Source organism: Schistocerca gregaria, chromosome 1, assembly GCF_023897955.1.
Source record: "Schistocerca gregaria isolate iqSchGreg1 chromosome 1, iqSchGreg1.2, whole genome shotgun sequence".
Taxonomy (NCBI): domain Eukaryota; kingdom Metazoa; phylum Arthropoda; class Insecta; order Orthoptera; family Acrididae; genus Schistocerca; species Schistocerca gregaria.
The window spans coordinates 376,425,105-376,569,283 of NC_064920.1; the positions used below are offsets into that span (position 1 = coordinate 376,425,105).

Here is a 144,179-nt window from a genome sequence, read left to right on the forward strand (position 1 = left end):
TCCTTACCTAAATTGTAAGTTTATAGAATCCAGTTGTATGCTCCTGACTCAAGTAAATACATAAATTCCAAGTCCGCCACTCTCCACTAGATGGCAGTGGTATATTTGGCTGGTTTTTATTCTTACATTGTTATATATATATATATATATATATATATATATATATATATAGAGAGAGAGAGAGAGAGAGAGAGAGAGAGAGAGAGAGAGAGAGAGAGAGAGATCTCTCGTTTCTAGGTGTTCTTGCCTCAAACATTAGGCCCTTTGCCCAATTTGTCTGTTTTGCCATATTTAAGAAGCAACTATAATGATCATAAATTTTCATTCAGAATGTCCTTTCCAAGACCATTTTTGGACTTTATATATCTGTACATCTAGAAAGGAATATTTGTACCTTAAGAAGAACATCTTGGAATCATCCATAAGTATTATAAATTAAGGCCCCTGCCCAGTTTTTCTGTCTATGTGAAGGCTAATCTCAGTAATTACTGCAGGGATTTTGATGCAGTTTCACTAATAGATTGCTTCAATAGTAACTTTTCTGGGCCAGAAGATAAGAGTAAGGTCAGATGACCGCACTGAGGCCAGTGCAGACTTCTGCTACTGGGAGGCCTGCATGAGCTATCACTGGCTTCCTAAGTGACCTGCAATGCAGGTTATATCAGATATTAAGCTGATAAGAATAGACTTTTTAGTACAGAATTAATGTTTAAGAGGTTTGAAGGGAAATGTAGGAAAAAGTCACAGAAAATGTAATTTGCCAGGTGGCAAAGGGCTGTAGCTCTCGCCAAACTAACACAGACCAGGTGGTACAGTAGCTTGTAGCTCCCATTATTCCCATGAGATGTCATACAAACTTTAATTAAATATGGGATGGTTAACTTACATGCCTCTTGAGAACTTTGTTGGCAATCACTGCTTAGATTGTTTAAGTTACATGAAAGTGGTGATTTTCAGTTACCTATGTAGTTCTCTGAATTTCAGTCTCTATTCAGAAGCCTGTAAAAAAACAACCTGCTATGCCAAACAAGTTTTCCAGCAATTTAACTGTTTAAAGGATGCTCATCATGACAAGGTGGTGTACATGTTGCGCGTGTAGAGGTGCAGTTGTGCTTACTTTTAAAAAACTGACTAAAGATGGTGGACTATTGAGATTGGTGAAGATATTATAAGTTGGTTGTGAACAGGAAGGCATCTGAGTGAAAAAGTAGCAGTATCTAGTCAAGATCATGGGAAAAATGTCTGAAAGTCTTGACTTCACGTATTGTGCTGAAAGCAGATTCTGAGTTCATACATCGTATGGAATGTCCACAGGACGAATAGTGTTTACGCATTTGCTACAAAATACTGTGAACTAATGCTTGTCAATAGTATATGGCCTATCATACATGAAAGAACTCCGTACAAACCACACGCAGTTGGCTTCACCACCCTCTTCAGTCTATTTTTTGTGTATCCATGGTAAACTGACCAAATAAGATAATACAACCATTGATTGGACACTGAATGCATTTTGGACTGTTACAAACAGAATAACTGATCCACCTGTGACCATCCCAACGAGTTATCTGCCTCCACACTCATTATTTCAAGCACGCAAAATAAATTGACATCAAAATGTAAGGAGTCTGTGAAATGAAGAGTGAAGTAGTCATCATCGTTAAGGGGGCACTATCATTGAGAGCACCAAGGAGTGAATAATAACCTCCAGATTGGGAAGAAACAGGCTTGTGCCCAGTGAATCAATGCTTATTCAGCTAATACACAACAGTTTACTTTAAATATGAGGAATTCCACTTGTATAAAAAAGTTCCATCTAAATGAAACTCACTGTATTGCTTTGGAGGGCTCAATAACTCAAAGAAAGATTTCAACTACTACCGATTTCATAAGTGGCCACTGTATATTGGTCAGAGAGAGAGATGTGCAGTAATTATCAGTAAGCCACACTAAAAATTATCTGCCCAGAAATGTGCGCAGGCATAGTTGCATTCTAAAACATTAGATAAAAGTTAATCTCGTAGTTTTGGTATGTGGCTTGATAAGTTACCTTTTCTTCCTAATGATGTACAACAATGCCAGTGTGGCTGCAGCGGCTATTCTCTCTTCGTAAATAACTGTCTCCAAATGTGTCCATTTAAAAATGCAAGTTTTCGTCACATTGGCAGAAGGAAATTAGGACGTAACTTGGTAGTAGAATGAAAACTTGTAACTTACATTAGAACTTTTACTTAACAAAATACTGAGACCCAATTAGATACATCATTCTTACACCAACTCAGAAGAACAAGTGACACCAACATCGGCGAAGAGAGACAAATAAGTTACATAAAATAATTGCTATTTTTGTTTTTCAATTTTCTGTCAATGTAGATATAATCATGCATACCTACTAAATCTTTGCCATATGGAGATGGTGCAAATATATATATTTATAAGTATAGGCCACTTAAAGACCTACGCAACTGGTGTACTTCCTACATCATCTTTAGTTTAGTAGTTAAGATTCTTATCTGTTCTTATACATGTGTGTGGTCCCAGACTTTTCTAAATGTGTGGGTCGTCTTTCAGCATCGCTGCTTCTCCAGTTCTAAACAGTAATTAGTTTTGATGGTCAAACAATTATTTGGTTAGCCATTCTCACCGAAAGTGCAAGGGGTCACATTTACACAGGAAACTTGGCTTGAATGCATAGCCTGTCACCCCTTTAGAATGCTAGTATGCTGGACGTGAAGCCAAGGAGGAGTCATAGAACACTGACCGGCTCAGCAGCAGGTAGTCGTCAGGCACAATGGGAGCAATCAAACATTGGCGGACTTATGGTGGCTAATATTGCACGTACATACCAGAATCAGTAGTGTTCATACTATTTGCCATTCAGATCTCCCCGTAGCCTATAACTACAGATGCAGTCTATGTGGAAAGTGCGATGGGATCTTAGCTGATGAACAGTAAAATTAATGATCACTGAAGTCCAGTTTTCTGGGGAAAAAAGAAGAAAAGCAACTGGGAACAACTGTAAAACCACCTTTAATTGGCTAGGCAATTCATCTCAATGGTCACAAGGAAGGCCACACTACTACTAGTAGGATAATGCCAAGTAAACACTAGGGATAATGTAGTTTATTATAGACAGAAAAGATAAAGTTGGTGACTCCATTGTGGCTGAATTAGAAGAAATAGTGCAGGGCAGTGGATCACAATTAAGATTAAGTCAGACGTAGATTACTTTGTGAAATGACTTAGTACTACGGTGTGAAAAAAGTCATAGGAAACCTCCTAGTATTATGTTGAACTTCATTTCGCACAGTATAGTGCAGTAACTTGAAGTGGCAGAGACTCAACAAGTCACTGGAAGACCCCTGCAGAAGTACTGAGTCATGCTGCCTCTACAGCTGTCCATGATTGGGAAAGTGTTGCTGGTGCAATATTTTGTGCGTGAACTTACATCTTGATTACATCCCATAAATGTTTTATGAGATTCATCTCAGGCAAACTGTGTGACCAAATCATTTGCTCAAACTGTTCAGAATGTTCTATAAACCAATCACGAATAACTGTGGCCAGATGACTTGGCACACTGTCATCCATAAAATTTCTGTCATTGTTTGGAAAATGAAGTCCATGAATGGCTGCACATGGACTCCAAGTAGCCCAACATAAACATTTCTGAACAATGATCAGTTCAGTTGAACCAGAGGACCCAGCCCATTTCATGTAAACAGAGCCCACAACATTATTGAGCCACCACTAGCTTGTACAGTGTCTCATTAACAACTTGTGTCCATGCCTTCATGGGGTCTGTGCCACAGAGTCTTCCCATCAGTTCTTATGAACTGAAATTGGTACGTGTCTGACCATGTCATGGTTTTCCAGTCATCTAGGGTCCAACTGATATGGTAATGAGCACAGGAGACGTGCTGCCATAGCCAGTTAACCCCAAATTTTGCCACACTGTCCTAATAGTTATGTTTGTCATACATCCCGCATTGATTTATTTGGTTATGTCATGCAGTGTTGTTTGTCTGTTAACACTGACAGCTCTACACAAACAATGCTGCTCTTGATCATCGAGTGGTGAGTGCAGTGCCTGAAATTTGGTATTCTTGACAACACTCGTAACATTCTGGAGCTCTGGATATTGAATTCATAATGATTTCCAAAATGGAATGTCCCATGCATCTAGCTATAACTACCATTCCATCTTCAAAGTCTGTTAATTCCTGTCGTGCAGCCATAATCATGTCGGAAATCTTTTCATAGGAATCACCCGCGTGCAAATGACAGCTCCACCAAAGCACTGCCCTTTTACACCTTGTGTATGTGTTACTGCCGCCATGTGTAGATCACTATCCCACAATGTCAAGAGGTGGAAAGGCAAAGAATGGGATTAAAAAAATTAAAATAAAAAATCTACAAACAAGATTAATTCAAATTTCTGGGAATAGCTCCTGTTTGTAACTGCTTATATTATGACTAATAGATCCTACATTTAAATTGGGTGGGGTGGGGGGTTCTTTATTATGCAATTTAAAGATCTGCTTCCTGAATCTGGTAGTAATTAGGAAAAAGGTAAATTCTTTAGTCATTCAACTTGAAAGTGATGCTGCCCAGAGTAGAAGCTGCACATAGAGGATTTAAAGAATTATGGTGGTCTTGATCACAATTTACATCAAAATGTTGATCTGAAGTGGAGTAGTAGAAATTATGATTGGAGTTACTGAACTCTTCTTGTTTTAGAAGAAAGTGGGGTTGTTAGTCAGTTTTGCTTAATTAAAGTAGGTAACCTCTCAATAGTTATCAGATTCAAGGCAAGTTACAGACAATCCAGTAACTCTTAATTCTAATAGAACTAAAGGAAGAAATCTGATATATGGTGTTTGGAATAATAAAAATGTCTGATGCCGAGAGCAACTTACAGAAAAATGAGAAATGGTTTATGACAATGCCCATGTTACAAGCGGAGTAACAATTGGTCTAATGGGTTCAGGAACTTATTAATTTGGATATTTAAGCTTTAAGTACATACCTGATCATTTGTTACATAAAAAACACTAGCAAAATGAAAAAAAAAGTTCCTACTGGTTACATGTGGAGTCTTCTGAGGAGAAAAATCAAGTTTTGGATTTGGGGAATGAGATGAATGTGAGAATGAAAAGCCTATTTGATAAAAATCAAAATCAAAGCTGTATTAAACTTTTTTTTCTGCATCAAATCTGGGTGAAACTTCTAGCTTTTGATGATCACCATCATCCTCTATTTCAGAGCACATATCGGTTGTGGCTGTTACTGTGGTGACCTTTTGTAGTTCACAGACGGCTTGTGATTTGCTGACGTCACTATTACATCATGCTCCCACAGGTTGTCGCAATGTTACATTGGTGGCACCACTGCTCCCATAGGGGCAAAAACAATCCAACAAATTTCTCTGTATCTTCTTATTATCGAGAACTTGCTTGCTCACACCACTAATATAATATCCACTGTTCCTTGTTCTCAGATATTTTAGGGTCCTGGGAAGATGAGAATCTTCCCAGTACCCTAGCTGTTTTCCTATATGCATCACTGCAAAAGGAAGAGCATCATGAGATTCTTCAGTATTTTTGGTTGTCATTTCTTGGCATGCTACATTTGTTTCTGACAAGAACCATTTGCATTCCAAGATTAAACATGGAATGGTTGTGGAGCACGAGATATAAAGCTGTAAGGAAAATTGATGAATCAGCTAGCCTAGTGCTTAGAACTCATATACTAAACAAAATAATTGATATGGAAGGAGACTAACTCTTAAAGATGAAAAAACTATTAGTAAAAGTCTTAGGGGCACCACACTTCAGCTTCATAGTTCTAATGGCAGAATTATGCCACCTTCCTTTAGCTAAAGAATCTAGGTCTTATACATAGCTTTTATTCAAAGGGTAAAGTTAATAGCACTAAGCTTTACACTTTCAGTTAGTTACATCTATTGTTTTTAATAGCACTTCATCAAATCCTCTGGGAAGAATCATTGGATAAGCTCACAAGAAAGGAATGGAGTGGGAAAGTTATTCACATGGCTCAACAAAAATGAATAGAATTAGGAAATTAGATTATCTGGATTGTACATGAATCTTCATGCAAAGTAAGCTAGTATATAGTCTGTTCACAAGGTAGACTTGTTTGTCAAGAGTTTGATTTTGAGATAAAATGAATCTGCAAAAATCAAAATTCATATCCTCTCTACAGAGACTGCAGCTTGGGTGAGAAGAATGCAGAAGTTCAAATATGTTTTTTGAAAGAGGATGTGTTTGAAAAGAGAGTTATTAAGCAAAAATTACATACAAAACTCAGCTAATTTATATTATTAAATGATGTGGCCTCTCCAAGTATTGAGCTGCTTCCACGAGTAACGGACACGGGCAACATTCTGCTAGCTGACTCCAGTGATGTTTTGCAGGTCGTCAACCCATTAGTCTAGTGATCTTATGGTCTGTCTCTTTCTCTTAGACTCCATTCCAGCACTGCCCTTGCCCATTAGCCATAATTTCTTCTGGCAACATGGCCATCTCATTGCCATTCCATAGAGGCTGTTTTTCCATATGTCCTTGGCATACATAATTGACCTGGTGTCTTGTTCTTTTACTGTTGTTGTAAATTCCAACACAGACCTTTCCACAACTCTATGCAGTTTTTAAGTTTCTATCTTTTATATTCATGAAGTGTCTAAGTCTCACAGCCATGAGTCAAAAACAGGGAACAGACATTGGGCTAGAACTATTTTTTTAAGTTTCCCCTGAAGATGGTTGAATATCTTCCAAATGATTGCCAGCCAAGCTTAATGAGTTGAAAGATTTGCTATCTTATGTTACATAACCTATTTACAAGCTGGCCAGAGTGACAGTGTCCAGTAGTGTGTATTTGAGTTGTTTGTTTCCTACCATATTACATTTGTTTGGAAAGGTTTATGTCCAGCCCCACTGTCTGACATTCAGAGGTAAGACCCAATACGAACAACTATAGTTCTTGAAAATCATTTGCCATTAGTACAATGTTATTTCAACTCTCAGGTTGTTAAATCTCTTTCCGTTGATCCTAAATCCTTTTAATTTCCAGTTTACAGTTTTGACACTGCCATTTCCACGATGGCAGAAAAATGGTTTGGGAGAAGTGGGACCACCTCATTTCACTGCACTGACACTAATAAAACCTGTAGATGTTTCCTATATTTGTTACAGGATTTTAATATAGGCCTTCTCCACCCCTTGTTCAGCTAAGGCATCCACAACAGCAGGATAGTTAATTGAATAAAAGATCTTTTCAAACTATAAAAAGGCTATACACAGAGGCATCCAGTATTCATTTGCTCTGCCTATTACTTCTCAGAGAACACACATGTGCTCTAGCATATTGAAGCTGCTGCAGAATCGAGCCTGCTCAGTGAATTGAGCTGCATAAAGGATGGGACTGATATAATTTAACAATATTCTTGTTAACATGTTGTACCCAATGCAACTCAAGCTTATGGGATGATAGTTTCTCATGTTGTGAATGCTTCATTTCTTGTGGAGCAGAATTATCATTGCTTTGTTCTAAGAGGGAGGGTTCAATGCACAATAAACAGATGAAGGTGCTCATAAGTTTCCTCACAAGAAAACTTCATAATATCAACAGACAACTCCACATAACGAGGAGCGTACCCTCTTTCAAGGTATCAATAGCATTATTTGATTTTCAAAGTAAGTCAGGAACTTGGATACATTGAAGTCTTTGATACATTGGAGATATGAGGTAATGTCATAATTAGCTTTTGTTTTGCATGTAGGTGAATGTAAAAATTACTGATGAAATTTAAACTTTCCTCTTTGTCAGTAAGTTCACGATTGTCTCCACCTACTGCAATAATCTGTTTCTGGCCAATCATGAGCATAAATTAAGCTTGTTTTGTTTTCTAAACTGGATCTGAGAATGAGGTCATTATTTTCCTTTCTCAAGGTTTTACATGGTTCAGAACACTATCATGTCATCATAACACTATTTTAACTTCCCTCATCATTTTAAGTAAATTTATAGTTTTATCACTAAATTTTTAAAGTTATTTTTATTCTTACTTGAACTACCAATTTCCTGTGTGGTTAAAACAACTGCTTTTGCAATATCTTCTGCCACTAAATCTTTAAATTTAGGCCTGAGAATGTGCTGGAAGCTTCCTTTGTTTCCTTTAACTTCTATGAGATTAATAATACTTCTCTTCAGTCTCAAAAATTTGTACATTCATTTCCTTGCATTTATCTCAACACACTACTAGTCAATGGTCACAGCCAGTGTCAAAGTTGTTTAAAACAGAGGCATATTTAAGAACGTAAGGATTTGACGATATACAGTCTATCACACTTTTAACATTGAAGTTGGGCTTCTCTTTGTCCATCACACACACACACACACACACACACACACACACACACACACACACACACACGTTTCTCTCATCAGCTGCATAATTACCACTACCGTTTCAAATATAAATATGTAATGCACCATGGCTAATTGATAAGATATTGCATTCTAATGAAGTGTTTTTTGTAGACCAAGTTACTGGGAAGTATATATAATATGCAAAACTCAACAGAAATATTCTCTCTTCCGCTGAAGAAACAGCTTATGATGAGAGCCACAAGCATAAGTGAGATCATTCTTTTTATTACACAGATTAAAACACACTTTGTTCTGTCTAATAATAAAATTTACTTTTTCTTGGGATTATTATCTACTGAGGAAAACTATGCACATCACAAGAGGGGGATTCATAACCAATTGAACTGCACACTGTAGGACTGTCTGTCGTCTCTCTCATAGTAAATCTGTTTCACAAATATCATGTAAACACTGCTGTTCTTATAAAGAAATGTACTGTAACACTGGCAGTCTTGTCGGGATGAATACCAGTTGTAGATTGTTAGATGGAAGAATGAGAGCTGTTTTAGTTAGCAGTTTGTAATTTGTGTTTGTACTTTGTAAACAGATACCCAATAAATACAGTGAAAATTTGATGCACAGCCTGTTATCAGATATAATTAGCAAAACAAATTGGAAAAGAAAATGTGGGCAACTGTCAGTTTCTCAAAGACAAAAAATGGGAATAAAGGCCTAAGACCACACAATATTTTTGTGTTGGGGCAGTAGCAGTTTGTTTCATACACAGTAATTGAATTTCATTTAATTTGTTTCCATATACTTCCTCAAAGAAGTGAATTGCTCTTGTGTATTTTACTTTGTAGGCTAATGTTTAATAACTTGTGTAAATTTTAGTGCATTTTATCTTCCTAGGGTAGTATAAAGTAGAGGCAGCTTAGCAGCAGAACTTAAGGCAACATCCAGCAACTTCTTGGGTTAGTGTCACATTACTTACAATATAGACAGAAACTGAGTAAATACGTCTAGGGACTGTGCATGTTGTGTACAGATGCAGGGGGAATCGGCCACTGCCCATATCTGCTGAAAGCTATGTTGGCCACTGTCGGCTGCTGCCTTGGGCTGTGGTGGAGTTGAGGCCCCTGAAATAAATGGTTTGGCTCCTCTGAACCCCACAGCTCTGCTCGAGTTGCTGATGCTGCTGCACTTTCAGATTCACACGTTCTGGCCGGTCAACATTTAGCTGACAGTGATTGGTCAACAGTGATTGGTCAACAGTGGCGAGGGTCACGAATATCTGGGTGAAAGACAAAAGTGCTACTGGCTAACGATGATGATATTTACTGTGTACTATTTTATTTAATATCTGTTGTATTAGGAAAGAGGATTTTATTTTAATTTGTATTGTATAATGTGTCAGATGAACTAAGGTAGGATGCCTGAACACTGCTTTCATCCACAATCTCTGAAATATTTGTGAATCATGTATGGTTTAAAGCTGCAATCAAGATATCGATAAAAAATATTAAATATTATTCCAGTTGAGCAAAAGCAAATTTTCACTAAAGGCATCGTGACATGAAACAGAACACAATTTTATTTCACAATCAAAGCTTGAAAAACAAATCATTTCCCTTTCAGAAAAAGGATTATGAGGCCATGATGGATAATTTCCGACTATTCTAAAATAAATGATCCTCTTCTATATGAGACATTTTTAATTATGTTAAGAAAAAGTAATGAAAATTGTTAAGAAGAATATTTGTCTAAAAAAATTCTGAGACTGATGTAATCCCCAGCTTATAAGCAACGTCTGCAGTGGCAGCTTGAACTAACAACTATAAATAACACATATGCATTCGAGCAGTTGTGCAATTGTGAGCAGGCAATGTTAAGTAGCTAACATGCAGCAGCTGTGAATCAAAGTTGTTGAGTTACAAATTACAGCAGAACACCATATCTAAATCAAGTCATTCTCCACATTATTTTGAAGAAACGAAAAGCGTGTGCAAAGTTTATCCCACACACTGTGACTCCTGAACAAAAACAATGACGGACATTCATCTGCAGGGACTTGATTAAAATGCAAAATGGGCGACAAATCTTTTCTGGAAAAAATCATGGGTGACAAGACTTGATGTTATCAATATGAACCAATTACAAAACAACAAAGTGCAGAAATTCACACAAAGTGTCAATGCTTTCACGGCATAACCGACATACAGACTTCTAGAGCACCTGAAGCATTAGAATCATCATCTCCAACTTTCCTCTATTTCTTTTTTTCTTTTCTTTTTTCCTTTTTTTTAAAATCCAGTCCCAAAATTTTTTGGACTGATGGCTTAAGTGGTTCTACGTCACGTAAATGACTTTTAATCATGGTAGGAAACTTTTAATTCTTTCATACAAAAGGACAGATTGCTAATCACCAAATAGCGGAGACATCGAGTCACATAGGGGGGGGGGGGGGGGGGGGGGGGGTGAAGACTGCTTGACAAAGCTTGACAAGTGAGCTTTTCGGCCAAAAGGCATTTGTCTAAAACACACACACACACACACACACACACACACACACACACACACAAAAAGAGGAACGGGAGGGATAGCAGGGGAGAAGTCGTGAATGGTAAAGAGCTTTAAGCTCCTTCCCCCCTAGATTGCTTTTTCCATCACGCACAGTGCAGTTGCTCACAGTCTGGCCTCAGCGACCAGCGACAGTGGTCGCGCGTGCGTGTTTGTTTGTGGGGATGGTGTCTACTTTAGGCAAAGGCCTTTTGGGCAAAAGTTAACTCATTTAGCAGTCTTTTTTATTGTGCCTGTCTGCAACTCAACATCTCTCTTACATGGTTACTAGCAATCTATCCTTTTCATTATACTGTCATTATTCCAGCCTGGATTTTCTGTTGAAACTAATATAAAATATGTGATGTACTGTGTGTAAAAATTTGTCACCATGAAGAGCCATGTCCACCATGTCTCCAGAGGAAGGAGGTGTCACAACATACAGGCAATGCAGTGTATGGAAACAACGGTGGTAGACAGAATTTCTAAATGCGTGGATGGCAAGTCAGGTGGGGAGCCATAATAGGCTGGGCGGAACAGCTAGTAAATCACTGACACAGTGCACCAGAGCAAGCCATGGTCAGGACAAGCAGCCACACACAGTGGATACATTCGGACAGAAATCTAGTTTCTGCAAATGTCTTGGAAGAAATTGCCTATAAGAAAGAATGGAAGAATAGTGTTTTACACCCCATCGATGATGGAGTACTTAAAGACAGAGCACAGGCTCAGATAGAACAGGGATGATGAAGGAAACTGAGTCCTGGGAAAAGGAATCATCCTCACAGCTACCATAACCATAAAAAACTCAAATTGGCCTGGCCCTGTAATGATCTGAGCCCCATTCCTACCAAATTCAAGTTCATTGTTATAAGGATACAAACCTTTGCTATCTACTTTATAAAACAGACAGGTTAGCTGTTGTCTTGGATCCTACACGTCATCAGCTTTAAAAGTTGGTACTGGTCAATTTGTAACTTCCAGTCTCCTCAGCGGTGGCAGGGTATTGTGTGTGACCTAACGTCTGATTATAACAGACAGCAAGTGGTAGAGGGTGTCTGTGAACCAGGAAGGAGCCTCTGAAAATGACCATGGAATGTGTAACACCTTAAGCATCCTTGAGTGATGTCATAAACTATTATTAATTTTCAATCTTACATTTTCTTTTAATAAATGTTCCAGTCATTAATGAAAGTTCCAGGAGAGCTCTTCAACAATATGTCATTTGTGATCAAATGACTCAGTTGAAGTCTCCAGTGGTGATGAATATTATCTGAAGAGTAAATATATAGGAATGCTGATGTCACTTATTAGTGTGTAATAAAGGCAGGTGGAGGACTGAAAAGAAGTATAGCATTCAAAGAGAATAATCTTCACATAAGAAAAAAGTAGTAAGTGAATAGTATTACGTTAAGGGGAAAAAATATTGGGAAGCATTGATCCCTTGCACTGTCTTAATCACTGTACTCAGTACTCACGCAATGAGAGCATGTCACCTGTGAAGCTTTCGATGGTTATTAGTCAGTCAAGATACAATCTGCAGCAAGGCGTGCACTTCATTTTTGCACTAAATTTGCTGTTCAGTGCTTACCTATGTGCAGTTCCTCCTCATAAATTTGACCCATTATCGCCTTGCAGCATTCACACAGTCAAACATTGAATCTCTACAGCTGTCCCTAGTTTACCTGAATTAAATTTGTTGTAGTGAGTTAACTAATTCTAAAAATATCTGGCTTGCCATTGATATCATTTATGACTACACAGATGCAACACCCTTTCCTACTTTCTTGCTTTCACCCCTTTCTCTCCTCTTATTTACTATCCAGCCCATTGCTTTCTGCCAACACAGAATATATTTCCTCTCTCTCTCTCTCTCTCTCTCTCTCTCTCTCTCTCTCTCTCTCTCTCTCTCTCCCTCCCCCCCCTCCCCCCCTCTCCTGAGCTATTACACATGTCTATCCATACACAGTAATAAGTTGCAAGTGAGCAATTGCATTCTCTAGCTTTTAAAATAATGATTTTGTTTTTTTACGTGGGAGATCTATATGAAAATTATCATGTCTACCCAATTACAAGATGACCCTGATATGAGACAACCCCCCCCCCCCCCTTTCCCCTTTTTAAGACACCTCGAGAAAACCTCATTTTCAACATATTCTGACTAATCAAAATTACAATCTGTTTATTGACAAATTAAAAGAGTTAACAATATACCTATTTGAAACGTATGTCTTATATCAACTGTCAATAGTCTGATACCACAAGGAAGAATAAAATAAACATCCTTTTTTGCTTACTATTAAGCCAGTCATCACTACTTTTAATCACAATCATCTGTAAATTGCATGTTGCCAATAGGATGAGTTTCAACAAGCCAATGGGAAGTGGGAAAAAGGCAGTGTATTTCTATATAAGAGCAGCATTGAAATTTGCAGTCTTGGCTGACGCATATATTTGGGTGTTTCTTCAAAATATGTCATGATCTCTGAAGTTGCGGTTAGGACAGGAACTAATAGTACAGGTTAAACTGCTGCCAAGTGAAATGGGCATTAATAAAATTTACAATCGTGGTTGTCACAAATATCTGACTGTTTCTTCTGAATATGTTGCAATGTCTGCCGTTGTGTTGATGATGGGACCTGAGAACACAGCTGTTTTCTCCAAATGCATGGGGATTTCACTTCTATATTGACGTGAAAATGTGGCAATATTCCTTCACCTCCTACATCCAAACAAGTCATCTGCCCACTGCTCTCTCACTGGCTGTGTAGAATCAGCATTGACGCATCCTCTTTCATTCCCATCATACATCACAGCGAGCATTGACAACATTGCTGCACAAAACATATAAGTATGCCACTGGCCATGATCTAGAGTTACAGTATTCTGCTGAAATGTGTACTATTGTTGAGTATTTTTTCCATTTTGAAGTAAATTCAGGTCTGACTATGAATGGATTCAAGCAAATAGCCATTTAACTGTGGCAGACATTTGTAAAAAGCCAAAGTACAGAGTACACTTTACCATGGTTGGCAAAACGATGACACGTGTTGTCCACTCACCGCTCAACTCCTCAGATTAGTTCTAGTCCTTAGCAAAGCTGGAGTCACTATTCCCTCTCCCACACCTCCAAATTCTTCAAAGTAAATCTGCACATGACCTCAACTGCCAAAGCTTCATCTGCAAATGTATGCCGCCCCCCCCCCCCCCCCATATTGCATTGTTAGACAGACACTGACCTCAGCAACAATAGTTTAAGCTGCTAACGTAACAAAGTGCTGTATTTTTGGTTAATGAATTTGGGGGAAAAAAATCGTCTTTTAACCTGGTAAATAGTAATCATTGTAAAGAACTCACTGATTTCTACATTATTGTGTGTGTGTGTGTGAGAGAGAGAGAGAGGAGACAGAGAGAGACAGAGAGAGAGAGAGAGAGAGAGAGAGAGAGAGAGAGAGAGAGAGCAAATTCTCTTGGTAATGTTAAAAGAGACAAGAGTAATTGAATGTTTCTGTTTGTAAGCATCAAATCAGTCTGCAAAAGTCTCTTGAGTCTGACACTACGTGTGAGGAACATTCAACATGTTTAAACTCACAGTAATATTCTATATCAGCATATACAATTATTTTCAAAATTATCATTTATTTTCTGATAAATTAGGTAGGATTTTTGCCATTCCCCTGTTTAAGACAGTGGCTAATCTTTCAAGTGTTGTACTATCCAACTGCAGTTTTTCTTTCAATTTAGCACCCATATTTTCAGCTTCTGAATAACCGGCATCAGCACAGTAGCGGATGCAGACCTGAAAAACCATAACATATAAGTTGACTTTTATGAACTTACAAAGCATCAGAAATGGAATAATGTTTAAAGAAATTACTCACAACTGCTTTTTCACTATTGTTGACTGCAATGCAAGCATCCAGAAGTTGGTTTAAAACTGTAACTTCTGGCAGGCCAACAATTTTGTGATGTTCCTTGTCAAGCTTGTCCAATACTGCAAATGCCTTTTCAATCTCTTGACCATTCAGCAACAGAATAATGATGTTTCCAAGATTTTGCCCAGTCCAACTGTTTAGAAGTACACAACATACATGCCTTTTGACAAGAACATTAAAATACTTTCAACCTAAGTATTTCATTATAATCTGTATGTTACCTGAGTGCAGATTTAACATCAACTTTTTCTTGAAATTTGTTAAAAATTTCCCAAGCTACATCAGCAAACTGTAGAGCAGTTGGTGAATCCACTGGTGGTAAATTTCTGGCCATTGACTCTAAAAGATTGGATATCAATTTTTCCCTATCAGTGTGATCAAAAGTGACCATATCTGACCACACTCTTGGAAGATGATCAACCTGGCCACTTAAGTCAATGGCTTTAATCACCTCCTGTACATGCATAAAAAACGAAAAGACATTTAGATAATATTTAAAAAAGTACAAAATACAAGGAAGATAACTTCTTTTAAATTAACTTATTTAAAGAACAATAACTTGGTGTCCCTTCTCCCAGTTTACCAAAGTGCATAATCCAACTACCTAGCAACCAGTTACTTGCAATTTTGGAAAGAACCTTCATCTTATTCATTCAGATCTTCATTACCTAAAATACAGCTTAGGTTGCCAGCTGATATGGGTAGAATAATTACTACATGTTATCTTAACGGCCCAAAAGAGTTGTGATCAACCAGTTAATGTCACTAATTGCAGCTTCATGCCCTCATCTTTGCACAAAAACAGAAACTGTGTCACAATAGTGAAATTGTACAATGCAATAGAATGACACTTTATTTCATATCTGACAATCTCTTGAATCTCCAAGCTCAGTCATGAATGTCAATGTGCCTTCCTAACCACTAGATTAACTATCCCATTCATTTGCTTTTTTGGCTGAGAAGAGGCTCCTAGTTATTGCTTGAAGATTGAAATTTTATACAGTGCAAGTATTATTTCACATCTGAAAATATTATTTTTGTACCAGAAAATAATTCCTTAGAACTAAAGACAAGCAACAACTATCCACTATTGCAGTATGAATAAGCTTATTGTTAGCCACAATGTGAAATAAGTCAGTCAGATCCAAATATGGCACAACTATGAGACAGAAAATGTATAGTAAAACAACCTTTAAAAAACTTGCAAGACACAGAAACAATATAAAATACATGTAGTGACTGTGATACCACACTAATTTTTTTTTTGCCAAGATTTTAACAACTGAGATTCAAGATATGTGGAGATAATTAAAAGCACATGTCTACTCAATCAAACCCAGATTTTTTTTCTTCTGGACATTATGATATCAGTGTTTTTTGCAACCATAAAACACCAAATGGGTTATTATTATTATTATTATTATTATTACTATCATCATATTTCGTAGTTGACACTTTTCAATAACTGTTATTCAGAAGAAATCACTGTTCAATAGCAGTAGTTGTGGATAGCTATAGATATAAATATTTGCCTAAATATGCTGTATTAATCATTTTCAAAACAGTAGATTAAACAACCAGATCTAACACTGTCATTTAGCAAAATACACTGGCTTGAATCTTGACACAAAACAACAAAGATTAATTTACCTCCATAACACTTGGTTCTGGAATGTATATATGTGGAATTAGTTTATTGTAATATTCCATAAGGACATCTAGAGGCTCACTTACGCACAGGAGAGCAAAAAAATGCCGACTGGAAGAAAATAAGAACACTGTAAGACAATACAGCATAAAATCTGAAGACTTACAAAAGACTTATTTCTTAACAGATTATACATTGTACACCTGACCATTGGTAATATTTTAATAATGGTACTTACTAGTAGATTGACTCTTTATACGAGTCTCCAATCAAATCATAATTATTTCCTCTGTGCAGAAATTTATCCAACCTGTATGCCAGTTCTTTATCCTGAAGATGATTTCTGCAAACATCCATTGCAGTAACAAAGAAAAATGTGTCTTTGGGATGTGTAACTTTATATTCTTTATTTTCTATGTAGTTCATTATGTCTAAAAGAATGGAGCTCACAGGACCTCCTGAAAAGTTTGAAAAGAGAGAACTCAATGAGTTACACAACACTTCAGAGTGATATCAATGTACATATATATAAATATATGTGCACTTACTTTCCTTGCAGAATATCATAAGTAAATAATAATAAGATGCTAAACTTGGTTCAATGTTTATCCTTCTGAACTCTGATAGTATTTGCAGAGCATATGTCTTACTGAGTTTCTGGGAACTCATACTACTAATAACCTCCAGAACGGCATTTAATGTACCAACATTTGGCACAAGTTCCTGCTTTGACATTGCCGTCAGCAACTCCTGAAAATTAATGGTGAATTAATGTCTGAATGAAATAAACGTTTTTGCCTTTACTATGAAATGTATGTATTTTAGACAAAATTTAGAGACCTACACAAACCTAGCAGAAAATTCCTAGTTATTAAACAATAAGAAACAGGTACTAAATTTTTCCTGCTTAATTTTCAATATTGTGAAGCTAAATTGGTTTACTTTTTGAAACGCATTTCTTACAAAACACGAAGAAAATGATTACAACTATGCACATACATTTACTTGCTTCTGTCTGCAATAGTTATAATAACTACAAAGCTACAGCGGCCAATGCTACATCTGATTAAATCTTAGGGGGGAAAAAAGAAACATTAGAAAGGCGCAATAATGTCATAACACATAACTTAAAAATACTATTAAAGATTTTACACATTATTTTGATGTAAAGTCACTGAAAGCCATTTTTATTCCATTTGCTGCAATCATTCTAACAGAAGCACAGTTCAGGTGTATTATTTCGTACGATAAGTGCAGATTATCAAAAATATTTGGTGCACTACAAACTCATTGCCATTGGTTTCTTTATTTAACTTGACAAAATACACTATTGTTTTTCATGTACATAATTAATTAAACAGTGCAGATTAATTCAACTACCTGTCACTGCCACTAGTGACAATTATGATTCTTGAGCACTAGCATACATGCACCATAAACATGCACTTAAGCCTATGGAGCAAAATCTATCAAAAGATGAACCTATTAAAAAGCTGGTACAGGGCCCAGCAGTTTCTGGCAGCCCACATACACTATCACTAAACAAATATGAGATGTTAACATGGATTTCAGAAACTTACTTCAATCAGCTTCCATCGCAATTCATTACTTTCTCGGAGAAAATTAGATACGCGGATGAGAGAATTGTATGCTTCAACTGTAAGTGGCATGCCTTTCTGAAGCATTTCTTGATACAATTGCCAAGCCCTCTCTACCTGATAAAATCGAGTCATTCCCTGGATAAGAGCACAGTATGCAGAGGCATCTGGCGATTTCAAAGAGGTGAAGATTTTTTCAGCAAGGCCATTATCTCTGAAATGAAAAAGATATTGTGATACAATGATTATGTTTATTTATACAATGCATGAGCAATTTAGTTATCTTTTAACTTGAATTGTGCTTCAGTATTCTTACTTCCAAGTTTTTCTTAATCTTGCGTAACCTCGGGGACCTTGTCGAAACCAGTGTTCCTCAATCAGATCTTCTGCGTGAGCTTCTTCACAGTTAAAATAGCAGATTAACTCCAGAAAAGCTTGTTTTATACTGGCAGGAACATCTAGAACAAAAAAAAATAAAAATAAAACAGTCAAATGAAACATTACCTTGAAGGTGGCTGTGAAGTCAGAGCCAGATAAAATCTGCACGAGATATACTCAGCTGTTTTCGCTTTCTCATTATTTTCTGAACAGGTTTGTAGCTATCTTTCTGTGTTACACTTGGTGCAGTACATAATTGATTGTTTACCTGGAGCTGCAGTATATTTAACTGTGACATTTTGAACGAGCTTCAAATGGCTGATATAGAACTTGTGTTTGCATTACGAGGAATTTCTTTATAGACTATTCATAATATTAACAAGAAGAAGAAACTAGTCTCCATTCAGTACTTGAAGAGTGTAACGAGACATCCTCCTCTAGCATTAATATCCTCAACAGTAGTTGTCGATACAAGTATTATTTTTCAAATTTTGGAAACATAAATATTATCTCAGTTGCTTTTCTGAAAACTTTCATATAATTTTATACACAGTGTGTTATATTTCTGGCTAAACTTTATTAAAAGAAATTATTTTATACAATATTTTAGTTTCAATGTTGTAATCGTTAAGTACTAGTCCTGAAAGTACAGTTATAATTATTTTTTAAAGGCAGGCTTAAAACTTCTATTATTAATTACGCAATCCTGTACTGTTTACTGTGTTTATTTCTGGATTCATTTATGAAGTAATAATTGAAATTAATAATGTAACAGAAACAAGTAGGAATTCATTTGTTACGAAAAATTGTAAACCCTTTGGAATATTGTTATTTCCACAGAGTGTGGGAGTTGTAAGCATGCCTCTGATGTGACTAGATGTATTTTTGTGCGACCAATGTAATTTCAGCTTTGTTAATGTGAGAAATCAAAAGGCTGTATGATACACTAAAATATGAGAAAATATATTTGTGTAAAAACAAAAATTCTGCAACAACAATCTTCAGATTTATTAGTTCAATCCAACTACGAGACCCTAAAATGTGAGATTTTTGTATAATAGCTTCAAAACTCAGACCCCTACCCAAGAAGAACTGGAGCCATCTCAACATGACAAGCTCAGTAAACTAGAAAGTTTATTTTAAACTTTGCTCCTCTCAAATCTTCATAAAAGACATTGTGTAATGTGGACTATAGATGGAAGTAGGAAGGAGGGGGTAGATTACAAAAGTAAACACTACAAATGGCAGCAGGGTTCTCTTGAATGGTAACAGTGAGATGGTGTGGATGGAATATCTCACAGCTTGCATGGGAAGACTAAATATGAATTTAATAACTACTTGCATGCCTATGCACAAGGCAGGAATAAAGTTAACAAAACAGCGATGTGAGAAATGTCTAACATTTCTGATTCAGCGGAATGAAATACAAATGTTTTTCGATAAGGCATAGCTGAAAGATGTGAGATCATGATCTAGGGATGAAAAGTCACCTTCCATATGCCTGACCTGAAGATGAGCTCGAAAAGGTTAAAAAACTAGTACATAAAAATATAGTAGTATTTCACTAGCAATTGGTCACAGCTCTCTGTACTTGTATTTAATGATAATCAATGTACAAAATTTGATTGGAATTATAGTGAGACAAGCAACAGATCAGGTAACAAGGAGGAGGTAAGACAAAGTTTTAATGGGGCCAAGCTTAGTCCCTTTCCCTCGTACACTGAAGTAATTATTATGTTTTGCATGGAATAACATGATGTTCATGGACTCCTCAAAATCAGTGATACATGGTCCCCATAGGACATTGTCTCTGAAAATGGAAATAGGTCAGACAGGAAATGTGACGTTCAGCAGGTGTATCCACCAGATGTTTTTGACACTGCAGAGTTACATGCAGTTTTTTTTATATGAAACAAACCATTTAATATACGCAAGAATATACTGAATGTTACAAAGTTAATATGTAAATAGCTAAATAAACACACCCATTAATTCCTTTTGTTAAATTTTATTCAAATACAGACATGAGATTTGCACTGATGATCGACCAATGAGAGAAGCATTTTAGAGAAGTGGCCTGCAAAGCTCGACTCATTATGACATGTAATGGCTAATGAAGTAATTGTACATGTGGATGAAACTTTAATAGCTAGCTAAAAGTGTTACACACAGTGAGTTGGTACACATGGTTCTAAATGCTCTGGAAAAGGATGGTATGAATGATCTAAGCTTGAGTTTTTAGAAAGAGCTCTACAATTTTTGATTCATATAATCAGTGAAAGGTGGATACAGCCTAACATGAGGAAATTAAAAACAAGAAAGATTTTGCTCTTCCTACTAATGGGAAACAGACAAAAGCAATGCTGGTGTAGTTTGTACATGTTAAAAAAATTATTTTACAGTTATTTAGTGCTACATGTTTTGGAAAATTATTGAAAATAAATGAGTTGTGGGCATGGTCTAAGGAGTGTGAAGATGCTTTCAAAAGATTAAAGAAGGAAGTGTTCAACAGTAAGGTTTCACATTGCCCAAATTTTGACTTACCATTTTGTTTGTCAGCTAGTGCCTGTAAGTATGGCTCAGCAACTGAAATTGTAATTAATGTGGAAGTTGATCACATGTCTATTGCTTTGGCAAGTAGGTCCTTAGCCACACATTAAAACAACACATTAAAACAATTACAGTCTTTCAGAATTAGAAGCTTTAACCATGGTATGATATTTTCAGAAGTTTGAGTATTACTTGTTGGGCTACAAAACCATAGTTTAAGCAAGTAATGAAGCATGTTTAAAGGATGGCACGACAAGTATAAATGAGGAAGTAAAAACTATTAATATGTGCCCGTGTAACATCTGTATCTAATTGCAACAGAAATATGGGTACAGGATGATTTAAGTTTTTTAGTAATGAGTTTTGACTTGAAGTAAGGAATGATCTACATATTCATCAAATTTTACTCCATCATAAAATACGTAGGTTGGAACTTGGTGGCAACACTGCTATGGAGACATTTTGCAATGGAATCTACTATTGTCACTGATAGAACACGTTGTTGACATACCTACCTTACCACCGAGCAAATGGGCTCACCCGTCCCATGTCACCAGCATGTGCACAATCAAGGGAAACACAGTCACTTGTGAGTGAGAGGTCTACCGTAACGGTGTCACTATGTTCTCGAAACAGGAACAATGGAGTTGGATGAAGATTGAATGTGCCAGAGGTCGTACAGAATGACAGTGTCATCAAGGTCTTCAGGAGGCATGCAGGGAATCGGCATTGCCGTACAGAACAGTGTTGGGTAAAAGCCTTCAACGAAGGTCGCCAAACTATGGCAGACATGCATCGGGCAGGTCATCCTAGTGTCTCTGACGAAGAAGTGCATGCTATTGTCACGTTAGTGGACAGTGATCGATGCCATACGATTCGTGAGCTTGTCCACGAAACCGGATTAGTGCATACGACAGTGCTTCGCATCCTAAAGGAATGCCTGGGCACCTGTGAAATTGAATCACGATGGGTACCACATTACTTGAAGGAAATGCAGAAATGGATGCATTATGACGCTGCTCAGACACACTTGGAGCGCTATGAGCATGAAGAAGAGGCTTTCTTATGCCATGTTGTAACACTGGATGAGACATGGGCCACATTGTATGAGCCAAAACTGAAACACCAATCCAACGAATGGCGTCATTATGGGTTGCTGCGAAAGTCGACAGTATGTCAGAGCCCCAGAATAGTGAAAGTTGCGGTAATTCTCATTTACGACTGAGATGATGTTATTCTAACGCATTACATTCCTCCACAGCAGACCGTCAACGCACAGTATTACTATTCATTTTTGGAGCATCACCTGCGACCAGCTTAGCGAAAGAAGTGGCGACACTTTCTGTGCAACCCACTCATCATTTTGCATGACAATGCTTGGGCGCATACAGTGCAAGTTGTGGCTGCTCTGTTCAGTCGACTGGACTGGGAAGTACTGTACCATCCACCATACTCCCCGGACGTAAGACCTTGTGACTTTGATTTGATTCTGAAGATGAAGGAACCACTTCATGGCATTCGCTTCAGAACTGTTTCACAGGGGGAATACATGGGGCGCATTTCAGTGAACAGAGATGGAGATTCTGACGGGGGGAAGCGAGATGCATTCCAATCAGCAATCCCACCAATGGGTGGTGATCGGGAGGGAGATGTCGCGCACTTGCAAAGAAGACAGAGTACACGGGATGGTAAGGGAATCTGCAAACTGCGATTGTGCAAGAAACCAGGACTTGGCTTTGTAGAGCGGGAATCTCCGTTTCTGTGAGGGGACTAGGAACAGGACTAGTGCGAAAGGCACCAAAATCCAGACACACCCTGCAATGGTGAACAGGATCAAGTATTTTCAAAATGGAAGGAGCTGCTGAGCCATAAACCTGACTTCCATAATCTAGTCTGGACAAGACGAGCACAGTAAAGATGGAGAAGAGTAGCATGGTCTGCAACCCAAGATGTATGGGCCAGGAGGAGGAGAGCACTAGGTTTCTGCAAGCACGTAGTCCTCAGGGGTGACGAATATGGGGCAGCCATGTCAGCTTTTCATTTCTACAAAAAGCCCAAGAAATGGGACTGTGCTGCAACATCTAGGAGTTGGTCCCTAAAAAGCTCTAGATAAGGGTGTTCTATGAATTGATGAAAAAAAATGCAAAACCTGTGTTTTGGAGGGAGAAAACTGGAAGCCACAGGAGACAGCCCATGCAGAGGTTCAGCAGGTGGTGGCTTGGAGCCAGCACTCAGCAGACGCAACTGAGTGGGAGCTGCACCAGATGCAAAAATTGTCGACATACAATGCAGGGGTAACCTGAGGGCCAACAGAGGTTATAAGCCCATTAATGGCTATGAGGAAGAGTGTGACACTTAATACAAAACCCTGTGGGATACCATTCTCCTGAATCTGTGGTGTGAAGTGCCAACTGAACCTAGAAAAGCTGGTGGGATAAAAATGCGAAAAAAAAAGTTCTGAAGGGAACCACGAGCTCCCCTGTTATGGAAGGTAACTAAAATGCGATGACACCAAGCCATGTCAAAAGCATTATGTAGGTCAAAGAAGACTGACAATGTGCCGACAGTTAGTAAAAGCCTGTCAGATTGCAGTTTCCAATCTGAGTAAATGGTGAGTTGGAGATCGTCCTTCCCTGAAGCCACACTGATAAAGCCCTGAGATTCGAGTACCCAACATAATAGGAAACTGACCATCCTCTAAGCAGTTTACAAAGTACATTCATCAGGCTAATTGGGCGGTAGCTCTTGAAAGACGTTGGGTTCTTCCCAGGCTTAAGGACAGGGATAATTATACTGTCTCAGCATTGTGAGGGGAAGGCACCCACGAGCCAAATGTGGAAGGGAAGATTTGTGTAAACCAACACAGTAGGTGACTGCCAATAAAATGTTGGGTCTATTACATTTGTTACTGTCAGTTACTACCGTATTTACTCGAATCTAAGCCGCACTCTTTTTACGGTTTTTGCAATCCAAAACACTGCCGGCGGCTTAGAATCGAGTGCAAAGTAAGCGGAAGTTCTGAAAAATGTTGGTAGGAGCCGCCACAACTAACTTCTGCCATCGAATATATGTAGCGCTACAACAGGCATGTTTTGCAGGCACAAAGATTAATACTGGTGCCAAAACCTCTTCGTCAGTAAATAATTTTTCTTTAAACAGGTGGAAAACGAGCTTTTTTCTCCGCCCCTAGTTTCGACCACTGCATTTTCATACATTATCCAATGAAGTAAATACAAATTTCATATTGTTCATCTTCTAGCAGCATTTCAATGTACTACGAAAATCCGACTGGTAAGACTGGGATGTTTGTCAATATGGGACACTCTACGTCCTGAATTTTTTTCCTGCCTGTGAGAAGAGATGGTTGCTACTAGGAACTTTTATGAATTGTGAATCACATGCAGTATTCTCTTCACCATAAGAATAATATGAATATAAACATTTTGCCATGTATTCTTTCGTGTTTGCTGCTGTCTCATTTAAATCCTGTCTGCCTAGTGCCTAATAAACTACGAAACTAGAGCGAGACAACAGCAAATGCGGAAGAATACACATATCATGTGATGTTTATATTCGTATTATTCTTATGCCTAATAGAGATACCGTCAGAAATGAAGCACAGCAATTGGCTAGATTTTTAAATCTAAGATGACTCTAACTTCTGTGTACTAAAGAGGCGCCTGCAAAGATTTTCAGACGGAGAAAAATGTTCGCTAAACTCTTGTTCAGAACATCTTCCATCATACGCAGTCTATTATTTGGTTCTTGTCGATCATTATCAAAGAAAGCAGAAGTGTAAGTAACAACAAATAGCAGCCTCTTGCATTGTTTCGCTAATGAGACGATTCCTCTCTCTTTTAAAAAAAACCGGCGGTAGCGCGCACAAGAGCAAGCCATGCCGCGAGAGGTGACAGGCCGTAAACACTCATTATCAGAATGCGACAAACAATGCATGACACAGTACTGTAATGCATTTTCAGAGTAGAATGATGTAAACACCTATAACAAAGAGAACGGCACTTATCAGATCAAAGAAAAATAAGCAATCAATTCAGACCAGACGAAGTACGTGAAAAAGGAAGGGTACCCGTATAAATACGGACATAGCGCCTGACGCATAGCAATGGCTACCTGGTAAAGCTTAGCTGCTAAACCTACGACTCGAACCAAACTACTGTAGCTGTATCGTCATTCATTCGACCTAAATTGTGTCTCGTATTATAATGGACCAACTTTGTTTCGATTTGAAGGAGCGGCCTAAAACTTTTATCTCCCCTTGAATTTCGAGTCTCAAATTTCAGGTGCAACTTAGACTGAGTCCGTGGATAAACCACGAAAATCTGCTGCATTACTCCACACACAAACAGACTTGGCATGCAGGCACATCGGTGAGACTAGATCCAATGGGCAGGGCCTATACAGTAGTGGGAAATGATGGGTTTTAGATTGGCCGGCTCGATCCTTTAGAGATACAGAAATGGCCTGTGGTTTATGCCCATCATGGAAGCCCACTGAGGCCATTGTGATCAATCCATGCAACAGATGACTTGCATGAATACTCTGAAAATCAATACTAATGAGGATAGGTAGCAACTCACCTTAAAGATGGTCACTGACCTGCAGACAGGCACATAGAAAAGACAATTACATTCTCACATTGGCCTTTGTCAGAAAATGAGAGCGCGCGCACATTCACACAATCATTCAGACACAACTCTTGCACACATGACAGCTGTCTCCGGCCACTGCATCAACAGTCTCCAAGAATCACATCCAAACAAACCATTTCTCACACCTCCCTGCTTATCATCAACAGCTACCAGGCTAGCAGCAAGAAGTGGAGGCAGCACTGACTGCAAGCTGAGGGGAATGGTAGAAAGAGAAGAAGCAGTAAGAATCAGGGACTAGATAAGTGGCTCACATACTCAGCTGCACCCAGCCAGCTATGATGCATGACATCTCAGTAAACAAATCATTCCCTCTAATGAGACAAAAACGAGATTTTTCCAGTGTTTTTTGTTTTTTCAAATTTCCCTGATATTCCCCTGATACATTTGAAATTTCCTGATTTCCTGAACTTGTGGCAACCTTGGTATCAATTGTGGAAGAGAGTATTTCGAAGGAGACCATGCATAATAAGCAAAAGATACGTGTAGAAAAATTTTGCGGCCAAGGTCCCGGAATTTTCTGAACAAACCTTGTACATATGGTGTCCCTCAAAGTTTAGCACTTGCCTCATACCTGTTATTTGACCTACATAACTGTTTTACTATATGCTGGAAGACTATTTAAAAATGGTGATTTTTACTGATGATACTAGTATAACAACAGAGGGACCAAACACATTCATACCGACATAGCAGTAGAAAGTGCAACATGCTTATAACTGATTCAACACAAACACCTTAACCCCTATCTAACTCACATTACGCAACTACAAACAAATAAAAATGACTTGCAGCTATAAGTAGGAGGGAGAAATTAACGCACACTACATGTGTGAAATTACAAGACACTCAGATGGATAAAAAACTGAGATAGCACCACCATATGACAAACTTAACCAAAATTCTTAGCTCTGTCAGTTTTTACTTACATATCCCTCTCATTCTGTAGACCTGCAGACAGAATTGCTGGCATACTTTTACACAATATTGTTCTGTGACCTAAACTTTTAAGCAATGTCGAACATAAGAAAGTACTTATTCTATGTAAGGATACTATTTGCAGAACCCTCTTCAGAGACCTAGTGATTATTACACTAAAATGCTAACACATATACTGCCTAACAGTATTTGCAGTAAATAGTAGAGAATTCAGGATGTACACTGCAATTCACAACAACAATCTTAGAAGTAAAAACTATCTCCATGTTGTCTATGCACCAGAGTATAGGGATCAGATAGGAATTTTGTGTTCTGGGGCAACTGTCTAACTGGTTGCCATCAAATATATGTTATCAGATAGTGTAGGCTAATCCATTCAGTTGATATCTACCTCCTGGAGGAAAGTGTTCATGTGGTGGGCACAGTATCCTCACCCATTATTGTCTTGAGAGATGAACCCATCAATGAAACGTTGACTGTAGGGCTGCCCAATACCACACAGCTCTTAAAATACTCTCAACAGTGATAAGAAGTGTCCTACATCTGTATATGATGCTAGCCCAAAACACTGACTCATCTCCATGTATATTTGAGACATTTACTGGCACCTGGCCTCTGTACATTCTTAAAGAACAATTATCGGGCATCAGACAAATCCTCCACTCATTGGTGAAGGGAATCCAATGTCGCTGATACAGGTTCCACTTTCTTTGCTCACCAGTTTTTTCCCTGCTGTTTGTAATGTGTGCTTAGAAACAACACTGATCATGTGGAGATGACATACTGTCTGGTTTGATACAGCACTCCGGGTTGCCTCTCAAAAGCAGCAGTGTGGCACTCTGTTGCATTTTTCTGTTAGCTGGTATTATACCGCAACAAGATAGGTCTTCAGTGTTCTGCCTTTCACTATAGCTGCTGGTAATTCTTCCTGTCATAAACTGCCACTGTGTGCACAATCTACACTTGAAATGGCCCTTCAAAGCAGGTTTGGGGACTGAACAGTGTGCTCAAGCTGTGTAATCCTCCTCAAACTTGGAGACCAAGTATGTCTTATCGAATTGCACAGAGAATGGATGTTTACTTCTACCTCCATTAGACAGTTTGCTGTGTGTCGTGATTTTCTGTGGTCAAAATACTATTGTTTCTGAACGAAAAATAAAACTATGCAAATCATGAATGTGGTGTGAAACTCTTTATTTGAGCAGTTTATATTTAGGAGCAATATATTTAGAATACGTCTACATGGATACCCTGCACATAACACTTAAGTGCATGGCAGAGGATTCATCGTATCACCTTTACGACAATTCTCTATTATTCTACTCTAGAACAGTGCACAGAAAAAATGAACACCTATACCCTTCTGTGTAAGCTCTGATTTCCCTTATTTTATCATTATGATTGTTACTCTGTATGTAGGTTGGCACTAATAAAATATTTTCGCATTCGGAGGAGAAAGTTGGTGACTGAAATTTTGTGAGAAGATTCCACCACAACGAAAAACACATTTGTTTTAATGGTGTCCATCCCAAATCCTGTATCATCTCCATGACACTCTCTCCCCTATTTTGCGATAATACAAAACGTGCTGCTCTTCTTGGAACTTTCTCAATGTAATACATTAATCCCATCTGGTAAGGATCCCAAATCGAGAAGCAGTACTCAAAAAGAGGACAGACAAGCATAGGGTAGGCAGTCTCTTTAGTAGATCAATTATATTTTCTAAGTATTCTGCCAATAAAATGCAGTCTTTGGTTTGCCTTCGCCACAACATTTTCTATGTGTTCTTTCCAATTTAAATTGTTCGTAATTGTAATTACTAGGCATTTAGTTGAATTTATGACCTTTAAATTAGACTGATTTATCATGTAACCAAAGTTTAGCATATTCCTTTTAGATCTCATGTGAATGACCTCACACTTTTCATTATTTTGGATCAATTGCCAATTTTCGTACCATACAGATATTTTTTCTAAATCATTTTGCAATTTGTTTTGACCTTCTAATGACTTTACTATACAATAAACGACAGCATCACCAGCAAACAACAATGGCTGCTCCGATTGTCTCCTAAATCATTTATATAGATAAGGAACAGCAGAGGGCCTATAACGCTGCCTTGGAAAACACCAGAAATCGCTTTTGTTTCACTCTATAACTTTCCATCAATTACCATGAACTTTGACATCTGTGACAGGAAATCACAAATACAGTCACATAACTGAGATGATGTTCCATAAGCACACAATCTGACTACAAGGCACTTGTGTGGTACTGTGTGAAAAAGCTTTCTGGAAACCTAGAAATACAGAATCAATTTGAAATTCCTTGTCAATAGCACTCAACACTTCGTGTGATTAAAGAGCTAGATGTTTTCCATAAGAATGATGTTTTCTAAATTTGTGTTTGACAGTGTGACAATAGACCATTTGCTTCAAGGTAATTCATAATGTTCAAATACAATACATGTTCCAAAATCCTGCTTCATATCAATGTTAATGATATGGGCCTTTAATTTTGTGGGTTACTCCCACTACCTTTCTTAAGTATTGGTGTGACCTGTGCAACTTTCCAGTCTTTGGGTAAGAATCTTTTGTCAAGTGGGCAGTAGTATAAGATTGTTGAGTATGGAGCTACTGCATCAGCATACTCTGAAAGGAAACTAATTGGTATACAGTCTGGACCAGAAGACTTGCTTTTATTAGGTGATTTAAGTTGCTTCTAAAACTCCAAGGATATCTACCTCTAAGTTACTCAGGTTGGCAGCTGTTCTTGGTTCGAGTTCTGGAAATATTTACTTCGTCTTCTTCAGTGAAGGAATTTCGAAAGGCTGTGTTTAGTGGCTCTGATTTCACAGCACTGTCGTCAACAGTATTTCCACTGCTGTCGCGCAGAGAAGGCATTGACTGTCTTGCTGCTAGCATACTTTAAATACGATCAGAATCTTTTTGGATTTTCTGCCAGGTTTTGAGATAAAGTTCGTTGTTGCAACTATTATAAGCAACTCACATTAATGTTTGCACTAAATTTTGGGCTTCCGTAAAAGATTGTCAATCGTGGAAATTTTGCATTCATTTGAATTTGGCACGCTTTTCCATTGTTTCTGCAACAGCGTTCTGACCCGTTTTGTGTACCAAGGGGGATCAGCTCCGTCGTTCATTAATTTATTTGGTATAAATCACTCAATTGCTGTCGATACTATTTCTTTTAATTCAGTATACATCTGGGCTACTCTTACATTGTTAATTTGGAAGGAGTGGAGATTGTCTGTAAGGAAGACTTCAAGATAATTTTTATCTGCTTTTTTGAATAGGTATATTTTTCGTTTATTTTTGGAGGATTTTGGGGTTACAATACTTAATCTTGCAATGACAACCCTGTGTTCACTAATGCCTGTATCTGTTTTGATGTTTGTTATTAGCTCAGGATTATTTATTGCTAATAGGTCACGTGTGTTTTCACAACCGTTTACTATTCACATGGACTCATTAGCTAACTGCTCAAAATAATTTTCAGAGAATGTGTTTAGCACAATTTTGGATGATGTTTTATGCATACCTCCAGGTATAAACATGTATTTTTTATGCTTAACACTTCTTGAGTCACAATGTAGATTCCTAAACAACCTTGAACATTTCAACTGTCATTTCACTGTAACATTTTCTTCTACCCAGCTCCCCCCCCCCCCCCCCCCCCCCCCCCCCATCTATGATCATTCACATTGCAAATCATTTTGCAGAAATTTGAAATTTGTGGCTTTGACAGTAGGCTACTATGAAAGACACATTCACATTTTTTTAAGTAATAAAAAGCACAGGCTCATGTTAGATAGCCCAAGCTGTTCCCATAATGGATTATCTAGTGGGGGATAGAACACTGCTAATTTTCAACAGGGTTTGTTAATGTATTCACTCCTGTGGATATAGGTAAATAATTCTTTTTGCAGGTGGTGTAAGTATCACAATTAACCCCAGAAGTGACACACAAACAGATGGAATAATAAATAAAGTGTTCACAAAAATTATAGGTCGTTTTTCTGAAAATGGTGGATCACTTAACCTCGAAAAAAATAATTCATTCATTTCTGTGCAGCACAGGATATAACATCACCAACAACAACAAAGCAAAGTGTAAAGGAAATATGCAAAATGGAATGTTCAGAATACCAGGTTGTACACACACACTGATAAGAGCTTCAATTGGAAATAATGTATTATAGGGGTACTTAAAGCATAAGTTCAGCAAAATTTCCTCTGAGAGTGACTCCTGGCTTCGGTTACCAAACAGTATTTTGCATATGCTTATTCATTAAAGTCAAATGGAATAAAATTGTAAGGTAGTTCCACACTCAGGCAAAAAGTACTTATCACACAGAAATATGATGTAAAGACACTGTCAGGTGTATATAATCAAGAACCATGCAAGCTGAACAATTAGTTATACTAAAGCAACACATTATGTTTATTGCATCAGAAGGAAAATTCATGGTACCAAACTATAAAACAACAAGAAGACAATAATGGCTGGTCAGTTTTATCTTTGGGAGATGAATGAGAAGAAGAACCTTTAAGGATGTTCACTGAATTAAGATATCCATTACCAAAATAAAGAAGCTACTACAAACTGGATCAATAATTGACTACAATTAAAGCACAGAAGGAGAAAAGAATGCAGTCACAAAAATATTTGACCATGTTCCTTGTGAATTACACACAGCAACGGACACTGTTGAAAACAAAAAGTTTTTTTGCTTTATAACTCCCCCTTATCTAATGAATTTTTGGAGAGAATTTAAAAGTAGATTAAGGAGAACACAGAAGTCAATTATGTGATCAAATTTTTATCCAAAAAATGTATAATATTTTGAAACCAACTGATTTGTCCTATATCACAGCACGTTACCATATGGGACTTGCATACAACTAAACAAAGCTACACATAACACAATCCAGAAAAGTAGATATCGTGACTTTTGAAACATTTACTTCTATGGCATAACAATGCACTGCTCTACAACATTTTTAAACTTTTTCTCATTATGTGTCAAAGAGCACAGTCATATACACAGAGAAACAATCTCTTTACTTGCCAATATTACATAAATTCTAAACTAAATCCATTTCTTCCTTAAAATACGCACAAAACAATATTATCCTTGTAGCTAGACCAGAAAACTGGGTAAAATATTATTTCCCTATCAATGACACATCTTATGCTCTGCTGCCTCACCTTTCCCTGCATTCTCAAGAAGCTGATAAACTGTTATTGCATCCGAAACACGACAGTCTTCAATAAGTGTCTTTAAGATATGTGTGTCCACATTACTCTCCTCTGTATACACTTCCAGTGGAAAATAATCCTGAAACAATAGGTGAGAAAATTAAACATGAGGATACACAATTTAAATATTTTTTCTTCACATAATCAAGAGGAAATATCTTTCCACAGACAACAACACCACAAATCAGATATATCATCTCAAAATTTACATCACATAAAATGAAAGTAAGTTCCACAACTGAATTAAAAACAATACGTTTTCAATACAAAAGCATCAGCAATGTAATGCTTGCAGATTTTTTAGAGGGTAAAAATATGGAATAAGGGAACTGAGCCCAAGCCATTAAGCTTATTGCAAGGCTGCATCTTAATAATTATATGCTGTAAATTACTTAATAGTGCATACAAACTGAATTCATCGGCGTTATGGGAGTGACATCAGCCTGTAACCATTGACATTCAAATACACAATCTAATAGTAACTATTAATGCTATTTGCCATTTTCCTTTACATCTTTTTCGTAAGCTAACCTGAGGAACATCTACGATTATAAAATTGTACGAGCACTGATTTGGATACATTACTACGCCCTGATTAAAATTACTTGATAGTTGACACTTCAAGGGCTGGAGCTGGTTTGCTCCAACCAGAGCACTCAACATCATGCCCGAACTGTTCACTGTTGCCAAACTTCCACCACACACAAACACACACACACACACACACACACACACACACACACACACACACACACACACACACACACACAAAGGGATGTTAATGATGTACACGTGTTTCATACACAGCGCTAACCAGACGCTACTGGAGCATTCCTCGCTAGACATGATTCAGTATAACACGTACAGTTACTACAATCACAGAGATTGATTTACATTGGAAAAGTTTCACATGACATTACGTGAAGCCAAATTTATGAAGCTTGTAATTCATTATTGCCACTAGAATATCGGATTAATAAAAGTAGCAGCATTACATATCATAGTGTTATGGGGTAGTGATTAGCACATTAGCCAGTCTTGTTGAAGATTGTAGGTTCGAAACTTGTGGAACACAGTGATTTTTTTATTTTTAAATCTAATGAAAAACTTTCATTATTATTTTCATTCAAATGAACTGACTTAAATGTAATTTTTTTCCTAGCATCCTTTTTTATTTGGAACCTGCCAGTATCATCTATAATCCACAAGTACCAGCCAAGACTGCTAATCAGTTGGTAAAGAGGTAGTTTGTGTAGGCATTGTGAGGATAGTTTCAGGTAACCAATGAATGAAAGCAAGAAATTACAGTTTGCTTTTTAGCAACAAAACTGAAATTTTTCTGTTTTGAATTTGCTTGTAGAGATTAAGTTCAATCATTGTGAACAAAGCAATTGTGATTTTAGCTCTGCTACAGATTGTTGACTTCCGTTTCCTCGGATACGTTGCATATCACGAGGTTTTGGTTAAATCAGGAGATGGGTTAAAATGAAGGGCTACAAAACAAGTTGCCTGCCACAGTTCAGTCATACGGCACTTAAAATCAGCTGTCGACAGATCATCTCGCATCTCTGTCATATCTCATGGGGGGGGGGGGGGGGGGGGCGCCTCCAATGTTGCTCCGTATTACACATTAAGCATTTGTGAAGTCATCCGCCAAGTTGGTGTGTCACCTATAATTGAGCAGTAGCTAACAGCCAATGCGGCAACACTATAGCAGCAAGTGACAGATGTCAACTATCACATAATTTTAATCACACTGTAACCACCACATGTTGTGTCACTTGCAGAGAAATAATGATTTACTTAAAACATTGTTGATACCTTTATTGGTGGATCAGCCACTCGATGCTGAAAGAATTCTGGATGTTGAGACCTAACCCATTTTGCTGCTTTGCGACCAGATTCCTTAGCCAATGCAAATGTTCTTTTCCCAACATTAGACATTGGTATAAAATATGGATCATCATGATATTTATAATGTGGTGCTGTCACATCTTGCTGTACAGTATTTGCCAAAGCCTGAAAAAAATAGTAATAATTTATATCTGAAAGTGTAACACTCTTGAAATTATTAAATCAAGTACCCATATGTAATAAACAGCACACTGAATGATTTAATGCTTTTTACTGTTTTATAATATTTATACAAAAATACCTCTTCATAGAGATGTGTAAATGATTCACAACAGAAGTTTTCATTTTTTTTATTAAAACAAACATTTTAACTGCAAATTAAATTATATGGAGCTAATGACTTGGTAGGAAAAAGGAACACAATATTATCCTATGTTTGCAAATAATGTCCTTCAATGACTCATATATAGTTCTCCACAGATTCCTATACAAAGAAGAATGTTTAGAGACATGGAAGAAATAAAAAAACACCAACACAGAGAAGCAAAGATATGTAGCAATTATAAAAGTGCTATACACATAGATTATATAAATATGTTTTTAAGAGGATAGAACAGGTGGTTGGTCGTGGGCATGCTGAAGGAACCACGCTGGTATTGGCATGAAACAATTTATGGAAACCACAGAAAAATTAAATCAAGATGGCGAGCCATCCATCCTCTCGAATTTTAGGTCATTGTCTTAACAACTGCACTGCCTACTGTATAATGTTATTTGGTCATACCCTATTTGCATCCGATAATTTATTTTATAAAACATAGTTTATCACTACTCACATTGTGAACACTCGCAAATGACTCCTGGATGATGAACATGCAACTATGCCCCTTGCACTCCTTTCATTTCTTGAGAAAATTGACTCTAAGGCCTGAAAGCATTGCTTGTATGGAACTCAGCCCTTTTCTTGCACAATATCCTGTAAACCATGGATGAAGGGCAACAGGCAGGTTCCATATTCCTCGATTTCCAGGAATTGTATGATACAGTGCCCCAGTACAGACTGTCAAAGAAGGTAAGACCGTACGGAATAGGTTCCCAGTTACGTGAGTGGTACAGACTTCTTAAGTGATAGAAACTGGCATATAGTCTTCAACGATGATTGTTCATCAGACAAGGATATTGTCAGGTGTGCCCCAGGAAGTGTGATACGACCGTTCTTATTTTCCTTTACACATAAATGATCTAACACACAGGGTGAGCAGCAATCTGTGACTGTTTGCTAATAATGCTGTGGTGTCCAGGAAGCTGTCATCACTGAATGACTGTAATAGGATACGAGATGACTTAGAGAAAATTTCCAGTTGGTGCAAGGAATGGCAGCTTGCTCTAAATACAGAAAAATGTAAATTAACGCATATGAGCGGGAAAAAACAACAGTATGCTGCTTGACACAGTCGCACTGATTAAATATCTAGGCATAGTATTGCAAATCAATATAAAATCGAACGAGCACATATGGATGGTAATAGGAAAAGTGAATATTCAACTTCAGTTTATTGGGAGAATTTTAAGAAAGGAGACTGCATACAGAACACTAGTGCAACCTATTCTTGAATACTGCTGAAGTGTCTGGAATCACTATCAGGTTGGATTGAAGAAAGACATCAAAACTATTCTCAGGCGGGCTGCCAATTTGTTACTGGTGTTTTCGATCAACACGTGAGTATTGCAGAGATACGTTGGAAACTCAAATGAGAATCCCTGGAGGCACGATGCCATTCTTTTCGCAAAACACTGTTGCGAAAATTTAGTGAACTCAAATTTGAGTTGACTGCATAATGATTCTACTGCCATTAATTTAAACTTCACATAATGACTGTAAAAATACGAGTCGATAAATTAGGACTCATACAGAGGTATACAGACAGTCATTTTTTCTCTCATTCTATTTGTGATTGGAAGATGAAAGAAAATGACTAGTACGGGGAGAGAGGAGATTAGTGTTTTAAGATCCTGTTGACATCAAAATCATTATAGATGGAGCACAAGGTCAGATTAAGGGAGGATGGGCAAAGGAACCATCCCAGCATTTGCCTGAAGCAATTTAGGAAAATCACGGAAAAACTAAATCAGGCTGGCTGGACACAGGTTCGACCCATCATCCTCCCAAATGCAAGTGCAGTGTGCTAACCACTGTCCCATCTCACTTGGTAAATGACTAGCAGTGGTACAAGGTACTGCAGAATATATAATGTAGATGTAGGTACAGAACATGCAACTATCCGCCACCTATATCTTCATATCCTTGCTTCAGTCGATCTGAAAAACTGAGTAGCAGTTCTCCATGATGAGTATAATCTTGAGCTCCGGAGAGTGACAAGATATTACTCTTGTGCACTATACATCTTGCCACATGATTTTCTTGTAAATGTAGTACATTGTCATCGTGTAGTGTAGTGTGACAGGTATTCTAGCCATCCTCTATTATTGTCTACCATTACTCTTGAGTTTTCTAAGTAATCTTTAATTGTGTAGTATGAATTCCTTATAAAGTATGTTCTATCTGTTTTTTAAATAGGTGCATTTTGGTAATCTTTTTTCAAATCTTTGGGTAATTTATTATTTGATTTTATTTCTTGATAGAAAATGCTGTGTTGGGGTATTTTTGTTTTTGCTTGGTAAATGTTAAGTCCAAAGTGCCTCTGTTCCACAATTAGTGTACAGAACTATTAGTGAAATATTTAGTAATGTTTCCCCTGATATGGACAATACATTGCTAGATGTGCTAAACTGGTAACTAATGATACCCAGTTTCTTAAATAGTTCTTTACAATGACCCTGACTACTACTACTACTACTACTACTACTACTACTACTACTACTACTACTACCACCACCACCACAGTACTGCTACTATAACAATAACTACTAAAAACAGAAGTAGTAGTAGTAGTAATTACTCTCAAATCTCTGTAGTTTGAATACTGTATCCAGTTATCCAGTTTTTGTGCCTTGTACTCCCAACATGCTGATGATATTCATTTTGCCAGTACCTTGTGTGATCATTCACGTTATTTGACAATCAATTGTCACCCCTAAAAACTTTGTTTTTGCCACACAATCTATACATTTATCACTTTTGTTTAAAGCAATACAATTGTTTTTTTTTTTCTTTTAATGTGGGATTGCATGTTTTTATAGGTTCAGTGTTAATCTATTACATACTGCCCAACTATAAACATCCTTGAGGGTTCTATTTGCTTCCTCTAATAGGAGTTCTGGTGTTTTATCAGTGACTCTCATGTTGTTGCCATTAACTGTAACCAGAATCTGACAAAGATCGGGGTGGGGGTGGGTGGGTGGTGGGTGGTTGGGGGCACAGAGGCTGGCCAACCAGCCTGCAGTTGTCACCAGTGGACTGCCAAGTGCAGATGGAAAAAAACAACGAAAAACAGACAATAGGAGACAGCAGAGGCAATAAACAAGTGCAGTAAGTAATCCAAGAAGAGTAATCAAGATATAGTGAGGTGGAATGACAAGAACAATAATGCAATATGGTTGGTAATATGGGTGCGAGGTGAATATATCACTAAATGCAGAGCTGTCTATTGGCCAAGATCAAGTTCCATGCCTTGAGGCAGGCTTTCAAAGTCACTGGGCAGGATTTCAGATCCCCCCCCTAAATGGGTGCACATGGACAAAGGTGATCTGGACAACGGTTTGGCAGGTCAAGTGGAGATACATTTGGTACTCCAGTGGTTAAGACCACTGGCTAGTGTGACGAATCAGGAGTGTCTGGCATCATGCTGGAATGGCTGTGTCCACAGAAACAGCTGCTGGTTTCCTGGAGCACAATGTAGATCTGTGCTCTTGTGGGGCCAGCAATGGTGCAGTTGGGAGGTGTGGATGGAGTTGGTTGGTATGATGGCACTCCAAGCCCTTTGGAGTGTCAACTGTCATAAGGCACCACCCAGAATGGTGAACACTGTAGCCAGCACCCACAAGTCTTTTGCTCCTTAAAAGTGTGCTCACACTGCTGACCCTGGGGAATATAGCCTGGCATACTAGGTCTGAGGTTCCCAGTGCTGTTGGTTCAGGAGATGGAGGAGGGCTGGTGGTTGTCTCAAATGGAGTAGCTCTGCTAGGCCACACTCATGGAGGAACATAACTTTCAACATTTGCTACTTAAACAACCACACCGTATGCTCAGCTTCACCATTGGAAGATGGGTGAAATGGCAGACTACAGAGGGATTTTATGCTGTTGAAGGGACAGAACCGTTCAAAAGTTGTCACCTTGAGCTGAGGACAATTGTCCAATGTGATATCTAAAGTCTGAACGAGCTGAGTAATAGTGGTGTCTGCTGCGGCGGACGCCATGCTGGCCACTTATGGGTAGTTAGAATAACTATGAGCCACACAGAATCTACAGGGTGTTTCAAAAATGACCGGTATATTTGAAACGGCAATACAAACTAAACGAGCAGCGATAGAAATACACCATTTGTTGCAATATGCTTGGGACAACAATACATTTTCAGACAGACAATTGTCAACAACAGATGGCGCTGCGGTCTGGGAAACTCTATAGTACGATATTTTCCACATATCCACCATGCGTAGCAATAATATGGCGTAGTCTCTGAATGAAATTACCCGAAACCTTTGACGTGTCTGGCGGAATGGCTTCACATGCAGATGAGATGTACTGCTTCAGCTATTCAATTGTTTCTGGATTCTGGCGGTACACCTGGTCTTTCAAGTGTCGCCACAGAAATAAGTCACAGGGGTTCATGTCTGGCGAATAGGGAGGCCAATCCACACCGCCTCCTGTATGTTTCGGATAGCCCAAAGCAATCACACGATCATCAAAATATTCATTCAGGAAATTAAAGACGTCGGCCGTGCGATGTGGCCGGGCACCATCTTGCATAAACCACGAGGTGTTCGCAGTGTCGTCTAAGGCAGTTTGTACCGCCACAAATTCACGAAGAATGTCCAGACAGCGTGGTGCAGTAATCGTTTCGGATCTGAAAAATGGGCCAATGATTCCTTTGGAAGAAATGGCGGCCCTGACCAGTACTTTTTGAGGATGCAGGGACGATGGGACTGCAACATGGGGCTTTTTGGTTCCCCATATGCGCCAGTTCTGTTTATTGACAAAGCCGTCCAGGTAAAAATAAGCTTCGTCAGTAAACCAAATGCTGCCCACATGCATATCGCCGTCATCAATCCTGTGCACTATATCGTTAGCGAATGTCTCTCGTGCAGCAATGGTAGCGGCGCTGAGGGGTTGCCGCGTTTGAATTTTGTATGGATAGAGGTGTAAACTCTGGCGCATGAGACGATACATGGACGTTGGCGTCATTTGGACCGCAGCTGCAACACGGCGAACAGAAACCCGAGGCCGCTGTTGGATCACCTGCTGCACTAGCTGCGCGTTGCCCTCTGTGGTTGCCGTACGTGGTCGCCCTACCTTTCCAGCACGTTCATCTGTCACGTTCCCAGTCCGTTGAAATTTTTCAAACAGATCCTTTATTGTATCGCTTTTCGGTTCTTTGGTTACATTAAACCTCCGTTGAAAACTTCGTCTTGTTGCAACAACACTGTGTTCTAGGCGGTGGAATTCCAACACCAGAAAAATCCTCTGTTCTAAGGAATAAACCATGTTGTCCACAGCACACTTGCACGTTGTGAACAGCACACGCTTACAGCAGAAAGACGACGTACAGAATGGCGCACCCACAGACTGCGTTGATATTTTTCACATCACTTGCAGCGCCATCTGTTGTTGAAAATTGTAACTACTGTAATTTCGAAAGTTTGTCCGCCTGAAAATGTACTGTTGTCCAAAGCATATTGCAGCAACGGTGTATTTCTATCGCTGCTCGTTTAGTTTTTTTTTGCAGTTTCAAATATACCGGTCATTTTTGAAACACCCTGTAGGAAGGGGTCTGCAGTGTTCACATGAATGTAGACCCAGGGGTGATGGAAGTGAGTCAGGGGATGAAAGATTGGGGTGATGCAGGCTAATGCTGGGCACCAGCAGAGCAGCTGCACACTATGGCTTCCATATCTTGTTTAGCCCTGGCCAGTAAGCATGTCACCATGCCAAAGCTTTGATCCAGGACATTCCCCAGTGCCTACGATGGAAAACTTGTAAAACCTGAGGCTACAGGGCAGCCAGGATGACAATATGGTGAGTATCTGCCATAGCATCTGTCAGAAGGATATAATTGACAACTAACAAATGGTGGTAGAGGCAAGCCTAGACACTGAGCTCTGCACTGGCATCATGTGGAAACTATGCAGGCTACCCACGGAGCAAGTTTGCAAGATTAACAGTAAGATTGGGTCACAGAGCATGTCTGGGGCGATTTGTGTAGCTGAAATGGAAAATTCATACAAGCTGTGTGTTTCATGCTGGCAGATACTAGGTCTGATCCCATATGTAAGCAAGTAGAGAGTTCACATTTGTTTGTCACTTTTTTGGGCCTGTATTTAAGGGTACAAAATTGTAGGTGCTGAGAAAAAGTGCCCAACACTGTAGCTGCTCTGCTGCCCATACTTGGGAGATTGGAGTGCAGCCTGAACAACACTATCAGTTGTTTTTGTTCCGTAATTTATGCGAACTTAGCCCTGAAAGGTAAACATAGGACTTTTTAAGGGAAAAGTGATTCCTTTTATATCTGTAAGTAGTTATTTGAAGCGAGTGTCAGTGTCTTTGATATAGACACAATTGGTTGCTCAGTACAGTCATTGCTCCTATGCGCCAGGATTGTTTGAAGGCCATATGGAGAGCATCAGCAGGCAGAACCAGTGGATGCGATGGAGAAAAGGGCACAAAACAGGGTGCCAACTGCAGCACATGCTTCAACTACATGAAAGTGCACATAGGTAGCCATCCACCTGTACTGAATGCCTTTCTTCTGTGACAGGTTGAGAGGACACATGATATGGGCTACTTGTGGGGGAACTTAGAGAAATAATTCGCCTTTTCCAAAAAAGCTTGCTACTGCTGTAAGTCTTGGGGTTGGCAATAAAGGTCAATAACTGTGAGATTGTGGTCAGGGATGAGATCTCCATCTTTTTTGAGCAAGTGCCCAAGGTATTCCACTTGCCCCTGGAAAAGTGGAATTTGTCTAATAAACACTTCAGCCCCCCTTCGTGTAATGTGGTAAAAGGGGGTAAGGGTTTCACAAATGGTTCTGACGCATAGTGCCCGTGACAATTAAGTCAGTGAGATAGTCAGTGCACACAGATATGAACATGATTAACTATTCCAGATATCTCTGAAGGATTGCCAGGACAGAAGACACCACAAGGCAACTGCTTGAATCTGTATATTTCAAAGGGAATCATGATAATTACAATGCTTTGAACTCCTCCAGTGGTATCTGCAAACATACTTCGGCAAGATCTATCTAAGAAAAATATTTTCCTCTGACATGCTTTGTGAGGGTGCCTTCTGGGTACGGTGTATGGTAAGTTTCAACATGTGCCTGGGCAATAATTGTCTATTTAAAGTCACTGCATAGCTGAAGGGCACCACCAGGTTCCTTGCCACTACCTCGGGCATGACTCAAGCCCTGGTTTTCACAGGTTCTATCAGCCCAGTCTCATGGAGGCAATCGAGTCCCTGCTTATCGGCTGTCAGTAATGAGACTGGAATGGATTGTGCCCAGCAAAACTAGGACACTGTGTTAGGAAATAAGCAGATGTGTGTCCAGAAATCTGTGGCACACCCCAGGTTTGAATACAATGTGAAAGAAGCATGAATGTCATCAAGTTCCTGGAAATGAACTGTGTCACAGATGACATGGAGAAGCCAAACAACGAGAAGGCATCCAGACTGAAAATATTACCAGGCAAGTGACTATTGACAACAAACAGCATTGTCAGATGTGTGATCTTTTTGAAAGCAGTAATGAATGTTTATTGACTGCAGAGGGGAATTGTGCTGTCACTATAAGGACAGCAACACACAGAAAGGCAACACTAATTCTGGGGAGCCTACACTAACATACATTTGGAGGTTCAATAAAGAAATGGCAGCTTCTGCATCCATCTGAAAATGGATGTGTGTTCACAACGGTAAGATTGATAAACAACAAGGAAAGATTCAACCTGGGGGACAACTGCTGGACTTCATGCACCATTCCATTATAAAGGTGGAGAACTGGATCCAGTTGTCCTGACAGATTATAGCAGACATCACAGGGATGCCCCTCTTTTCCACAATGGGTGCAGTGTACCCAGCAAGAAGCATGAATGTCATCAAGTTCCTGGAAATGAACTGTGTCACATATGACATGGAGAAGCCAAACAACGAGAAGGCATCCAGACTGAAAATATTGCAAATGTCAACATATCATCCCACAATGAGTTGTCCAGCTCAAGAGCCAATAGGTGCACTTCTGAATCACAAACCAACTGGATCATTAAATCTCAAATTAAAGAGCCTGCATACAAGCTTTTGCTTGCTGGGTTCACACAAGTGAAATCACAACTGCAATTCTGCTGTTTCAAATCAGTCACCCAAGAGTGATACAGCTGACCCGGTTGCATACAGTATTGATGAAACTCAATTCATAATGCGACAACATCGAATCATTGAAAATAATAAATCTAAAGCAATGTGCATATCTCCTCAAATGTGAGTGCACAGTATTTGATAGGTGGACCAACTGTTTCAGTGAGACAAACAGCTCAAGGAAAGCCCAAGAAAGAAAGAGTGGCCATTGGAGAGCATCATCAGAGATCTAAAAGCAGTGAAGTACTGCACTGCACTGCACTGCCACTGCAAATAAGTGTCCCACTCCTCTTTGGCATCGCTGAAGGGTGGATATGTAGGAGGGTGGCCTTCCACCTGGGAAGTGACTACTACCTGTACTGGGTGAGTATCCTGAATTTTCAGAAGCTGTATTTCTTGATGGATCAACTCAGTTAGCTGCTGGAACTACCGGTTTAATTGCTTTTACAGAAGCAGTTGTTCCTGCTGCATGAGCATTGTGTCCAGGACAAGCTGCTAACCTGTTACCTTGTCGCGAATTATTGTGACTGGAATCTGACAAAACTAAAGAAAGACTCAAAAAAACCTGCGGAGGCTGCCCAACCAGCCTGGAGATGACACCAGCCAATCACCGAGTTTGGACAGAAGACAACAATGAAGAACAGACAATTAAGACATGGCATGCAAAAAACAAATTCCAATGATTAATCCAAACAGAGTAACCAAGACATAGTGAGGCGAAACAACAAAAATAAAGGTCCGTCACAACCAGCAATGAGTGTGAGGCAAATACGACAGTGAAGGCGAGTACGCATAAGGCCCACTTCGTAGTGCCACTATGAGCATTAATTGGCCAGTGAGATAGGATGTGGCCTTGTGGCACATTGAGGTAAGCACTCCGGACGGTGATACCAGCGCTCATAGCTTTAATAGTGCTGCCTTTCAGCTGAGCTCAAGCTCCATGCTTTTTGGTGGGCTTTCAAAGTTGCCAGGCTGGGGTACCAGAGTAATCAGCAAAGAGAACGCTTTCTCCAAGTCTTATATTGTTTGAAAACTCATTGATATACATTAAGAACAGAGTTCAACCTAATACACTACCCTGAGGCACACATATGTTTATATGTTTCTTGTCTGACAATTGTTTTACTGAAATTTAACATCAACAGATATGTGAAATATCTATATCTTTTGTACTCCGTTTTTCAGTTAAGACTGGAACCACATTTGCTCTTCCTCTTACACTAAGCCAGCTTGTTTAGTATTTTATGGTCAAAAGTGTCAAAAGCCTTGCACAAGTCTAAGATAGTGATTGTACACAATTATCCTTGTGAAGAGTTTCAAGTAACACTTTTGTGAACTCTGTAATGGCTAATATTGTACATACTTCTCCCACTTTGGAAAACAAACTATGTTTTCGCAAGAAACTTGTTCTTCATGTAACTCAATAGCTAACTTCCATGATTTATTCAATTATTTCTGAGAATGCTGACATTAGTGAAACTGGCCTGTGGTTTTCTATACTCTCTGCATTACCTATCTTTAGTAAGTACACAACTCAGTGTGCTTTAAGTACTCTAGAAAAATAACTGAGCTACAGACTCATTTATTATGTGTGTCAGTTGGGCTTGTATGTTGTTTATGCATTCCCTCAGGACAATAAACTAGAACCTCACCTATGCCTGCTAACTTCTTATTTCTTAATTTATTTTACTGTGCCCTATGCAGAAGAGATGAGTGAGTTTTGTGCAATCATAAAGATAAATCCTATTTAGATTGTAATGAGAATTAGGTTACTATTGATTACTTACTAAATATGTGTATTATTGCGTGTTTTAAGTCCACTATTTATGTACTATTCCAAAAAATAGGAAAAGCTCACTGAATTGGGTTGTAATCATATTTTTGTTTATGTTTTTGGGCAGTAAATGTAGAGAATACTATTTAATTGTTCTTTTTTCTTGCCACCAATTTAAATAGGGTGCATCCCTAGATTATTTAATTCATATTTCTAGAACAGAGTGTACATTTTAAGTTGTTTGAATACGAAACTCTGCACAACTGGTTTGTTTACATACAGCTGAATATAGGTTACATTTACGTAAATACGTTTTGTTGTTTATTGGTAAATAGACTGACTTATTTATAATAGAGCACTACTTTATCATCAGTGAAATGTGCCTGTCTTGCCACAGAATTGTTAGTTTCAAGGTATGGTGTGATGGATGTTTTTTTTTTTTTTTTTTTTAAGTGGAGTGACTGTAATGGTGTGGGAAATGCATAGGTAAATGAGGCTCTTCAGCAACTTTGTATGAGAAATAGTAGATATAGGAAGGTAGTGGAACAGGAGAGGTAAATTGCTGCTCTTCCGAAAGATGCTTTTGTAGGCTTGCAGTTTTGAGGATTTTAGCAAGCCTGTCTTCAGCTTTATTATTAGCTGACAGTAATGATCAGAGAGGCCAAGCTATTTCACAAATACTTCTCAATACTCCCTGTTGATATCTGAAAGTACATGACCTAAAAGCAATGCTGAACTTTCTGATAATCTATTAGAAGTGTATACTATTTGTGCCTTAGCAAAAGTGTTCAAAATGTTTATGAAGTTATTACTAATTTCAGCCTAAACAACTGTGTTGATTATTATTATGTTAATTTCAGAAACTGAGACATTTTCTAAACATTAGTTAACCTGTTGAAGAAAGTGCCTATTACCGCCTAGAGAGCAGTACACACATAGGATGATTAACTTCTTACGGATATCTAGCTTTGTTAGTTCAGTAGCTGCCAATTCAAAGTGTGTAACCTCACTAATTGAGGTCAGATCTCTACCTTTAAAATATGTGTGATCTCCGAAAAAATGCATGATCCCTCATCCTTTAAGATGGAACCAGTAGCAACTGGCACATCCATATGATGAAAGCACTATATGCTGTATTTCAGAGTCCCTACAGCAGTGCTCTATAATCTACACCACTTTGCTGTTCAAAGATTGTAATTCAGCTTCAATCTGGTGTGCTATATTTTTAACAGACTGTTCATTTTAATGAGGAATAGGCAATTATAAGCAAATTTCTGTAGTGTCTATACACTATGGTCTGGTACATACTGTATTAAGTCCTCCTACCCATGACAACAGGTACCTGGCTGTGTATGGCCTTACACCCAATTGCTATGCTCTCACCAATTAATGCCATCAATCACCCCTTCCTAGTCCTGCTGAGGTGCAGACCATGTCGATTATAGCACCATCTCCCGATATCTCAAATGGCACCAGTGCAGGGTGCATCCAATCAACAGTCACCCACGCCATCTCCAGCTTTGCACTGACTCGTCTTACAGCGCAGCCAGAAGAACTCAATGATGGTCACACTGGTGCTAACAGTTAGGGAATCTATCTTGCTTGGGTCAGCACCTACAATGCATGTCCTGTCCCCATCTGAGCCACTCCCTGTCCTGCTGACTATCAATATCTAATCATCTTTCATGGAATATGACACAAAGATCTTGAACCCACCATCACCTGATTCAGCCCAGCCTCAGCTTGAAAAATGCAGGTGACCTGAAATTCTTCCCCTAACTTCTCCTGTAACTGACAGCTTACACCTCTGTCTCCTAGCAACACTTCCTAACATTAGTATTATTCCTTCTCATAAGTAGAGTATGCTGTGCATTTGCTATTCCTACAACATCCCCCTCCCTCCTCAACTCTGGTAGTTGGTAAATGTTACTTGTAGACACAAAAGAACTGTCAGACCGCATCCTCCTCCTACTCGTCTTCCTACCAACTGCCAATTCCAATCATCCCCTTTATCACTGCCATTCTTCCTCCTCACTAGTTCTCTCCTAGCCTCTTTCTTTCCTGCCCTTCTATTAACTTTTTCCTGTTGCATATTTTCCAGTTCAAAGATAGGGCCTCAGTAACCTCTCCAGAGTACTCTCAACAACATCCCCGTCCAGTAATACCAACTGTAACAGCTCCCACATTGTTTCCCATTACCGACTTTTCTTTGGCAATTCTCACAGTTAAATAAAATATCTATAGCACAGAACAGTATGTGAAACTAAAAGAATATTCTGAGATACTATTGTTGCTGTTGTGGTCACCAGTTCGAAAACTGGTTGATGCAGTTCTTCACACTACTCGGTCCTGCACAAGCCTTTTCATCTCATGATAACTATTGCATCCTACATTTGAATCTTATTACTATATTTATTCCTTAGCCATGTTTTACAATCCCCTTTACCACTTCTATGTATTACGAAAGTGGAGACTCCTTCATACCTCAGTATATGTTCTGTCAACCAATCCCTTCTTTTAGTCAATCACAAATTTTCTTTTCTCAATTCTGATCGGTATCTCCTCATTAGTTACATGATCTACCTACCTAATCTTCAACATTCTTCTACAGTATCATACTTCAAAAGCTTATATTCTCTCCTTATCTGAACTGCTTATCATCCATGTTTCACTTCCATGCAAGGTTGTACTCCATACAGATACCTTCAGAAGACTTCTTAATGTCAAAATTTGTATTAGATGGTAACAAATTCCCCACTTTCAGAGAAAGTCTTCATTTTACATCCTCTCTACTTTATCCATCATCAGTTATTTTGCTCCCAAAACACAAAATTCATCTGTTATTTTTAATGTCAAACAATGGAAAATCCAGGATGGAATGTAACAATATTGGTTGCCCAATGTATGAACTAAATGACAATAAGAATTGCCTACAGTCCTATCTTACTCCCTTCTAAACTATTGTTTTCCTTTCATGTCTTCCAAATCTTATAGGTGCAGTGTAGTTTCTGTAAAAGTAGTTGTTAATCTTTCACTCATTGCACTTTATCCATGCTACCTTAAGAATTTCGAAGTGTTTTTCTGTCAACATTTTGAAAAGATTCCTCTAAATCTACAAATGTTTTAAATATATGTTTGCCTATCTCTTACCTACCTTCTAGGGTAAGTCATTGGTTCAGTATTGCCTCATGGATTCCTACAGTTTTCCTGAAACTAAACTGATCTTCCCCAAGGTCGACCTCTACCTCTTCTATAAATAAGTCATGTCAGTATTTTGCATTCATCATTTGTTAAACAGATTCCATACTTCGGTATAAGTCACACTTGTCAACACCTGCCCACTTTGGAATTGAAATTATTATTGTTTTCTTGAAGTCTGACTGTATTTCACCTGTTTCAAGTATCTTTCACACCAGGTGGAATAATTTTGTCATGGTGGCTCTCTCACAGATCTGAATAATTCTGAGGGAATGTAATACTGATCTTGTTTTGACTTACATGTTTAAATACCCTGCCAGATTCACTATCATATATCCCAACTCATCATCATCTTTTTCCTTTTCACTTTCTACAGTATTACATTCAGGTTTATTTCCTTTACATAGCCCTTCTAGATATTCCTTTCACATTTCAGCTATCCCCTCTTCTGCCATCTGAGCTGTTAATATTCATACAGATGTTTCTCCTTTATCTATAGGTCTCTCCAATTTTACTACAGGCCGCATCTGACTTACTCAGATCCATGCACACTTCTATAGCTTTGCATTTCTCCATGAGCCATTACCGATTTGCAATTCTGCACTTTCTGCCAGTCTCATTTTTAGACATCTGTATTTCCTTTTGTCTGCTCCTGCTGTCTGTAACCAATAAATTATGGTCAGGGGCAACATCTGCCCCTGGAAATGTTTAGCAGTTTAAAATTTGGTTTTGTAACCTCTGTATTACCATTGTGTAATCTATTTGAAACATCCTGGCATCTCCAGGTCTTTCATGTATATAACTTTTCTGATTCTGAAACCAAGTGGTAGTGACAAATTATGCTCTGTGTAAAACTGTACCAGGCAAAATTCATTTTTCCTAATGAGAACATTCTCGTTAGTGGCTCCTGCCTGAAGATCCACGTGAGGCACTGTTAGTCCTCCAGTATATTTTATCCAAGAAGAAGCCATCATCATTTAACCATTCAGTAGACCACCTTGAGCTCAGTAAAAACAACGGTTGTAGTTTTGCCCTGGTTTCAACCATGTACAGTACCGCCATACCAAGGCCATGTTGGCTAATGTTACAAGACCAGATCAGTCAGTTATCCACACTGTTACCCCTGCTACTACTGGAAAGACTGCTGCATCTTCAAACATACTCCTACTTTATGATTGCATCTACAGAATGATTATCTACATTGTTGAGGCACACCAGCCACACCATCTCAGAAAAGCCTATGGTTCATGGGGACATATTACGTTTATTCCAATATAAAAGAATGTAACCTCACAACAACATGGTGAGTCTTCTATAAGTGAGAGTCCAGTAATGGGGGAGACAGGTATTCAAATGAAACATTAGACCAAGACACACCTAACAGAAATTCAAAACAACATGAGATATTTCCTAAACACAACACAGAGATGTCAAATCTTCACTTCTGTGACAAGATAAAGACACTAGTACAGACATTAAAAACGAAAGGTACCTGTAAAATATACATGGATGGAACAGTTCATTATGGTATTGAGATCAGGATGGAGCAAAAGTCAAACCTAAATAATGGCTACACGAAATTCAGTTGTACAGGTAAACATTCAACACAATAACGGCTTAAAAATAATAATTATGCAACAGATAAAAAAGAAACAAAAATATGATCAAAACTTGATGTTCTAATGAGCACTAAAATCACACTTGTCACTTGGTGGCTTCTTTCAACAAAACAGAAGAAAGAAAATATTTTACAGATTTTAAATGAAATGTGTCACAATTCATGAATAACATGTAAATGAAATCTGGAGCTACACTTAACTGTAAGCCATCAAAAGAAAGATTACCTTTTGAAAAGCCTGAGCAGCCAGACCAGAACCCCCAACAATACAAAAATCAGATCACTTAGAAAACAGCATTATTTTTAAGATGTGAAAGTTAGAAGAACTTTTATATTTGAGAAACTGAAACAATTCCAAAGGACTAGAAATATGGACTGAAACCTTCACTGCATCAGGAAGCTGCAATTATGCAGTCCCACTACTACTACTTTTTCTGGTCCCATACAAAATTATTTCTGAAGTTCTTCTACATGGTTTTTAGCAACAGACTGATCACTTGATTGGTGTCCACCTATAAGAATTCAAGAAGAGTGAATCGTGTACCATATACATATGGAACCTGAAGATGATATTAACAACCTGCTGACGTATCAATGCAGCTGTCACCTTGTTGGACATTAAAAAGACTTAACACGTGGTCATTGGGCAGCTCGTTTTGACACACCAGAAGAGTTTATAGGCTAATGGACAGGAACACCAGAGAAAAATTATGCCAGACTCTTAGATACAAAATCAAAATTCCGCGATGAAATCTCTGAGCCTTTTGAGATAAATACATGTATGTATCTGTCAGCAGTACACATACATCACATTTAACCAGCTACCATACCTATTACTAGGATGACCTGTATATGAAACATTCGGTACAGGTCATCTGCTTTCATCACTGACATAGGAAACATGTGACAAACGCCATAAACAATATGGTGACTATGATGCTATGTTACTGATGGTTTTTTTTTTTCCAACCATGAAAAGCTATAGCTCAGTCTTTCACCACAACTAGGATTTTTTTTTGGTATCACATTTGTTAGATTTCCAACTCATGACCAAATGTCACCTTCGAACTTATCCTAAACCTCGGTCAAAACTACAGATCAGTCTATCACCGCAATCAGTTTCTTTTAGTATTACATTCGTTAGCATCGCCAATTTGCAACCAGACTGTCCAACCTAATGTATACCTCGCGCTAAGCAGTCACAGACCCAGTCTTTTTTAGCCGCATTCACTGGCTTCACAGCTAACAACAAAAATGTGAATATATGCATCAGTAAGTGATGCAACAGCAGCCATTATCATTACATCATTGATAGCACATATCAAACATTCCTCTTGACCGTAAGGGGCATTCGAAATTCGAAAGACGGTGGGAAGGAACGTAGTAGAGCACAAGAAGAGTCAAAAGGAAACAGAGACAAATCCCAACAGTTCCGAAACAATGATACATACACAGCACTACCACACATGATGAACATTTTCGATGTCAAAAGGAAAGATGGGTCTGTATTAAGTAATTTTTGGATTGAGAGAAGTACGAAGACAACAAAGAAAATCTATCTGGTACACCGATGTGAAAAGACTTGCACAAAACAAGAGGTATGGGTTGAAATCATGTCCACTGTGACTGCGAAATAAACAACTACATGCTGTCATGAATATAAAAAATTGCATGGGTACATACTAAAAACTAGCTCCGACGAGTTATGAACTTAAAGGTGTAAGGCGTAAAATATAAAATTAGAAATATAAACAATGCCACTGACTTAGGTACGGATTTTACCCTTAAGATGTCTGTTGAGCTACGTGGTACACGTTTGGGGATAGTGAACTCCACAACTTCCTTTTTGTAGCATGCGGATGTTGAAAGCTTTGTTTCAAGGGCGCTTCTGTTGGGTATATTCCTGCAAGGAAAAACGGATGAATTCAAGTCTATTTGCAGCGTATACGCATTAGTACATCAGAACTATGGGTTCCAACCTCAAAAATGTATGTGCCTTTCGAAAATTATTCATATTGGAATTTGCTATTGACAGTGTAAATCAGTTCTGGTTCTGTAACATCTCCCGCTATTACAATCAGAAGATACGAATTGTACTTTGCTACCGGTTTGTCTTTTCCACCTCTTCGCGCGACTTCGCACAACAATTACCCAAAACATAACAGATCGCCAACCTTACAGCACGGAATGCAGATGACGATACCTTACCATACACAGATACATGGTGCACGAGTATTAAACTGGGTACGAGCTTAGCCGGCTACGGTACGAGGCAATCTCATTCTTCGTCTACTTCCACAAAATTAAAGTATTAAAACTTAGAACGATCATGTAATAACTATAATATGAGCAGTTTCCCTTCTCTTCAAATGTCGTAATGTAAATATTTTTCATGCAATATCTGAAAACTTTTTTTAAAAAAGTGGCATGTTAATTTTATATTTACGCATATAGAGATGTTGCATTTTGTCGTCAGGTAAATATGTTTACGGTTGAACGGTTTGCTTTCTGACAGGCTTTACTGATGTATTATGTTTCATAGAGCTCTTTGCTTGAGTCCAAAGGCTTGTGAGTTGCGATTCTGTGTTTGCCTTTGCCGGTAAGTTACGTTTTGATTGATGTTTGTTTTGAATGTGTTGTAAATTTGGTTCGGTCCGTGGGAGACGCGTATGTGTATACTTTATAGAGATTAATGGTAAAAATAGAAGTTAATAAGTACGTTGTTTGGAGCGATGATTACATATTTAATTTTCGAAGCCCCTATTTAGTGACTGTTGTGTTATTTTTGTAAGCAGTTGCTGGGTCAGATATTGTGCGACTTATATTTTTGATCCTATTGAACTTGTAATGAATATGCTACTTAACATGGATATAAACCGACACATGCTTGGGAATTGTAGCCTGGGAAAAAGAAATATTTGACTTCCTAGTGAAAGGCAACACTTCATGATAGAGAACAAGGTAGAAGAACAAATTCGCCGCGTTATAAAGATTGCCCAGTTTCGAAGATTGGTTCAAGCTGTAGAAGTACGTTCCAAGATAATTATGAATATTATATTGTTTCATTATGCATTGCATACGTGGGATGAAAGTGATCGGTTTATGTCGCCGTTAGTAAAAATTTTATTTATGATTGATCATGGTTCGAAGCTGTAATAAAATTGAAAACCGTGCCGTTTCTTCCCCTTGGTTTATTTGATATTATGGTATCTATCACTTGTACTATTTGAAGTATAATTTAATTCCTTGTGATTGGTAGAATATGTTACTTTATTTTCATGTTATTTCATCTGATTAAATGTAAATTCTGCCTGGCTCTTGTTAGTGAGATGGTATATTGGGTACACAGGCTTCAGATAACATCCAGCTGTCCAGTTTAGATATTCTGCAGTTTCCTGTAGCGGATTAAGGTGTGTACTGGGACTGCTCCTTTGAAAAGGATGCTGTTGATTTCCTTACCCATGTGACTCACAGTACAATCATCACAAAGCTTAATGTACATCACTAAAGGCCCTTCAGTTAGCCACACATGTGATCTACATTTCCAGATATAGCTGTTCCTGTTGGCAGATTTAAGTAGTGGCATTTGTTGAAATGGATGCCTTCCTTTTAGTTTTGTTATTTCACAATTTTATTTTGCCCTGTATGTTTCTGTTGTTTTTGTTTTGTTTTGTTTTCTGTGTTGCATATGGTTTTCTTTTTCTTTCCATATTTTATTTGTTCATGATGCTGTCTGCACCCTCATTCAGGGCCCTCGGCAAGAGAAGATATGCCTAGTCATGCAAGGAAATTTATTTTGGGCCACCTTGGACCTCTTTTCCGATACCACTTCCATCCTAATTTTTGATGTGTTCTCCCTCTTTCATATTACTTTTCCACTCGACCACTATTTTCGTTTTCAATTATGTTTGCATACTGTTGATTTGTATTTTGTTATGCTTCTACTTCTCTCTCTCTTCCTTTTATCTTTGACTTGTAATCCTCTCTCCCTTTCTAAATGTCATGTACTTATTGGCTCTGCACCAGGTATCTCATTCATTCTTTCGTAGTACTGCTGCCTTTTCCTTTTCTCTGTCATGGGTGAACTCCCTTTCGTTCCCAGTAACCTTAATGGTGTAGTACTTACTTTTTTTTTTCTTCTAAAGAAGACTGAGTTATTACATATAATTTTTACTGACTCTATCCCGCCATATTAATTTCCAATAACTGAAGACATGACCATAGAGGAAATTAGGCGATGTAAAATAATTGTTCTAAAGTATAGTTTTTTTATTGTTTTGATTGTAGCTATTTTTGGTTCATGTAATTACATTCTCTTGATTTCCTTGCCTTTTGTTTCCCTAAGTTGTCATGTTATGTAAAATATTTGGAGGCTTATGAGTATTTACCCTGCTTCTCATATCTTTATTCTGTAACTTCCCTTACTATATATATATGACATTTTTTGAGATCAATACCATTTTTTTATAATAATTCTAATGATGATAGTAACTTTTGAAAACATAGTAAGAAATGTTGTCACAGACTGTAAATACTTTAGGAATAAAGGAGACCACTTACCGAACAGGAGAAGAGATCAGTCATTGACAGATGCAAGGGGGGGGGGGGGGGAGGCTTAATTTCAGACTAAGTCCTTTAGAGTACAAAAATACACATGCCTGTGTGTGTGAGACAGAGAGACAGAGAGAGAGAGAAAGAGAGAGAATACTAGCTCAAGCCAGCAAGTTCTCTTTCTCTTTTGCATGTGCCTGTTTACGACCTAATGCTTCTGTTATTCAGTGAGTGGTGTGTCCTTTACGCCTGAAATATTTACTTTCTGATAAAAAGTTTTATTGGATATTTCTAAAATGAAATAAATTACTTTCCAGGAGCAGCTCACAGGAAACTCAAGATTCAGATGATGACATAAATTTCTATTTCTGGAAGTAAAACTGCTACAGATGGTATTGGGGAAAGTTAGTATGATGGCTGATGACGGATATGAAAAAGTTTGCAAAATTAAATCTTTACTAGCAGAGTGCATGGTACCACCAAGGGAATCACAGTTCTTAAATTTAGATAGGTTAGTATATCATTGACAGGAATTCAATTGTTTGTGCAGCAATTTTTGTTAAAATAGTTTTGTTTGGTGTAATGTGATTATGATACTGTTGTTTTTCTACTGATGGTGCTATTGTGGAACTTTTGTTGACAGTAGTACAATGTAAATGACTACATTATGTGGGTGATGGCCCCCTCACTAATCGATAAAGGAAGTTTGCATTCTCAAAAAACATTTTGTATAAGTGTCCTTAGGTCGTGAAGTAATTTTCAATAACATAAGAAACATAAGTCATGATTGGAATGTTGTTGTTATTTTATTGAAACAAGGAGATTATGGAAGTGTCCATTTCCACCCTTCTGCTTTTACCCAAGGCATCTACAGTATCGCAGAAATGGCTATTCTAAGCGTCTCCAATATGGCGCCAATAATGTCACTACACACACACGGCAACAAACACGAAAATACGTATAAATAAAACAATAACATCTCCCTCATAAAATACAATCAAATTAACAGGACAACTGTGGGAAACTGAGGGTTTTAGGTAGGGGAAAAGCTAAATATAACAGAGAAAAAACACACCACGATCCCAAAACACACAAAATGATGAAAAAAATTACAAAATCTACAGAAATTGGACACTTCCCTTGACCTATATAGGTCAACTGCAGCTGGTGATACCAAAACACCAACGCCTACAGCAAACACTATGGAAATTGGAATTGGACATTTCCCTTGGCCACAGCTGACAATACCAAAAGACCAGTACCCACATACAAAACTACGAAAATTAGAATCAGTCATTTCCCTCGACCTATATAGGTCAATCATAGCTGTTGTTGTTGTGGTCTTCAGTCCGGAGACTGGTTTGATGCAGCTCTCCATGCTACTCTATCCTGTGCAAGCTCCTTCATCTCCCAGTACCTACTGCAACCTACATCCTTCTGAATCTGCTTAGTGTATTCATCTCTTGGTTTCCCTCTACAATTTTTACCCTCCACGCTGCCCTCCAATACTAAATTGGTGATCCCTTGATGCCTCAGAACATGGCCTACTAACAGATCCCTTCTTCTGGTCAAGTTGTGCCCCAAACTTCTCTTCTCCCCAATCCTATGCAATACTTCCTCATTAGTTATGTGATCTACCCATCTAATCTTCAGCATTCTTCTGTAGCACAACATTTCGAAAGCTTCTATTCTCTTCTTGTCCAAACTAGTTCTCGTCCATGTTTCACTTCCATACATGGCTACACTCCAAACAAATACTTTCAGAAACGACTTCCTGATACATAAATCTATATTCTATGTTAACAAATTTCTCTTCTTCAGAAACGCTTTCCTTGCCATTGCCAGTCTACATTTTATATCCTCTCTACTTCGACCATCATCAGTTATTTTACTTCCTAAATAGCAAAACTCCTTTACTACTTTAAGTGTCTCATTTCCTAATCTAATTCCCTCAGCATCACCTGATTTAATTTGAATACATTCCATTATCCTCGTTTTGCTTTTGTTGATGTTCGTCTTATATCCTCCTTTCAAGACACTGTCCATTCCATTCAACTGCTGTCCCAAGTCCTTTGCTGTCTCTGACAGAATTACGATGTCATTGGCGAACCTCAAAGTTTTTATTTCTTCTCCATGGATTTTAATACCTACTCCGAATTTTACTTTTGTTTCCTTTACTGCTTGCTCAATATACAGATTGAATAACATCGGGGAGAGGCTAGAACCCTGTCTTACTCCCTTCCCAACCACTGCTTCCCTTTCATGTCCCTCGACTCTTATAACTACTATCTGGTATCTGTACAAATTGTAAATAGCCTTTCGCTCCCTGTGTTTTACCCCTGCCACCTTTAGAATTTGGAAGAGAGTATTCCAGTCAACGATGTCAAAAGCTTTCTCTAAGTCTACAAATGCTAGAAACATAGGTTTGCCTTTCCTTAATCTTTCTTCTAAGATAAGTCGTAACGTTAGCTAACAGTGCTAACTCCGTCAAAACGTGTGACATCACACAAAGAGTGGTTCAACAAATTTAAGCCAGTTTGGTCGGATGACTCATTTGTTCAGATTGGAGACAACTCAATCGTCAAAGCAAAAGGTGTTGGATGAATTTAAGTAGTGTCATTAGTTGAGGGCAAATGGCACCCTCGCACTTTGGAAAACATTAGATATTCCTAAGCTAAAGAAAAATTTATTTTCAGTGGCAGCAGTCACATAAGGAGGAATTAAAGTTATTTTTGATGACAAGAGAGTGGAAGTTCAATGTTCAGGTCTAATTGCAGCAGGAATTAAAAGGGACAATCAGTGTTATCAAATCTTGTTTAAATGTCCAGATGTACTACAGGCAAATCCTGCTTCCCTGAATTCCACCATGATTTGGCATGAGAGACTTGGGCACATTAATTTCACTGGTCTCAAGGATATGGCTGATCAGAAATTAATACTTGGTTTCAACATGAAGAAAGTTGAAAAACTAAATTGTGTACCAAGTCAGTATGGCAAGTTGAATAGAATTTTTTTAAAATTCAAATTTGGAATCAAGATCTAAAGTTCCTGGTGAATTTATTCATGTAGATTTGAGTGGGCAGATGAGAAAACCATCTCTTGGAGGTGCACAGTAGTACAAAGTTTTCAAGGGTGATTGCACTTCATACTGGTTCGTGTGTTTTCTTAAAAGAAAGCATGATATTTTTCCTGTGTTTTTGAAATTTCGGAGACAGATTGAAAGACAAACTGGAAAAAACATCAAAGTTCTGAGAAGTGACAATGAAACCGGATTCATAAATAAAAAATTTGAAGATTATTGCAATCAAAACAGTCCCTGTACACCTCAGCAGAATGACTGAATTGAACGAGAAAACAGGTCCATATCTGAGCGTACACACACTATGTTATTAAGTACTGACTTGTCTTACAAATTGTGGGCAGAGGCAGTTTGATGTTTAGACTGCATTCCTGAATGGGGATTTGGAAGAAGTATTTTACATGGAGCAACCAAAAGGTTTTGTTGTAGAAGGCCCAAATAAAGTTTGTGATCTGAAGAAGAGTCGATATGGACTCAAAGAATCACCACATTGTTGGAATAAAAAAATTGTACAGTTTCTGGCAATGTTTGGCTTTGTGCAGCTGAATGCAGACAAATGTGTTTTCCATGCATTACCTGGCACTTTGGTGATGAAGGCTTGCTTATTTGTAAAGTCTCCAAAAATACTGGAAAATGTTTTGACAGCACTGGGAACAATGTTTGAAATTACTGTGGGCAATGGAAAATACTTCTGTGGATTGGCAATTGAACACAGCTCTTCTACATAAGAAATATATATAGGCCAGCAAAGATACATCAATTGTTTACTTCAGAAGTTCAACATGGATGATTCAAAACCAAACACAACTCCTTTTGATGTTGGAACAATGTTGCACAGTGGGCAGTCTCCTGCAATCCAACATGAGGTAAAGGAGCCGGAAAGCAAACCTTATCGGTAGGCAGTCAACAGCTTAATGTTTGCAGCAATTGTCTCACGGCAAGACCTCATGTTCGCTGTGCGCATGGTGAGGAGGTTTTTAAATAATCCGGGTCTTGATCATTGACATACTTTTAAAAGGATTATGAAGTATCTACAGGGGACCAGGGACCTGACCATAAGGTACAAAGCTGACTACTGGACTGGGGTCTAGTCACATGCTGACTTGGTTGGTGACTGTGACATTTGTCGGTCAACAACAGGCTGTGTGAGCTTGTTAGCAGGTGAGCCAGTGACACGGTGTTCATTTAGGCAGAAATATGTCAGCAGATCAACAACGGAGATCGAATACATAGCAGCTTATGATGCTGCTACTGAAGTTGTTTGGTTGCGTGGTTTTCTCAATGAACTTTGTTTTCAGTTAGACAAACTAACAGCACTCCATGTTGACAATCAAGCTGCTATTTGCCTGATTAAAAACACACATCATCACAAACACACCAAGCACATTGACATTAAATACCATTATATACATGAACATTTTGAAAATAATGAGATTCAAGTCTGTTATATTTATTCTGATAAACAATTGGCAGACGTATTCACAAAACCTTTAACTAGAGACAATTTCATATCAAATAGAAAAGCTCTGTCAATGGTCTCAAAACAACCTCAATAAAGCAAGTGTGGGAGTGTTGATAGCAATGAGTTCGTTGTGTTGGGCGGCCCTTTTTTTTCCACCAGATATTTATGTTTATTTTGTGTGTTCCATGACATTATAAAGTTATATCTTTGGTTTTTTTGTTTTGTTGTTACGGTTATGGTGTGTAACTTTTGGTTGCAATAAAGAAAGGAGTAATAAGTTATTTTTACTCCAATATACCGTATTTCGCTCTGTGATGTTCTGCCAAACATAATTAAATACATAAGATAGGCTAATTTTAAATTGATCTGATGTATTTGTTGCAGTATACAGAAACTCAGATCATCTGAGATAGGAATTGAAACTGCATACGAGATTGTCTGGGAGAGACTCACTAGTAACACTGCCCAAGTCCCACTCTCCGATTCTGATACACTTCGAAGATGTAGTCTAGGTCAAAATATGAAACATGTAATTTTTTTATACATGCCCATGTGGCTGCTGAACTGGTGAAAACCCTCATTCTGAGCATGTATCATTGAAACAGTAGGAGATATAACAATAATGTTTAAACATAATTACCATGGTTGCTCTTGTACTTTACAAGTTTGCAATCACATCTTTAAACATTTTGGTATATTTCAAAATCCACCTGCATCTCACAGTTTTTGAAATAATAAAAAGTTTGTGTGTAGCAAATGTAATAGCATATTTAACAACAAATTAAACCATATATGATAAAACTACATCACGAAGTCGCTGTAGTGTATACCAGTGTACATGCACCCTGTCTGCCATATGATGCTTGCTGTACATGTCGATGGTGGTGTTCGCAATTTCACTGCGCATCCATAAAAGACAAGCCCGTGAAGGATTTAATTGAAACAATAAGATCTCGCTCTTTGTAGTCTGGGAATAACTGACATGGAGGTAGTGATAGGCTTTTTCATGGCCTTTGTGTTATTTGTTTGTTGTTTGCTTCACTTCCTTCGTTGATTGGTTTTAGATATTTTGTTTGACATCTACTTTGTTATTTTACAGTATTTAGGTTGTGTTGCATTACCTTTGATAGTCAGTGCAATAAAGAGGGGATGTTGTATTATTTATTGCAAAAAACTGCTACATATGCATACTCATTGTGCACTATGCATGGCTGATTATTGCAATATTATTGCTCAATTTACAGCATGTACCACAATTTTTAAAGCAATATTTAACAGGAGGTTCGCATGTGTTCGTTCTTGAACAAGGCCTACTTAACAGTGTTCACAAATCGAGGGGATGAAAACTGGTTACGAATCAAAATTTGAATTTCCATTATATTATTCTTGAAGTGCAAATTTACATCATAGCCATAAATTAGGATTACATGGGAGAATTGTTTTAGAAAATTCTTCCACTGTCTGAATGTGTAAGCATCAAGTGACTGGATTATATGTGTTGTTCCAGCAGGAATTGTCATAATTTTCTTTAACTTTGTCTGTGTTGGGCAAACAGAACAGTTTGTTCACCAACAGCAAGTAAATAAACATCCGCTATTAGCGGGATCTGATGTTAATTTACCAAATGTTGGAGCAAATGCAACAATATTATTGGCTTTATACATAGCTTGTTGAACAATAGGTCCAAACTGGCTACCTGTTTCGTGCAAGACTATGAGCAAAGGGGATTGTGAAACACCACTTGCAGATTTCATTGACTGTATCGTGTAGCGATGGATTGCCGAATTCAATGACTGAGCGAGACATTCAGTTTTTAGTGTCCCTCTAAAGGATGGGTAAGACCTTTGTGTCTCTCCAAATTAAATCCAGATTGTTCTGAATTGTAAACATTGTCCTCTCCTAATGAAGCAATATCTGATTTTACATTTGCCACAAATGTGTTAGCTTGTTCTACTAATTGTTCTTTAGTGGTTAATTATTTTTGAGTAAGAAATCATTAATTTTTCTGGCAATAATTCTATGCCTCACTTTAAAATGGTGAACCCATTTCATAGATGCTGTGACTAGGTGGTATGACAAGTTAACTTTATCTCTCGCCCTCAAGCCCATAGTTTCAGGTCCAAGTCATGAATAGGTAGTGATTTATTGCAAGCGTTCTGGAATTGTTCCAGTACATATTTGGAAATTGCAATAATTTGTCGCTTCATGTCCCACATTCAGTGACTTGTGTTTCCCATCTATATAGTGATCTTGTATCCTTAACCTTTCTGAAATTATGTTGGGCTGTTTTTAAACTCTTATTCCTCTACTTTCCATGTCAAAATGTAACTGCCTTTTTTTTATATTCCAAATCTATTACCATTTTACTATTCTTATTGTCTTCCACAACATCCCCATAGTCCTCTTCAAACTCCTCTTTACTGTGACAGCCTCTGGACCCACACTTTCATCATCATAGGTCAGAGTACTGTATCTGTCTTACAAATATGTCAGTGTTGATAGACTCTTTAATCAAATTCACTAAATGTACTGTGAATGAAGTTTCATTGTCATTAATGATAGAGCTGATATCGTATTGTGGATGATCAAAGCTTTTGTGTAACAGGTGTAATACTTTCTTTGGATTCATTTTGCTGCATTCGAAATAACATGTATACACTCAGTCTGTTACACTTGGTATGCACTATTCAATTTCAAGTTGACATTTGTCTGCAAGTTCCGGCCGCCTGTGTATAGAAGTGGTGATTACCGAATGGCTGTGCATGCACATGCACAAATGCAATTGAAGTGCATGCATACATTAATGCATACCTGTACTACTGTCCAGTCATCCAACTCTTCATCATTGTGTTGCAGCCAAGTGATTCAATGTCCATACATGCCCTGCCGCATGACACATATTGGTGTAAAAGGAGGTGGCCATGCCTGTGTGTGTGCAAATGTCTTGGGTAGACCAAAGGCGTCATGCTCTCATCGCCGCCTCCCTCCAGACTATACGGGCACAATATACATGTGGCCAGAATAAGTCCATATTAATGCTTCCTACATGCTCATAGTTACCACAGCCTTTGTAATAATTTGTAGTGTAGATTGGCCTCCCCCGTGACACCCTTTTCTGGCAATCTACTGCAAATATCTGGAATAGGGAAATAAGGACGTACAATGAAAGATGATTCCTGCTGGAACAGCCAGCACAATTCAGCTACTTGATGTTTACTCATTCAGACCGTGAAAGAATTTTCTAGAACAGTTCTCTTATATAATCCTACTATAAGGCTATGATGTAAATATGCACCTGAAAATTCAATCTTTGATTCATAACCAGTTCGTTTTGTGAACAGTGAACCTCCTGTTAATTATTGCTTTAAAAATTATGGAAATGCTGTAAACTGTGCAATAATATTGCAATAATCAGATGTGAATGATGCACAATTTGATTGAGTGGGCAGCACTTCTTTGCAGTGGATAATACAACACTCCCTTTTTATTGCACTGACTATCAAAGATGATGCAACACAACCTAAATACGGTAAAATAACAAAGTAGATGTCAAACGTAATATCCAAAAATGAAACGGCCAAACAAATGAAACAAAATAGACAACAAACATACAAAACAAAGACCATGAAAAAGAAAACCTTGATATTGGTTATTCCCAAACTCGACAGAGTGAGATGTTATTGTTTCAATTAAATCCTCCAGGAGCCTGTCTTTTTATGGTTGCACTGTGAAATTGCAGACAACACTATCGCCAAGTATGACAAATGTCATATGGCGGACAGAGCGTGAGCATTGCGGTATGTAGGGATACTTCCTACTTATATCTAACTGCTGCGACCTCGTGATGTAACTTTATTATATATAGCTGAATTTGCTGTTAAATACACTATTAGATATACTACACGCAAACTTTTTGCTGTTTCAAAAATACTGTAGTGGGGGGAGGATTTCGAAACATAACAAAATGTTTAAATACAGGATTGCACATTTGTAAAGTACAGTAGCAACCATGAAGATTATGTTTCAACATATTTGTAATATTTCTAACCGTTTCGATGATATGTGCTCAGAAAGGTAGCTACAGCATTTTCTTCGGGAGGGTTTTCACCACTTCAGTGGCCACATGGGCACATATAAAAAATATGTGTCTCATATTTTCACCTAGACTACAACATATTAGAAGTGTATCGGAATTGGCAAATGGTATGTGGGTAGTGTTACTTCGTCATTATCAAAGGTGGGGGTAAACTTAGTATCAGGTCCTTCTATCGACCAGCCTACTCACTTCCAAACGTAACTGAAAACTTCAGAGAAAACCTAAGTAGACTAGACATAAGGTCTCCAGTCATACTATCATCATCGGAAGAGACTTTAATCGTTCAACAACCAGTTAAGAAAATTACAATTTGTAAGTGGTGGATGTGACAAGACGTCCAATGAAACATAACTCAATGCTCTCTCTGAAAACCACCTTGAAAAATTGCTTGGAAGCTCACGCATGATACAAACATATTGGATGTAGTAGCAACAAATAGAACTGCTCTCCTTTAAAGTGTCCACGTTGAAACTGGTATCAGTGACCATGAGGCATTTGTAGCAACAATGTTTACCAAAGTAAACGGCTAAACAAGTAGAAGTATATTAAAAACAAAGATTCCAAGACTTACCAAGCGGGAAAGTGCCGGTAGACAGGCACAATAAAATAACACACAAACACAAAATTTCTAGCTTTCGCAACCAACGGTTGCTTCTTCAGGAAAGAGGGAAGGAGAGGGAAAGACGAAAGGATGTGGGTTTTAAGGGAGAGGGTAAGGAGTCATTCCAATCCCGGGAGCTGAAAGACTTACCTTAGGGGGAAAAAAGGATAGGTATATACTCGCATGCCGCTCACACACACACACACACACACACACACACACACACACACACACACACACACACACACACACACACACACACACACAAGCAGACATATTTAAAGGCAAAGAGTTTGGGCAGAGATGTCAGTCGAGGCGGAAGTGCGGAGGTAAAGATGATGTTGAATGACAGGTGAGGTATGAGTGGCGGCAACTTGAAATTAGCGGAGATTGAGGCCTGGTGGATAACGAGAAGAGAGGATATATTGAAGTGCAAGTTCCCATCTCCGGAATTCGGATAGGTTGGTGTTGGTGGGAAGTATCCGGATAACCCGGACGGTGTAACACTGTGCCAAGATGTGATGGCCGTGCACCAAGGCATGTTTAGCCACAGGGTGATCCTCATTACCAACAAACACTGTCTGCCTGTGTCCATTCATGCGAATGGACAGTTTGTTGCTGGTCATTCCCACATAGAAACATCACAGTGTAGGCAGGTCAGTTGGTAAATCACGTGGGTGCTTTCACACGTGGCTCTGCCTTTGATCGTGTACACCTTCCGGGTTACAGGACTGGAGTAGGTGGTGGTGGGAGGGTGCATAGGACAGGTTTTACACCGGGGACGGTTACAAGGGTAGGACCCAGAGGGTAGGGAAAGTGGTTTGGGGATTTCATAGGGATGAACCAAGAGTTTATCTCCTTCCCTCTTTTTGCCTCTGTACTTCCGCCTCGACTGACATGTCTGCCCAAACTCTTTGCCTTTAAATATGTCTGCTTGTGTGTGTGTGTGTGTGTGTGTGTGTGTGTGTGTGTGTGTGTGTGTGTGTGTGTGTGTGGGCGCGCGTGCGCGCGAGTATATACCTATCCTTTTTCCCCCTAAGGTAAGTCTTTCCGTTCCCGGGATTGGAATGACTCCTTACCCTCTTCCTTAAAACCCACATCCTTTCGTCTTTCCCTCTCCTTCCCTCTTTCCTGAAGAAGCAACCGTTGGTTGCAAAAGCTAGAAATTTTGTGTTTGTGTGTTATTTTATTGTGCCTGTCTACCGGCGCTTTCCCGCTTGGTAAATCTTGGAATCTTTGTTTTTAATATATTTTTCCCATGTGGAAGTTTCTTTCTATTTTATAAACAAGTAGAAGGATTTATATTCTCAGCAAACTAGATTAAGGGACAGTAGTCTCGTATCTAAGGAACTTTAGAGGAATGTATAGAAGAACTGTATGGCTCATGTTTATGTATATATATATATGTACCTAGTAGAACAGTTCATGATGATAGGAGACCCTCAGTGGTATACAGTCACTGTAATGAAACAGATTATGATGTGATATATGTAAAACAAAGCATAGGGCTGTAAACATAGACATGCTGATTGAAATGCATTTGGTTATCAAGAGACTAATGCGTCAACCCTTCAACGACTACCATAACAGAATATTATTGAAGAATCTCACACAACTGGAAGAAATTCTACTCATAATGCTGTTAGTGCACCAAAGTCAGTGTCCATAGAATCAAAAAACATCAAAGAAAGTTTTGCATCACGTCGGTTCCGATAGTTCCGGAACCTGAACAGAAAATTGGAATAGAGATCAACATAAACATCATTTCCGCCCTTTTTATTTCTCATGAAAACCACACATTGCACATTGGACCGCCATACAGAGACACCTTCATAGGTGGTGTTCCACATTGCTGCACACAAGTACCTGTGATACCCAGTAGCATGTCCTCTTGAATTGATGCATGCCTGTATTCATCGTGGCATACTATCCAAACGTTTATCAAAGCACTGTTGGTCTAGATTGTCCCATTTCTCGATGGGAATTCAGCATAGATCCCTCAGAGTGGTTGGTGGGTCACGCCATCCATAAACAGCCCTTTTAAATCTATCCCAGGCATGTTTGATAAGGTTCATGTCTGGAGAACATGCTGGCCACTCTAGTCAAGCTATGTCGTTGTCCTGAAGGAAGTCATTCACAAGATGAGGGCGTGAATTGTTGTCCATGAAGAGGAATGCCTAGCCAATATGCTGCCAGTATGGTTGCACTATCAGTCGAAGAGTGCCATTCATGTATCGTACAGACAGTGCCTTCCATGACCACCAGCAGCATACATTGTCCCCACATAACGCCACCCCAAAACAAAAGCTAAGCTCCACCTTTCTGATGGACTGCCCCCTTTTAGCCCCCTTGCGGCAGTACTTTCATTTACCAGCTGTGCTTCCTTTAATTCTTGGTGATGATGCCTCTATAGCTGACTCAGTTTTACGTTTTATCCGTACAGCTGGGTTTTATCACTCGCTCTAGTGTGGGTGCTCTTGCATGATTTCTCAGGTTACACCCATTCCAGCGACTTAATTGTGACGTGGATACCAAAATAGTGTCTTTTATGGTAACAAGTTGTGTTGGTACCTCTATCAACCCCTTCCAGCTGGAGGTTCTTCGTTTGTCGTTGAGTGGTTGACCTTTTACCTGATCCATCAACCACTGTAGTCTGTGTTGCTCTAGTCAACTATTTGCTCAGCTCCTTTTAAGTGTCCTCTATTTTATGTTACTGCAGTGTTCATTTTTAGCTCTGTACCCCTTAGTGTTCCCTCCCTCTGGTTGCAGAGGTTACGCTTTTACTGTATAGGCCTTTTACAAGTATGTCTGTCTGGAACTGGGGAGCCCCCTTCAAACCCCAAAGCCAACCAACCAAACTCCACCTTTCTACATTCACTGGACAGTGTGTCTTGAGGCATTCAATTTGACTAGGTTGCGTCCAAACACGTCTCCGACAGTTGTCTGGTTGAAGGCATATGCGACACTCATCGGTGAAGAGAACGTGTTGTCAATCCTGAGCGGTCCATTCGGCATGTTGTTGGGCCCATCTTTACCATGCTGCATGGTGTTGTGGTTGCGAAGATGGACCTCGCCTTGGACGTCGGGAGTGAATTTACACATCATGCACCCTATTGCGCACAGTTTGAGTCATAACACGACGTCCCGTGGCTGCACAAAAAGCATTATTCAACATGGTGGCATTGCTGTCAGGGTTCCTCTGAGCCATAATCCATAGGTAATGGTCATCCACTGTAGTGCTAGCCCTTGGGCGGCCTGAGCGAGGCATTTCGTTGACAGTGCCTGTCTCTCTATATCTCCCCCATGTCCAAACAACATTGCTTTCGTTCACTCTGAGATGCCAGGACACTTCCCTTGTTGAAGAGCCTTTCCTGGTAAAAGTAACAATGTGGATGCTATCGAACCACGATATTGACCATCCATTCATGGTTGAACTACAGACAACATGAGCCGTGTACCTCCTTCCTGATGGAATGACTGGAACTGATCGGCTGATAGGTGCTCATTATGCATGATTGTTTACATCTTTGGGCGGGTTTAGTGGCATCTCAGAACAGTCAAAAGGACTGTGTATGTCATAAGATATCCACATCTCTCTTCAGGAATTCTGGGAACCAGGATGATGGAAGACTTTTTTTGAGGTGTGTGTACAAGACAAAATGAAATTGAGGGTTGCAAAGCAAAAGCAGATACATTGAACTGAAGTTTTCAAATGTTCCTTTACAAATGAAAATGCAGGGGTATTGCCCCAGTTTTATTCTTGCACCACTGAAAAGATGGTGATACAGATATTAGTGTTAGTGGTGTTGAGAAACAGTTGAAATTGCTGAACTTGAGCATCGCTCAAGAGCCTCATTTAATCCGTGTGAGATTCTATACTGAATTTATGGTTGAGTTAACCTCTCTGTTAACTCTAATTTACTATAGAGCCCTTGAATTTTTTAAAAAAATGGCGCACTGGTTAGAAAAGAACAGGTCACACCTGTCTCTACAAGAAAGGGAACAGAACTAATCCAAAAAACTGTCCAGTATCCTTAACATCTATTTGTTGGAGCGTCTTAAATATATTATGAGCTCAAACGTAATGAGGTATCTCGAACAAAATAACCATCTCTGTGCCAACCAGCATGGCTTCTGAAAATGTCAGTCATGTGAAAACCAACTCGAATTTTTCTCACGTGATAGGCATGGATCAAGACAGTCAGGTAGATGCAAATTTTTCTCGTTTTCAGCTATGTATATTATTTAATGTCCAAATTTACAATGTATCAAGTGAAATTTATAACTGGCTTGAGAATATTTTGGCGGAGAGGACAGAGCTTGTTGTTGTGGATGGGGAGTCATTGACATATGAAGTAACTTTGGAGTACCCAACGTGGGACCATTGCTGTCCACGCTGTAGATTAATTACCTTGCAGACAGTATTAATATCGGCCTCTGATTTTTTGCAGATGGTGCAGTTATCTACAATGAAGTACAGTCTGAAAAAAACTGCACAAATCTTCAGTCAGACCTTGGATAAGGTTTCAAAGTGATGCTACAACTGACATCTTGCTTTAAATGTTCAAAAGCGTAAAATTGTGCACTTCACAAAATGAAAACCCATACTACCTATACAGTATCAACCAGTCATACTTGAAAATAACCCAGTGGCTTGTACAACCAGCCTCAGGTTTTAAAGTTCATTATTACATTGCTGGCTATGAAACAGGCCGAGCAGCTGTTGCTTCTTCTTAGTATTTCTTCTATTCTGTCAGTAGATGTCATGACATGTTATATAACATTGGAAAGCTGAGAAATTGAACTATTTAGTGATGTATAACACACCCCATTTCTTTTGATATTTTGTGTGTTAAAAGCAATATTTTTCATGGTTTTTCACCAACTGTATACCAAGCAGTGCCATATCATAAAAAGTTTCTCTCAAATGATGAAATCAAGTCCGTTGAATAAAAGTAACAGTGATTTTTTTTTTTTTTAATTGGTATGTCTGATAGTAATTATAATGAAGATAGCGAGATAAATGATACTACAGATGACAGTGAGGCGGATGGAACAGGTGGTGAAAGTGACATTGGAGCAACAGTTGTGAATGTTGCTAAAAAACCAGAAGATAAAAGAATGGAAGTGGAGAATAAATTAGAATAAGCCTCCCAAAATTTCATTTTCTGGTTCTGGTGGCATCAATCCTAGGGTTTAAAGACCCCCCCCCCCAAACAACTAACACCCTTAGATGTGTACAGAAAAATGATTCACGTGTCTTTGTGGGAGGATGTAGCAGTAGAAATAAACAGATGTGCAACAGATTGTTATTAAAAAAATATCTTACTTCAAAACCAAACAGTGCTTGGTTTCCTACTATAACCAATGAAATTGAAGCAGATTTTGCTTTATGTATTCTTACGGTACAAGTGAAGAAGCCAACAGTTCAGTCAGACTGGTCCTAGGTTCTATTATTTTGTACATAATGAAAATGCTGACCCTGAAAACTGCCTGAACAAATTGCAACCTGTTATTGACCATCTCAAACAAAATTTCTAAAGTGTTTACTATCCTGAAGAAGATATTGCAATTGACGAAAGTCTCATGAAATTCAGAGATACGCTCTCCTACATCCAATTCAATACCGAAAAAAGGGCATATTTTGTAATAAAGTTTTTCAAAATTTGTGAGTCAAATAGAGGCTCTGTTCAGCATTTAATATTTACAAGAAAAAACTTGCACCAAGCAGTAAAGAAATCCCAATTAATGAAGCTGTTGTTATGGGCATGATGCAGCTGTATTTGGACAATGGCCATACCGTATATGTTGACAACTGATACACTTGTCTGTAAGGCTCACCGTAAGGGGCACATATGCCAGAGGAACAGTTAGATGTACAAGGAGAGACTTTTGAGTTACTTTCATGCAAGCTCATGGCTCTGAAGTGGATGGATGAAAAATAAGTAAATATTCTGCCCAGTACCCATACAGATGTCAGGATGACAGCAATAGGAAAAAGTGGTACGAAAGCTAAAACCCCAGCCCAGAAGCTCCATGCCGTTAAATGACACAGCAGTAAATGCAGTTGACAGACAGGGCCAGCAGGTGTTACCTTTCCCTCTCATGAGAAGATATGCCATAATATATTTAAAAAAATCTTGTTTCAATCAGTTTAGAATTCAGCTGTCAGAGGACATAATAGGGCAGGCCACTCTACCAGACTGCAGTGCCCTTGGACTGCCCCAACATGAAATTTTCCTTATTCAACTGCAAGCATGAAATTGGGCACATTTTGCTAGTTTCATCTGCCCAATACCACCAAGAAAACACTGTCCAGAAATTGCGCAGTGTGCAAGGGCAAGGAAGAATTAAAGTGGTACACAGTATTAGTGTGAGAAATATCTAGTAGTTTTGCACATGCCTGAATGTTTTTAGGTGTACCACACAATAAAAACCTTTTAAAAAACACTATTATATTCACTCCTCATCACTGCAATAAATAATTAAGATTGATAAAGAGTTCCTGTCACAAAAGAAAAGTGTATGGAAAAACACACCGATTTTTGTAAATTTAAATGGTAAATATAGGGTTGACTATTGGGAAAAATATTGTTAAGTCAGTGGATTAATCAGCTCATAAAAATACATGGCTGTAACACTTCATAGGGTTATGAACGGGAATAACCACACACACTTCGCTTTGGTAAAGCAGGTGGCAGACTTCAGTTTATTGGTAGCGTACTAGGGAAATGCACTCAGTCTACAGATGAGATTGATAACAAAGTACTTGAGCGACCTATCCTAGAATATTTCTTAAGTACCTGAGGTATCTATCAGATAGGACTGATAGGGGTTATTGAATATACACAGAGAACAGGTCGCAGGTGTGTTTGTCCTATAGGAGTGTATCACAGATATGCTGAATAAATTGAAATGGCAGTCACTTGAAGACGGATAAAAACTATTCTGAGGAGCATACTCTCAGAGTTTCAAGAATCAGCTTAAAATAATGAATCTAGGAATATAACACAACACCCACATATCCTGCCGTTGGGATTGTAAGGATGAAATCAGATTAATTACAGCAAGCGCAGAATTATTCAGTCATTCTTCAAATGCTCCACATGTGAATGGATTGGGAAGAAGCTCTTGTAACTGGTACTTCACAGTGGTTTGCGAAGTACAGCTGGAGATGTAGGTTAGGTAGATAGTGTGAACAGATAATTTATTGTAGGGCCAAGTCCCACTTGTGTTGTTCAGAGGTACTGGAGCTGGATGGGAGGAAAGAAGTAAATGGCATGAAAAACAAGAGATATATTCGAAGTACTGTGCATGACTTTTAGATACATACACTTAAGATAAAGTCCTCTTATTTCTTCAGATGGTTTACAAAAAAATGCTTTCTGTTTCCAGTGGTCATCCCATGTTTATTTGATAAACTGCAGATAAAAATATAGAACTAAATTGTCCATATCAAACTTATCATTATAGTGTAAAGCCAGTTTCCATACATTTTTATGGTATGGAAGTTGTTTATTAAACTTCTGCTGTTTCAGATGTATTGAAGAAAACAGTGAGGTATCATTTATTCCTGATCCCCCTAGCTGGTGCAATATAAGCTTTCGTGGCTTTCAGGAAAGAGTGCTCACTTATAGACCACAACATTGGGGAGCTGATCCAAATGCTGTTCTGTGGTTCTCGAAATATGGCTGGCGATGCACTGAAAAATTTGTGATAAAGTGTGATATATGTTCTTCAACAGTTGAATGTTCCTCATTGAGTAAGTATGAAAATAATTCTAGATTTGTGAAGGTATAAGAATAGGGCTAGAAGATTTATATTACTGCTTATTATGAAATTTTTTATTATTTGACTGTTGCGAGATGACAACTTGTAAAATGTATTAAGAAATATCTTCAAAGATGTTTTCTCAGAATTTAGAAAATGATTTCACAGAACGCACTCTTATATAGAGGGAAAAGTTTTGAATTTGCCGCCATCCTGAGCAGCACTGATATCTAGCACAAATGAGCGCGCGCGCCTGCACACACACACACACACACACACACACACACACACACACACACACACACCAAGAGAGAGAGAGAGCGCTGAATATGGGCATGACAGACCTTGGGAACCTGACTTTCGGGATGGTCAGTGCCCCATCCTCTAAGATTTTGAATTGTGGACAAACCCTCAATCTCAGTGGGTGAGTTATACAGTAATGCAATGGATAGCTAATGCGGCAAAACATTCTTTAATGGGCGACCCCTTTTAGTGCCTCAATCTTACTGCTCATGGCCTCATGGCAACTTCATGTGTCCTACTGATTAAAAGGGGGGGGGGGGGGGCGGACGGCTCCCAGTGGAGAGTCTGTCACTGGTGAATAGTGGTACAGTCAGCTAAGAAAAACATCAATTTGAAAAAGATAGGTTGTTATTCACAACATAGAGAAGGCACTAAGTTGCAGAGAGGCACACTGAAGAAGAAGAGTGCTACACATTTAACCTTTCAGGCAGCAAAAGTCCTTCCTAAAAAGAGCACACACACATTCCCATCTCACCTACCACTGTTAGCCTGCTATATCTGAATGCATTGGTTTTCCTGTTCTAGTCTCAAGTAGTGAGGGAAGAATGATTGTCTTTATGTCTCCATACAAACTTTCAATTTCTCTTGTCTTGGTGGTCTTTACTCAAAATGTACATTGTCAGCAGTAGAATCATTCTGCAGTCCGCTTCAAATGCCATCTCTGAATTTTCTATGTGGTGTTCTGCAAAAAGAAGTCCACCACCCTTGGTTAATTGTTTAGTCACCAAGCTCCAAAACAACGAAACATCTAAATGTGTAAATTGTTCTGCATTTGCAATGAGCCAGAGCTTAAATAATTGGGATAATTAATTATTCCCCCCCCCCCATTAACCATATACCTTGCCGTTGGTGAGGAGGCTTGCGTGCCTCAACGATACAGATAGCCTTACCGTAGGTGCAACCACAACAGAGGGGTATCTGTTGAGAGGCCAGACAAACGTGTGGTTTCTGATGAGGGGCAGCAGCCTTTTCAGTAGTTGCAGGGGAAACAGTCTGGATGATTGACTGATCTGGCCTTGTAACACTAACCAAAACGGCCTTGCTGTTGTGGTATTGCGAACAGCTGAAAGAAGGGGAAACTACAGCCGTAATTTTTCCCGAGGGCATGCAGCTTTACTGTATGGTTAAATGATGATGGCATCCTCTTGGGTAAAATAGTCCCCCATTCGGATCTCCGGGCGGGGACTACTCAAGAGGACGTAGTTATCATGAGAAAGAAACTGGCATTCTACGGATCGGAACGTGGAATGTCAGATCCCTTAATCGGGCAGGTAGGTTAGAAAATTTAAAAAGGGAAATGGATAGGTTAAAGTTACAGTGGGAATTAGTGAAGTTCGGTGGCAGGAGGAACAAGACTTCTGGTCAGATAAATACAGGGTTATAAAAACAAAATCAAATAGGGGTAATGCAAGAGTTGGTTTAATAATGAATAAAAAAATAGGAGTGCAGGTAAGCTACTACAAACAGCATAGCGAATGTATTATAGTGGCCAAGATAGACACGAAGCCCATGCCTACTAGCTCTGCAGATGACGAAGAATTTGAAGAAATGTATGATGAGATAAAAGAAATTATCCAGGTAGTGAAGGGAGATGAAAATTTAATAGTCATGGGTGACTGGAATTTGACAGTAGGAAAAGGGAGGGAAGGAAACATAGTATGTGAATAAGGATTGGGGCTAAGAAATGAAAGAGGAAGCCGTGTGGTAGAATTTTGCACAGAGCATAACTTAATCATAGCTAACACTTGATTCCAGAATCATAAAAGAAGGTTGTATACATGGAAGAATCCTGGAGATACTAAAAGGTATCAGGTAGATTATATAATGGTAACACAGAGATTTAGGAACCAGGTTTTAAATTGTAGGACATTTCCAGGGGCGGATGTGGACTCTGACCACAATCTATTGGTTATGAACTGTAGATTAAAACTGAAGAAATTGCAAAAAGGTGGGAATTAAAGGAGATGGGACTTGGATAAACTGACTAAACCAGAGGTTGTACAGTGTTTCAGGGACAGCTTAAGGGAACAATCGACAGGAATGGGGGAAAGAAATACAGTAGAAGACGAATGGGTAGCTTTGAGGGATGAAGTAGTGAAGGCAGCAGAGGATCAAGTGGGTAAAAAGACGAGGGCTAGTAGAAATCCTTGAGTAACAGAAGAAATATTGAATTTAATTGATGAAAGGAGAAAATATAAAAATGCAGTAAATGAAGCAGGCAAAAAGGAATACAAACGTCTCAAAAATGAGATCGACAGGAAGTGCAAAATGGCTAAGCAGGCATGGCTAGAGGACAAATGTAAGGATGTAGAGGCTTATCTCACTAGGGGTAAGATAGATACTGCCTACAGGAAAATTAAAGAGACCTTTGGAGAAGAGAGAGCCACTTGTATGAATATCAAGAGCTCAGATGGAAACCCAGTTATAAACAAAGAGGGGAAAGCAGAAAGGTGGAAGGAGTATATAGAGGGCCTATACAAGGGCGATGTACTTGAGGACAATATTATGGAAATGGAAGAGGATGTAGAACAATTACTAACAAAGAGATAGAGGGGCTGGCCAGTACTTACCTCAGCTCAGTACAGCCGATAGAGACACAAAAAACAACCGAAAATTTAAGCTCCTAGCTTTCGGAATAAATGTTCCTTCATCAGGGAGGAGAGAGGGGAAAGAAAGGGAAGAAGGGAAAGTGGATTTAGTTACTCACAACCCAGGTTATGAAGCAACAGGGAAAGGAAAACAGGGAAGGTAGCAAGGATGGAGGCATGGTTGTCAGAGGGAAGCCAAAGATCTTTGGCTTCCCTCTGACAACCATGCCTCCATCCTTGCTACCTTCCCTGTTTTCCTTTCCCTGTTGCTTCATAACCTGGGTTGTGAGTAACTAAATCCACTTTCCCTTCTTCCCTTTCTTTCCCCTCTCTCCTCCCTGATGAAGGAACATTTATTCCGAAAGCTAGGAGCTTAAATTTTCGGTTGTTTTTTGTGTCTCTATCGGCTGTACTGAGCTGAGGTAAGTACTGGCCAGCCCCTCTATCTCTTTGTTAGTAATTGTTTCACATCTTTATATGAGATTTTCCATTAATTAGTTAGAAGAGGATGTAGATGAAGATGAAATGAGAGATACGATACTGCGTGAAGAGTTTGACAGAGCACTGAAAGACCTGAGTTGAAACAAGGCCCCTGGAGTAGGCAACATTCCATTAGAACTACTGATGGCCTTGGGAGAGCCAGTCCTGACAAAACTCTACCATCTGGTGAGCAAGATGTACGAGACAGGTGAAATACCCTCAGACTTCAAGAAGAATATAATAATTCCAATCCCAAAGAAAGCAGGTGTTGACAGATGTGAAAATAACCAAACTATCAGTTTAATAAGCCACAGCTGCAAAATACTAACGTGAATTATTTACAGACGAATGGAAAAACTGGTAGAAGCTGACCTCGTTGAAGATCAGTTTGGTTTCCCTAAAAATATTGGAACATGTGAGGCAATACTGACCTGATGACTTACCTTAGAAGAAAGATTAACGAAAGGCAAACCTATGTTTCTAGCATTTGTAGACTTGAGAAAGCTTTTGACATTGTTGACTGGAATACTCTCAAATTCTAAAGGTGTCAGGGATAAAATACAGGGAGCGAAAGGCTATTTACAATTTGTGCAAAAACCAGATGGCAGTTATAAGAGTCGAGGGAAATGAAAGGGAAGCAGTGGTTGGGAAAGGAGTGAGACAGGGTTGTAGCCTCTCCCCGATGTTATTCAATCTGTATATTGAGCAAGCAGTAAAGGAAACAAAAGTAAAATTCGGAGTAGGTATTAAAATCCATGGAGAAGAAATAAAAACTTTGAGGTTCACCGATGACATTGTAATTCTGTCAGAGATAGCAAAGGACTTGGAAGAGCAGCTGAACAGAGGATATAAGATGAACATCAACAAAATTAAAACGAGGATAATGGAATGTAGTCGAATTAAGTCGGGTGATGCTGAGGGAATTAGATTAGGAAATGAGTCACTTAAAGGAGTTTTGCAAAATAACTGATGATGATCAAAGTAGAGAGGATATAAAATGTAGACTGGCAATGGCAAGGAAAGCGTTTTTGAAGAAGAGAAATTTGTTAACATAGAGTCTAGATTTAAGTGTCAGGAAGTCGTTTATGAAAGTATTTGTATGGACTGTAGCCATGTATGGAAGTGAAACATGGGCAATAAATAGTTTGAACAAGAAGAGAATAGAAGCTTTCGAAATGTGGTGCTACAGAAGAATGTTGAAGATTAGGTGGGTAGATCACATAACTAATGAGGAGGTATTGAATAGGATTGGGGAGAAGAGAAGTTTGTGGCACAACTTGACTAGAAGATGGGATCGGTTGATAGGACATGTCCTGAGGCATCAAGGGATCACAAATTTAGCATTGGAGGGCAGCGTGGAGGGTAAAAATCGTAGAGGGAGACCAAGAGATGAATACACTAAGCAGATTCAGAATGATGTAGGTTGCAGTAGGTACTGGGAGATGAAGGAGCTTGCACAGGATAGATTAGCATGGAGAGCTGCATCAAACGAGTCTCAGGACTGAAGACAACAACAACAACAACAATGAATTATTGTCACGGTCTGGCTGTTACACATTGTTAATTATTTATTGTTGTCTTTGATAATAGTAAACTCTAAATGAAAGTCGTGTCCTTACAGACAGACAATGATAAAACTCAGTTTTTAAAATAAGTTTTAATACAGAGAACATACAATGAAAACACACAATATTTTTTTCTTTTTTTCTATTGTATGGTAACTGTAAATTTCTTAACATTAGAACTTCAGAGCTCTCACTGTATCTTAACTTTACTCCTTCTGCAGGGTGAGTCATGAAGATATGCAAATATTTTGACATGTTATTCTACAAGTAAAACTAAAGAAAAAAGTTTATATAAACGTAGGTCCGCAATTGTTTAGTTATGGAGTTACATGAATCCATCAAAAAACAGTGCGACATTAAACTAAAGCACGATTTCCATTTATGTTGTTGTTATTGGTCTGGTGAATCTAATAAAACATGTCCTAGACGTGTATCTGCAGTAGTTTTTCAAAACATCCAGAGAAGCAACAGAAGTTGTAGAGAATTTAATTTTGGAAAAATGATGGTAGTAATGTTAACTGAAACTGTATGAATGTGCCAGATAATGTGCTTTTATTAATACCATAGCACACGTAAATTCATGTTAAACCAGAAAAAAACAAAGCCCAGTGTTAAGGAACTTGTACAGTGTACATACAGTTTCACAATACATTCACAATAAACGTTCAGAAATGCCTCCACTGAGTTTATTCCATGTAGCTGCATGTGTATGAACAGATGTTGTTGCTCATTTCAGTTTCACAGGGTTCTTCTTAATTTCATCTATTGCATTCATAATACGAGCAGGTAATGCCTCACATATATTGACTTTGTCCTCATAAACTATGTCTTCCATCCATCCCCATACTCAAAAATCCATTGGTGTTAAATCGGGCAATCTGGATGGCCACAGACTTGTAGCACCATGACCAATCCATTTCTGGGGAAATTGTTCATTTAAATGTGTAGTAGCTGCATTGGTGAATTGTGGAGGTGCGCCATCATGTTGAAAATACATTTGCAATCACGTAGCAAGTGGAACATCTTTGAGCAAGCAGGGCATTTCTTCTTGAAGGAATTGTAAGTACATCTCGCGAGTTAAACATTCTGGGAAAATGAATGGTCCAGTATTGTAAATGTGTGTTAATTATACCACACCACACATCTATGCTAAATTGTTGCTGGAAATTGTGTAGCGCTGTTGCATGTGGGTTTCCTGCGGACCATAGGTGCTCATTATGTACCAGGTGTACAGGTATGAAATGAGCGTTAACATTCAAATGTGCCAATAGGGAACATTTGTTGTGAACGAGCCTTAATTTTTTTTTGTTTGGTTGGTATGACATCTGTCAAAAACATTTAGTATACATCAAGTCATGGAACAAACATCATCATATGTTTTCATTGTGTTAACAATGTCGTATTTTGTACCAGATGGTGATGATTAGCGGAAAGCATTAATTTTTTGTTTTCAGTTGAAAAAAAGTGCTGTAGAGTCACATCAAATGCTTGACGAGGCATATGGTGATCATGCTCTATCAGAAGCAACATACAAAAGATTGTTTCAAGGGCTCAGAAATAATGATTTTGATGTAAGAAATGAAGAACGTGGAAGACCACCAAAAAAGTTCGAAGACGTCAAATTGCAAGCAATATTGGATGAAGATGATACTTTGACTCAGAAGCAAATGGCAGCAATGCTAAATGTTGCACAACAATCAATTTCTGACTGTTGGAAAGCTATGGGAAAGATCCAAAAGTGTGGAAAGTGGGTGCCACATGAATTGAATGAAAGACAGATGGAAAACTGAAAAATTATCTGTCAAATTTTGCTTCAAAGACATGAAAGAAAATCAATTTTGCATTGAATTGTCACTGGCGATTAAAAATGGATGTATTTTAAGAATCCTAAACGGGATCAACATTGACTGCAAAACCAGATCGATTCGGCAAGAAGACAATGCTCTGTGTTTGGTGGGATCAGAAAGGTGTGGTATATCATGAGCTTCTAAAACCCGGTGAAACTGTGAATGCTAATCGCTACAGGCAACAAATGTTCAGAAACTTCCTGGCAGGTTAAAAATGTGTGCCGGACCGAGACTCGGACTCTGGACCTTTGCCTTTTGCAGGCAAGTGCTCTACCAACTGAGCTACCCAAGCATGACCCACGCCCCGTCCTTACAGCTTTACTTCTGCCAGTATCTCGTCTCCTACCTTCCAAACTTTACAGAAGCTCTCCTGCGAACCTTGCAGAAGGACGGGGCGCGAGTCGTGCTTGGGTAGCTCAGTTGCTAGAGCACTTGCCTGCGAAAGGCAAAGGTCCCGAGTTCGAGTCTCGGTCTGACACACAGTTTTAATCTGCCAGGAAGTTTCATATCAGCGCACACTTCGCTGCAGAGTGAAAATCTCATTCTCGAAACAAATGATCAATTTGAACTATGCATTGATCGAAAAAAGACCAGAATGGGCCAGTAGACATGGCAAAGTATTTATTTTTACATGATAATGCACCTGCACACAAAGCAAAACTGGTTCAGGATACAATCAAAACACTTGGCTGGGAGCTGCTTCGCCACCCGCCGTATTCACCATACTTGGCCCCTTCTGACTACCATTTGTTTTCCTCAATGGGACACGCATTGGCTGAGGAATGCTTCGATTCCTACAAAGAAGTCGAAAATTGGGTGTCTCATTGGTTTGCTTCAAAAGATGAACATTTCTATTGGCATGGTGTCCACAAATTGCCAGAAATGTGGTCAAAATGTATAGAAAGAATTGGTCAGTACTTTGAATAAAATGTTTTTACTTTTCAATTAAAAATTAGTGTTTCATTTTCACAGAAAATGCTCATTTCATACCGGTACACCTGGTAAATTTTTTTATGCCATCTCGAGTAAACTATGCCTCATCAGTAAATAAAATGTGTTTGTGTAACTGCCAATTAGTATTTAACCAGTTGCACAACTCTAAGCGAAGGACAAAATCTCCCGGATGTAAATGATGTACTTTTTGTTTATGGTAAGGATACAAATTATTGTACTTCATTGCACACCATACCTTAGATTGTGAAATGCCTAATCGTTGAGAGCTACATTGTGTACTGGTATGTGGGCTATATGGAACGCAGCCATAATATCCTCATCATCGCCTTCACATATCGAGCACTCATACTGATTCTGAATGCTAGGTAGAGAACCTGTCTGCCATAACATAACTCTGCTAATGATTCATGTATTCGAAATCCTCTGAGTGGGATAATGTACGCGATATCCATTAACTGCAGCCGTATCATTACTATCACATTTGCCGTAAACAAACACCATGTCAATGTATTCCTCTCTCGTAAATTTGAAAGGCATCCCTATTTCATAAATAATCCACAAACTGCAACAGTTACTATGTGGTTTTACTTAAATACACTGTACAATACAAAAAACTTACTCATTTCAAGGTTAGGAAAGGACTGAAACAACTCACTAACGGTTACCAGCAATGACGTAAACATTTCTACATTCTTAATGGAAAGTAAACAAATTTACTTGTGTAATAATCTTTGCTTCTCTGGATGTTCTGGAAAACTACTGCAGATACACATCTGAGACATGTTTTATTAGATTCACCAGACCAGTAACAACAAAATAAATGAAAATTACGCTTTACTTAAACCTCATACAGTTTTGTGATGGCTTCATATTAGCAAAGTTGCAAAATTTCAGGCAAAATCTGTTTTGCGGATCTATGTTCATATGAACTTTTTACTTTAGTTTTACTTTCAGAGTAACATATTGAAATATTTGCATATCTTTGTGAATCACCCTGTATATACAGGAGCAAAACTTAAAACTTTAATCTGTAGGAAATTTGGTTTGTTTTTATGAAATACATCAATAAAATTTACTGGTCTTATTTTTTGTAACTGAAAACCTCTTGAGATAACTGTATATGGTTTTTTTTTTTTTTTTTAATAAAACAAGAAAACATAAGAAGCTCTGTCTCCACTTTTGCTACTGTGAATGGTTGGAAAAAAATATTAAAACTTTAAAAAGTTGTGTTCTAGCAAATTATAAAAATAACATAACAAGTATAACCAAATAACACCCAATGGTTTTGCTCCTGGAAATTGCTCAGTCACTCCATCAAAATAAATTTTTTCTGTCTCGTCCCTTTCAGAGCTAAGCAGAACAAGTCCAGGAAGCTGACACTCTTCCATAGACTATAATAATAATAATAAAAATAAAATTTATCAAGTATCGCATAATCAATTAAAGTCCCTAAAATAATACATCATCAGGATATTGTACATCTGGCAAGAACATTGATGTTTACAATTTATGAACTATAGTTTTGGGTTTAAAAATATTTTTCTACATTCTATGTTTGTCAGTCTTTTTGTCATTGTCAGATTGCTTGCAAGTTACTTACTGCCATTAGCCTGAAATACTTTTGCAGCAGAACATTTCTGTTTATTTTTCATGGCGACATAGAACTCATTTAGAGAACAAAAGAGGTGTTCTTTTAAAATTATTATTTGATCGAGACAGAAAGGAACTAATGACATTAGCTGCAAATGAGCATTGATTTAAATCAATGGGGAAAGCTGAAAATTTGTGCCAGACCGAGATTCAAACCTGGTTCTAGTGCTTTCCACATGTTGCAGTGGTAAGCAGGTGACCCGGATTTGAATCCCACCCTAGAAAACATTTTCAACTTTCTCGACTGATTTAGATCAACACACACTGCCAGCTAATGTCATTAATTCCTTTGTGTCTTGATTGATTCATAATTGCTACAGGATTGAAATTGTGTCTTCTCTTTCAGACATGTCCGAAAGTAGAGACGACTCATACATATTTAATTTGGTAGTGAGGATTTTAAGATAAGCATTGGCTAGCTTCAGTCTGGCATGAAGTGCTATATTTTAATATAATGCCCATTCCTTCATCATTCATGAATGAATGATGAATATAATGCTGTTCTGTGGTTGTTTACATTGTATTTTGACTTTTGTCTAGTAGTATGCTGGTGCATGTATTTGTTTTTATTTCACTGTTTTCACAAGCTAGCTATATTACATTTAAAATAATCACATGTATAAAGGTAAGTACATCTAATTTTGGAAACCGTTTACAACCTGGTTCTTTGTTTGGCACCAAAAACAGTTGTGACATATTTTTCTTGTAGTATTGGTGATGTGTTTCTACATCCACACTTTGCAAACCACTGTGAAGTGCACAGCAGAGGGTACTTCTCATTGTAACATCTATTTGGACTTCTTCCTGTTTCACTCACATATGAAGTGCAGGAAGAATGACCATTTAAACGCCTGTGTGCAAGCTCTGAGTGATCAAATCTTCTCCTCATGATCCCTACGAAGTGATACATATGGATTCATAATTCAGTGATGTTTCTTAAAACTTTGTAAGTAGGTGGTGGTGTTCTTTTTTTTTTTTTTAGGCTATCAGTTTTGTTTGTGATGCTTCACTTCATATTTCTACTGCATCTACAAATTGGATGAGAATGATGAGTGGTGTGCAGTTTTCACCACATTTATATGTTTACAATGTTTGATAATCATATTCGTTATAAATTGTTTTTAAGATAGCTTACATGCAAGGAATCTCAATGCCTGTCCTACTGGAGACTGTCCCTGATTGTGATACCAAAGAATTATGTCCAGTTTTCCATTTTTACAATGGAATTTTTTACATTTAGATGCTTTCGTTGAAATACTGGACTATTTCATTGGTAACACTGTTGCACAATACCGCTAGGTTGTCATAGGCTTTGTGTTTGCAAGTTTGTTTTAAGCCATGCAAACTTTTTCCCGTTGCTACTATACAATTTTATCAATTAACAGCCAGCTCCTTTGATATCTAGCCTATCCAATATATAGCGCTGTTAACAAACTCAGATTCTTTTTCAAGATCAAGAAACACACCAGTGATTCTGTAAGCCATACACAAAAGTAATAATAAATAAGTCTAGTAACATACTCCTTGTTCTGTGGCAATTATTGTGTTGTGTATTGACTCTGCTCCAGCTAAGGCAGCTGATTTATTTTTCATAAAGCTGTTCTGTTTCTCAGTTATTAAATTGTCAGCTTAGAATGTTGAGGGCAAATATCTCCTTGTATCAATATTGTAGATTGTTGAAGTGGCCATCAATAGATTTTAGAACAGAAGGAAAGTACCCATTGAAAAGATTTGCAGTCTTTTGTTTGAATTTGATGATACTTCATTTGTGGTTGTTGGTAAGATCAGTAGGTGATTTGCCCTAAAGCTGTTGATAACTTTGCAAATAACTACTCCAATATTATTTGAGTTTCTGAAGAGTGTGGCTGCATAGTTCCTTCTAGTTGCTAGTAGTTGATCTTTGTAAATAGTCTTGATAGTTATTAAATTCTACTGTTGGTGCTGTCATTGTTGCAACCTTTAGCATTCCACATTGGAAAGTCTTATTTTTTTCTCTTGCTGTTTTCACTTTGAGGTATACACTTGTATTTTTTTGTCATCATTAACTAGCAATAAGCTTTTTTGCTTACTGTTGAGATTTTTCAGCATTGTTTTTGTGTGTGGTTGCTTTTGTCACATTTCTTAATATAAGGCAAGCTACAGGACTTGTGCATCTTATGTGTAGTGGAACTTACTGGTTATAATGTAGTCACTGAATAATCCACTGCTATTGATGTGTTTAATGGGGCTCAGTCCAGTAATATAATATTAGCTTTAGTTTTTTCGAGCTGTTGTCAGTAGACAGCATGTCAATCTTTATAATGAAAAATCACTTGTAATACCTTTTAACAAATCAAACTTTGGCACAGAAAGGGGTGAAATACGCAGGTGTAAAACTCTTTGGCAATCTACTCATAGAAATAAAATGTCTGACAGATAGCGGAGATGTTTTCACGTGTAAAGTATAGAGCTTTCTCTTTAACAGCTCCTTCTATACCGTAGAGGAATTCCTAAGTATTGGTAATCAGTCATTTAAATAAATTCTGTAAATGGCCATGTAGCCTAATAAACATTATTTTTTGTATATAACAGAGGGAAACATTCCACATGGGAAAAATATATCTAAAAACAAAGACTCTGTAACTTACCAAACGAAAGCGTTGGTACATTGATAGAAACAATAACAAACACAAATACACACACACAAATTTCAAGCTTTCACAACCCATGGTTGCTTCATCAGGAAAGAGGGAAGGAGAGGGAAAGACGAAAGGATGTGAGTTTTAAGGGAGAGGTAAGGAGTCATTCCAATCCCAGGAGCGGAAAGACTTGCCTTGGGGGAAAAAGGGACAGGTATACACTCGCGCTCGCACACACACACACACACACACACACACACACACACACACACACACTTCCATCCGCACATAACACACAAGCAGACATGTAAAGGCAAAGAGTTTGGGTAGAGATGTCAGTCGAGGCGGAAGTACAGAGGCAAAGATGTTATTGAATGACAGATGAGGTATGAGCGGCAGCAACTTGAAATTAGCGGAGGTTGAGACCTGGTGGGTAACGGGAAGAGAGGATATACTGAAGGGCAAGTTCCCATATCCGGAGTTCTGATAGGTTGGTGTCACTGGGAAGTATCCAGATAACCCGGACGGTGTAACACTGTGCGAAGATGTGCTGACCGTGCACCGAGGAATGTTTAGCCACAGGGTGATCCTCATTACCAACAGACACTGTCTGCCTGTGTCTGTTCATGCGAATGGACAGTTTGTTGCTGGTCATTCCCACATAGAAAGCTTCACAGTGTAGGCAGGTCAGTTGGTAAATCACGTGGGTGCTGTTTCACGTGGCTCTGCCTTTGATTGTGTACACCTTCTGGGTTACAGGGCTGGAGTAGGTGGTGGTGGGAGGGTTCATGGGACAGGTTTTACACCGGGAGCAGTTACAAGAGTAGGAGCCAGAGGGTAGGGAAGGTGGTTTTGGGATTTCGTAGGGATGAACCAAGAGGTTACAATGGTTAGGTGGACGGCGGAAAGACACTCTTGGTGGAGTGGGGAGGATTTCGTGAAGGATGGACCTCATTTCGGGGCAGGATTTGAGGAAGTCGTATCCCTGCTGGAGAGCCACATTCAGAGTCCGATCCAGTCCTGGAAAGTATCCTGTCACAAGTGGGGCACTTTTGGGATTCTTCTGTGGGAGATTCTGGGTTTGGGGGGATGAGGAAGTGGCTCTGGTTATTTGCTTCTGTACCACGTCGGGAGGGTAGTTGCTGGATGCGAAAGCTGTTTTCAGGTTGTTGTAATGGTTCAGGGATTCAGGACTGGAGCAGATTCGTTTGCCACGAAGACCTAGGCTGTAAGGAAGGGACCGTTTGATATGGAATTGGTGGCAGCTGTCATAATGGAGGTACTGTTGCTTGTTGGTGGGTTTGATGTGGACGTATGTGTGAAGCTGGCCATTGGACAAATGGAGGTCAACGTCGAGGAAAGTGGCATGGGATTTGGAGTAGGACCAAGTGAATCTGATGGAACCAAAGGAGTTGAGGTTGGAGAGGAAATTCTGGAGTTCTTCTTCACTGTGAGTCCAGATCATGAAGATGTCATCAATAAATCTGTACGAAACTTTGGGTTGGCAGGCCTGGGTAACCAAGAAGGCTTCCTCCAAGTGGCCCATAAATAGGTTGGTGTATGAGAGGGCCATCCTGTTACCCATGGTTGTTCCCTTTGTTGGTATGTCTGGCCTTTGAAAGTGAAGAAGTTTTGAGTTAGGACGAAGCTGGCTAAGGTAATGAGGAAAGAGGTTTTAGGTAGGGTGGCAGGTGATCGGCGTGAAAGAAAGTGGCATCAATGGTTACGAGGATTGTTTCAGGGGGTAACAGATTGGGTAAGGATTCTAGGCGTTCGAGAATGTGGTTAGTGTCTTTGATGAAGGATGGGAGACTGCATGTAATGTGTTGAAGGTGTTGATCTACATAGGCAGAGATACGTTCTGCGGGGGCTTGGTAACCAGCTACAATGGGGCGGCCGGGATGATTGGGTTTGTGAATTTTAGGAGGTAGGTAGAAGGTAGGGGTGCGAGGTGTCGGTGGGGCCAGGAGGTTGATGGAGTCAGGCGAAAGATTTTGTAGGGGGCCTAAGGTTCTGAGGATTCCTTGAAGCTCCGTCTGGACATCAGGAATGGGATTACCTCAGCAAATTTTGTATGTTGTGTTGTCTGAAAGCTGATGAAGTCCCTCAGCCACATACTCCCGATAATCAAGTACCACAGTCATGGAATCCTTGTCCGCCAGAAGAATGACGATGGATCTGTGAGCCTTCAGATCACAGATAGCCTGGGCTTCAGCTGTGGTTATGTTGGGATTAGGATTGAGGTTTTTCAAGGATTGAGGGGCAAGGCTGGAAGTGATAAATTCCTAGAAGGTTTGGAGAGGGTGATTTTGAGGAAGAGGAGGTGGATCCCCCTGCGACAGAGGACGGAACTGTTCCAGGCAGGGTTCAATTTGGATAGTGTCTTGGGGAGTTGGATCGTTAGGAGTAGGATCAGGGTTATTTTTCTTCGTGGCCAAGTGATACTTTCAGCAGAGAGTACGAGTGTAGGAACGGAAAATCTTTGATGAGGGCTGTTTGATTGAATCTGGGAGTAGGGCTGAAGGTGAGGCCTTTGGATAGGACAGAGGTTTCGGATTGGGAGAGAAGTTTGGAGGAAAGGTTAGCTACTGAATTGGGGTGTTGTGGTTCCAGATTGTGTTGATTAGAATTTTGAGGTTTTGGGGGGAGTGGAGCAAGAAGTGGGAGATTGAGTATATGGGAGAATCTGGGTTTGTGTGCAATGAGAGGAGGTTGAGGTTTGCTGAAAAGGTTGTGTAGGGTGAGTGAGTTGCCTTTCCGGAGGTGGGAAACCAGGAGATTGGATAGTTTTTTGAGGAGGAGGGTGGCATGCTGTTCTAATTTGCAGTTGGCCTGTAGGAGGATACTCTGAACAGCCGGTGTGAATGTGGGACAGGAAAGATTGAGGACTTTTATTAAGGGTAGGAGTTGACGGGTGTGTTCATTGGCTGAGTTGATGTGTAGGTGAAGGATTAGGCAGGTGAGGGCTATGGATTGTTCAGTTAGGAACTGGTACAGGGACTGATGGAAAGATGGGTTACAGTCAGAGATGGGAACCGCGCGATAGGCGGCGAGGGGCGACCGGAGGCGCCAATGCCATAGAGATGTAGGACAAAGAGGAGTCCCAGTGGTGCTAGCCTCCATCAGCAGGGCCATGTCGACGTCGTGAGGGTGGAACCTTCTGGGACACATCGATTGCCGCCACTTGCAGCCACACCATAAGACGCTCATTAACTGCCTGTGCAATTTCAAAGGAGTGTGCAGTGCAGAGAATCTCTTCCAAGGAGGGGTTATAGAGTTTCAACACCTGGATTGGGAGCCAGCTGAATCACCACATCCCAGATCGGGGAGTCTGCATAAGAAGCCTTGCACTGCCGATTTGTGCATGTAAAATAGAATCAACAGTTGAGTCCCTGCAAGTGCGTGACCCAGGAACGATGTGATTGACCATACTGTTTATGGTACTGGTGAAACTCCAGCCGAGAGGTGACCACATGATAGCTTTGAGAATAATAGTTTATCAGCAAAAGGCATATCTCCTGGAAAGAGAGAGCCACAGGATCGGACAACAGTGCCAACTTGCGGAGATGAAAGAATGTGTCTGGGAAGCCAAGACAAAAACGATTAGATTAGATTAGATTAATACTTGTTCCATAGATCATGAATACGACACTTCGTAATGATGTGGAACATGTCAGGTTAATAAAAGATGTCTGTACAAGATATTACACACACAAAATATTGCATGACACTAATGTTTAAGTTAGTTTTTTCCCCCCTCCCTCAATTTATATCTAAAAATTCAGCCAATGAGTAGGAGTTGCCTTCTAGAAATTCTTTTAAAATATTTTTAAATGTTTTTTGACTATCTGTCAGGCTTTTGATGCTGTTTGCTAGGTGACCAAAGACTTTTGTGGCAGCGTAATTTACCCCTTCTGTGCCGAAGTCAGATTTAACCCTGCATAGTGAAGATCATCCTTTCTTCTGGTGTTATAGTTATGCACACTGCTATTACTTTTGAACTGGGTTGGATTATTAACAACAAATTTCATAAGTGAATATATATATACTGTGAGGATCCCTAGATCCTTAAATAGATGTCTGCAGGATGACCGTGGGTGGTCTCTAGCAATTATTCTGATTGCACGTTTTTGAGCAATGAATACTTTTCTACTCAACAATGAATTACCCCAGAATATGATGCCATACGAAAGTAGGCATAGTAAGCTAATTTACTGAGATTCTTATCACCAAAATTTGCTATAACCCTAATAGCATACGTAGCTCAACTCAGACATTTCAGCAGATCATCAATGTCTTGCTTCCAGTTTAAGACAGACCAACTTCACCTCCATGCTAACAACTACCACCGTTTTCCTCGTCACCAAAATGTTGTAACCACCACCAGAACAATCGCGGAGTTGCCAAGAACGAAAGTGCCGCGGGACCAAACGGGAGCGGCCCGTGAACAAACAAAACGAATGGGGAAGGGCGGACATGAAAAGACGACAGATGACCAAGCCAGACCTAACGAACAACACGCATATAGCAACGGGATCACAAGTGAAACCTCACGAATCCACAGTGTCCATGGAAACAAAGTAATGTAAACACGCTCTCTGTAGGCAAGTTGTCAAAAGACTAACACGGATATCAAACTGCCTGCTAAGTGAGAGGTAGGCTCTTAAATACATGATAGAGTACATTGCTATTGGCTGCCGGGACCACATGCTTCACTGTGGCACCCTCATATACACGGGCTAGGTGTGTGCGCCCAGCCACGGATTATGACGCGACGACTGGAAAGATCTCTAGTGGTAATCAAGATCCATGCTGTCTAGCGCAACTTTGAAACCTGCGGCGCTCGGTACCAGACATCCTCCCCCCTCCACACCCACCCCGCCCACTCTACCTCCCCGCCCACTCTGCCTCCCCGCCCACTCTGCCTCCCCGCCCACTCTGCCTCCCCGCCCACTCTGCCTCCCCGCCCACTCTGCCTCCCCGCCCACTCTGCCTCCCCGCCCACTCTGCCTCCCCGCCCACTCTGCCTCCCCGCCCACTCTGCCTCCCCGCCCACTCTGCCTCCCCGCCCACTCTGCCTCCCCGCCCACTCTGCCTCCCCGCCCACTCTGCCTCCCCGCCCACTCTGCCTCCCCGCCCACTCTGCCTCCCCGCCCACTCTGCCTCCCCGCCCACTCTGCCTCCCCGCCCACTCTGCCTCCCCGCCCACTCTGCCTCCCCGCCCACTCTGCCTCCCCGCCCACTCTGCCTCCCCGCCCACTCTGCCTCCCCACCCACTCTGCCTCCCCCGGCCCTCTCCACCCCCCGGCCCTCTCTACCTCCCTCCCCACACCCTCTCTACCCCCCTCCCCCCACCCTCTCTACACCCCCTTGTATCTCTACCACCCCCTCGTATTTCTCTCTCCCCCCCCTTGTCTCTCTCCCCCCGCCCTTGTATTTCTCTCTCCCCCCTTGTCTCTCTCTCTCTCTCTCTCTCTCTCTCTGTCTCTGTCTCTCTCTCTCTGTCTCCCCCCTTGTCTCTCTCTCTCTCTCTCCCCCCTTGTCTCTCTCTCTCTCTCTCTCTCTCTCTCTCTCTCTCTCTCTCCCCCTCCCCCTCTCTCCCCCCTTCTCTCTCTCTCTCTCTCTCTCTCTCTCTCTCTCTCTCTCTCTCTCTCTCTCTCTCTCTCTCTCTCCCCCCCCCCCTCTCTCCCCCCTTCTCTCTCTCTCTCTCCCTCTCTCCCTCTCTCCCCCTCCTTGACTCTCTCCCCCTCCTTGACTCTCTCCCCCTCCTTGACTCTCTCCCCCTCCTTGACTCTCTCTCTCTCTCTCTCTCTCTCTCTCTCTCTCTCTCTCTCTCTCTCTCTCCCTCCCCCTCTGCCTCCTATCTTTCCTCTATCTTAAGAGTTTTACATATTTAGAAATACTTTGATGGATGAAGGTTTATCATCAAGCAGATATGATTTCAGTGTGTTTTTGAAGTTAATTTTTCTATCATTAAGATACTTGACATTATTGGGCAGATGGTCAAAGATCTGGATCTACATTATGTCACTAATTTCCTTCTGCCACAGTAAGACACTGATGGAAATTGTAAGTCCTGTCTCCTAGTATTATATTTAGAAATGTTGCTATTGTTTACAAATTTTCTTTATAGGGGATAAAATGTGATATTACACTAATGTCAGTATGGCAGCTCTTTAAAGAGTTGTCTACTAGAGAATGTTGTGTAAGTACCTCATATTGTTTGTATAACATGCTTCTGTGTAGCAAACACCTCCCACCTCAGCTAAGAGCTGTGCCAAAAAGCCATAAAACAAATGAAAATAAGAAAACTATTCCAATCTCGTAACTCCATTATTTTTTGTGTACAAAAGCTACAGAGTTTAGGCATTTAAGATGTTCTACAATATGTGACTTTCATATCATGTTCTTTTGAGAATACAAATACCTAAAGAATAAAACGTAGGCCCTCAATTAGATTTTGAGATATGAATAATTGACATTGCTGTACTGTTGGAAATAATTCATCCCTTAAAAGAGAGAATATTAAAGAAAGAGGGAGCGAAAGATGAAAGTGAGCTGTATGAACACCAATTCAAATTTGCCATCACACCACGTCACATCAAAACAATCCACAGTGCTTTTCAAATGGTGGCACTCATGCTGGCTGTCAGTGGGCCATCACGTCACATCACTGTTTCTCAGGTAGAAAGTTTCCGTGGTGTCATAGTCTGCTAAAAATGGAAGTGAATTTATTTTCCCTGCATTCACTTATGTTATAGTAGTGGATTTCATGCTTTACTATCTTCTTAATTCCTATTTTATTATTTTGTTTTGTTTTCGTGACAAACTGCAAATGTTCCATGACATCTAGGATGTTTTTCCATTGGGTGTTCTTCTATAAGCATTGTCAGATATTTGATGGTGAACAATTATTAGGTTTTACAATAACAGAACAGAGCTGAAGCCTGCACTACATATAAAGAAAACATATGTTGATGAAGCATTTTTAATAAATAACATTTTTGAGTGAAAAAATCAATGCTTATGAAGTAGAGAAATATAATTTGTGACTTTATTAGTTATGCAAGGAAACAAAATTGTGGGTAAGGTAAAGAGGATCTGTTTGTTTCCATATAAATATTGTTTTCTATGTTTATTTGTATATCTTTTCGCTAGCAAATAAATGTTGATGTCTTGAAATGTTGTTTCATTTCTCACTACTTTACCACACATTATGAAGTTTGTTTCGTGAAGTAATAAAATTTATCATTGCTAGTCCCTCAATTCTAATACTATATTCTGACTTTTTGTATCACAGACAGTAGCTCATAACCTCACTTTCACATTTGGTACTGGTTTTAAGAGAATTGACAGGACATGACATCCAGTGCGAATACAGCCTGACGTGACATGATGCTTAATTGGTGACTGTGGTGAATTGGCAAAAGAGTAGAAGAAAAAGATATGGTTGAAACAATTAGCGGACCACATAATCCAATAATATTGAAAGAGTTGTTTATTGTATTGTTTCTGAGTCTGTAGTATAATGAAAATGAAATAACTTGACACAAGTCTATGGAGTCAGGGAAAAAAAAAGGTTGATGAGGAATTACTGCTTAACTTGTAAAGAATATCAACTATGTGAAAACAAAAAACTGAATCGAAATTCTGATGTTTGTAATTAATGTAAATCCTTTATTTTCTTATCATTAATGCATTGTCCAATAACGTGTTATAAAAGTTTTAGTTAACTGTCAGTTATTTGTTTCTTTGCAGTCCAGAAACCAGACTTGTGGGGCGACATTGCTCATAAAGCACATGATAATTTGTGCTATTGGTCATTTTGTCCCTGTCCGGATAGGTTTATACAGATCATAACTCATCCAAAAATTTTGTGCAAAAATATATGCCACAGCTGGCAAAAAATTATTATGTATGAAAGTGAGTTACCAAAGATACAAGAAGTTGTGTTGGATAAAATGGTAATTATTTGGCACTTGTGTATAAATTTTATAATAATAATTGCATGCCTTTATAGATAAGAAATGTGAATATATTGTGTGTTTACTTTCGTAAATTAAATAAAGGATCATTTGTATAATTTTTAAGTCACTTTTTTCCATTTTTATGTAAAACACGTTATACAAGGCAGAGCTAATTCATTTACATATTTTATTCTAGGGCCTGAACAGAGATGTTCTGGAGCATTTGTTTAAAATCATTAAATCAAATTGTTCTGAAGAAGGAATAAGTGCACTGGTTTTAGTGATCTGTGGTTGGCTGAAGAGCTCAGAAGATAACACTCTAGAATGTGCATATTGTGAGAGGCATTTAGCCCTGCGTCACTTTTTTAGCATTGCAGACAGCAGTAAAATTAATGACTCTGTACCTGTTCAGGATGATGATCGCCCAGGGGATGAAGCAACAGAAATGGACATCTCAGAAACCAATGCACCCAAGAGCTTGTCATCAGAAACTAATCGAGATAATTCAGTCGCTGACAACGGATGTAAAATTGAGAGTGTTCATACATTACAGCCAGTGAAACGAATCAGAAGGGGTCAGCCTGCAGTTCATACACGCATCGCACGTCATCGGGCACGTGCTCTATCTTGTGTGACTAAACAGAAATTCCCCTCTTTTTGTAATATGCTTCTTTTGCGGTATGGTGTTAAATTACCCAAACACAGAGGATCCCGTAAAAATAAAAAATACTTGGGGACAAAATATTCAGGAAGTGACATAATTGTGGAAGATGAGATAACAACTAATGGAAATGAATCAGCCTCTGACAAACCTACTCAAGAATTATATTACATTGACAAAGCTGATGGGGAAGACTCTGGTCCTCCGAATGGAAAAAATGGTATTAAAAGAAAATTTCCTGATGATGAAGACACTGAAAATATTGAAATATGTCAAATTGACAAACAGCAGAAAGTTACTGCTGATGTTTCTAAAATTGAGGATAATAATTCTAGTATGCATAAAGTGGATATCGATACAGTGTCTAATGTGAAATGTAGTACTGAAGAGTCTGTAAACCCAGAATCAGATTCAGAGATGATTACAAGAAATTTGACCTCAGAAAATTTTGAAATAAGTAGAAATATGACGGAAAGTAATCTGCCAGTCAATGAACAGCTTGTAAGTCCCCATGAAGTTGAGGGAAAAGAAGCCTCATCCTCTTCAAATAGCGTGCAGAATACCCTTGGCAATAAATCTGGTGATGTGCCTCCAGCCGAGGAAGAATACAGAGGAGATGGCAATTTTGAGAAAAAACAGAATGAGATTCCAAAAATAGCTGCCATTTCTGCCTGTGAGGAAATTGGTCCAAATGTTGGAAAAAGGCAGCTCATTTGTGATGATGACCAACAAGCAGAGGGACCGAACAAGAGATTGAAAATTAGTTCAGAGAATAGTCCACTGAGGAAGAAAAATCTCAATCCTGTTGTTGAACATAGATTTTGGTGTATATGGAGGATCAAAACAGTTGACAGGCTTCTGGGATCCCCCAAGGAAGGCTGGAGACAAATCCTGGATCTGTTGAAGTTTGGTGTTTCACCACAAAATTCTGAAGCTGAAGAGGAAGCTGTAAGTCTTTTCCTGTTTTTATGTGTAACGTGTAGTTTATTTGAAAATGCATTTTAATAGTCATGCACACTAAAACAGGCACTTAGGGTAGTACTAGTTATCTGACTGGTCAATATTTTGATCTCCAGCATACACGAGACAAAGGATGAAGACATGCAGTTTATAGTTTATTGTAACTAGTGTGTGAGTTCTTGTTTTAATTTCTAAACCACACATGAAATGAGGACTTGTGATACTGTCGTAGTGATCTCTATTGGAAGCTTCCTTTCATTTTCATAATGATCCGTAAGAACATGTGCACAGCACTACAGTGCACAGTACACAGATATAGCTCGAAATACTCCACTCACTTGAGACAAGGGACTGTGTCACATTATTTCAGTATGTCTTGCGTACATCTATGTTCATGTTTGATTTAATGAGTAGACCACTATTAGACATATAAAATATTGCAAAAGGTGGCATATATGATGCTATTAAATTGCTTTAACCCAATATGCTGTAACTTCTGTAAATGACAGTTTCAAAACACATTTTGTGCAAACATTTAATAATTGCATATGCAGTTCAGCATAATCCAAGTGCATGATTATTGTGTGTCAATTCCATTCTTCAGAGTCATTATTATTCAGTGCCATGAGCACATTGCTTATCAGAAAGAGAATGGTATTCCTTGAAAAATTTATGATTTCCCAAGGAAATAACAAAAAGTGAGACACAGTTCATAATAGGGGTGTGATCACCATGGACAATAATGCAGATTGTACAACATGATGGCCACACAGTTGGTACTGAGTTCTTGTTGTAAAGCATTCCATTCCTCCTCCAGCATAGTCGGCAACTACTGTGTGATCATTGGTGTCTGTGGATCTGCTGCAGTATCCCACATGTGCTTGATGGCATTTAAGGGGGGGGGGGGGGGGGGGGTTTCCAGTCAGTCCATTCTGCAAATGTCCTCTCATTCCGAGAGCTCTTTCACATGCGCACCTTGATCTTGTCGCGCATTGTCATTCATAGTCAGGGCCAAATGCATCCATGAATAGATGTGCAAGGGGAAAGAGTACAATGTCACAATAACTTTTACTGGCAATTGTGCCATGTTCAAGGATTTAAAGGTAAGTTAACACATGCAACATTTTGCCTCCTCACATCATCACAACTTTACTACCAAAATAACCATGTTCAACATCTGTACCATTAAACTGATTGTGTTCAACAATGTTCCTGGTTGTGTTCTATGTTCCCACCTCTCACTATATGAGAGTATGTATGTAGTGCACCAAGGAACATCATCAGACGTAACTGGTTTGGTGATTTAGCTTTTAAAGTGAGGACATGGATAATGTTGCCCTGGCATATTGACCTCCAAATCTGTGAACATGGTACACTCGTCAGACAACATTATTTTGACACTGTTCTCTTTCCCCATGTGTGTCGTTTCAGGAGAACATTCAGCTCTGATTTCATTTTTGTTGTTGTTGTTGTTGCGGTCTGCAGTCCTGAGACTGGTTTGATGCAGCTCTCAATGCTACTCTATCCTGTGCAAGCTTCTTCATCTCCCAGAACCCACTGCAACCTACATCCTTCTGAATCTGCTTAGTGTAGTCATCTCTTGGTCTCCCTCTATGATTTTTACCCTCTACGCTGCCCTCCAATACTAAATTGGTGATCCCTTCATGCCTTAGAACATGTCCTACCAACCGATCCCTTCTTCTGCTCAAGTTGTGCCACAAACTTCTCTTCTCCCCAATCCTATTCAATACTTCCTCATTAGTTATGTGATCTACCCATCTAATCTTCAGCATTCTTCTGTAGCACCACATTTCGAAAGCTTCTATTCTCTTCTTGTCCAAACTATTTATCGTCCATGTTTCACTTCCATACATGGCTACACTCCATACAAATACTTTCAGAAATGACTTCCTGACCCTTAAATCTAGACTCTATGTTAACAAATTTCTCTTGCCAGTCTACATTTTATATCCTCTCTACTTCGACCATCATCAGTTATTTTGCTCCCCAAATAGCAAAACTCCTTTACTACTTTAAGTGTCTCATTTCCTAATCTAATTCCCTCAGCATCACCCGACTTCATTGTGAAGCAAATGCTTTATTGTCTATAGTCATCACACGCCTTATTAAGACAGTATCTCACTTTTTGGAATTTCCATGGGATGTCATAAATCTCCATGACTTGAGTGTAATTATTGTCTTTAAATAAAAATGTCATTTCTGTTTCTCTCATTGCATATTTCTGTCAGTGACCTTCCGCCCTATACTGTAGCACTTCTTTCTACGTATGGTCTCCCGAGTTTCACCGAGCTATGTTACGTGGCAGTGACACATCATGTGAAAGTTACTTTCGTCCTTAAGTTTTGTTCTCTTTGTATTTACTGCCTTTGTTTGCACATCATTACTGACTTCCTTGTTCAATTTCTTAGAGCTGTGGCAAATTATGAAATGAGTAATAGGGACTATGAGGCTTTGTATTAATTTTATTCTTTTATATATGGGATTTAGAGGATTATTTCGACTTTTTACTCCCAAAAAATGAACAGCTCCTGTTTCAAGCAACAGTGTACTTGAGTAATTCATTAAGACTTCGAATTATTAAATTAATTATCCAGATCAAGGGGATGGTGCCACAGTAAAAGACTGAATTCGTATTCAGGAAGATGGTGGTTCAAATCCACATTTGACCATCCAGATTAAGGTGTTCCGTGATTTCCCTAAATTGCTTAAGACAAGTGCTGGAATGGTTCCTTTGAAAGGATGTTATCCCATATTCCCCCAATGTGAGGTTTTGTGTCTTTTTCAATTTCTTTCACTTTTAGAGTGATATTCAAAACAGCTTGTTCAGCTTGATTCGTAAAATTTTGACTTGAAGCATTAACACACTCAGAAAGTATTAATAGTTTTGAAGTTAAGTAAGTGTTGGTTATGTCTGAGCGTACTACTGACATGTTCTTTACTTCTACAAACTCTCGTACTTCTCATTCCATTTACAAACCCGCTGGGTGTGTGTTCAGTATTTCCCTTCAACAAGCAATACATTAGACTCAGTTTTTGTTTCAAAGACCCAAAAATGAAATGATATAACATAAGCATAAAACATTTTAATATTACACTCATTTCCTTGATCGTTTGTCAGGAGATTGAGAGAGTATGTGCATACATTACAGTAAACTGGAACTGCTAATATTTACATAATTAATGCACTGTCATAATGAAACATAATTATGCACTTTAATAAATTTATCATACATAAAATACCTCCTAATCTTGACTGTTGAACCAAGTGCTCTCAAAACTGGAATTTAACAGACATTTCTATTTAATCTGGTCTAACAGTCCCTGTTAAGTTATTCATTTCTGGAGTATCTAAAAGACTTTCAAACTATCAAAAAGTCTTTGAAACACTGCTTCAACTGTGTTTTATATGAAACCAAATATTTAATGGTTGCTGTCAATTTATTGAAAATGTGTGTTCCTGTATATTGAACCAAGGTAAGTGATTTTAGGACTTTATGTACGAGGGGTGGAACTTTAATTGTGGCAACTATTTATTTACAGCTAATGCAAAATAGATATGTGTTTCAAAGTTTTACTGACCTTCAAAGTAGTCACCAGTATTGTGTATAATCCGTTGCCAGCGATCTGGAAGTTGTAGGATACTGTTAGCATTGCCACTTGTGTTGACAGTTCGAGCGGCGTGGTCTATTGCGCACCGAATTTGTAGCAGTTCTGAAGGGAATGCTGTGAAGTGTTCCCTTCAGTTTAGAAATTGAGCTGAACTTATGAGGGCTTAAGTCAGGGGAGTGCAGTAGGTGGTATAGCACTTAGCAGTCCCATCAGTCAAAGAAATCAGTAAGAGCTTGCACTGTACGTGCAAGCAAACATAATTTTTCGTGTGGGAAGTAATCTGAATGAGTGGGGCCGAGTCGTCATATGAACAGCGCTCACAATATTACAGAATTGCCTCCAGCCTGAACTTCTATCTCCGCATGCTGCAGGTTAAATGCCTCATTGTGCTGTCATCACCCTCGATGTGCAGCTATGTATGCCATTGTGAAGGATGGCCTTTTGTAAGGCACCCATCTTCAAATCCAGTGTATGCAATTTTTTTCCCAATGTTAGCACAGAAATTGGTTTAGCTTGGCCTATACCCACAAACAGCAGCAATTCTGTCTTGTTTGAACGTGATTGCCATTTGCAAGATGGGACGCTTTCTTTGGTCTCTGTCAGTTAGGATCATTCTACAACCACTGTGTTACATGGTTGCGAGTGTAGATAAGTTGGTCCAATTGGTCAAATTGGTCTGCTACATTTACAATGTGGGCATGGGTATCTCCTACCACAAAAACACCTTTCCGCCATTTGTCACATTTCCATGTTGACCCATCTTGCTGTGTTAATCCTGTACAACCAACTGACACATTCACACCATTCATTGCCTATATTATAATCCAGTGGTAAATGTTTACATGAAAACCTGGTAACAAAGTTCTAAACCATCTACAGGACTCCAAAGTAACGAATGTGCTCTTGTATTTGGAATGGGAAGTGGCAGCAATATGTTCCCTGGTTTAGGTTGTTATTTCTATTAAAAATGAAATAGAAAAAAAAAACACCCGACACACAGGTGGCAAAGGAAATTATTTCTCTTATTCATCCATCGTTCCCCGTATTATCGTGCCCTCGACGTTTCATTTGTATAAGGCACATGCAGAAAATAAGTGTGCTAGATTTTTATATTTTTTTTTAGAAAAAATGTATTCGAAAGACAATTACAGGATATCATTGATACAGTTGTTGACTATTTTTCCCAATAATCGCCATCCCATTCAGCGTATGTGGTGAGCTGTGGCATAAGGTTCTTTATGCCCTTCTCGAAGAACTCTTCCACCAGCTCCTAGCCCCACTTCAGAATCTCTTTCTGCACCTGCACATTGGTTGAAAATTTAATTCCTCTTTTGTGTGCCTTAAGGGAGGCGAGAAGATCTGAAAGAGCCAAGTTGGGAATATGGGCAGTGGATCACATCATCCCAACCAAATGAGTCCTAGAGCACCTTAGTGGCCAAGGCTGTGTGAAGATGAGTGTTGTTGTGTAACAAGGACACTCCTCTTGTCAGCATTTCACTCCTTCTGAGTTTTTAGGGTGTCTCAGTATCATTGTGCACAGATGGTCTCCCATAGAGGCAGAAATTCAACCAAAATGATGCCTTTATGATTACATAACGCTGAGGCCATGACTTTTTTTGTTCAAAATTGTGGTTTTTGAATTTTTCTGTGTGAGGAATTGGTATGATGCAACAGTGAAAACAGTCTTTTTTGTCTCAGACATGTAATTAGCCACCCACATTTCGTCTCCAGTCACAATAGAGCTCAGAAAATCGTCTTCTTCCAACAAGTCGCTCAAGAAACTTTTGACCCGATTTTTCTTGTGCTGCTCTGCCGGCTGTTTTGGGATCCATACTGTGCACAGTTTTCTGCATGCCAGTGTTTCTATGTGAGTCTCGTGTAAGAGAGTTCTGAAGAGTTGTGGAAATTTCGTCGACTTTCAATCCGTGGTCTTCATGAAGAGTTTTGGTTCTTGCGCTATCAGTTAAAGTGGAGAGTCTACCACTCCTCTGTTCATCATGAACATTTGTTTGCTCTCAACTAAACTCCCTACACCACTTAAACACATTCATTCTGTTCATAACACCTTCATTGTAGACTCGTTTAGATTCATGAAAAAATTTCAATAGGACTTATTCCTTCGATGTGTCTTACTTCATACTGATGTAATCCATTTCCTTCATATGTCACTCTGAACATTTCATGAGTGTTATGTATTATTCCCTTTCTTGCATATTCCTGAACGTAATCTGTTTCCTTCTTACTGTTCATCTTCATGCTCCACTAAGCAAGGTTATTCAGTGGTTAAGACACTGAATTTACAGTTGTAAAGAATTGGGGGGGGGGGGGGGGGGTGTACCAAATTCATTTATCTTTATTGTTTCCATATGATTTAAGGCAAATGCTAAGTTCATTCTTTGAAAAAAAAAAAAACTACAGCCAATTTCTTGCCCCAATATGAGCTGGCACTATATCTAATATCGCTACTTGCAAGATGTTAAACAACATTATTCCTACTGCTTCACACTTACGTTGTGCCGATTCACCTACTGCTTGAAAATTCTCTGTATAGCTTATTTATTTCCTACCTGTTTGTGTTACATACACTAGTGTATAAAAAGGCAACAACATTGCAGGTATTGAAAAAGTGTGACAGGAGTTCTTAATTTATGCATTTCAACAAGAAAATCCTAAGAAATAACTGTCTTTGTACATTTTGAATTTGTGTTTAACCAACTCCCATAAAATAATATCACCTGTGTGGTACTTTTGTTTAGCTGCACAAAATAAGGCATGTTCTTGTGCTGTCATTGAATAATTGTTTTAATTAGATCCAATCAGGTAGTGTACAGTAAACTTGGTTATTTTGAAAAAATATACATTTTTGTTTTCAGATGTTCTGAAACAAGAAAAAAAAATAATTCTTTATATGACTTTATTTTTAAACTTCTCAATTTCTGTATTTTCAGGGTGACATGTTTGAAGAAGTGAAGAAAATACACTACATGATGAGTGGTTGGTGAGAGTACACAAAATGCAAACTTTGGATAGTTATGAAAACCATTCCAACAATCATTGTGGATGGATCATATGGATGAATGTTTTGTATATGTGAAAATACAACTGAAAAGCAATAGACAGTACTCTATAAGTGATTAGATATGACTTTTTCTACCAGATTATCCTGATGTTGCCATCTGGAAACAAACTGTGGGATACAGTAATAGATCTCAAAATACTGACCAGTGCTGCAAGCTACAAAATTGATTTTTCTGGTAGTTTATGTATGTCATTTGTGTAGTAATATATCATTTTTATGTCATAAATCATTAAAAATGCTTATTTATTATAGTAGTTCTGAATTATCACTCATCTCCTTTGTTGTCTCACTGCAAACATATGAGTCTAACATGTGGAGGCCTGCCTTCAGAAACTAATTTTCAACATTCCTGCCAGATGATCGACTAACTTCAGAGAAGCTCCATCACATTTTGTACCACTATTAATTTCAAGAGTAGTTGTGTAATCAGACTTCCCATATAGTTAAATTGATAAGCTATTACTTTTTATTAAGGCTCCATGAAGTCTGGAATAAGAATAAAGTGACACTCTTTATAAACCTTGAGTTCATTTTGATTTATGTGCTTATCAGAGTTTTTAACTCTTAGCTTAATTAACATACTGTGTATCTGCAGACAATTATGTTGTATTTACTTTGGGTATTGATTGTGTCATTGTATCTTTAGTATTTGCACAGGTGTGACAATGCCACTTGAGCACGGATAATTCACCGACTGATGGTGGCTCAAATATAGCCAGGGGGGAATAGAACCCTGTGAGAGGGAAACAATGTGCCACGTGAGTCAATCTACAGGAAGCAAAGAGACTGACCCACCTAGAAATGAACACGTGAATAACTCAGTGCTTGGCTGGCGTTGATGGCTAACAGTTAAGTACTGGTCACAACACAGTAGAGTAAGCTAAGCTAGGTGATGGTGGTCAGACTCAGTAAGCACTGCCACCCACAAGTAAACAGCTCTGCCAGTGGGTCTGCCATCCTACATGTCGCGTCTGCCCTCTATGGCAGGTTTCTACACTATTCCACTGTGCTACCCATGCAATTTACCTGCCTCCATCATGATGTGAACTAGAGCAATACTAAATCCCTGCCCCCTGAAAAGGCCACATGGGGCCATCAATGACGAGGCTTGGTCTGCAACCTCTGGCAAACAGCTGGAGATGCCGCTGGAGACCTAACAGTGGACCAACCACCAAAGGAGCCAACAATGATAGCTCTGCTGGAATGACACGGATGAGGTCCACCGCCAGCAGTGGTGGCGATGCCACATACATCGGCAAGGGGGGGAGGAGGAGAGGGTCGATACCAACAGCTACCACAAACAACTGCTGACTTTTGTGGCCCACCATGACACCAGGCAGCCACGCATACTACTGGCAGAAAGAATAGTTCCAAATGGCAGCCAGTCCAGGGTATGTAATTGAGTGCAGCAAATCCAGGAAACCCTACACTGACACCTATGCATACGTTCCATCGGACTGCAACTGTTGATCAGCATTGCTTGGTATATAGCCAGATAGATCAACAACGCATCATTTTTGGAAGCCGCAGAGACAGATTGCTTCATTTTGGTCTTAAATTTACACAGAGTGCTCCACATCTGAGTTAGAATCCGGGTGAAACAGCAATAGTCAGATGCTGAATACCACTTCTAAAGGCTTTGGAAGACAATTTAAGTGCGAAGTAAACATACTAACTTCCACTTCTTTTACAAGATGACTTACTTGACATACTAGGGTGACTTTCCCTGCTGGTTAGCCTGCTGCTGCAAACTCTCATTCCTTTCTTCTCCGAAGTATGGTGCTGCGTACAGGAATTGCTTAAGACTCTCTCTACTTATTTTTATAAGTAGACATACAAAGTTTTATTTGCTTCAACTAACGACATATATTTGAACTTCAGGCTTATTACACATCTCACTCTTCATGTAAATATGTACTGCTTCATAAGCCTCTTGTGTATTTAGATGTTAGAAACAAACTAATTTACATGTAAGAGGAGGTTGGCTTGAAAACCATGTCCAGTCTCAACATGAACCATAATACACTCTTCCCTTCAACAAGGCTAAGACAAAAGTTTTTCTCAGAGTACCTTCTCAACTGTTTTCGTTATTATAACAATGGTCACTTACACAATTAGCACAGAATAACATAGGAACTCCATGGTTCCTCCGTACACTTCCACTAAAAACTTCCTCGGATCATCTGACAAGTACTTGTTGTTGCCGTTCAACCGCTGCATCTACATTCTTCTTGCGACTGAATTTCAAAGCTGCACACACAAACATGTGACGTGCAGTAGGTAGGATTCTATCGTTCCACACTCACATCTAAAATATTGTGTGTTCGGTACGGTAGAAGGCTGAGTGGTTCTAGAATTTACGGAAATTCTCGAAACACTACACACAAAAGTCTTCAAACTCCTGTGACACAAATTTCCAACCGTTATTGCATACCAGATCAACCCCTCCATGGCAAAAATAACCGATGATTTGCAAACTGTGATGTTCAACAATGTGGAGGACAGCTTGGTCTTGTGCGGAAAATTAGAAAATGCATCGACCACATACAACCACATGCTGCCTAAAAACGGGCCAGTGAAATCAGTGGCACCATCTCCTGATGGTGCTCCAGGACCAGCCAAGGAGAGAAGTGATGCAGCCTGCTTCTGTGCACAAGCCCCACAAGAATGCACCAGATGTTTGATATGACTGATCATGTGCCAGTAGACATGACGTTGCACTAATGCCATCATACGAGTCATACACCAGAGCAACACATACAGCAACTGGAGTGTGCAGTACGCAGTGCCACGGTATTGACCACACAACAGCATTGTTATTTCTTGGCAAGCATGACACCCCGGACAACGTTGCGTTGATCGAGAGTAGGAAAAACACGCACCACACCTGCGCTGTGCCCAAAGAGCTGCACTCTGGCCAACGGCAATAGGACTACCGAAACAATATGATGGAAAAACGGGTAGGGGCCATGGTGGTCATGACTTCATATGTCGTCAATGGAAAGTCTGACAGGGTTTGCTGGAACATGAACACAAGAACCTCCTGCTGATTGAACTCCACGTCGGGGCCCCCTGCAGCCACAGTAGGGAATCAGCAATGGTATGCTGGGCAGTGAAATGTTATCAAATGTCATAACAAGAGTTACTGACAAGGAGGGCCTACTGCTGCAACCTGTGCAGAGTCCTATCCAGCAGCTTGGAACGAAGACCAAGTAAGGAAACCAATGGCTTGAGGTCGGTGATGAGGAGGAACCTCATCCCATACGGGAAGACTTGAAACCTGTTAAATCTGGAAATGATAGCTAGCACTTCCTTGACCACATGTGGATATTTACACTGTGCAATGGAAACCATGTTTGATGTGTAAGTGATAGGCTGTTCGATTCCTTCTGGATACCGATGGGACAGGATGGCACCAATACTGTACTGTAAGCATCACAGGCCAGGGTTAAAAGTTTACCCTGTGTAGTGGGAGCAGAGCACAAATGCTGCTTGACAGACCGAAAAGCCCATTGACTACCTGCAGGTGAATACAGTTAAAAGGCTGTCAGATGTGTGCAGCCTGGGGCTAAGCAGACATATTACAAAATCTTACTCTGGTACTGCGAACAGCTGGAAGCAAGGGGAAACTACAGCCGTAATTTTTCCTGAGGGCAAGCAGCTTTACTGTATGATTAAATGATGATGGCGCGTGTAGGCTGCAGTAGGTACTGGGAGATGAAGAAGCTTGCACAGGATAGAGTAGCATGGAGAGCTGCATCAAACCAGTCTCAGGACTGAAGACCACAACAACAACAACAACAACCCAAAAAGTATGAGCTCCATCAGGTTCTTGGCCACTGGTAGGTTGACAGTGGTCATGATATTAAGACCATCTTTACTACACAAATGAACTGAGAAATGTACCTTCAGGGAGAAAAAACTGCATTTCTCCAAGTTGCAATGAAGCTCAATCTTCAGGAAGCATTGGTAAACTGACTGAAGGTTTTTTAAATGCTCATAATGAGAAGCGCTCATGACCCAGATGTCATCAACATAGCTGACGCAGCAGGGTCAACAGCTCCAAATACTTTTGATAAATTCCTGCTGCAGATGATATTCCAAAAGGCAAGTGATTAAACTAGGGAAGCCTCATGGGGCTGTGTAGGACCTGAAAAGTCCAAGAAACCACATCCAGTGCCAACTGCAAGTAAGCATTGCACAAGTTGGTGCGGAAAATATGCTGGTCTTCGACAACTTCAACGACTCTGCCTGCCGTGGAATGGGATACAAATTTGCGACACATTGTACATTGATCATCTGTTTAAAATCATCACAAATGTGCACGGTGCCATCGGACTTCAGAACCACCAGCAAAGGGTGGCCCACCGACTCAACAAAATAGGAGAAATGACGCCCTGATCCTGCCAATGCTGCAACTTACCCCTTACCTTATCGCACATGGAGATGGAAATGGGGTGGGAATGACAAAATTTAGGTACTTCCGACGGTTTAAGAGAAACACATGCCTTAAAAATTTTCTGCTCGGCTCAGAGGACTCCTATTTTCAAACGACACGCTGTAGGCCAACAGTAATGAGTCCAAATCCTTAAAAGAAGCTGACTGAAAAATGAAATTCTCTTTGTCAATGGTCTGAGTCCAAAGATATTTTGCATGGAGAATTGTCCCCACAAAGGTATGTGCTGATCAGTATAACACACACTGTTACACCACAGCCATTGTAACTCCAGGAACCCAAAGTGTCTGACAGCCAATGACTGGTTCACGGCCCAATTGACTGTCACAAACAGCTGCCAAATGACCCATCCACCAGCATAACCCACACTTGGCCTCCACATGTGAGCAAACATGCAACAAGTGACTGGCTTGGCCAATGACTGGAAGGCAAATGACGCCAAGGACCTGAAAAATGCTGCTGGACAGGAATTACAATGCTGTGAGCAGCGCAAACCCGCCAAGCTTGGCAGTACCACGATGCCATCGCATTGGATTGTCGATAGCATCTAGGTAGGCTAGGTGAGGTCCTTAGTGGTTACACTCCTAGAAAGCAACAGCTTGCACAGCCTACTGCTGCCTGTAGGTGGAGAGATTATAATTTAGTGGAGAGAACCATTAACCCTTTAACAGCTCTGGACACGTTAACGCATGGGCCTTTGTACCTGTCCCTTTGTGCTCTGAATGTGTTTACACACGCAAACAGTCCTCCTACCTGGTACTCTGAACGTGTCTACGCCTAGACATGTTCAGAACATGTCTAGGCATAGACACTTTCAGAGTACCAGGTAGGAGGACTGGTGGCGCGCATAAACACGTTCAGAGCACACACGTACAGTTACAAAGACGTGCATGTTAACACATCCACAGCAGTTTAACCCTTCAATTATGAGACAGAATTGGAAGGAAGTACATACCTTCAGAAGCTGAAGTATTTATAACTACCAGTGGTCACACACAAAAGTAAAAATGTGTGCCCCTTTCAACTCTCTTCCTTCCTCGGATGAGAGAGTAATAGGTTTGGGAAGGTTAAAAGGCAGCATACGTAGACCTTAGAATGTGACCACTCCTGTGGTGAGGGCAAGGTTATCTCTTGACATACATAATTGAAAATTAATTAATATCAGAGAGTTATTAGTTTTGTGTTAATTTCTTTGCTTTCAAGGATGTGCACAATGTCAAGGACATGACATGTGCGTTCATAGTGTACGCACACAACAAAATCTTCAGAAACTAAGGTTACTGAAATCATTACTTGAGGAAAACTTTGTAGATATACGTTGTTCCTTGAAGATATTTCCTGAATGTGAAATCTAAATATGGCTCCAGCTATTGGGAGAGGCTTGTAGATGATGCTAGTGCTACACACACACACACACACACACACACACACACACACACACACACACGCACGCCCTGAAGAAGAAAATCGGTTAAAAAATGTTATTAGTGACCTGAAAAGTGTAGGTAAGTCTTGGACTATCAAACCAAGGGTGTGGTCCTAGAATTTTTGTGCCACTTCTTCCAGTGATTTGCATATGTGAAAAATGCCAAATTGCACCGTGGTTTGGGGTTCATATTCGGCTGAGGTCCCTTAAGACTGGCTTGCTCTGTTGGTTCAAAGGATGAAGAAAGATAAGTGCATTCAACCATTTAACCCGTTGATTGCTCTGTACATGTTAATGTGTGACGCTGCTGTTGCCGCTGCCCATCGTTTCTCTCAGTGCATTTCAGCGTGTCTCTGATCCTTTCATCAGGTGCTGTAGATATGCATACTTACACCCCCTTGTCACACCTTTGACTCCCTTGTTAACATAGTCAGCTGCTCTGGTCATTATATGCTGTGGACATGTTAACACGCATGGCACTTAGCAGCCAGGTAGAGCGATCCAGTAGTTGCATTTCTGCCCTGAGTGCTCAGCAACTTTCCATCATTCGGTAGCTGCGCAGTTTGAGGTGTCATGTTACAAATTGCACGGCTCCTCTGTCGGAGGTTCGAGTCCTCCTCCAGGCATGGGTGTGTGTGTGTGTGTGTGTGTGTGTGTGTGTGTGTGTGTGTGTGTGTGTGTGTGTGTTGTTCTTAGGATAAGTTAGTTTAAGTAGTGTGTAAGTCTGAGGAGCGATGACCTCAGCAGTTTGGTCACTTAGGAATTCACACACATTTGAACATCATTCGGGCTGTGTGCATTTGCTGCTATGATCTTATTTTTGTGACTCAGAAAATGGCACCCCAGTGTGGTTGTATAGAGAAAGAAACCATGCAGACAGTGACAGGCAATTACATGTAGTACTTGGCATTGCAGGGTAAAAGAAACTGAATCAGAATATCAGATGACTCCAAATAAAAACAATTTCAATTATGTTTGTAGAGAGATTAGTTGGCTAGCTGATATCGTTACATGTAGTTATAATGCATTCTAGAGGTTGTAAATAAACAAAGATCTCGATGGAAACTGAAGTAATTAAAACATTTAGTTACTTAGTGATTACATCTAAGGGCAGAACAACAATCAGGTTTCGACTGAAGCTGAGCACCCCTTGAGAATAACTGAGCATCCCTCTGAGAATAACTTAAATATTAAGTTATATCCAATACTACAATATTCTTTTTTTGATAGATGTTTATTGAGAGGGTACAAGATTTCCCAGCTATTTTGTGGCCAAACATTTTGAAAATGAATCATTTTACTGATTGAGGGGGAAATTTTGTTTGGGCCAATTTTGACCTTAAGTGAGCAAACTATTAGTGAAAGATCTGTTCATTTGATCATCTGGAAAAATTGTACAGAGGTTAAAAGCTTAATTACTTTGTGGAAACATCTGGTAAGGAGTGGGTCTTGTTTCATGGTGGTTTTTTTCCCACATGAGCTTGTGCCATCCCAGGAACTTTGCAGCAATGACTGGCGTCATGACGTGAAGTGCTCTGAAGCAGCAAAGAATCTTCCACACAAGCAGTGGTCATGGAATACAAATGACCACAAGATTAATAATGTAAATATATTTTTTGCTTTGGAAATTTGTAGTTTTGTTCAAAATGAGATGTACTTAAGTAATTAACTTCGGATCACACTTGTAATCAAAGGCATATTGAAAGCCTTTGTAGTACTATAACAAACGGTGCTCTCTCACGGCTTGATAGCAAGGAAGCGACTAACATTTGCATGATCGAGCATTGTAGATGCACTGAATTTCCTTTTCGCTGCATTTACAGCTCTCTTTCACAATAAATTTTCTCTCTGACCGACATATTCCTTTGGACTTAACTTTCGTTGTACTGATTTGCAGTTATTAGTGAGATGTTTAATAGCTAATTAAAAGTAACTTTTCTTTCCTTCTACCTTTATATCGCGACATACCCAGCGATTATTGAAATTGGTGTTAATCAAAACTTTAAGGTGTTAATTTATTGTCAAAGTTGTTGTACCTGTCAGGATAACACTGTTCCCTACTTCAAATTATCATGACATTCTTATTTGGGTTTTCGGGTTTCTAGGTGTGTTACATGCTCTTGTTTTATGGTGTTTATGTCTTGTGTGACCACAGTAAGGTTTTGCGACACACTGTCAAATTTTGTATTTATGTCCGTTTGCAAATTGATGTTAATATTTTTTTTATGTCTTCACGCAAACTGGTGTTCATACTGTCGAGGTTTTGAAGTATAGCGGCAAGTGCGTCATTTTGATTTCTATGCAATGTACTTTGATTGTTAACAACTTACTTTGTAAATTGACATTTGGATTTCGTTTGATAGGTGACGGTAAAGTGTTGTCAAAAATCATGTTATCTTTGCTTTCCATGTTTTCTTGGTCTAGGAGAATGTTGCTCGGGGAGATATGTGATGTAATTTCATCTATGGTCATCAACGTATCATCAAAGTTAGAACTCTGTGATGGACGACTGTTTCCGTTTTTTCAATAATAAAATGAAAATGTACTTAAATCAAATGTTGGACAGCAGCAATTACTCCATGATAGCTGTGGAACTACGCTCCTGTTTCGAAATAGAACCACAAGAGAGCAGTGATGGAAGAAAAGTGGCGCAACAAAGTACAAGCAAGTTGAACTTTTTGTGGCATGACAAAAGTTGTGTCTCTTAAGTCAAGCCACTGAAAGCTGGGAGTTCATAGATGCAACTGCAGTATGCCACTAGCTATAGTGACAGTTTTGTTGATACGTGAACTAAACTTAAGTCAGTCAGCATCTGAGAGTGAAAAAATAAACATCATGCAGTTAGCAGACTTAGGCAGTCCACTTCCACTAGTTAAAAAGATGGACTGTGTATATTTCATATTTAAAGCATACAGTTAATGTGTCAGTCCAGTGGAGCTTGACACGTACACTTGATTTGTTGATTATTGTTATTTGTAAAAGGACTGAAAATTCTTTGCATTGTTATGACTTATGCCAATATATACAAGGTTTGGACAAAAATACGGAAACATCGTGAGAAATCCAGATCTTAGCCGAGTGTATTTGACCACAGATGACATCTGTGCAACGTCCTCAATACGTTCCAAGTGTCAGCTGTGGTCAGAATAGTGTTCTGTGTAGTTGTGGGTGCATTATGTCATAGCTACAGTGATTCGAACATTGACAAATTATTGTTGTTCATATTGTTGGTGTTTCTGTATCCAAGATAATGAAGTATTTGGTGTTTTATGAGAGAATATATCGAAGATTTGTGTCGCTTACAGGGAAAGCAAAAAAACATTATATTACAACACAGGAAAGTCTGTGTTGAGTGATCATGACAGGTGGTCATTAAAGAGGATTGTGATCAAAACTAAAGGGATGATAGCTGCAAAAGTCACTATAGAACAACATGAAGGGAGGACCGTAAGTAGGGAATTGCAAGGCGAGCTGGAACTCCAAAAACACTCATCATTGATGGTTTTGGCCATGAGGGAAACGTGGTGCTGAAGTCAGAAAACCTGGACCATGGACCAATCGAAGAAAGTAATTTGCTCAGATGAGCCTTGTTTCATGCTGTCTGACTGAGATTGTGTCTGAAGAGTGAAATATGGTGGGGCGCTGGTGATTATTTGGGCAGCCATATTGTAGTATTGCATGGGCACTGTGGTTACTCTTCAGTGTTGCATTACTGCCAACTATTATGTGATCAATTTGGCTCATACCTTTGTACAAGGTTTGCTCCCCAACGGGGATGCCATGTTCCGAGAAGGCAGGGCCCCTCTTCACACAGCTCGTATAGTCCAGAACTGATTTTTATGAGCATGAGGGAGATTTGTCACATCTCTGGCCACCACAGTCATCAGATCTCAATATTACTGATCCTTTGTGGTTTACTTTGGAGAGAAGGGTGTGTGATTGAAAGCCTTCTACTTACATTTTGAATCTAGACTTTAATAATAAAATGGGAAGGTACTGTTAACCAGAACTCAGGGAGAAGTTGTGATCTAAATGACAACAGATTTATTCATCCTTAACATCACAAGACAACAAAAGTGACTAAAGAAACATCACAAACATTTTTATTTGCCAAATGTTTTCCTAACATGGGGTCTATGGTGGTCAAAGTGATCAGTTGGGTATCGACACTCGACACTAACCGGAACATTAATCACTTTATCTGACTTCATACTCGTGAATTCGGGTTATGGCACAAAAAGTATGCCACCATCAAGCATCTATATTCTACCATTCCAAAAAGAAAAATATGGTTCGAAAGAACAGGGTTCTGAGAAACGTATATTGGAGCCCTAATCCGTAGCAGCGAATACTTCACCCTCCTGCTGGTAGGGGCGTCACACTACTTTGCGTTCGGCGACTGAAGTCGTGGACGACCGCACTCTGTTATTAATGATGCGCGTCCGGAAAATGCAAGTACGCGGTCTCGCGTTCGGTTAATTTGGAGGGGTTACTTTCCTATGAGCCTCTGAAACCCGGATGGATTCCAGTGTATAGGTGGATCCGTTTGCTGGTCTGCCAAACCAAATTGACCCCGTGCCATGACTATGGGTGATGTAATATGTCAAATGTTTAGACAGCTGACTCAAGACAAATAAGTACACCCACGCATCACTCGTTGTGTGCGTGATGCTAGAAGCAGTACCTCTGACGGTTCCAAAGGTGACTGGCACAGACTCTAAATGACACACTAGCAAAGGACACAACTCTCACCATTTAGGTAGGAATCTCTAGTTCTTTACTAGTAAAGTGCCAGTGCAAGAGTGATCTCTTCACTTTCTGTCCGTTTTCCTTCTCAACTCGGTAGCGAAAGCCCATTTCGATCTTAAGACTTCCCCCACTTTAGCACAAGCCAATCACGAGCTGGAGCGCGGCATTCGAAGCTCAGAGAGCGCCCTTTGCTCTGCATACACCGATTTGACCAATCAGAGACTTTAAAGTTAATTGTGAGACAAGGAAGAAAAGATTCAGCTTCATGGCCTCTTTCCTATGCTGTGCCTTTTGCTAACAACATGACGTAGATGGAACCACAGCCCTCCATAAAAAGCTTGTTTCCTCTTCTGTTGCATCCATTTTGAAGTTTCCAAAGAACAGCCACAAACTCGCTACAAGCCTCGTGCTTTCACAAATATGTTTTGTAACAGTCTGGACGCCAATGACTCATCCCACAGAAATTCGCAGATCGCACACAGATGTTCTGTCGGCTTCCTGCCTAACAAGGCCCCATCCTCTGTTTTATTGCCGGTCTACAATGCGCTGACCATTGCAGCGGCGACTTCTCGGCGTTAGTCATTCTACCTGGACATGGATGCTGGCCGATCGACGTGTCTGCACAATGAGACCATGCAATGCGCCGTCCGGAAATGTTACCACCCAGGTCACGCAAAAATAACTCACTTCCCTCGGCCCACCGTCGCCGTGCGCTTTCAATGCAGTCGTTTAAATTGGCACCTTATTCCTTTGAACGCAGGTAAAGCTTCCACTATTCCTTCCCTAGAGCACGCGAGCAAGAGCATTAACTACTGCCGACCATTTCATTATGATGTATGAAGGCAAATCGAAATAAAGATCATATTCCCTATGAACATGATGTGGCATGACACCGACTCAGAAGTGAGAGTGCCCTGCGATCTCTCATGATCACTGCCTCTCTCCATTATTGTTATATGAACTTGCCACTATTTTGAAGAATGAGTGGTACAAGATTCCCTTGAAAACTGTAACGGAACAGTATTGATCCATTCTAAGACAACTGCAAGCAGCTTTGAATGCCAACAAATGTCCTACACCATATTAGGCAAGGTATGTATTGTGTTTTTGGTGCTTCCATGTTGTAGTTAGTACCAGCAGATGTCCTACAGTTTATCAAGCTGATCATCCAAATGAGCTGTGTGTTAATAAACTTGAAGGGAAATGAAAGCCAAATTCTACACGAGACAGATCAATATCAGTCAAAGAGATTATAGGCAAGTCCACCATCACACCAATTCTTACCAGTACTTTCTTTGTTTTTGCGTTTATCTTGGTGCATATCCTTGTGTGAGGTGGCTTCCACGTACAATTTCATCGTCACCAGAAGTGCCACACCACGTGACTACGTTTAAATTTCGTGTTAGTATACGGTGTATAGTTTAGCTCGGTGCATTAAAGTTTGCATATATAATTCCTGCAATAGCTTTTGTTGAAGCAAAGTTTCTAGTAAGAAGTAACTGTTTATATATCCGTTTTCAGTAGAGAAATTTATTTACATTTTAAGAGTTTGTAGATCTTGTGTTCTCAGGCTATAGTGACAAATCTATAGAGCAGATTTTAGTATTTGTTTACTGTCGTCGCTATATCTTGTGTTTTTTCATTATCATTACTGTCACTGTTGGGTAGTTAACTTTTCTGTTGGGGTCTGATTGTACTTTCTCAGATACTCCTGACTGCTTTGACTGTATTTTTTGACATCTTATTCAGTTTCTTTACACAGCATGATATGGCTAGGGATTGTGTTTGTTGTGGGTACACGAGGAGAATTGGCTGCTGGATCTGCTTGTGCTACAATTGACAGGCTTCTGGCTACTGCTTAAAACTGCAGCGACATCGGGTCGCCGGTGACGAGACATGCGATACCTTTTGTGTTCTTAGACTCTCCTGGTGACCTGATTGTCGGAGCTTCTGTTAATACTTAACATCAGATAATAATTCTGAGCCAGTATGGGATGCCTTCCCTGTTTGGGCAGTGGCCGTTTTTCTTGTCAAGTCTGGACAAGTGCAGAGGGTGGGTATGGAAGTCATTGAGAGCTCCAACGTTAGTGGGTAATAGAGTCCTGGGAAATAGCACATAGGGCAGGAAAAATGCTGGGGGTGGGGGATCTCTCTGTGACACGCGGAAGTCCCGGTCGGCCACTATCAAGCACACTGGAAGCAAATAGTGGCATATATCATATCTAATGACGCCTGCTGCTTTGATTATGAGGCCATCCTCAGCTCCTATCAGCGGGCGACTGATCTGCTGGAGGGAACTAGCGATGCATTGAGGGTGCAGATTAAGCTGACTATTTGTAGCATGGCACCAAGTGTCAGGCACAGTCCTCTGGTTTGGAGCAGGGAGGCAGGTCTAAACCAGAGGCTCAGACGACTATGCGGAGATATCGGATGCAAATTTCTCGACCTCTGCTATCGGTTGCAGCATTTTAGGGTTCCCCTTAATAGGTCACACATGTTCTACATGCAGGAAGCGGCTGCTAGGGCAGCGGCGTATGTGTGACGTGTACATTGGAGATTTCAGCTTAGAAAAACTCTCCCCTAGGGATCAGAGACGAAATGGATGCAATAATAGAATCTACAACAGCCACAATGTTATCAGAGAATGCTCGTTCTCACAGATAGCATATAGAAACTGCAGGAGCATCCAAGGACAGGTCTCAGAATTACCATTGATTCTTCAACGTTATAATGCCCACGTATTATTAGGAACAGAAAACGTTGTTGAAACCATAAATGAATAGCAACAGAAATCTAAGTTCACGCTAGAATATTTATTGTAACGATAGATTAGTGACCAATAACTTGGTAAAAATCTAGTCAGACTTCACAAATTCTGAATGTGAATTAATTTGGCTGAGGTTGGTCAAAAATGATGATTCAGTGTTTTTGTAGAACACCTGGGTTGAACTGTAGTGGTAAAGCGCTTCAGACAGAAATAATTGGAGAACCAACTCATGAAGTTGAGGTCTTAAACCGCCTAGCAACAAACAGATGTGAACTTTTGACTCAGTTAATGTAAACGAAGGTATCAGTGACCATAAGGCTTTGATAACAACTATGACTACAGGCTTTAGAACGTATGTTAAAGATAGTAAGATATTTTTGCTTAGCAAGTGACAGAATACAAACTGCAGATTCAAATGGCTCTGAGCACTATGGGACTTAACATCTGAGGTCATCAGACGCCTAGACTTACAACTACTGAAACCTGACTAACCTAAAGACATCACAAACATCCATGCCCAAGGCAGGATTTGAACCTGCAACCGTAGCAACAGCGCCGTTCCGGACTGAAGCAACTAGAACTGCTCAGCCACAATGGCCGGCAACTGCAGATTATCTGAGCATTCAGCGTTAAATATTCAGTGATGAGGCCAAAGAAGTGGAGCACAAATGCAAAAAATTCAAAAGGATCATTCGATATACCTTCAACAATTATGTTCCGAACAAGGTTCTAATGGTTGGGAAAACCCCTGTGATTTAATGGATATGTGAAAAAAACTGTTACAAAAGTAAAAGAGCTTCATCATAGATTCTAGGACAGTCAAAACCCACCTGACAACAAAAGCTGATCGAAACAAAAATGAGTATAAGAGAGCAATGAGAGAAGCGTTCACTGACTCTGAAAGTAAAATTTTGTCAAGCGATGTGAGTAAAAAACAAAAGAAGTTTTCGTCTTATGTAAAATCAGTAGATGGTTCAAAATCCTCTATTAATACACTCCGTGACCACAATGGTACTGAAACGGAGTTTAATATAGAGAAAACGAAAATAATGAATTCGGTCTTCCGAAATTGTTTCACGACAGAAGATCTTAACAAGATTCTTCCTTTCAGTCGTCGGATGAACGCCGAAATAGCAGACATTGAGATAACTGATTGTGGAATAGAAAAGAAATTACGATCACTTAGTAGTGGAAAGGCCAGATGATATACACATAATATTCTATAAAGATTATGGGAAAGAACGTATTCCACTTCTAGCAGCAGTTCATCGTAGATCACTGGAACAACGAAGGGTACCACATAGCAACTGGACAAAAGAACAGGTCATTCCCATTTTTCAAGAAGGGTTCTAGGACTGTTGCATATAATTATAGGCCTGTATCACTGATGTCAATCTGTTGTAGAATTATGTGTCTTATGCTGCAGTATTATGCCTTTTTTGGAGAATGATAATACCTCTACGAAAATCAACATGCATTCCGCAAACGGAGATCTTATGAAACTCAGGTCGCTCTATTCTTCCATGAGATCCACAGCAGCTGTCATGTAGTTGTCATGCTCCTTGGCTTCACGAAGTAATTTGACATAATTCTGTTCCACCATTTAGTGATAGATATACCGAGTATCTGACCAGATTCAACATTTCCATGTGGATAAAATTCAACAAGTCTCTCTTAATGAAACGATACCAGTAGATGTAAAGGTAGTTTCTGCAGTTGCCCAAGGACATGTTATAGGACTATAGTTATGCTCTACCAAAACTACAGTTCGGTAGTTTTGGTACACTACATAAAGGACACAGTAAACGTTTGGATTATGGGTAGTATTGATAGGATTAGCAGGGGATAGAAATGAAAGAATGTGTAAGACAGAAACTGTAAGCAAACGATTTCTTTCTTTTTTTTTGTTGAACTTTTTGTTTTGCATGTAATTAGAACTGCACATCATTGAGTGTTAGTTCATTGTGTATTTTATATCCTTACAAAATATAAACTGCATTTTACAACTAACAAAAATTAACCTATTGTGTAACTTCCGCACTTTTATGCAAGCAAAGCAATTACTTTTGATAAAGGTACAGTTTACATGCTCAAATGTAAAATATATATGTATAATTATTGTTATTATTTTGTAGTCAATAGAATATTCTTCATCATGATCAAAGGCAAGAGTTTCCTGTTATTATTGATAAATGCAAAAGTTGTTTATGAATAATAGAAACATGTTTTATATAAGTTGGACAAAATATTGAAGCGATGTTTGATATATTTTTGTACCTTTTTGTTGAGGAAATTGTATTTTTCTAGCACTATGTGATAAACTTGTCTCGTTATTTTTAATCTTACTACAACATATGTCTGTTTTTATGGTACAAATCAACAATTTTCGAATAAAATCTGAATTAAATGTTGACAAGTTCAATGTTTATTTTTTAAAAAAGAAACAGTAGAATAACTATGTACAACAAAGACGTTCTGTATGTTACGTGGCCCTTTATATATGCTTACATAGTTTCTAGATGGTTTACTACTTCAATTTTTAGGGGAATCTAGTAAAACACTGCTCGCAATGTAAAGAAATCGATCATTGTCAGGTGACAATGTAATATGGATATGACCCTAACTGACGAAAGCTACTAGGAAAACAACTGTAGTCTTCACTTACGGAAGGCACTCTATGGTGGCGTCTGGTAGTGCAAAACTCTATATAGGACCTTCTTTAATACGGTTTGAAAATTATGTGGTCGTATAAAGGAAATTAGCAATGTCAAAAGGCACCATTAATTTCCAGAATGAACTACAGACGTTTGATGAATGGTTGACCCTGGACATCAATGAATGTAACATATTGTACACACATCAGAAAAGAAATCCACTACAGTACTACTACATTACTGATGAAAAAATACTGCTGGAAACAGCATCTACTGTAAAATATCTAGGATTAAGTATTCCAGAGCGACCTTAAGTGAGTGATACATAAAACAAATTGTAGGAAAAGCAGAAGCCGCACTGAGATTCGTTGGTAGTAAATGTAACTCATTCATGAAAGAAGTGGCATATAAGGTGATTCTTTAGTACTGTTCGTTAGTATGGGAGATTTAACAAGTAGGGACTGACAGACGAGACAGAGACTATCCAAGGAAGAGCATCAAGTTTTGTCAGGCATCGTTTAGTCAGCGAGGGAGCATTACACAGAAGCTCAAGAAACTCCACTGGTGGACATAGCAAGAAAATCATTGTGCATCACAAAGAGGATTGCTATTGAAATTTCGAGAAAATACTGTCTGGGAAGATCGGACAACACATTACTATATCCCATACACATCTCGCAAAATGACCACGACAAGAAAATTCGAGAAATTAGAGCTAGTACAGAGGCTTACCGACAATCATTCTTCCCAAGTGCCATTCACGAATGAAAGAGGGAAGGGAGATTAATGGTAGCAAGAATACCCTCCGCCACACACCCTTATCTGCTAGATGTAAATGAGAAACGGGTGTTAAAATTTGTCTGTTTGGTTTACAAAAAGATATCCTAAAAATTAAAATTTGAAGTCATCACGAAGTGATCAAGCAATATAGTGGCCATTGTGAGCCTAACACAAAATGTATACTCTACATCAAAAAATGTCTACATACATTTATTATTTGCTTTTCATAAGTACTCTGTTGTTGTTTACCTCTAGTAGCTTGGACTGAAAATTTTCAAGTTGCAGTTATGGTGCTTAATGTTGCAAATAATGTAAATCTGTTTAAAGCCGCAACAAATAAATAAAAATCATGTTCATTGATAGACAACTTTGTTTCTATCCAGAATGAATGAGATCCTCATGCTAATACTTCACCTAAATAAGAAAAAGTTGTTCTGAAATTGTTTTTAGAAGACACGTCTAAAAAGCGAGAGGTTTGAATAATATTTTCTGTTATACACATCCTGTCACTGTGGGAATTCAGAAATTATCTCTAACATCAATCAGGGTAGAAAATATGTTCGTGTGTTTCATCAAGTGTTGAGAAAGGAATTTCTATGCCTAATTTGAATTGTTTTTAGTAAATGAAAAGATGGGTTGTGAAAATATTGTTGGTTGGTTGATTTTGGGGAGGGGAACAAACAGCAAGATAATCAGTCCCATCGTATTAGGGAAGCATGGGGAAGGAAGTCGGCCCTCTGAAAACAACTATCCTGGCATGTGCCTGGAGTGTTCTGAGGACCACAGAAAACCTAAATCAGGATGGCCTGGTTTGAAGCATCGTCCTCCCAACTTCAAGTCCGATGGGCTGACCTCTGCACCACCTCGCTCGGTACTGTTCAACTGGAAATTAATTTCAGGCTCTTTCAGCATGAACGAACGTACATTCAGTTTATTTATTAAATAAAGTAAAATTGTTGGTCTCTTCATTTTCAAACAAAGTAATTACATTAAATTTTGAAGTACTAGTAACGAAAAGTACATGTCCTCCATACTTCATTTCATCGTGCTTCCATTTGATTGTTTTTTTTTTTTTTTTCCTTGGTTGATATCACTTGTTCTTCTATACATTTGAATGGCTGTCACAGTACTGTCACATCATGTCATGCCAATTCACTTAGCCCTGTATCGAATGGTGAAAGTGAGGTAATGATTTACAATCCACGACACAAAAAGACAGAGTATAGTATAGAAATCAACAAACTAACTACCATAAAATAACTTAATGACCAAAGCAAACTTTATGACATGTGTTCTTTGATCAATTTTATGTGATAAGTTGCTGAGAAGTGAAACAATACTTCAAAACTTGGACATTTATTTCCTAACGAAAATGTATACACACAAATGTCACACAATAGTTAAGGCCATTCACAGTGGTTATTATGATGCGCAAAGGCCCTTCATTGTCAGAATTGGCTTCTGTGAAATTTCATCAAAATGCTACAGTGTGGTGGTCCATAACCTTTTGATCTCTGAGGTTGGTAACCGTATCTATATTGAATTATTGATTTTACATATAAATAGAAGAGTTTAAGTACATTTAAATTTCATATTCAATCGTTCAATATTTGCAGGAAACAAAATAAAGGAAGAAACTGCATAAGCAGTAGGAATCGAATCCAGGCCACCAAAACACGAGTTAGCTAGTCGACACTCCCAATCACTTGGCTGCTACACCTATCTGACATCTGTCACTCAAATTTTACTCATACCCTCTGTTAAATCTTTAGACAGCTTTTCACCTTTTCTATGTCCCAATCAGGTGAAATATTCAAGGAACATGAAAGGGGCATTTATCTGCTTCTATTAACATAGTATGAGCCAAATCAGTGAGCCTTGTCCCACATGTACCTGTTGTTATATTTACATTAGGAGAAGATCTACAGGGATCTCACTCTTTAAGTCTCACACTCTCGTCCTAAGATATAATCGAAAGGGCCCATTTAGCAGACTGTCTACATAATACTCTTTCATACTAAAAGAAGGCGACTTTTTCTGTATTAATTTTATTTACTCATGGTTAGTTTCAGCAGCCTTCTAGGCCAAACCCAAGAAAGACAAGACTGTGCCTTACATATTGAAATGTCATTGTTGTAAAATTTGTGTTTTCTTTTTGCCTTGGTTCACAAAACCTTTCTTGTTGGTTTGATGAGTTGACTTTTACAAAGGTATTATAAATGTATTGTATTATTAATGTCAAGCTGTCTCACCAACAAGACAACATTTGTGAACCAAAATAAATGTTGTTGTTGTTGTTGTTGTCTTCAGTCCTGAGACTGGTTTGATGCAGCTCTCCATGCTACTCTATCCTGTGCAAGCTGCTTCATCTCCCAGTACCTACTGCAACCTACATCCTTCTGAATCTGCTTAGTGTACTCATCTCTCGGTCTCCCTCTACGATTTTTACCCTCCACGCTGCCCTCCAATGCTAAATTTGTGATCCCTTGATGCCTCAAAACATGTCCTACCAACCGATCCCTTCTTCTAATCAAGTTGTGCCACAAACTTCTCTTCTCCCCAATCCTAATCAATACCTCCTCATTAGTTACGTGCTCTATCCACCTTATCTTCAGTATTCTTCTGTAGCACCACATTTCGAAAGCTTCTATTCTCTTCTTGTCCAAACTAGTTATCGTCCATGTTTCACTTCCATACATGGCTACACTCCAAACAAAATAAATAGAAAACACAAATTTAAAAACACTGACATTTCAATATGTAAGCCATATTTTCTCTTGCAGATTAAAAAATCACTTGAGAATGACCTAGAAGGCTGAAACTAGTCATAAATGAATAATTTTAATACAGCCAAAGTGCAACATGCCAACTTCTTTCAATAAATTCATTACTGTAGTACCGGCTGTGAAAAGAAAACAGTCATATTAAATTTTCTCATCACTTATTTTACTTATTTATTTATTTATTTATTGTTGACTGGCTATAGCCTTTTCACTTGCAATGGTGGTAACCATAACTAAACTGAATATATTAAAATTTTATAATCTGTTGTTTAACATTATGAGGAGGAAATAAAATGAGAAAAAACATTATTAGTGGGAAGAATCAAACCTGGACCAAAGAATTACCAGTGTATGCTGCTAAACACTCATCCACGGAGCTGTTACTTTAACTGCACATAATAAACCCCTCATTTGCCCTGCATGTAAAACAAAATTTCGAAGGAATCATTGATCTGGTGCGGTGAGCAACATATCACTCATAGCGCCAGAAGAGATCATATCACATCAGAGCATGAGCAGTCGAAAATATATAACTGTGTCCTTCCTTCCAGTTGACTGTAGCATGGATGACCATCATATCAGCACTTGACATTGGTTTCTGATTATCGCAGAGAGAGTGTTACAAAACATGTTGTAGTCCATTTTATTTGATTACCAGCATACATTCAAGGAGAAATGGCATAATTTTAGTGCCGTTTTCGGCCGCATTCAAAAATAAATGATTATTTTTGTGGGATATTTACAGTATGCTGTGAGATTTTAGCTCATGATAACAGGACACCACTAGTTGCAGAACTTCAAAACATTCTGCAATGCATTTTAAGTGGTGCCACCCACATTGCCTGTGATGTAGGTCGGGAACGAAGGTTTGATGGTTGATGTCACTGTCCACCTCTGATCAAGATATCCGAAAACTCATTACACAGCACTGCTCTTATCCCTCAGACTTTGTTTTGTTGTGCTTTTGTTGTGACTATTGTATTTTCACACAAAGTGCTCATAAACATCGGTGTAGCTGACATATGTGGATGCTAGAGCATACGTTTCTGGAAAAAGACATCTACAAGACTCATATGGTTTGTAATTTGCAGGGATACCTTGCTCGTCAGAAGAGTCAGTGCGAAACAATGCAAAAAGTGGGTGGGTCTCAAGAATGATGTCATTGTGTGGCAAAGAAGAAGGAATCCACATACTGTACAAGGAGCCTGAGGAAGAGAAATCTGAATTTTATAAACATTTAGAATATCAAAGCAACACTTTTTTTGTTTGTTAAGACATATTGCACCAAGAATTACTGAAATGAACACAACAGTATGGGCAGCTGTCACACTCCATGGAAAATTGGTTTGTTTCAGGTTAAGTTTATTTGTCAGTCTAGTGCAAATTTTCGTGAAATAGTCATATCTCTCTAAATACCTTTCACTTCAGGAATTATAGGTTTTCTTTACATCTTGTATTTGGCTTTTAATACTTGAAGTACCTTATTTGTACTGGGATTAACTAGTGAAACTCCATAGATGACTGATGCTTGCAAAACTCATTCACACGAAATCCAGAAAGATACATAAAATTAAAAAAGCCTGCTACAAAGACATACTTTAACAAACAACTCTAATATACTACTTGATGAATACCGCACAAAAAAAAAAATTGCTGCTGTTGCGGTGTCTGAAGGTTTGGGTCCATTTCTTTATCATACATCACAAATGCCTGGTAACAAACAAATAAATTTCAGTTACTTATCAGTCTGTTTATATTCACAGTTCTTTTTCCAGTTCGAGTTTCAGCGTTATTGCTATACACTTCGTCGTAAAATATTAAATACTAGTATGTAAATATAGAAGAGGGCACATAATTTATAAATATTATTGAAAATCCATATCTGATACATGATAATTACATCAATTTGAGAAAGTTTGTGATATTTAGGCGTAATACCACACATATTCTGTATCTGTCCCACACTGCTTTATCCTAACAGTGTTTGATAAACTCTTATCACTTGTGTCGTACAATTCAGAATGCCATCTCACTACTTCAATTAATCTTTCGTCATTCATTATAAAATTATAAATTTTAACAAAGGAAGTAATGAAATAAAACAATTTACATCAAATAACAAAACTAATGAATAACAATGACTTAGAATAGCAACTGATATCAACCATGAAAAGCACAGTGAAACGAAGAATGGAGGATGAGTACAATGCTGTGCATGGGTATCACGCGATTATCAATGGATCATGTCAGCCATCAAAACTTTCTTCCCAAGAAACCTTGCTGGTGCTGTGACATGACGAAACAGCCAGTGTGGATGCCATCATTTGAAATGCATTGCAGAATATTTTGACAGGACGTTACATGACTCAACAGTTGGTGTGAATAACTTCTGAGGTCATCAATCCCCTAGAACTTAGAACTACTTAAACCTAACTAACTTAAGGACATCACTCACATCCATGCCCAAGGCAGGATTCGAACCTGCGACTGTAGTGGTCACGCGGTCCCAGACTGGCCACCCTGGCCAGCAATTATTTAATGAAAACTGTGTTGACTTAAGTTCTTGTTTGCAGTATCTACAATGTGTTGGTCAGTCCTGTATTTTTCTCTTTCAGATATATCTCCTCTCGTGTGATAGGCAAAAAATAGCCAAGTCATCATGGAACATTTGCAATTTGTTACAGAAACACTGCATAATAATAACCACGAAGATACATAAGCACAGTCCACTACTATAACTTGAGTGTGCATGATGAAAATAGGTTAAGACAACATCACTTTGTAATCTTCCTTCCAATAAACCTTGACATCACAGGATATGACAAACTGTCTGCTGATGGTCTGTGTGAATGCCACCATTTAAAATACATTATGGAGTGTTTTGACACACATATATATATACATTGTGAACAGTGATATAACCGACAAACTGCAGGGACAGATTCCTGGTAGAGGAGAAAAGCTCCTGTGGACGTATGTCCAGAAATGGACAGTGTGCATGCAATACCAACAAATTGTCCCAGAACACAATTGTGAGCTGCAGCGCATCCACCTCACAACAGGTATTCAGAGTGGCCTCCATGGGATTGGAGGTGATAGGGGTAGGAATGGTTGTCATGCAGGATTCATGTAATTCTATTTTGGCTTACACCATGGTGGCATGCCACTTGCCTGGAGCTTCTACTTGGGTTTGTTTCAATATCCTTTAGTCCCTGGTCGTCCAAATCTGATGCATGCACAGTCCACCACCTACCTGCAGATTCGTCTGTGTGAAAGGACCTATGATCACACAATGCCCAAAAAGTGCTTGAAATGTTGTGTTTCTGAGGGTACTTATTTAGATATAACCATGTTGCCTCTCGACCGATTACAGCTACAGTAGGCCATCACAAACAGTATTGTAAGGAGCTTAAAAATCTTATTAGGAAGGCAAAGAATATGTGGTATACAAACAGAATAGTTAATTCACAGGATAAAATTAAAACCATTCAGTCAGTTGTGAAGGAAGTGTCTGGTCAGCAGCACAAGGTCGACAATATAAAGTCTGTTCACAGTACAAATATTTCTCTTACTGATAAATCAGATACATGTACAGTATTTAACAATAATTTTCTGAGCATTGCTGGTGAATTAAATAAAAATTTAGTTTATACAGGGAATCGTATAACTTTCTTGGCAAGTGGCTTTCTGAGATTGATGTCTAAAATACTCCTCTGTGATACGAACAAAAGGAAGACTGAGTTAATAATCAAATCACTGGAGACTAAGGACAGTCATGGTTATGATGCAGCGTCTAGCAGAATATTAAAGTACTGCACTGCATAGGTTAGCCCTGTATTTAGCCATATTTGTAATTTTTCCTTTAGGAATGGTCGGTTTCCTGAACTAATGGAGTACTCAGTTGCAAAGCCGCTTTATAAAAAGGGAGAAAGGATAATGTAGATAATTTTAGACCTATTTCTATGCCATCAGTGATTGCAAAATTTATTGAAAAGGCTGTGTATGCAAGGATAATTGATCCTTCTGTATCACATGACTTGCTATCAAATGTACAGTTCAGCTTTAGAAGTAGTTTAACAACTGAAAATGCTATATTCTCTTTTCTCTGTAAGGTACTAGATGGGTTAAACAAAATGTTTCGAGCCTTGGCATATTTTTTGATTTAACTAAGACATCTGAAAGTGTTGATCACAAAATTTTGCTATAGAAGTTGGACCATAACAGAATACAGGGAGTAGCTCACAATTGGATCACCTCTTTCTTTAGCAACAGACAGCAAAAGATCATTATTCACAATGCTGATGGCTGTGATATGGGGTCTGAGTGAGGTATTGTCCATTGGGGGGTACCCCAGGGATCAGTGTTGGGGCCACTCTCGTTCCTTATTTATGTAAATGATGTGCCCTCTAGTATTATGTTTAGCTCTAAAGTATTTCTGTTTGCTGATGACACTACCTTGGTGGTAAAGGATGTTGTGTGCAACATTGGCTCGGTTTCAAATAGTGCAGTACATGACATAAGTTCATGGCTAACACTAAATCGCAGTAAGACTCAGTTTTTACAGTTTGTAACACACAATTCAACAAAACCTGTCTTTTTAATTTCACAGAATGGGCATATGATTAGTGAAACTGAACAGATCAAATTTCTGGGTGTTCAGATAGATAGTAAGCTGTTCTGGAAGGCCCACATTCCGGATATTGTTCAAAGACTTAATACTGACATTTTTATATTCGAACTGTATCTGAACGACATGAAAATTTGTATACTTTTTCTTATTTTCATTCACTTATGCTGTATGATATTATATTTTGGTAACTCTTCCCATTCTAAAAGGATATTTTTGGCTCAGAAACGGATGGTTCAGACAATAAGTGGTGTAACTTCTCGAACCTCTTGTCAACCTCTGTTCACGAGTCTGGGTATTTTGACATTGGCCGCTGAATATATATATATATATTCCTTACTGTCATTTCTTGTTAACAATATTAGCTTATTCCCAAGTATAAGCAGCTTTCACTCGGTTAATACTCGGCAGAAATCAAACCTGCATTTGGATCGGACTTCCTTAACTCTTGTGCAGAAAGGTGTGCAGTATACTGCTGCATCCATTTCCAAGAAGCTACCACTCAAAATATCTTAGCAGTAATCTACGCACTTTAAAATCGAAAATGAAGAGTTTCCTCATGGGCCACTCCTTCTAGTCTGTCGAGGAGATCCTTGAAAAATTAAGCTGATTCTTGTTGTATCGTTGATTGCGTTTATTTAATCTCATGGACTTTTTTCGGGTTCATAAACATTAATTTTTATGTATTATTACATTTATGTTGTAATTTCATGTACTGACACGTTCCACGAGCTTAGAGATTCACTCCTCAATTTGGTCCTGTGGAACTTGATGTGTAAATAAAAAATAAATCTTCTTCACTGTACCATCTCGGCTTGTTCCCTACATGAATACTGGATCATTCTGCCTTACAGTATGCTGCATCAATCACAAAGCCTGCAACAGACAAAGAACACACAGCACATGGTGGGACGAACTGTCATTTGTCAGCATCAATCTACCATGGCAATGACGTATTTCCAAACACATGGTAATAGGACATTTTTTTCTCCATTTCTAGTCAGGAAACCGCCCTTACAGTTTGTGGATTTTACTAATGTTCACAAACACACACATATATATATATTAAAAACAAAGATTCCAAGACTTACCAAGCGGGAAAGCGCCGGCAGACAGGCACATGAACAAAACACACAAACACACACACAGAATTACTAGCTTTCGCAACCGATGGTTGCTTTATATATATATGCACTGGGTGTGCATTTTAATTGAAGACGCTCAAATATCTCAAAAGCTACACATCAGACTAAAAAAGTTATAATTCCAATTTTTCGCTTCAGAGTGGACATCCAACGATACCACTCTCAATCCCTCACCCCACCCCATGCACGAATGGCGGAGGGTGGGAGGGGGGAACTTTGAATCCTTCAGTGGGAACCCCTGTCTATTATTGAAAATTACGTGTCTATGGCAAAATCTATATACATTTTGTCTGAAGCATTTTCTTCATTTCACCACCGATGGCATTGTGATCTCAGGAATAGAAATGTGTACACAACCATAAGTAACGACTTGGTACTCAATGGTCCTTGAATATAAAATGGCATGTGGGACCCAATGTCTATGTTGCAAGGGTAGGGCAGACCAGTATTTCATAACGCCATTTACAGAAAACTGGCGTTCTACAGATTGGAGCGTGGAATGTCAGATCCCTTAATCGGGCAGGTAGATTAGAAAATTTAAAAAGGGAAATGGATAGTATAACATCCCAGCTTCCTCAACCGAATTATAACATCCCAGGACTTTCTGCACCAAATTATAACATTTCAGCTCCTCAACACCAAATTAAAACGTTGCATTAGGAGGTGTCTGCTTCGTGTAAAAGGTCTTGACTTCATATTGACGACAGCAAGTAATTCTTCATTACAGACGTTTATTTACAAACAGAACTGACAGACTTCACAGACTCAACAACTGACTCTCAGAGCTAACCGCACTGCATATCCGAACTGGCAACTGACAACTCCTAGGTGTATTAATATCTTTCCAAACAATGAGAGTCTTTGACAATGTTTTGTTTACAATACGATAGCAATTCACGACTTAAAACTAAATTAGACATTACAGAATTTTAGTACAGATTAAAGTAAGTAAGAGGTTCAGTACGTATAAATTCTTACAAGCATAATTTCCAAATAGATTTTATAACATTTTTCTACCAGCTTCTGGATAACCTTCAGCAGATTTGTACTGATGTTTCCAGAAATATCTTGACACTTGATTCTGGACATTTCTTGAGTGATTTAGAACAACTATTTATATGTAAAATGATTTAAATCGTGTTTCAAAACGTAAATAAATCTTTTTTTAGCAATATTTCTTGATACAAATCATCTTTTGAAATTAGGTTATGAAACAGTTTTCACAAGTTTTCGTATTTTTGCAATCATAATATAGAATTTCTCCATAGAAAGTTCCAGAAGTGTGCATTAAACATTCATTTTCAGACTTTCTCTTTAGCTGGTGAGTTTTTAAAAGTATCTTGTCCATATTATACGAAATAATTTAGCTCAAAACTGATAATTTATACAATTAATCAGAGCTACAGCAAACAGTGAGTCTTTCTTTTACAAAATGAAATATAATTACAAAATTGAATGAAAATAGGTTACTAACACTAATATATATTTACATTAATTCTATTTTTGTTCTTTCTGTGCAAAATGTCCTAATATTGACACAGTACAATATTTAAACATCACCAAAGTTTCCCTTTACATTTTGCATATCTGTATCGACATCTCATAAAAGTCTACAGTATCGAGTACTTCAATATGTCCTGTAATGTTACAATAGGTTAAAGTTAGATATAGTGGGAATTGGTGAAGTTTGGTGGTAGGAGGAACAAGACTTTTGGTCAGGTGAATACAGGGTTATAAATACAAAATCAAATAGGGGTAATGCAGGAGTAGGTTTAATAATGAATAGGAAAATAGGAATGCGGGTAAGCTACTACAAACAGCATAGTGAACGCATTATTGTGGCCAAGATAGAAACAAAGCCCATGCCTACTACAGTAGTACAAGTTTATACGCCAACTAGCTCTGCAGATGATGAAGAAATTGATGAAATGTATGATGAGATAAAAGAAATTATTCAGGTAGTGAAGGGAGACGAAAATTTAATAGTCATGGGTGACTGGAATTCGTCAGTAAGACAAGGGAGAGAAGGAAACATAGTAGGCGATTATGGATTGGGCCTAAGAAATGAAAGAGGAAGCCGTCTGGTAGAATTTTGCACAGAGCATAACTTAATCATAGCTAACACTTGGTTCAAGAATCATAAAAGAAGGTTGTATACATGGAAGAATCCTGGAGATACTAAAAGGTATCAGATAGATTATATAATGGTAAGACACAGATTTAGGAATCAGGTTTTAAATTGTAGGACATTTCCAGGGGCAGATGTGGACTCTGACCACAATCTATTGGTTATGACCTGTAGGTTAAAACTGAAGAAACTGCAAAAAGGTGGGAATTTAAGGATATGGGATCTGGATAAGCTGAAAGAACCAGAGGTTGTACAGAGTTTCAAGGAGAGCATAAGGGAACATTTGGCAGCAATGGGGGAAAGAACGACAGTTGAAGAAGAATGGGTAACTCTGAGGGATGAAGTAGTGAAGGCAGCAGAGGATAAAGTAGGTAAAAAGACGAGGGCTAGTAGAAATCCTTGGGTAACAGAAGAAATATTGAATTTAATTGATGAAAGGAGAAAACATAAAAATTCAGTAAATGAAGCAGGCAAAAAGGAATACAAACTTCTCAAAAATGAGATCGACAGGAAGTGCAAAATGGCTAAATGTAAGGATGTAGAAGCTTACCTCACTAGGGGTAAGATAGATACTGCCTACAGGAAAATTAAAGAGACCTTTGGAGAGAAGAGAACCACGTGTATGAATATCAAGAGCTCAGATGGCAACCCAGTTCTAAGCAAAGAAGGGAAGGCAGAAAGGTGGAAGGAGTATATAGAGGGTTTATACAAGGGCGATGTACTTGAGGACAATATTATGGAAATGGAAGAGGATGTAGATGAAGACGAAATGGGAGGTACAATACTGCGTGAAGAGTTTGACAGAGCACTGAAAGACCTGAGTCAAAACAAGGCCCCCGGAGTAGACATTCCATTACAACTACTGACGGCCTTGGGAGAGCCAGTCCTGACAAAACTCTACCAGCTGGTGAGCAAGATGTATGAGACAGGTGAAATAGCCTCAGACTTCAAGAAGAATATAATAATTCCAATCCCAAAGAAAGCAGGTGTTGACAGATGTGAAAATTACCGAACTATCAGTTTAATAAGTCACAGCTGCAAAATACTAACGCGTATTCTTTACAAACGAATGGAAAAACTGGTAGATGCGGACCTCGGGGAGAATCAGTTTGGATTCCGTAGGAATGTTGGAACACGTGAGGCAATACTGACCTTACGACTTATCTTAGATGAAAGATTAAGAAAAGGCAAACCTACGTTTCTAGCATTTGTAGACTTAGAGAAAGCTTTTGACAATGTTGACTGGAATACTCTCTTTCAAATTCTGAAGGTAGCAGGGGTAAAATACAGGGAGCGAAAGGCTATTTACAATTTGTACAGAAACCAGATGGCAGTAATAAAGAGTCGAGGGGCATGAAAGGGAAGCAGTGGTTGGAAAGGAGTGAGACAGTGTTGTAGCCTCTCGCCGATGTTATTCAATCTGTATATTGAGCAAGCAGTAAAGGAAACAAAAGAAAAATTTGGAGTAGGTATTAAAATTCATGGAGAAGAAGTAAAAACTTTGAGGTTCGCCGATGACATTGTAATTCTGTCAGAGACGGCAAAGGACTTGGAAGAGCAGTTGAAAGGAATGGACAGTGTCTTGAAAAGAGGATATAAGATGAACATCAACAAAAGCAAAACGAGGATAATGGAATGTAGTCACATTAAATCAGGTGATGCCGAGGGAATTAGATTAGGAAATGAGACACCTAATGTAGTAAAGGAGTTTTGCTATTTAGGAAGTAAAATAACTGATGATGGTCGAAGTAGAGAGGATATAAAATGTAGACTGGCAATGGCAAGGAAAGCGTTTCTCAAGAAGAGAAATTTGTTAACATCGAATATAGATTTATGTATCAGGAAGTCGTTTCTGAAAGTATTTGTTTGGAGTGTAGCCATGTATGGAAGTGAAACATGGACGATAACTAGTTTGGACAAGAAGAGAATAGAAGCTTTCGAAATGTGGTGCTACAGAAGAATGCTGAAGATTAGATGGGTAGATCACGTAACTAATGAGGAGGTATTGAATAGGATTGGGGAGAAGATAAGTTTGTGGCACAACTTGACTAGAAGAAGGGATCGGTTGGTAGGACATGTTTTGAGGCATCAAGGGATCACAAATTTAGCGTTGGAGGTCAGCGTGGAGGGTAAAAATCGTAGAGGGACACCAAGAGATGAATACACTAAGCAGGTCAGAAGGATGTAGGTTGCAGTAGATACTGGGAGATGAAGCAGCTTGCACAGGATAGAGTAGCATGGAGAGCTGCATCAAACCAGTCTCAGGACTGAAGACAACAACAACACAACAACAACAACATTTACAACGATGTATTCCTCCAGTATATCGAACATGGGACTACTCGATGTGCCATCGTCGCCATGTAGTGAACTACAAAATATCATAACAGGCAGTATGCTGTGACTGGAGCTCATGTAGCATGCAGACATAGAACAGATAGCAGTTCTAAATATTACAATACTAGTGCAGCGTTTATTGCGTGCACACCTGCCTAACATTTGGAGAACAGACATGCATGTGGATGATGCTTGTTGCACCACAGAAGAAAAATTCAAAGATCCTGATTTATGGAGAATGCAGGAGAAATGTTAATGCTGCTACTGTCCTGTATGCTGCGCGAAATCTCATTCTTGTTCCTTCCTTTGCAAAATTGTGAACGTCTTTAGGTCTCATGGTAGCGTACAGATCGGCAAAAGGAAATGAAGCAAATGTGTTACAGGAGAAGCTAATAAAATAGCTGTACTAGCAGCAATACACCACAATCCACAGATAGTACATGGCAATTACACCACAATTCTGGTGTATCCATAGGCAGAATTCTCACATTACTGCATCGTCATAATTATCATACATACCATGTATCACTTCATCTAGAACTTCATGTCGCCCATTTCCATAACTGGGTAGTGTTTTGTGAATGGGCATGTCAACAAATGCAGACGACCTCAATATTCTATGGTGAGGTTCTATTTTCTGATGAGTCTACATTCACATTCCATTCCTGCCCTTGGTCAGGCGATGTGTGGTTTGGCATCATGGGGAACAAACTCATTAGTCCATATTATATCATCGGCATGTTGAATGGGTGCAAATATAGAACGTTTTTGGAACATGAACTACCGATGCTACTGCAGGATGTAGCCCCTGATGTTCTACAATGTATGTGGTTTAAGCATGATGGTGCTTCACACATGACGTAATTGAAGGAAAGGAGGTATTATACCATGTTTACACTGGTCAGAGGATCAGCAGAAGTGGTCCCATTATTTGGCTTGCTACATCGCCAGATTTGACGTAGCCGGTTTTTTTTCTGTGTGGATATTTAAGAGAGAGGGTGCCTAGCCAGGCCATGAAGAACTGGTCGACTCCATCAGAATCTCCTGTGCTGACATTCCTGCAGATATGCTTTGTTCTGTGAACACCCATTTGAAAATCAGATCACTATGTATATTGAAATTGGCGGTATTATCTTTGAATTCTTACTCTAATTGGAAAAGAAGAGTCGCTTTCACCTTAATCCAGGGGCACAGTGGCACATTGAGTAGAGCCCTTTCTGGTATTTCAGATGAATACAACTATGCGAATGGGGTTTCCAATTAGAAGTTATGGAATACTGGAAGGGGAGGGAGGGCGGAATCTGTCCTACCTTCACAGCACGGAGGTGGGGTCCATGTGCCACTGGATATTCAAGGATCATTGAGTATTAAAGATGGTGGTGCCTTCCAGGCAGGCCACTGCCTTGGTAATACCTGTCAGGCACTTCTCCTTTCATTTTGTTTTGGTGATTATCATACAATTTCATTACCTTTGGCGTATCTAAATTTTCCCTAATTGATATTAATCTGATGGACTATTAGGGTTAGGGTAAACCACTGATTGATCTCACAGTACTTGCATGACTTGAGTAGAATTAAATTTGGCTGTAAAGACAGATTTTTGGACACTGGAGGTGACCATTGCATTAGGGGCAGCTTTACAATTTTCCTCGAGCATCAAGTGAATTCGTGGAACCTTGTCATTGCTCTTCACCCTTTGTAGTCACTGAAACTGGCTGTAGGCCCTGCAAGACAGTGGTTTATGAGACGCCATTCTGGCGGCTGGGCTCGTTCCACTAGTGGCCAAAGCAAGAACGTGGGAATGCCATGGCTGAATGTGAAATGACACTTCTTTAGAAACTGTTGGCTACGGGGGGTCCTGGCGCTGGCCTAAATACTTTATTAGTGAGTGGACGTGGTGTGGCAGTCTGGTATCCTTATCCCATGTGTGGGTCCAGGCAAAGTGGAGTCGGGCTGATGCCTGGCTAATGTGTTTATTACAAGAACAGCGGATCTTGTGACATGGGACGACGAATTTCTTTGGATGGCGCGTTTCTTAGATGCCACCACGTCTTGCCAAAACGGCGCCCACTAAATCGTTTTATGGGCGAGATGGAGCTGCTTTTCACTAGGAAGCTTCCCTCATCTTGTGTAATGTGTCAGCGGTTTCGTTGCAGTACCTCCAGGGTTGTGTGCTGTTTTTTTTTCAGAGGACAGAATGTGTACGGCGTTGCAGTGATTGTTTGAGGAAGATCGGGCCTCCTTTCTAGAAAACATCATTGGCACAGTAACCACTGCTGGGCCACGATAGGTTTAGTCAAGAACATCAGGAGGAATGGCTGTTTCTAGACAGGTTTTGAGCAGTGGGAGAGGGAGGGACTTGTTTCTCGACCATTGTGGAGTACAGTTGCTAGAGCTCTTCCATTTCTATGGAGAGAGCAGTTAGTTGTAAAGATATCCGGACACATGGGCGAAACTGTGTATTTCCATGGATGTGAAACTATCACTGGCGGACTTGGAGTCATTTCCCCCCGGTACAATGTGTCACCAAAACTAGCAGCATTGGCAGCGCCCAAATGCAGACGGCAGTATCTCTTCTCTCACTGCCTATATCAGTAACATTGCGCAGGTTTGACAAATTAAGAAGATTATCAATCATTTGGATGGCAATCTTTTTTTATAGCAGCCTTGTAGTAGTCACTCGCAGCGTCCATTGCATGCTTAATTATATTTTGACACAAAAGACCAATCACTGGAACAATACGACAGTGTGTGCTTACCAACACTGGGATTTTTCCAGTCTCATCTACACATAAATTCCAGTTAGGTTCCCCAAGTCTATTGCCAACCAACCTGAGTTCGTGTTAATGAAATATTATACCGTTGAAATTTCTGTTTATATTGTTTGTTCTCACATGATCTCTACATTAATTAATAAATCTCTTTGTTATATTGTATGTCCTTGTTATTAATTTTTCGACACCCATTCTCCTTCCCTACGATGTCATTTATTTTGTTGTTGATTTGAAAGCATTAAATTAATTTTATCTCAAGTTAGCCAATTCATTAGGTGATCGATACAAGGGCCACTATTTACGAATGTCAGATTTCCTTGCACTATTGATAAATGTGGCACCTTTTGGGTGTGGTGGTTATGACTCTTTTATTCAAAATAGCGAGTGAATGGTTCATGGGTAGGTAACACTATGCTAATGATGTGTAACAGGCTGGGAATTTGGTTTGAATGTGAAGTGTGCTCAGATGGCGAATCCAGTTAAGTGGGAGATCCATGTGTAAGTCCCAGTCTGTGAATAGTATCATACGAAGGGGGGGACTAAATAACATAAAGTGATTAATAACTACAGATTGAACAATAAAAGAAGATTTTTTTGGAAAGAATAGCTGAAAGAAATTGAAAGGTAATCCATAAATTGGACACACATCCAGGGTGAACTTTACCTGGTACTAGCAACAACAGACCTTCAATGTCAACACATTTAAGATCAAGATTCAGATTTTTGGCCTACACACTGCTTCACATTAGTTCCATTGTGCATAGTGCTGATTATGACAATACCAGTACATGATCGAATGATATAGGATTCTCGGCGAAGATGAAATGATGAACAGATATGTGTTATTGATGTAAATATATATAAATATACTTGGTCTTCCTAATAACTTTTATAACACTTTTTAATATGCAGTTAGAATCTATCTATATCCGAATCCCGCTCCAGCTACTGCCGGATCTGGGTGCTGACGAGTCCTCTCCATTTGGCTCGGTCCTCCCACCACTTTTCTTCCTCCACTTGCTGCCAGGTCACACCTCTCCTTTCAACAGATATTCTCACTCCCATTTTACACCGTGTTTTTGGGCGCCCTCTAGGTCTTTTGCCATCCGTCTTTAGTTCTTCCGTAATTTTGGGGAGTCTCTGCCCATGCATACCATCTTAATCTCTTTTTTCAATTTCTTCCCCTTTTTTTGTTTGAGGTCCTTTCTAATCTCTACATTCCTTACTCTGTCAATTCTTGTTTTTCCCTTAACTGCTCTGAGAAATTTCATTTCCCCTGCTCGCAGTCTGCTCCAGTCCCTTTCTATGATTGTCCATGTTTCTCCACCATAGGTGACAATAGGGATGAAATAATTCTTATACATAAGGAGTTTTGCTCTTTCTGAAACCTCATTATTCCAAATCAGATGTTTTATTGTTTGGTAGAAATTGACTCCCTTCTGTAACCTCCTATTAATTTCGTTAGTTATTCTTCCATCCCTAGATATTTCACTCTCTAAATAAGTGAAACTTTTTACCACTTTGAGGGGTTCTCCATTCAAGGTAATATTTCCATTGATTCCTTTCTCTCTTCCAAATACCATTACTTCACTCTTATCTTTATTTATTTTTAATCCATACCTTTTCATTATTTCCTCCCACGCATCAAGCTGTAACTGTACATCTACCTCTTTATCACCCCATATTACCATATCATCTTATTGTCTTTTTCTTTTACTATATCTTTAACTGCCTTATTCATTCCCTCCATCACAACATTAAAAGGCGCAGGAGATAGAATACTTCCTTGCTTAAGTCCTTGTCTTATTTCGTAGTATTCAGAGTTCCCCAATGGTGTTCTAATTCTACAATTGTGGCCTCTGTACATTGTCTTTAGAACATTAATGTACCCATCTTCTATATCTATCTTCTTCAGTTCTTCCCAGAGTCTTTTGCTGTCAACTGAGTCATATGCCTTTTCTATGTGTATAAAAACCATTATCACCCTTTTGTTATACTCCTAACTTTTTTCCATCAGTTGACGGATAGATCATGCTCCTTCGTTTCCTAAACCCATGCTGTTCTTCACTCAGCTCCTTTTCTATCTTTTCGCTTATTCGATTTAGTAAAATTCTTTCAAAAATCTTGGCTGTATGACTCATGAGGGTTATTCCTCTGTAGTTTTTACAAAGTCTTTTATTGCCTTTCTTGAAGATGGGAACAATGTCTCCTATTCTCCAATCATCAGGTATTTTACTATTTCTCCACACGTTTGATAGTACTCTATACAGCCACTGCATTCCCCTGGACCTGCTGCTCTTATCATGTCCACTGATACTTCATCACGTCCTGGGGCTTTCCTCCCAATCAACTTCTTCACAGCTTTTTCCATTTCTTCCCGTGTAATTTGTCCTAATTCTGCTTCCCAACTTCTCTCAGTTTCTCCATTATTTGTTGTTTCCTCATGTACCTGCTCCTCAGCGTTTAACAGCTGAAACGCCCCTTAAAAAAATTGTACAAGACTATGCTTAAACTGACACACAATATTTTTTAGCGCAACACAATCTGACTTCCAAAAATCCCTACGAAAGAATGGCCCTGACTAACATTAACCTATGCGTTTCGCAAATCACTTACCTCACAAAAATCTTCGTTACTCAAGCTACTGCAATACAGCGAGCGCCACTACTGCCAGCTAAATGAAAGATTCAAACTACTGAAGGCACTAACTACAGATAGGCATAGTTAGTAAATGAAAGATTTTAATACAGAACAAACAATGTATTTACCTTAATAGTCATAATATATATATCAGTTCGTGACACCAATTCTTACAAATTTCAAAACTCCGCCATCTCTCTTCCCACGTCCACCACTGCTGGCGGCTCACCTCCAACTGCCCAACGCTACGCGCTGTTAGCATCCAGCTGCCGCTGCCCAACACTACAATGGCAGACAACAATGCAAACCAGCCACAGACTGCACACGGCACAGCCAGTGATTTTTATACAGAGCGCTACGTGGCGGCGGCGTTACCAATAAAAAACCTAAACAGCCTACTTACATAGCCCTCATGCTCCCCACAAAAAAATTTACAAATTGTTTTGGGCAGTGGCCAATACAGATTTGAAAAATTTTTTTCATAATTACAATGACAAAGAAATGAAAAGCACACACTTATCGATATAATGTTGGCCAAAAGCTAAAATTTTCTCACAGTCCATAAAGACAGTCCTGATCATTCATCAAAGTAAAATTGCAGTGTTTTTCTCAAAGTCTGAGTAGTAAAAGAAAATGCACATGCAAGTAGTGGATTTCCATGCAGTCTGGAAGAAGTAGTGTTATCCTTCCAACGGACATACAGTGCTGACTCTTGACATGCAGACAGGTAATGGGCCACAACAGAGCAAACCCACAGCAGAGTCAGTCGAAGTTTTACAGAATATTGGTAGGTAGGTCGTCACAGAGTAGACCCATTGTAGTCCTGGTAGAGATTACGGTATTGGTGGGCCACCAGAGGTGCTGATCCACCGTAGTCCTTGTAGAGACAGCCAGCAGCCATCTGTCGCAACTGTGCAGGTGCACAATCACCACTGAAGAGTCTTGCGGATAATATAGCAAGTCCATAACCAACACTTGTGCACTCACAAAAATTGTTTTTGAAATGTCCTTAGAACCAGCAATGCTGTTATCCAGTCCCTTACTGAATTATTAACACACGTGCAAACACTATCAGTCCCTACTTCTCACATATTGTCCATATACTGTGACCAACAGAAACGTGTGCAGTGAAATGTAATTTACAAGTTACTTAATTTGATGAACTGGTGTCAATTACAATTTTATAACATAAGAATGCAATAACAAAAGTACAAAATACATCTTTAAAGAACATAACAATACAGATAACATTTGCAGTAGTACAGGCTTTACAAAAGAATCGAAATAGCAAATACATCAGTGTTACAAAAATTACGACATAAGTACATACATAAAAGATCAGAATAACTTTTGAAACATCAACTTCACACATGAGCATTAAAACAAAACACAATAAATAATGTCTGAACATATTTACAAAGAAAATAACATAGTATTTGAAAAATTCTACAACATAAATCTTATTAGGTAAACACATAAAGACAGGAAAAAGACAAATACACAAGGGTACATAAACACATAGAGGGATAATACGAAAGGAAAGGACAGGATTTGTTTTACTGCAGTATTTTGCATAGATATCTCCCTTAATTCATCATTATTCCCAAAAAGTCCTATCTATACCTGCTTTCTGAACTTTTCTCATATAACCTCTCAGTGCATTTCTTCAAATCCATCGCAACTCATTCTCTTATATAGGCTACCCCCTCTTAAGCTAACTTAAATCTACTGAGCTCAGATGCTTAACTAAGGGACGAGGAAATGCAGCAGCACAAAACAATTTACACAAACAGCAATTATAAAAAAATGGAAATTGGCAAAAAACGACAGCAATATTACGACTAATATAAGGCAATGCGCAGCAAACAAGAAAAATAAATCAGTAATGAAATTGGCTTAACCTAGTAATACAAAGTGACATTCAGTAGCACTATGCATGGCAAACAGCAGCAGCAAATGCTATAACTTATACCTAAACATGACAAAGCTCAAGCAGAAAAAATGTTACACTAAAGACAAGAATGCAGATAAGGACAATGTCTATTCACATCTTAGTGTCTATGCAATTAAAGTGGTGCACCACATAAACTAATGCTACAACAAATTACCAAGTACTTGAAAAGAAAATTATATATACAGTTACTGTTATTTGTCGCTTCTTCTTGCTCTCTCTATTCCAAGAGCTCCTTTTTCGAAGAATGTGGATCATGAAATAATTATTTAATAGATCTGTTGACAGAAAGTGTTCACATTAGCAAATGCATTTAATTTTATTTTATAAAACCAATGCTGGAACACAGCTGGAAACCAGAAATCAAATGAAATAAGCAACTATGAAAGGCAAAGCATAAAAATATCATTCAATAGTCATGTGACATTTCATAAGTTAGTACAAATTCTCTCAACTCTAGTAGAAAGACGCTTGTCATTATCAGGTATGCAGAAGTAAATAAGTATCTTTTCCAAGTAATAAGCGTGTCGTTTTTGCGACGCTTTCTACAAAGGAATGTCAATAGCGAGGATAATGGCCTCCCCTTTTTTTTCTTGTGTCTCTGAAAGGCACACACTAATGGCTTGTTTCCTGGTGGCTGTCGCACAGCTGGGTGCCCACGACGCATTACGTGCAGGTCGTCACTTAACTGTCTTATCGAAATATTTACACCAGTTTCCGCTACAGTGGCAGTCTCATATAAAAAAAAATCACAGGTCAAGAATTTGCGTTACAAATATGTAGAAACAAAATCCTTTAAATAGAATAGTGTCCAAAAAATTTTCGCCATCATAGTGATACATTCACACATATGCACACATTTCATAACTCTTAAAGTACGATTCTCGGTTTCCAACATCCTTTTTCACAAATTAGAGTCCCTAACCACTACTCATTATTTCTTACCATATTACACATATATATATTCGTCGACACTTCTTCAATATTTCATCATAACAGATATGTAGCATAACCAAATAACTCATATAGTATCAGCTTAAACATACCTCAGCAGCATAATTCACTTAGTCATCGTAATAATAACATCATAACACCTCAATTAAATTCTCCAATAATTTCAAAACCTAAAAAGAATTCTCTGCTCATGTCAAAAGTGTCATCTACCTCAAACGTACTTTAAAAATCATGATCCCATACCAAATACGTCATTCAAAGCTCTCATAGTATCACAATGGATCTGGAAAAATATGAACAGTTCATAAAGTACAGAAAAAAATACAATTTCGTAAGTGTGAAGTTATCCAACTGTGTAATTACGTAAACATCTGTCACTGATGTAGTATAATAGTTTGTTTCTCTCAGTTAAATGATCAGATAGCTGTGTAATTTATGTGTTAGATAAATATGGTACCGATGTGTAGAGTTGTATAAGCAAATACCATATTAGCTAGGGCTCCTTGTGCTTGCCAAACACATGGTACACAAAGTAAGCGTGTACCCCCCTAAGGATTAATGTAATTATATCCTCAGGTGTTACAGATTACAGCAATGGAATGAAATGTACCACAGAAAACCTTTGTATCATTGTACTTCAAATATCTTTAAAAATAAATGTTTTAAGTACAAAATTAATCACTCAAATACGTGTACTGTAGCGATAAACAGTGCGTCTTGTTGTAAGATAATTATGTGGAAGTGTCGTAGTTATCGTCCCCTGTAAGCAAAGTTCTGCTGAAGTCAATGTACTTACCTCGTAATAAACTAAGTGAATTGCTTTGCGTATAAATATCTTAGTTATTACGCTTATTGTCGTGATCAAGAAAGTACTGTGCTGTAACGTATTGCTGTGCTATGGAAAAGGCTGTCTAATTGTAGCTATACCACAAAAGTTACCACTAAAACATGTTTTACTTTCCAGAATAATTCAGAAAAACTGTGCAGATATAAAACAGATACATCGCAAAAGCACAATGTAAATTGTGTCACACATTAGTAGCGTCGTGATATAATTGTGTAGCTATCAAAGAAACCAAACGCCAAGTCATCTTTAATCTCACAGAAAGTACTTCAAATAAAGAATGTCTTTTCAACTGAACCAAAATGTTGCATTAAAACCTCATTAACGGTATATGTTCTAAGTATGTAAGCCTTATAGTCGTTACGTAATCGTGCAACTAACAAGCAAAAATGTACAAATAACAACACTGTGTCGTCTGTTCACTATAACAATGCATTCGTAATTTCTGTTTAAAAATGTTCCCTAGGTTCTAGACTGTATAGTTAACTTCAAAACATTGTTGCATGTTAACAGTTTCTCAGTGTGACAAAGCATACTAGAAATGTGAAGTGAAATGTTTTATGGCAATGACAAAGTTAAAAAGCAGACTATATTTCAATAAACGGTTTTACATGTGAAATGTAGTGTAAACCTTTACTCTTCCTAGTATTCAGAGTTTCAACTTCAACGCAATTATCATGTGGTATACGTCGGATTCTGTAAGGTCCATTGTAAACTAGAAAGAATTTGTGACTCAAGTGTTTCTTCTTATGTGACAATGAATGAGCTTTAATGAGAACTTTCTGACCAATATAAAATTTCTTTGCATTTGCTATACCGTGTAATTTTCTCCTTTTGTCTGCAGCAGAATTTATATTTTTAATAGCTAAGTCAATAATGTCATTGTGTCGAAGTTTACGCGTATTCGGAAAAGGTACAAGCTCTCTGATTCTGTTCGGTGGTTCTTTATTCTTCAGTACAAGAACAGGTGGTAAAGCAGTGGAGTCATGAGGCATTTCATTCAGCACGTTTTGAAATAAGTGTAAATATCTGTCCCAATGCTGATGCTTTCTGTGACAATAAAGTCTGCAAAGCTTATTGATTTCTTTCATAATCCGTTCAGACGGGTTACAATGTGGTGAGTACAATGAAATAAAAACAGATTTGATTTTATGGTTACGAAGCAAGCGTGACCAAACAGCAGACCGGAATTGCGGTCCGTTATCTGAAATGATTATACTAACGTGTCCAACTTCACGTAAGAAATTTTTAACAAAGGCGATGGATACAGACCGTCCAGTGGCTTTACGTAACGGAGTGAAAGAAACAAATTTTGAAGTAAGTTCAACAGCGACTAGAACGTACGAAAATCCATTAGATGTTCTAACAAGCGGTCCCAAGAGATCAACAGCAGCAAATTCTTTTAATTTAGTGGGAATGATAGGAAACAATGGAGCACGATGCGAGACAGTAGATGGTTTCGCCTTTTGACAAAGTTTACAAATAGACAAGACTCTTCGAATTCTCTTTTCCATATCGTTAAAATAACAAGTCGTTCGAAGAATATGATAACATTTTCGTGGACCAAAATGTGCATAGCTGAAATGAATGTACCAAATGAGCTTATTAACAAAATCGTCTGGAATGCAAAGTACCCATAGCTTGTCATCAACAGAGCATCGTTTGAACAGTATGTTGTTTCTAACCAGATAATAATGCCGAATCTGTGTGTGTGTCTTTTCATGCCATTTACTTTTGATGTCTTTCCAAATCGGATCTTTATCTTGTTCATGAGCAATGTCCTTTAAAGATGTGGTGATGAAGTTTTCAAAGGCGACTTTCTGAATGTAAAGAATACTGAAATTTTTCTCGAGGTTGCTTTCTGTGTTACTTTTCTCGAGCCCAGCCAGTGCGCGTGACAGTGCGTCCGCAACAATGTTCTCCTTGCCGGGAATGTAGACTACTGTGAAGTGGAATTCTTGCAGAAACAATGCCCAACGTTTTAATCTGTCATGATTTAATTTTGAAGACATAAGAAATTGTAATGCACGATGATCACTGTATACTTTTACGTGCTTACCATAAAGAAAGAAACGGAATTTGTTAAATGCCCAAACGATAGCTAAAGCTTCTAATTCAGTAACGGAATAATTTTTTTCAGATTTTGTTAGCACTCGGCTAGCAAAAGCAATGGTTTTCTGAACGGTAGTGTCATTTTCTATGGCTTCTTGAAATAAATGGGCACCAAGACCGACTTTAAAAGAATCCGTGCTAAGGCAGAAATCTTGTGACAGATCTGGATGAGCTAGTATTCGCGCGTTAAGTAGCGATTCTTTCAAAGAATTGAATTCCAAGTGTGTTTGTTCGTCCCAGTTCCAAATAGTATTTTTTACAGTGAGAGAACAAAGTTTTGGTGTAACTAGAATTTGCATATTCAGAAAACGACGGTAAAAATTTACGTGACCTAGAAAACTGCGGACTTGTTTTTTTGTGGATGGAACTGGAATGGCTCTGATTGCTTCTAACTTTTCAGGATCTGGCTGAATGCCTTCAGAAGAAATAATATGTCCCAAAAACTTCACTTTTGTCCTACCGAATTCAGACTTTTCCAAGTTAACTGTAATTCCAGATTCTGCAAAAATATGTAACACGCTGTTGAGGATGCGATTATGTTGTTCCCATGAGGCTTCTGCTATCAGAATATCGTCCACATATAAGGTGATGTGACGTTTTAAGAGCTCAGATAATATGGAATTTAGCCCGCGAATGAATGCTGCCGAGGAAATGTTCAAACCAAAAGGAAGTTTCCGAAACTGATAACAAACGCCGAAACAAAGGAAAGCTGTGTATTTTCTACATTCTGGATGAAGTTCGATCTGATAAAAGCTGGATCTGAGATCAATGGAAGACAACACTTTTACACCATTAAAATTTTGAAGAAGTTCTTCCAACGTTTGCGGCCTGTCTGTTTCAGGAATAATGATAGTATTGATTTGTCTCGAATCTAAGACAAGCCTGATCGATCCATTTTTCTTCTCAACGACATGTAATGGATTGTTGTATGAGCTTACTGCAGGCTCAATAATGCCCTCGTCAAGCATAGATTGTATTTCTCTTCTAACACGGTCCCTATAATGTGCTGGAATTACATATGGTCTAACACAAAATTTAGTATGCTCACGAACACAAAATTGGTATTGAAATCTCTTGATTGTTCCTGTTTTGTGAGTAAAAACTGTGGAATGTGCTTGTAAAATCTCAAAAAGGTCCTGCCTATCAGTGTCATTACAATTCTCAATTGTTTGAATTTTATTCTGAATTAAGTCATTAGTTTCAATTGTGCCGTCGATATCATCCCTGTCAGTAATTGCAGAGCGACTGTTAGTGTCTAGTTCCGTAGAAAATTCCGAGTTGTTGTCTAACAGAAGGTAAAGCCGATTAATTTCCTCGTCGTGGTTTGAGAGCCAATCTTCAAATTTCAAAGCTATTGACTTACCTTCTTTCTCTAAACTTATTTCAGCATCGTGAAAGTTTAAGATTGCTTTGTATTCATTCAAAAAGTCTACTCCCAGTATAATTTCCGTCGACAATAATGGAACAGTAAGAAAGTTCATAGAGAAGCTGTGGCTTTGACAAAAGAATTCTAAGTTGGTTTGTTGGCGTACTTCTACACTTTTTCCAATGACTGCACCTTGTAATTTAATCTTGCGTGACGGAAGTGTGGGGCAATCGTTCGATTTGTTGCATTTGCTAAAAGCTGTTTCACTTATTACTGAAATGGGACTGCCTGAGTCAAGTACTGCCGTAAATTTTACGTCATTTACAGTAATGTGAATCACAGGATATGCAATGTTGTTATGTTGTACGTCGTGTTCCTGGAGTAATATGTCCCTAATGTCTTCCATTTTAACGTAATTACTTGCTACGGCAGCTGCGTCGTCAGTTTCATAAGTACGTTTTGTGGCTGCCAGCGGTATGAGTCATTGCCTATTGTGTCTTTGTTGGCACGCGTCGTTATTGGGATTTGGAGACCTAACTTCTACAAATTCACCTTGTCGAGAGGGCCCTGGTCTGTTTGAATCCCGCCAGTTCTGATGCAATTCAGGTCTGTCGTTACGATCATATCGTCTGTCGTCATGTCGGTAGATTTCATAGTTTCTTTCTTGTCGGTCACGTGGTGGAGAATTTCTCTCTGAATCGTAACTGCGCGCTAAACCGTTGCGTCTTAAGTTATTCGGTCTCCCTTGATAATAATTATTTTGATTCCCATATTGTCTGTTTCCCTGATTGTCTCTGTGATAGTCACTACTGCGGAGAGGTGATCTTTCCCTGTAATTATTACTACTCTGCCAACGGTTGTCATACGGGTGGTGTCTGTTTTGGTCACGATTTGTGTTGTGAGAATAGCCTTGTCGTGTCCAGTTATTATTTCTTTCATCGCGGAATTGCGACGGATGTGACCTGTAATTGTTGTGTTCCTGTTTTCGCGTTCCGCGATTGTCAGTGTCAATTTCTAATTCTTGTAAGAGTCCCTGAAAAGCTTCAATGTCGTCTTTGCAACGGCCTGCCAAAATAATATGCCGTAAATGTTCAGGCATTTGATTAAGCAAATGTGGATGAGTTCTGACGGACTGTATGGGTTTGAAAGATACTGATTTTTATGTAACATGTCTTCAAAATATTTCACAAGACTTGAAAATTCAGATTGTTCGAAATTTTTCATCATTATGATGCCATGTTTTACTCGGTCTTGTGTCGCTTGAGACCAATATGCTGAGAGGAAGGCATGGTAAAATTCTCCTTCACTGTGGCAATCGTGAATGACCGATCGCATTCTTACAGCTGGTTCATTCTCTAAATAGCCACACATAAATTCTAATCTGTGCTCTAATGACCAGTTGGGGGGGAACCAATGAGAGAATTGATGAAGCCACGCTTGTGGATGAATGTCGTTGCCAGAATTCTTAAATGTTTTGAATTTACGTGTAGTAATGAACAGCTTATAGTCAAACTCATCGTGTCGGCGGGTAGCACATCGTTCATTGTTACGTCGTGTCGGCATTTCCATCTCAAAATTCGGTGCACCTTGCCAATTTCTTTCACAATTTCCGAAATGCCCTGTGTTATTATTTTGTGGCTTTTCCGTATTTCTCAGTCCCTCTTCCCGTATTGGTGTGCGAGAGTCCTCTGAAATACGTAATTCTTGTATTACCTGTGTCAGCTGATCTTGTACTTCCCGGATTTCTCTTTGGTGTTGTGTATTAATTTGATTTTGATTTTGTTTGAATTTCCTAATTTGTTCGAACTCTTCTGTGTCATTAAAGACTACCGGTTTTGTGTCGTTCAGATTATCATCTACCTTCGTAGATAAATTATTTAGCTGATCCGAAAGTTCAACTACTTTCTCTGATAATGAACTAATGTCCTCCATGTGTCTTTCTGAACCAATTTTCAGAGTATCTACTGTGTCCTTTAAGTTTTCTTGAGTTTTTGCAAGTTGCGTAACCGAATCGGTAGATGCAACTGAGTCAATTTTAGCTTGCAAGGTCTCATGATTTTCATGAACAACTGTTTGCAGTTCTTTTATGGCTGCTTCGTGATTCTGTAATGCATTTTCATGCCTCGAAAAAATAGGTTGGAAATGCTCACAAATTTGTGTTTTTACGTCATTACAGACTTTTTGACATTTCGATTCGTTTTATGTAATTCAGTAGTTAAATCTTCACGTGTTTGTTCAAGCGTATGTTCCACTGAGTCTAACTTTTGAAGCTTTTGCTCCATTGCGTCTAACTTTTGCTGTGTTTGTCTCAGATTTTGTTCCATTGTGTCTAACTTTTGCTGTGTTTGTCTCTGATTTTGTTCCATTGTGTCTAACTTTTGAAGATTTTGTTCCATTGTGTCTAACTTTTGAAGATTTTGTTCCATTGTGTCTAACTTTTGAAGCTTTTGTCCTATTTGTTTCTGATTTTGTTCCATTTGTTGCATTAATTGCAATAATAATGTATTAGTGTCTGGAATCTGTTTCTCTATGCTTTTTGGCAGTGCATTTTCACCGGCAACATTTACATTTTGATAGGCAGAAAATGTGTCTTGACTTATTTGAGAAAACGGTGAGGACGCAAAACCTGAATGTACAGTATTTGCAAGGTTGTGTCCTGTCATTCCCGATTCCTGAGGCGAGCTGTTGCCGACCGATCGATCGATAATGCTTCCCTATTCACTACCTGTTTCACTGTCTACACCATTATTTGACGCCCGCTCCATTTCCCTATGCATAGTTACCAAATTACTACTTAGAATTTCTGTTAATTCATTACACAGTGGTGCTGGTAAGCTACGCTCGTCGTCACTATTATTTCTAAGTTTACTTTGGAGCCTAGTGTTACGTTTGTCACATGCCATT

At 39.0% G+C, this 144,179-nt stretch overlaps 2 protein-coding genes across 13 annotated transcripts; one reads left to right on the plus strand and one right to left on the minus strand.

Moving 5' to 3' along the window:
- Window positions 1-14,569: 14,569 nt before the first annotated feature.
- On the minus strand, window positions 14,570-51,071 carry LOC126347560 (protein PTCD3 homolog, mitochondrial). 4 transcript variants are annotated; one of them, XM_050002283.1, is made up of 12 exons: window positions 50,901-51,071; window positions 50,704-50,824; window positions 33,767-33,964; window positions 31,895-32,024; window positions 18,448-18,589; window positions 18,114-18,345; window positions 17,082-17,283; window positions 16,772-16,991; window positions 16,536-16,644; window positions 15,107-15,339; window positions 14,832-15,018; window positions 14,570-14,749 (listed from the first exon to the last, which is right to left on the minus strand). In XM_050002283.1, the coding sequence occupies exons 1-12, from the start codon at window positions 50,933-50,935 to the stop codon at window positions 14,585-14,587; spliced, it is 1,974 nt and encodes a 657-aa protein (XP_049858240.1). In that variant the 5' UTR covers window positions 50,936-51,071; the 3' UTR covers window positions 14,570-14,584. The 4 variants fall into 4 exon arrangements, with proteins under 4 accessions (XP_049858240.1, XP_049858243.1, XP_049858242.1 ...); XM_050002286.1 differs by lacking the exon at window positions 50,901-51,071 and having other exon boundaries at window positions 50,687-50,750; XM_050002285.1 differs by lacking the exons at window positions 50,704-50,824; window positions 50,901-51,071 and adding an exon at window positions 49,752-49,839.
- Window positions 50,771-99,036, plus strand: LOC126347463 (uncharacterized). Of its 9 annotated transcripts, none has more exons than XM_050002279.1 (6): window positions 50,771-50,909; window positions 53,790-53,983; window positions 70,249-70,472; window positions 90,244-90,449; window positions 90,649-92,061; window positions 98,652-99,036. In XM_050002279.1, the coding sequence occupies exons 2-6, from the start codon at window positions 53,862-53,864 to the stop codon at window positions 98,703-98,705; spliced, it is 2,019 nt and encodes a 672-aa protein (XP_049858236.1). In that variant the 5' UTR covers window positions 50,771-50,909; window positions 53,790-53,861; the 3' UTR covers window positions 98,706-99,036. The 9 variants fall into 9 exon arrangements, with proteins under 9 accessions (XP_049858236.1, XP_049858231.1, XP_049858233.1 ...); XM_050002274.1 differs by lacking the exon at window positions 50,771-50,909 and adding an exon at window positions 51,100-51,186; XM_050002276.1 differs by lacking the exon at window positions 50,771-50,909 and adding an exon at window positions 51,146-51,300.
- The last annotated feature ends 45,143 nt before the right edge of the window (window positions 99,037-144,179 follow it).

What these genes read in the sequence shown, in the direction of transcription:
- LOC126347560 (XM_050002283.1), bottom strand. Translation starts at nt 50,935, where the DNA reads ATGAATAATTTTCGAAAGGCACATACATTTTTGAG. An exon ending in TGCGATGGAAGCTGATTGAA is followed by an intron (nt 17,284 to 18,113) that starts GTAAGTTTCTGA and finishes ATTAATTTTCAG; the next exon opens with GAGTTGCTGACGGCAATGTC. An exon ending in CAGAACCAAGTGTTATGGAG is followed by an intron (nt 15,340 to 16,535) that starts GTAAATTAATCT and finishes ATGCATGTACAG; the next exon opens with GAGGTGATTAAAGCCATTGA.
- LOC126347463 (XM_050002279.1), top strand. Translation starts at nt 53,862, where the DNA reads ATGGTATTGGGGAAAGTTAGTATGATGGCTGATGACGGATATGAAAAA. An exon ending in AGTTGAATGTTCCTCATTGA is followed by an intron (nt 70,473 to 90,243) that starts GTAAGTATGAAA and finishes GTTTCTTTGCAG; the next exon opens with TCCAGAAACCAGACTTGTGG. An exon ending in AAGTTGTGTTGGATAAAATG is followed by an intron (nt 90,450 to 90,648) that starts GTAATTATTTGG and finishes ATTTTATTCTAG; the next exon opens with GGCCTGAACAGAGATGTTCT.